Source organism: Citrus sinensis, chromosome 7, assembly GCF_022201045.2.
Source record: "Citrus sinensis cultivar Valencia sweet orange chromosome 7, DVS_A1.0, whole genome shotgun sequence".
Lineage (NCBI taxonomy): Eukaryota > Viridiplantae > Streptophyta > Magnoliopsida > Sapindales > Rutaceae > Citrus > Citrus sinensis.
The window spans coordinates 27532435-27664213 of record NC_068562.1 but is presented as its reverse complement, the minus strand read 5'-3'; the positions used below and the strand labels follow the sequence as shown (position 1 = coordinate 27664213).

General features: G+C 34.3%; 11 protein-coding genes, 1 long non-coding RNA gene and 1 other non-coding gene across 23 annotated transcripts; 2 read left to right on the top strand and 11 right to left on the bottom strand.

The window, feature by feature from the left end:
* Positions 1-3802: 3802 nt before the first annotated feature.
* LOC102610867 (uncharacterized) lies at positions 3803-7584 on the bottom strand. Its single transcript, XM_052431398.1, has 2 exons — positions 6385-7584; positions 3803-4916 (listed from the first exon to the last, which is right to left on the bottom strand). Exons 1-2 carry the CDS (start codon positions 7508-7510, stop codon positions 4156-4158), a joined length of 1887 nt encoding a protein of 628 aa, XP_052287358.1. The 5' UTR covers positions 7511-7584; the 3' UTR covers positions 3803-4155.
* A 968-nt stretch (positions 7585-8552) lies between these two features.
* On the bottom strand, positions 8553-10428 carry LOC102615995 (transcription termination factor MTERF5, chloroplastic-like). The gene has a single exon (XM_052444451.1). It carries the CDS (start codon positions 10070-10072, stop codon positions 8921-8923), a length of 1152 nt encoding a protein of 383 aa, XP_052300411.1. The 5' UTR covers positions 10073-10428; the 3' UTR covers positions 8553-8920.
* Positions 10429-11021: 593 nt separating this feature from the next.
* LOC102611177 (uncharacterized) lies at positions 11022-12167 on the bottom strand. The gene has a single exon (XM_025093711.2). It carries the CDS (start codon positions 12165-12167, stop codon positions 11022-11024), a length of 1146 nt encoding a protein of 381 aa, XP_024949479.1.
* Positions 12168-22155: 9988 nt separating this feature from the next.
* Positions 22156-40314, bottom strand: LOC102609837 (probable inactive receptor kinase At5g10020). Of its 3 annotated transcripts, XR_008056523.1 has the most exons (4): positions 38937-40314; positions 35287-36954; positions 23355-25306; positions 22156-23227 (listed from the first exon to the last, which is right to left on the bottom strand). XR_008056523.1 is itself a non-coding variant. In XM_052444450.1 (3 exons), the coding sequence occupies exons 1-3, from the start codon at positions 39871-39873 to the stop codon at positions 24756-24758; spliced, it is 3156 nt and encodes a 1051-aa protein (XP_052300410.1). In that variant the 5' UTR covers positions 39874-40314; the 3' UTR covers positions 22156-24755. The 3 variants fall into 3 exon arrangements, 2 of the variants coding, with proteins under 2 accessions (XP_052300410.1, XP_006493859.1); XM_052444450.1 differs by having other exon boundaries at positions 22156-25306; XM_006493796.4 differs by lacking the exons at positions 22156-23227; positions 23355-25306 and adding an exon at positions 33906-34704 and having other exon boundaries at positions 38937-40300.
* LOC107174720 (uncharacterized) lies at positions 22570-23718 on the bottom strand. Its single transcript, XM_015525835.3, has one exon. The coding sequence runs from the start codon at positions 23716-23718 to the stop codon at positions 22570-22572; it is 1149 nt and encodes a 382-aa protein (XP_015381321.1).
* Positions 40315-54076: 13762 nt separating the features above from the next.
* On the bottom strand, positions 54077-61336 carry LOC102609551 (protein ACTIVITY OF BC1 COMPLEX KINASE 8, chloroplastic). Its single transcript, XM_006493795.4, has 21 exons — positions 60693-61336; positions 60035-60170; positions 59469-59635; positions 59007-59127; positions 58776-58876; positions 58550-58648; positions 58344-58454; positions 58143-58222; positions 57955-58024; positions 57482-57555; positions 57299-57368; positions 57097-57185; positions 56654-56778; positions 55823-55903; positions 55670-55730; positions 55498-55552; positions 55311-55409; positions 55133-55222; positions 54890-54949; positions 54666-54789; positions 54077-54564 (listed from the first exon to the last, which is right to left on the bottom strand). The coding sequence occupies exons 1-20, from the start codon at positions 61185-61187 to the stop codon at positions 54673-54675; spliced, it is 2301 nt and encodes a 766-aa protein (XP_006493858.1). The 5' UTR covers positions 61188-61336; the 3' UTR covers positions 54077-54564; positions 54666-54672.
* Positions 61337-62083: 747 nt separating this feature from the next.
* LOC102608503 (LRR receptor kinase BAK1-like) lies at positions 62084-67436 on the bottom strand. 9 transcript variants are annotated; one of them, XM_025093717.2, is made up of 11 exons: positions 67049-67436; positions 66129-66264; positions 65972-66043; positions 65204-65347; positions 64795-64866; positions 64610-64681; positions 64420-64523; positions 63768-63899; positions 63348-63689; positions 62725-63119; positions 62084-62623 (listed from the first exon to the last, which is right to left on the bottom strand). In XM_025093717.2, the coding sequence occupies exons 1-11, from the start codon at positions 67128-67130 to the stop codon at positions 62306-62308; spliced, it is 1869 nt and encodes a 622-aa protein (XP_024949485.1). In that variant the 5' UTR covers positions 67131-67436; the 3' UTR covers positions 62084-62305. The 9 variants fall into 9 exon arrangements, with proteins under 9 accessions (XP_024949485.1, XP_052287547.1, XP_024949486.1 ...); XM_052431587.1 differs by having other exon boundaries at positions 67027-67435; XM_025093718.2 differs by having other exon boundaries at positions 66129-66261; positions 67027-67435.
* Positions 67437-69612: 2176 nt separating this feature from the next.
* On the bottom strand, positions 69613-75414 carry LOC102608011 (LRR receptor kinase SERK2-like). The gene is made up of 11 exons (XM_006493788.4): positions 74488-75414; positions 73963-74095; positions 73807-73878; positions 72961-73104; positions 72276-72347; positions 72094-72165; positions 71905-72008; positions 71275-71403; positions 70853-71194; positions 70230-70624; positions 69613-70128 (listed from the first exon to the last, which is right to left on the bottom strand). Exons 1-11 carry the CDS (start codon positions 74573-74575, stop codon positions 69817-69819), a joined length of 1863 nt encoding a protein of 620 aa, XP_006493851.1. The 5' UTR covers positions 74576-75414; the 3' UTR covers positions 69613-69816.
* Positions 75415-81654: 6240 nt separating this feature from the next.
* On the bottom strand, positions 81655-82642 carry LOC127903633 (uncharacterized). The gene is made up of 3 exons (XR_008056340.1): positions 82567-82642; positions 82386-82456; positions 81655-82032 (listed from the first exon to the last, which is right to left on the bottom strand). It is a non-coding gene; the product is annotated as an uncharacterized LOC127903633 (long non-coding RNA).
* A 50-nt stretch (positions 82643-82692) lies between these two features.
* Positions 82693-97082, bottom strand: LOC127898891 (zinc finger BED domain-containing protein RICESLEEPER 2-like). Its single transcript, XM_052431397.1, has 4 exons — positions 96597-97082; positions 95931-96521; positions 82826-83491; positions 82693-82728 (listed from the first exon to the last, which is right to left on the bottom strand). The coding sequence occupies exons 1-4, from the start codon at positions 97080-97082 to the stop codon at positions 82693-82695; spliced, it is 1779 nt and encodes a 592-aa protein (XP_052287357.1).
* Positions 85744-85847, bottom strand: LOC127899020 (small nucleolar RNA R71). The gene has a single exon (XR_008050787.1). It is a non-coding gene; the product is annotated as a small nucleolar RNA R71 (small nucleolar RNA).
* Positions 97083-103637: 6555 nt separating the features above from the next.
* Positions 103638-104583, top strand: LOC102607711 (nuclear transcription factor Y subunit B-3-like). Its single transcript, XM_006493787.4, has one exon. It carries the CDS (start codon positions 103738-103740, stop codon positions 104401-104403), a length of 666 nt encoding a protein of 221 aa, XP_006493850.1. The 5' UTR covers positions 103638-103737; the 3' UTR covers positions 104404-104583.
* A 20752-nt stretch (positions 104584-125335) lies between these two features.
* LOC112496351 (uncharacterized) lies at positions 125336-128983 on the top strand. The gene is made up of 2 exons (XM_025093710.2): positions 125336-127771; positions 127852-128983. Exons 1-2 carry the CDS (start codon positions 125681-125683, stop codon positions 128734-128736), a joined length of 2976 nt encoding a protein of 991 aa, XP_024949478.1. The 5' UTR covers positions 125336-125680; the 3' UTR covers positions 128737-128983.
* Positions 128984-131779: the final 2796 nt, after the last annotated feature.

The window sequence follows — 131779 nt, the reverse complement described above, 5'->3', positions numbered from 1 at the left end:
TGACATTTTAAATAATTTAGACAAAGAACTAGACAAACTGACAAACCGAGTAGAAAAGTTAAATTTGAGTGGACCAGTCTTAACACATAGGATAATAGACATTAAAGACATTTTAGGACCAAAAGTCATATTAAAAAGTAATGGATCTAGTAAGAAACATTAGAGTAGACTTAAACATGGCAGAAAGAATTAGAAGATCACTTTCATTTTCTAACAAAGGTAAATAAATAATAGAAAGGACAGAAGACATAATAGACGAACAAGATCCTGATAAATTATTAGAAAAAGGCTTTGAACAAATTAAAAGAAAAAGATTATATAATGAAGGATTAAAATCAAAATTAAACAATAGCTTATATATTTACACAGATGAAACTAAATTATATATTTACACAGATGAAACTAAATTATCAGTAGTAAACAGACGAGAAGAATTAACTTTAATCAGTCCAGTAGGAAGAGACTACCTTAGAAAACAAAATTACACAGACATACACATGAGAATAATAATAATAGGCATACTTAGTCAAGCTAGAGAGGGACTAGACACAAAAGCACATTTATATTTATATGATAGTAGATTTTATGATCATGAGCAAGCCCAAATAGCCAGTGCAGAAGTAGATTTAAAAAATAAAGTAGTAGTAGGATGCATTCCCAATATAGATATAGACATAAATGAATTTTGAAAGGCCAGTTTTTGGCAAAACAGCTTCCGCAATTTTCATAAAGCTTTTTTGGGAAATACTCTGTATATAAGCGGGAAACCAGCGACGTATATTCAGATGGTCAACTCCAATGTGGACTAGATCAGTTTGCACTACTGGTATAATAAGTCACGTACAAGTTTCCCCTGGTATAACATTGTATAAAATATTCATTCTTTAATTTTATTCTTTTTATAAAATATTCATTGTTGATGAAAACATTGTACAATTTGTAATAAAAATTTGAATTAGGACACAAAGACACAGACACAAGAAAAATCTTTTGTAATATTTGTAAAGATAAACAAATAGAAGATGGAACAATAGAAATAAATAGAGCAGGCAGTGAATTAATAAATATAGATGTAGAATTATTATTTAAAAAGAAATTGTTTATACAAAAGCAATGATAGACACATGTGCAAATAAATGTATTATACATGATAGCTTAGTACCCAAAGAAAATCATAATAAACTTAGAAACCCTGTAAATATTAGCCAATTTAATGGAGAACTGATGCAAATTACAGAATGTGTAAATAATATACCAATAAGAATTAATGGTGAAACACATGTTTTGCCGCAAACATTTATTTCAAACCAAAAAGTAGGATATAAATTTATTCTAGGATTAAATTTTATATTAGGAAATAATGGTAGTATATTAATAACTCCAAATAGAGTAAACTTCTTTAAAAAATCAACATTCATTCAACCAAAATACGAAACACATATCTTACCATATGAAAAGAAATCACTAGTAGTAGAGAAAGACATAGATGTAGAATTTTTTGATTCTTTATTAAAAGAAGAAAAAGACAAAGCCAGCCGTAGTGGACAAAAATTAGACAATGACGAGAATGTGAAAGCACTCGACTTGTACTCAAAATCAATATCAATAAAATTTTCTTTACATAAACACTTTGTAATTTCTTTAGACAGCAACTAGCAAGGAAGCAAGGAAGCAAGTAACTAGTTTTACTTTTTTTTATTTAGCTTTCGGGTTTAGAAGCCTCGCCAAGTTAACGAAAGTATAAATTATATTTAAAGCATTAACAAAATGCGGTCCTTGTTATCATTCAGGAGCAATGAGCTTTTGGAGGGAAAGTTTTTAATGAAAATTAAGGTTTTTGTTTTTGACAAAAATAATAACTTAGTAAAAATTCCTGTTGATTTTCTGAAAGCTTTTTTTTAAACACGGTCTCCGTTGGCCCGTTTAGCTGTTGATGTGTTGAGAAGGCGTTTTAGGGCGTTGATTAGGAGTTGAAAGTGTTTTTGATTTGCATGTTTTCAGAAGCAGTTAAATGAATTTTGAAAGGCCAGTTTTTGGCAAAGCATCTTCCGCAATTTTCATAAAGCTTTTTTGGGAAATACTCTGTATATAGGTGGGAAACCAGCGACGTATATTTTGATGGTCAACCCGAATGGGGACTAGATCAGTTTACACTGCTGGTCTAACAAGCCATGTACAAGTTTCCCCTGGACATAACCTAGCGTTTAGACAGCCAACAATGCATATTAGACAATTTGTGGTGTGTTAACAACCCACAAGATAAATTAAAAGTAGTCAATGCACTCATGCATTATTTTAGATAGATTAATGAACGTGTAGACAGTAAATATTTTGCATTTTTTGTATTAGTTAGAGATAGACATCCAGGAATTTATAGTCAGTGGAAAGAGGTAGTTGATTTGATGATCAATTATCCCGATCCATATGTTAAGGGTTTTTACACATTTCATGAAGCAATAGAATATGCTAGACATGAAATAGGACCAAATTATCATGTTAGCCAGTAGATAAATACTTTAAACAGTACATCAACTTCATCATCTAGACAGTCAAATAAGCTAGTAGACAATGCATCAGTAGCATCAGCATCATCATCATCCATACAATTTTGTGATCATTGTGAAGCAATGACACGAGCCATTAAAAATCTTAATGAGACTAAATATCATTTAGACAGTGTAGTAACTTCATGTAGTCAAAGGATAACTGCATTAGAAAGTGTTAATATAGAATTAACTTGTACGTGGCTTGTTATACCAGCAATGTAAATTGATCTAGTCCCCATTTTGGTTGACCATCAGAATATACGTCGCTGGTTTCCCGCCTATATACAGAGTATTTCCCAAAAAAACTTTATAAAAATTGCGGAAGATGCTTTCCCAAAAACTGGCCTTTCAAAATTCATTTAACTGCTTCTGAAAACATGCAAATCAAAAACACTTTCAACTCCTGATCAACGCCCTAAAACGCCTTCTCAACACATCAACGGCTAAACAGGCCAACGGAGACTATATTTAAAAAGAAGCTTTCAGAAAATCAACAGGAATTTTCACTAAGTTCTTATTATTTTTGTCAAAAACAAAAACCTTAATTTTTATATCCTACTTTTTGTTTTGAAATAAATGTTTGCGGCAAAACATGCGTTTCACCATTAATTCTTATTGGTATATTGTTTACACATTCTGTAATTTGCATCAGTTCTCCATTAAATTGTCTAACTAGTACTTTTATAGTGACTCACTATCTATAAATAGTGACTGACTACTATTTTAAGTGATGACTCACTGTCGGTAAGAAAAGACAAAATGAAAAAGGTATTTTTATAATTTTTCCTTTATCGAGTAGCGAGTAAAGATTATCTGTAAAACCACGTGACTCTGTCTATTTTAGAATTAACAATAGACAGAGGAACAATAGAATTACAGCCGCATATAGTCAGTAAAATATTAGAATTTTTAGATAAAATAGAAGACACAAAAGAATTGCAAAAATTTTTTAGGATTATTAAATTATAGTAGAAAATTTATACCAAATCTTAGTACATTAATAAGACCCTTGTATAATCAATTAAGTAAAAATGGACAAAAATAATTTAATAGTGAAGATATAAAATTAATTCGAAAACTTAAAGGAATAGTTAAAAATCTCAAACCCTTAGCATTACCAATAGACAGTTATTATAAAATTATACAAACAGATGCCAGTAGTTTAGGATGGGCAGGTATATTAATCCAAAGATTAGTTGATGTGTGGCGACTTGTGTGTGGGATTAACAATGCATATTGAATTAATGCAAATGAGATACCCAAACACTGCTGCTCAAACACATAGCATACCCATTAATCATGGCAGTCCAAGAAACATGAGTTCTGTCATACATGCCATCAAACAAAAATCTAGCGGAATCAGTATCTCCACACTTGAAATACATTGAAATCCGTGCAGTAACCACAGATATTATCTAAATCAAAGCAACAATGAAAACTATGCTGCTCAAACACATAGCAGCAAGAACATTTTAAATGCCCAGAAACCACTTCATGAATGGTGAAACAAACCACTTGATGTTATCCTTGCATACTATGAGCCACTCTCAGTTACAGACCCTAAAAATACATCAGCCTTAAAGGTTTATGTTAGGCAAAACAACCGCCCTCAATGCAATAGTTGTTCTCCAAAAGAAGAACCCAACTTGTGGCCCTTGTAAGCTCGCAACAACTCCTCTGCATCATCTCCAAAACTGAGCACAAACTTCTTCAAGAAATTCTCCTCACTCGAAATCAGGAACGATGGAAAACTCCATCCTTTCTTCAACATCCCCCTTGACGTGACAATTTGAAAAACCCTATATCGAGGAATCACTCGATTTTCTATACTTAGCGTTAAACAAACCGGAATATGAACCAACACGGCCTTTTCAAATTCAATCTCTTTCAGAAAGAACTCAAGTCCCGACTTTAACCTCTCCTCAGACGACTTAAGTATTCCAGGTGCCCTCCGAAACATTTCCATGAACTCTTCTTTTGAGAATCCATAACTCCTAAATAATTCCAATTTTCTGTCAAATGTTTCTTCACTCAAGCAACTAAGGGCATGCAATCCATAAACAAACATCCTTGAGTTAGTTGAAAATCCCATTTCTAAAAGCCGTGAAACAAGGTGTCTAAGTTTCGGTTCCTTGAAACAAAATAGCCTAGTTTGCCTCACTAATAACCTCGAAAGCTGAGACCCAACAATGCCACAACTTTTCACGTATTCAATGTTTCTTAATAAACCTGATTTCTCTGTGTCCATTACAAGATTCCAACTCATTCTACGAATGACACGAATCAAATCTTCATTATTATAGTCCTCCGCTAAAATTTTCTTAAGAATTTCAACACATGGAATCAATTTTCTCTCTAAACTAGCAGTTTAAAACCGTTGGATAATTGGAAATAAACTTACCCAAATCAGAACCCACAAGACCCAGCTGCTGGAAATATCCGATCTTTGGTTTAAGGGTTTTGTTAACATCAGCGAAGAGAATAGTGGGTTTTGTATAAACTGCCAATTGAATGTGGGTGTCAGAGAATCCAACACTGTGCAAAAATTGACGTACATTCTGCGGATTCTGAAGGGATTTAATGCGAGGGCATTTGTTTGAGATCACAAGGGCTCGTGATTTGGGAATATTTACGTTTTCGATTAAATAATTGAGGAAGATGGAGTTTGTATTTGGGGTTTTCGAAACGGAAGAGAAGAATGAGAAGAAGGATTTGATTGCAAAGTTTTGGGAATTTCGGAATGAATTTGACTCTCTGCATTTTGGGATTGTCTTGAGTGGAGTCAGAAAGGTTTTAGGGTTTAAAGTACAAACAAAGAGATTAGGATTTCCATAATTCGAATCTCAAATCACATATTGCCTCGCCCATTTACACTTAACAACTACACCCATGTGGGCTGTGTTTCGTTACTTCCTTGTCCTCATCTCCATACATGCTACTTATCCTTATTTTTGTCAAAGGATAAATTTTAATTTATGTCATGTTAGTTCTAAAATAAAGTATAAATTATAATTCCATGTACAAAGTAATAAATAGTAAAAGGATATATTATAAGTTTAATAATATGAATATGAAAGAGTGTCCTGCCGTTAATTTAAAGTTATAATCATCGATCTATTCTTTAAAATTGTGAAAACATTAGTTTATTATGAATTGTGCAAAAGTTTTCTGATGTAATTTAATGTGACCCTCTGGAGTGGGTTTGGTATTGTCATTGGCTAAACACTTTTCGTTTTGCGTCCTCTCTTCCCGTCATTTAAACATATTGAGAACACAAAGAATTGGAATCATTTTCGATTGAAGATCAAACTCAAACCGTGAGAAAAACTACTGAAAATAATCAATTGAGGTATTTCCTTGCAGGAAATTTTATTTGAAAAAAAATGATCGATGAATAAACAAGATTTGGGTCAAGGAACAACGAACAGATATAAATCCAAGAAACACCAGCAAAATTTCAAGCAGATACATAACCGAGATCATCAAAGACATATCTGATATCGGTACAGAACTTACGCTCATCGCCGGCAGAGCTATTTTACAGGGTAGTTCAGTTTTTGTTCGATGCTTCGATCTCTTCTTCAATATGCTACCTAGCCAAATAAGCAGTAAAACTATCTACGAAATCTCTGGTGCTCAAACGCATGGCCGAAGGAACATTGAAATGCCCAGAAACCAATTCATGATAGGTGAAGAAATCCATTTGATGTTATCATTGCATACTATCAGCTACCCTCGGACCCTTCTATTACAGGGCCTGAAAATACACCGGCCTTAGAGGTTTGGTTAACACAGAACAACTACCCTCACTGCAATAGTTCCTCTCCAGATCAAGAACCCAACTTGTGGCCCTTGTAAGATAGCAACAACTCCTCTGCATCATCTCCAAAACTCAGCACAAATTTCTGCAAGAAATTACCCTCACTCAAAAGCAGCATCGAAGGAAAACTACAATCCTTCTTAAACATCCCCCTTGACATAATAATTTGAAAAACCCTATATCGAGGAATCACCCGGTTTTCAATACTACACGCTAAACAAATCGGAATACGAACCAACACTGACTTTTCACATTCAATCTCTTTCAGAAAGAACTCAAGTCCCAACTGTAACCTCTCTTCAGACGCCTTAAGTATTAAAGGTGCCTTCCGAAACATTTGTAGAACTTCCTCTTTTGAGAACCCGTAACTCCTAAATAATTCCAATTTCCTACCAAATGTTTCTTCATTCAAGCAACTAAGTACAACCAATCCATAAACAAACATCCTCGAGTTAGTTGAAAATCCCATATCTAAAAGCCGCGAAACAAGGTGTCTAATTTTCAATTCCTTGTAACAGAATAGCCTAGGTTGCCACACTAATAACATTGAGAGCTGAGACCCAACAATGCCACAACTTTTCAGGTATTCAATGTTCCTTAACAACCCTGATTTCTCTGTGTCCATTATCAGATTCCAACAGCATCTACGAAAAACACGAGTCAAATCTTCATTATTAGAGTCATCCACTAAAATTTTCTTAAGAATTTCGACACAAGGAATCAATTTCCTCTCTAAACTAGCAGCGAAAAGAGATGGATTTTTGGAAATAAACTTACCCAAATCAGATCCCACAAGACCCAGATGCTGGAAAAATTCAATCTTTGGTTTTAGCGTTTTGTCAACATCAGAGAATAGAATTGTAGGTCTTGAAGTAACAGTCAATTGAATGTGGGTATCAGAGAATCCAACATTGTGCAAAAATTGACGCACGGTTTCCGGTTTTTCAAGGGATTTAATGCGTGAGAATTTGTTCGAGATCGGAAGAGCTCGTGATTTTGGAATGTTTAGGGTTTTGATTAGGAAATTGAGGAAGATGAAGTTTGTCGAGTTTGGGGTCTTCGAAAGAGAAGCGAAAAAGGAGAAAAGGGATTTGATCGCAAAGTTTTGGGAATTTGGAAATGGATTGAGTTTGAGTCTCTGCATTTTGGGACTGTTTCCGCTGGAGAGCGGGATTAGGATGTTAGGGCTTTCCTTGTTTTTTGTTTTTCTTTTCTTTTCATTATTATTATTATTATTATTATTATTTTTGGGTTAAAAATCAGGAGAGAAAAAAATACATATTATAGTTAACTTAATTGAAAATATTAGCACACAATTTTAATTAATTAATTTTTAGAAAAGTACAAAAACTCCTTAAAAAATTATATAAGATGTAAATTTTGATCTCACATAAGCCTTTCTGTAAGTTAAAAAAACCCGGTACTTCAAAAGTTTTTTAATCTGGCAATTAAAATGGGAGTTACCGACTTAATTTACTACACACACATGATGGTTCTCCAATTCTCCATTCCTGAACCCCAACTTACATCATCACGTAGATCTTGAATCAATATTTGACGGTATGTTCAAAATTCAAAATTTAGCTTCACTGTATGAAATTTTATTATCAGAAAATAAAAACCAAACTATAAACTAACTAATTAAAAATTGCAACTCAATCTCAAGTTATAGGAAACACTTACAAGATCTAAACATCATGAGAACTAGGGAAAGCATTTTAAAAGTGACAATTTCAGGTACCATAAAATTTCTTTACTGCTGATGTTATACGGCCACATTAGGCAGGATAGTGTTAGTTATGCAACTGAAAAATAACTTCTTGTTACTTGCGCAGTCTTCAAAATGTCCCAGAGAGGAAAGTTGCATGAAGATTCTTCATTTGGAGAAGTAGATGAATCAAATAATGTGACGATGAATCAATAATGTGACATCTTTAAGCTACCATAGTTCCTTACTACCCATTTGCCATTAGGAACTATGCCTCTCTCTCAGCATTAAACACATTTGAGTACACAAAAGAATTAGAATCATTTTCAATTGAAGATCAAACTCAAACAACATCAAAATAATCAATTTAAGTGTTTGCCTGCAAGAAAATTTTCAGTTGAAAAGAAAATGATTAACACGAAATTGGAAGTTTTCAGTTGGAAAAAAGAAAAGAGAGAGAGAGAGAGAGATTAACCCGAAACAGGAAGGCTCAAACGAGATGAATTAACAAGAATTGGGTCAAGGAAGAAAAAGTGTAATTCCAAGACATACAAGCAAAATTTCAAGCAGGTATAGAACAGAGATCATCAAAGACTTGTCTAATATTGGCACCGAGCTTACATTTATCTCCAGCAGTGCTCTTTTAAAGGAAATTCACCATTCATTTGATGCCAGCAAACACAAAGCAGCAAGAACGTTGAAATGCCCAGAAGAAACCACTTTATGATTGTGAAACAAGCCACTTGATATTGTTCTTGCATACCATAAGCTACTCTTGGATAGTCCTGTTATAGGGCCTGAAAAAACATCAGACCTGTGGATTTGCGTCAGGCAGAAAAACCACCCTCACTGAAATAGTTGTTTTTTAGAAGAAGAACCCAACTTGTGGCCCTTGTAAGCTAGCAACAACTCCTCTGCATCATCTCCAAAACTCAGCACATACTTGTTCAAGAAATTCTCCTCACTCAAAACCAGTACTGAAGGAAAACTCCAATCCTTCTTCAACATCCTCCTCACCATAACAATTTGAAAAACCCTATATCGAGGAATCACTCGATTTTCAATGCTGTACATCATGCAGCAGGGCATACGAACCAGCACCGCCTTTCCAAATTCAATCTTTTTCAAGAAGAAATCAAGTCCAGACTTCAACCTCTCCTCCGACGCACTAAGCAATCTAGGTGCTGTCCTAATCATTTCAATGCACTCTTCTTTTGAGAATCCATAGCTCCTAAATAAATCCAATTTTCTATCAAATGTTTTTTCACTCAAGCGGCAAAGTGCATCCAATCCATGAACAAACATCCTAGAGTCAGTCGTAAAGCCCATATCTAAAACCCGCAAAACAAGCTGTCTAAGTTTCAAATCATTAAAACAAAATAGCCTAGGTAGCCTCACTAATAACATTGACAGCTGAGACCCAACAATGCCACAGCTTTTCAAGTATTCAATGTTTCTTAACAACCCCGATTTCTCCGGGTCTATTACCACAAGATCCCAACTCATTCTACGAATAACACGAATCAAATCTTCATTATTAGAGTCCTCCGCTAAAATTTTCTTAAGAATTTCAACACATGGAATCAATTTTCTCTCTAAACTAGCAGTTAAAACATTTGGATACTTGGAAATAAACTTACCCAAATCAGAACCCACGAGGCCCAGCTGCTGGAAATATGCGATCTTTGGTTTAAGGGTTTTGTTAACATCAGCGAAGAGAATAGTGGGTTTTGTATGAACTGCCAATTGAATGTGGGTGTCAGAGAATCCAACACTGTGCAAAAATTGAGACACAGTTTGCGGTTTTTCAAGGGTTTTAATGCGTGAGAATTGGTTTGAGATCACAAGGGCTCGTGATTTGGGAATATTTACGGTTTCGATTAAATAATTGAGGAAGATGGAGTTTGTATTTGGGGTTTTCGAAACGGAAGAGAAGAATGAGAAGAAGGATTTGATTGCAAAGTTTTGGGAATTTCGGAATGAATTGAGTCTCTGCATTTTGGGACTACAGTCTTTTCAGTATTGACTTTCGAAAGTTTAGGGTTTTTGGGCTTAAATTAACGACAAATAGCTTAAGGATTTCGGAAGGGCAATTAGATTTAGAATTTGGCCAAACGAACATGGCCAAACGAACAAGGCCAAAATGTGAATGTGACGTTGGGTAGAATGTCAAGTGCGAAAGACGTGCCATGGAGCAAGGCAAATTTCGATGATCGATACAGGTTTTAACATTAGATTTTACAAGTATTTATTGTTCAAATATATCAAGCCTTCTGATAGGTTTCGGGCATATTTAGCTATTCTGTTGGTTATTTGGGGGTATGGCCGGATGATTCGACTCATGCTATTCATCCATATTTGTAACTGAACTTCTTCGGTTATGGAATGCAGTGTTCTAAAAGTGTATGTTTTAGGGTGCAAATAGCCCCCACCCACTTGCCATTAGCAACTATGCCTCTCTCGGCATTAAACATGTTTGAGAACACACAAATAAAATTTAAAAAAGAAAAATCGTAATCATTTTCATCTGAAGATCAAACTCAAACAACATCAAAATAATCAATGGAGATCTCTCCTTGCAAGAAAATTTTCAGTGAGGGAAAAAGAAAAAAGGAACAGAGATACAGAACAGAGATCATCTAAGACTTGTCTGATTTTGGTACAGAACTTATCTCCAGCAGAGCTCTTTTACGGTAATTCACTTCTCGTTTAATGCTTTGATCTCTTCTCCAACACACCACCTAACCAAAAGTAAACTATCCGCGTAAACTCTGCTGCTCAAACACATAGCAGAAAGAACATTAAAATGCCCAGAAACCGCTTCATGATGATGAAACAAACCACTAGATGTTTTCAGTGCATAGTACCAGCTACCCTCAGATCCTTCTGTCACAGGGCCTTAAAATGCCCAGGACCACAAGGTTTGTGCAAGGAAAAACAAAAACCCTCATTGTAATTGTTGTTCTCCAGAAGAACCCAACTTGTGGCCCTTGTAAGCTAGCAACAACTCCTCTGCATCTTCTCCAAAACTCAACACAAACTTCTCCAAGAAATTCTCCTCACTCAAGAGCAGCATTGAACGAAAACTCAATTCCTTCTTCAACATTCCCCTTGACATAACAATCTGAAAAACCCTATATCGAGGAATCACTCGATTTTCTACACTTAGCGTTAAACAAACTGGATTATGAACCAACACCGACTTTTTAAATTTGATCTCTTTCAGAAAGAACTCAAGTCTCGACTTTAAACTCTCCTCAGACGACCTAATTATTCCAGGTGCCCTCCGAAACATTTCCATGAACTCTTCTTTGGAAAATCCATAGCTCCTAAATAAATCCAATTTTCTATCAACTGTTTCTTCGCTAAAGCAGCAAAGTGCATCCAATCCATGAACAAACATCCTAGAGTCAGTCGAAAAGCCCATATCTAAAAGCCGCAAAACAAGCTGTCTAAGTTTCAATTCCTCAAAACAAAATAGCCTAGTTTGCCTCACTAATAAAGCAGACAACTGAGAACCAACAATGCCACAACTCTTCAAGTATTCAATGTTTCTTAATAGCCCTGATTTCTCTGGGTCTCTTGTGAGAATCCAGTTGCATCTACTAACAACACGAATCAAATTTTCATTAGTAGTACGATCTGCTAATATTTTCTGAATAATTTTAACACATGGAATCAATTTTTTCTCCAAACTAACAGCTAAAAGGAATGAATTTTTGGAAACAAACTTACCCAAATCAGAACCCACAAAACCCAAACGTTGAAAAAGCTCAATCTTTGGTTTAAGGGTCTTGTTAATATCGGAGAATAGAATTTTGGGTGTTGCACTAACTGCCAGCTGAATGTGGTTATCGGATAACCCAACATTGCGGAAAAATTGACGCACAGTTTGCTGTTTTTCTAGGGATTTAATGTGAGAGTATTTGTTTGAGATCACAAGGGCTCGTGATTCGGGAATTTTTAGGGTTTCGATTAGGTAATTAAGGAGGATGGGGTTTGTATTATGGGTCTTCGAAAGTGAAGAGAAGAATGAGAAAATGGATTTGATTGCGAAGTTTTGGAAATTTGGAAATGAATTGAGTCTCCGCATTTTGGGACTAGCGGTGTTCTCAGTTTTGGCTTTTAAGAGACTCGGGTTTCTAGGGTTTAAATGAACAAAAAACAGAAGAAGGGCGAAGGGTTTTATCAGAACGGCGGCTAATTTGACCAAATGTTCACTATATAGCCAAAAATACGGCCCAAGATGTTCCTCAACACGGGTCGCTTGACACGGCCTGATAGCGGCGGCGCGCTCAAGAGTCGCCACTTCTGCAGTTGACACGTGTATTAATGATTAATTTCAAACTTTCATATCACAGGTTTGTTGATTGATTCATGATAAGTGGACTTGTTAGCTTACGTAATAATAATAATAATATAATGTATAAAAGTGTCCTACAACCCGTAAATAAAAATCAAATAATTATAAAAATATAAAGTAACATAATTTTAATTTTTTACGGTCGTTGTATTTTCATCAAACGATCATAAAATAGTTATTTAATATAAGATGACAAGCTCCGCAAACTAAAACCAACTTGCAAAGGCTAAGGGCAAATTTAAAGTTCAAATAAAATAGACACAACAAGATCATTGAAGGCTTCCATGTTTCCTTATTTAAACATTTACCAGCAAGTGATTTCAGGTCCAATTGAGAGAATTATGATTAGTTGCGCGACTACACACGTGTCAAACTTTTGTAGGGAGGAGTTGAGTTGTGGAGACCACATCTTCCAATGAGAAATGTATGTAATCTCGCACTATAAGGTGCAAGACTCCGCAATCAGCCCCCTATTGGGAATAACAATAAATTAGCTTGATTTTCAAGCACTTGCAAAAATTCTTTAACACAAAAATAGTATAACGACAGTGTCTCTTATTTCTTCCATCTAAGTGCCGCAGTGACCATGGCTCAAATATTTTGTAGTGAGGGTGAAAGTTTCATTCTTGCCATTAATGAGATCTTCGGCTGACTTAGCCTCTTCCTCATACTTCTTCTTCTTCTTCTTAATGATAAATTATAATTAATAAATTATTAGATATTAATGTTAATATTATTATTATCTTTATTGTTAATGATAAAATTTTTATAATTAATATATTATTAGCTATAATTAATAATAATAATAAGACTGATAATAATTCTTGAATAGATAATCACGATAATTAAAATATAAAATAATAATTATAACAATAATTAATAAATGATATTTTAGTAATTTGTAACAATTCAACTCATTCCAGATCCAATATAAAGTAAACACATTCCAGATCCAATATAAAGTAAACACATTAATGAGAATTCAGTTCATTCTACTTCTGATTCTTATAATTCAAGTAAAAAACTTATTTTTATTCCGACTCTTTATTTTCATTTCGACTCTTGCTCATTATGATTTCATCTCATTCTTATTCACATTTAGTAAATACATCGTAAGAGATTTAATTAGTGTGCAGATAAATATGGGGCGTCAGGGTCTAAGGTGACAATATCAAGAGCTCGAACAACTCTACTAAAAAATTTTGAAATAAAAATCCATAATTTGTTGCATAGTAGGGAAGCTTTTTTGGGCATGTACAAATTTTAAAGCTGAACTAGAACAGAGATCATCAAATTAGACTCGCCTGATATTAGCAACATAACTTACGCTTCTCAAAATCCATTTTGCTAGTTCATTGGGTAATTCACTTTTAGTTCGTACTTTGTTCTCTTCTTCTACATGATACCACACCAAACGACCAGTGAACTATCCATGAACATTGTTGATATGAATTGGAAGAAAAAACACAAGAATATTAAATTAGCATCCCACTTCCAAGGGGATTTCCTCTTTATTGAAATTGAAATATTAAGATAGTTGTCTTTCACGCCTCTGCTTTTGGCAGATACATATAAATAATAAAAAGTTGTTGTAGATTTAGCTTTATTACACACTCCTACTCAAACACAAAGTCTAAACTATTTCCCCCAACAAACTTATCTTAATAGCCCATCCTTATCCGGCCTTTTCTCTAATGAATTTTTATCCCCACAATTCATACTTATTCCACCACTTTATTCAGTCATATCACTCCATCCCCCTCAAGTTAGACTTGTCCTCAAGGCGAAAAATTCGGATACTTTTGTCTGAGGTCATACAGTGTTTCCCAGGTAGCATCTTCTGGACTTGCATTTGACCACTAAACCAAGACTTGAGTGACAAGCTTATTATTTTTTGTAACCATGCATCCGTCCAGTACTGCTACAGGCTCGATACGAAAGCGCCCATCAGCATCCACCAGTGGAAGATGTGGAAGCGAAGATAACCAGCTACCCAACTTCTTTTTGAGACATGAAACATGAAATACTGGGTGAATTGATGAACCTGTTGGTAACTGTAATTTGTAAGCCACATGTCCGACTCGGGCTTGGACTGGAAAAGGTCCATAGTATTTTGGAGCTAACTTTCTATTGCCCCTCAAAGCAATCGAGGCTTGGCGAAACAGTTGCAAACAGAGGAAGACTAGATCACTAACTTTGAACTCTCGATCCTTGCGTTTGGCATCTGCAATCTGCTTCATTCGATGTTGGGACTGAATTAGATTTTCTCTGAGTAACCGTATCATCTTATCACGATCTTGCAAACTCCAATCCAGTGAGTTTACATTTGAATCTCATGGATTATACATAACATATGAAGGTGGAACTCTTCCATACACCGCTTCGAATGGTGTGATCTTTGTAGCAGTGTGAAAATTTGTATTGAACCAATACTTAGCCATGGGTAGCCAATAAACCCATTCCTTTGGCTTGTCTCCTGTCATACATCTTAAATACTGCTCCAAACAACGATTGATCACTTTAGTTTGGCCATCCGTTTGGGGATGGTATGCAGAACTCATTAAAAGTTTAGTGTCATAGATGTTGAAAAGTCTCTGCCAAAATTTGCTAGTGAAAATGGGATCACGGTCACTTACTATTGTTTTTGGGAGCCCGTGTAGCTTGAAAACATTGTCCATAAAGACTTGAGCTACTTCTAAGGTAGTGTAAGGATGCTTGAGTGGAATGAAATGAGAGTATTTGCTGAGTCGATCAACTACTACAAATATTACATCCTTACCATGTGAAAGGGGGAGTCCTTCTATAAAATCCATGGAAATATTAGTCCATGGGCACTCTAGTATAGGTAATGGCTGAAGTAGGCCAGGCACAGCCACTGTTTCATTTTTATTTCTCTGGCATGTATCACATTCAATAACATACTTGTAGACATCTTGGTGGAGACCCTTCCAACAGAAACTTCGTCTGATTCGGTGCAATGTCTTTTAAACTCCAGAATGACCTCTACAAGGATCATTATGTGCCTCAAATAAGATTTGAGATCTGAGGGGAGAGTTCGGTCCAACCCATAACCGCCCTTTATAGAGGATCCAATCTTGATCTAGAGTGAAACCAGGTACTGCTTTTGGGTTAGTTTGCACACGTCTAATTAGCTCAATGGCTTGCTGATCAACTTGCCATTCATGCTTCAATTGTTCCAGCCAGTCAGAGACTAGGAAAGTTATAGCTAATGCTAACACTTGATCTTTAAATTTTCGAGATAAAGCATCTGCCACCTTGTTTTCTTGACCACTTCGATATATAATCTCAAAATCATATTCTAGCAATTTGGTTAGCCATTTTTGTTGTACAGGTGTAGTAATTCTTGACTCAAGCAAATGTGATCGGACTTTACCTTGAAATGTTGCCCCATCAAGTAAGGTCTCCATTTGGTAATTGTAAATACTACTGCCAATAATTCTTTTTCGTAAGTTGAGAGGCCTAGATTTTTGTTAGAATGGGCCTTACTGATAAAAGCAATGGGTTTTGCTTCTTGCATCAGTATTGCGCCGATTCCGCTTTCAGATGCGTCACATTCCACCACAAAAACCTTATTGAAATCAGGCATGGCTAAAACTGATGTAGTTGTCATAGCACGCTTTAATTGTTCAAATGATTCTGTAGTTGCAGGTGTGCACACAAAATTGTCTTTTTTAAGCAAATCAGTGAGAGACTTACTTATCTTATCGTAGTCTCTGACAAATCTCCTGTAGTATCCTGTTAACCCCAAAAATCCTCTTAATGACTTCAAACTTGTAGGCTGAGGCCAGGCTTGCATACCAGCAACTTTTTTCGGATCCGCAGTAATCCCTTCATGAGAAATTATGTGTCCCAAATATTCTAGTTGTTGTTGCCCAAACATACATTTTGACCGCTTAACAAAAAACTGTTGGTGTTGTAATAATGAAAGAGTTGTCTGGAGGTGGCATATATGGCTTTCCCAATCCTTACTGTACACCAAAATATCGTCAAAAAACACCAATATAAACTTGTGAAGGTGGGGGCGAAATACCTCATTCATAACACTCTGAAATGTTGATGGCACGTTTGCTAGCCCAAATGGCATTACTAGAAACTTATAATGGCCTTCATGAGTTCGACGAGCTGTTTTTTTAATGTCACTAGAGTGCATGCGAATTTGGTGATATCCAGACTGTAAGTCCAATTTAGAGAAGTATCCGGCACTATTAAGTTCATCCAATAGTTCATCAATCACCAGAATTGAAAATTTGTCTTTAATTGTTTCCTTATTGAGGGCTCTGTAATCGACACACGTGCACCACGTACCATCTTTTTTTTTCACTAGGAGCACTGGTTAAGAGAAATGACTCACACTTGTTCGAATGGTACCTGCTTCAAGCATCTCTCAAACAATCTTCTCAATTTCATTCTTTAGAAAATAAGGATATCTATAAGGCCGTACATTTACTGTTGAACAGCCTGGCTTCAATGGAATTTTATGATCTTGTGCTCTTGTTGGTGGTAAGCCTCTAGGTTCTGAAAAAATAAATTCAAATTAACTTAGTAATTTTTCCAAGTCAGGTTTAAGGCATACCTCAGAGTGAACAGTTCCAAATGCCGAATTTAGGTAGATGGAACATAACTGTGCCATAGCCCATGACTGTATCATAGTAACAAATGCCTCACTCGATTTGTCTCCACCAATTTCATAGGTCCAGCTGTTGACCCCCGTAGCACATGTCTCTTTCCTTTTGTCGTAAATTCCATTTTCAAAATTTTAAAATCCCACACGATTGGTCCCAACTCAGCCAACCATTCTACACCAAGCACTAAGTCACACCCACCAAGAGGCAACAATCTCATATCGGCTTCAAATATAGTGCCATACATAACCCATTGCATTTTTTTGCAAATGGCTGAACTTGTTATTTGTGCACCATCTGCAGCAGTCACTGAAAAATGATTGGTTTGTTCCACTAAACAGCTTGTCCGCTTTGCAACCACCGGGTTAAGAAAATTATGTGTACTACCCGAGTCAATAAGTATTATCACTGGCTTTCGGCTAATATACCCTTTAACTCGTATTGCTTGATAAGAGTTTAAACCAACCAAGGCATGTGAGGATATTATGGGTTCAGTCAGTTCTTCTATGGATGGTTCTGATTCTATTTCTTTTTGTACAACTCCAACTTTGTCTTCATCTCCAAAAGACTATTCTCCTTCAATGATAAACAACAACAACTTTTTACAACGATGGCCATGAAAATACTTTTCATCACAAGTGTAGCACAATCCTTTTGCCATTCGCTCATTCATTTTTGCCTGTGAAATCCGCCGTACAGCGGGTATTCTTTCTTTAAGGTTGGTCTTGGGATGGACGAATTAGTCTGACATATGATTTGTTTTAATGGTCGCATTTGAATTGGAAAGCTTTACACGACTAACTATTGCATTCATTGTCTCTTCCTGCATACGTGTCAAACTCATGGCTTAAACTAAAGTTGTTGGTTCAAATAGTAATACCCCATTCCGCAGCTCCTCACGTAATCCACTTGCAAAACAACTCACAAAAAACTCTTTAAATAAACCTTGTGTTTTGACCACCAAAGCCTCGAATTACTGTTGATACTGTTGTATTGTGCCTGACTGTCTTAGCTTTGTGAGTTGACCGACTGGATCATCATATCTCCTAGGACTAAAGCGCAATATAAGATCTTTAATAAATCCCTTCCAAGTGATCTTAGGCTTAGAGGTTTCGTACCCTTGGAACCAATCCAAAGCTCTTCCCTCCATATAAATAGAAGCCACGGATAATTTGTCATCTTCCTCTATGGCATAAAAATTAAAGAATCTTTCACATTTGTAAATCCACCCACTTGGATCATCACCATCAAACCGTGGAAAATCCAACTTAGCATATTTTGTTGAAATGTATTATCGGTGCCCTTCAGTTCATTTTGCGGAATTGGCAGAAGATTCACATATGTTGTCCCCTGTCACGAACGAAGCAAGCTCTTCGTACTTTGTAATTACGGTACTCATCATCTGCTTCAATTCCTTGATGTCAGTAGTTGTCTTCTTTAGCTCTTTCAAATCAGCAGCCTGTCTATCTTAATTTTCTTTTAATTGTCGAATAGCTTCATCTATGCGTTGAACCTCTTGTGTTATAGTCCCATCAGCCATTATCACCTTCACTCAGGGCAGAATGAACCGCTCTGATACCAATGATATGAATTGGAAGAAAAAACACAAGAATATTAAACTAGCATCCCACTTCCAAGGTGATTTCCTCTTTCTTGAAATTGAAATATTAAGATAGTTGTCTTTCACGCCTCTACTTTTGTCAGATACATATAAATAATAAAAAGTTATTGTAGAGTCAGCTTTATTACACACTCCTACTCAAACACAAAGTCTAAACTATTTCCCCAACAAACTTATCTTGATAGCCCATCCTTATCCGACCCTTTCTCTAATGAATTTTTATCCCCACAATTTATACTTATCCCACCACTTTATTCAGTCATATCAACTGTCATCTTAACTCATCAAGCGAAAATCACCGAAGGGCATTGTTGAATGTAAAAAAATTTCCTTTTTCGTCAACTATCAGCCACACACAGATCCTTCTCTGTCAGATCTCGAAATACAACAGCATTGAGAGTTTGTGTGGGGGCAAAACAACTACTTTCATTGCAATAGCTAATGCTAATGACCCAAAGACCCAATAGGCCATAGTTAGCATATTGAAACTTGTATAATTGTATCAAGATTGCTCTTTCAAAGAAGAACCCAAACTGTGGCCCTCGTACGTTAGCAACAACTCCTCTGCATCATCTTCAAATCTCAACACAAACTTCCTAAAGAAATTCTCCTCACTCAAAAGCAGCCTTTTACATTCTTTCTTCAACATCCCTCTTGACATGATAATTTGAAAAACCCTATATCGAGGAATCACCCGATCTTCAATGTTACATGCTAAACAAATAGGAAAACGAACCAACACCGCCTTTTCCAATTCAATCTTTCTAAACATTTCAACGAACTCTTCTCTGGAGAAATCCATAACTCCTAAATAATTCCAATTTTATATCAAATGTTTCTTCACTCATGCAACTAAGTGCACACAATCCATGAACAAACATCCCCGATTTAGTTGATAATCCCATATCTGAAACCCGTGAATTAAGGTGTCTAATTTTCAATTCCTCATAACAAAATGCCACAATTTTTGAAGAATTCAATGTCTCTTAGCAACCCCGATTTATCGGTAAGAATCCCGTTCTATCTACCAACAACACGAAAGATATCTCCATTATTAGTATCATTCACTAATATTTCCTTAAGAACTTCAATGCATGGAATCATTTTTCCCCCTTTAAACTAGCAGTTAAAAGACATGGATTTTTGGAAACAAAATTACCCAAATCAGAACCCATGAAACCCGAATGCTGGAAAAGTTCAATCTTTGGTTTAAGGGTTTTGTCCACATCAGAGAATAGAATTTGGGGTTCTGCATTAACTGTCACTTGAATGTGAGTATCAGAGAACCCAACATTTTGCGAAAACTGACTTACAATTTGTGGTTTCTCAAGGGCTTTAACGCGAGAGTATTTGTTTGAGATTACAAGGACTCGAGGTTTGGGAATGTTTAGGGTTTCGATGAGGTAATTGAGGAGGAAAGTGTTAGAATTTTGGGTTTCCGAAAGAGAAGAGAAAAATGAGAAATGGGGTTTGATTGCAAAGCTTTTGGAATTTGGAAATGAATTGATTCTCTGCATTTTGGGGACAAGTGTGTTTCAGTTTGAGAGATTGAGGGCTTAAAATGAACAGGAAATAAGTAGAATTAAGGATTTCATCAGAAGGCGGCATATTTTGTCCAAATTTTTATTTTTTCATAGCCAAAACTCCTTGATTCTCCTTTTCTATAAGGACAAGAAGAGGAGAGAGTACATATAATTTGCGTATCTTTTTGGGTTTTTCTTATGGAAAAATCTAGGGGTGGGCAAAAAAATACCGTGGTCTTAAAAAAACCGAACCGAACCGACGGTTTTTTCTAATTCGGATCGGTTTTTATTTTTAAAAAAATCAAAATATATCATTTATAAAAAAATGAAATGTCGGTTCGGTATTTGGTTCACTTAGTTTAACCGAAAAACCGAATTATTTTTAGATTTTATTCAAATCAACATGTATTAATTTTTAACTGATTGTGTAAGATAACTAACATAAACTTGCATACACACAATTCGGAGTATATATACGTTACAATTTCGTAAATCTTCATTTCCCCCAAAATAAACCCTAAAGCTAAAATCAAAGATTCAAAATCAAAACCAAATCCAAATCACCCACCCCAATCACACAATCAGGAGTACATAAACTTGTTGGCGTTTGTTTCTAAATTTTCTTTTTATTTTATATTGTAAGTTGTAATAGTTGTTATTTTTATTTGCCTTTACAACATTATGATTATGTTTATATAGATAGAGTATTGGAGTTTGGTTATGTATTTTGAAATTTTAATATTTCATATTTTGTGAGTATCTTATTAATAGTTAGTTAGATATTAGTGATAAAATGTGTTTTGAATACTTTGTATTTATTGTTAATATTTGTAATGAAATTAGGATGAACTAATTGTTGAAAAAAATTATTACATTCATAAGGTCCAATGGGCTAAAAATTTGAAAATTCAAAATAGGCCCAGAACTGAAAAAATCGAACCGAACCGAACTGATCCGTTTGAGTTCGGTTCTTATTGAGTTTGGTTCTTATTCAGTTCTTTTTATAAAATAACTGATTTAAATCGGTTCTACTTAATTTCGATCCGAACCGAACCGAATCGTGTCCACCCCTAGAAAAATCTCTTATCATTCCTACAGTATTTTTCGTTAGGAAAAAAAAAAAATCCAACACATTCTTGCTTTTGATTTTTGCACAAATGGACAATTTGACAATGTCTTGACATAATTGAAAAATAATTTACAGTTTATTCTCCAATGGTAAACGTGAATAGCATTGACGTTCAAGTTATTTAGTTTGAGCATATTTTAAGTTATTCATTGTTACAAATTAGATCTCTCAAATTTGATAATACGGATGTAGATTTAAAGATGATGTGCAAAAAAAGTACTCCATCAGATTCAAATCGATAACTTTTGGGAAGCACATTTAAATTTAGTTCAGTACCATTGAAAAACCACGGCTATGTGATTTTGTCCCACATTTATTTGATGAAAAGTTTGCAATACCCGTACTATTTTTGTCACAATTATTACTTAAAAATCATATTTTACCAAACACTATAAATTTTTATTTCTAGAGCTAGCAGCTATGATTTAAGAGTCACAGCACTACACTACCAAACAACTGAACATTTATTTAAAGGTAAAAAGAATAAGAAAAAAATTTCACAAATAATAATATAACAAAACCTATGCCAGAACAAAATAAGTAGAGTAACATAAATTTGCTTAATTTTCAATCACGTACAAAAAATCTGTAACCCCACTCTCCTAATTTCTTCTGTCTTGCTCGCTGGCACGAGCAAAATTGGTTATTGCCCAAAAATTTCGTAGTCAGGGTGCATTCACGAACAATTCAGCTGGTTCAGTCTTATCTTTCTACTGCAACTAGGATAGGAATAATTTGGAAAATTAAAATGATCTAAGAGATTTAAATGATGTGCATACAGACGTCCCATGAGACAAAATAATTTTGAAGGAAAATATCCATAATCATTTACCGCAGCAGGGAAACTTTCTTATGCTTGTACAAATTCTCTAGCAAATAGATACACATATCATAAAATTAGACTTGTCTGATGTTAGTAACAGAACTTACTCTCCTCAAAATTTCTTTCGCTTGTTTAAGGGTAATTGACTTCTCGTTCAATGCTTTGATCTCTTCTTCTATATGCTACCACACAGAAAGGCCAGTGAACCTTCGCCAAAACTCTCATGCAACCTCATTAAGTGAAACCACTGGAGATTTCCCATTTTTCATCAACTTTTAACTACGCTCTCAAATCCTTCTCTGCCCGATCTCGAAATAGAACAGCAACTCTCATTGAAATAGTTAATGCTAATGACCCAAAGATTGCAAAAGCCGATAGTTAATTTATTGAAACTTATATGGTTGTCTCAAGATTCTCTTTATGAGAAGAGCCCAAACCGTGGCCCTTGTAAGCTAGCAACAACTCCTCTGCATCATCTCCAAACCTCAACACAAACTTCTTCAAGAAGTTCTCCTCACTCAAGAGCAGCATTGAACCAAAACTCAATTTCTTATTCAACATTCCCCTTGGCATAACAATCTGAAAAACCCTATATCGAGGAATCACTCGATTTTCTATACTTAGCGTTAAACAAACCGGATTATGAACCAACACCGACTTTTTAAATTCAATATCTTTCAGAAAGAACTCAAGTCCCAACTTTAACCTCTCCTCCGACGATGCAAGTATACCAGGTGCCTTCCGAAACATTTCAATGAACTCTTCTTTGGAAATTCCGTAGCTCCTAAATAATTCCAATTTTCTATCAAATGTTTCTTCACTCAGGTAACTAACTGCTTGCAATCCATAAACAAACATCCTCGAGTTAGTTGAAAATCCCATATCTAAAACCCGTGAAACAAGGTGTCTAAGTTTTGATTCCTCATAACAAAATAGCCTAGGTTGCCTCACCAATAGCACTGACAGCTGAGACCCAACAATGCCACAATTTCTGAGGTATTCAATGTTTCTTAGCAACCCTGATTTATCTGTAGGAATCCATTTCCATCTACTAAAAACACGAATGAAATCTTCATTATTAGTATCATTCACTAATATTTTCTTAAGAATTTCAACACATGGAATCAATTTCTCTAAACTAACAGTTAGAAGACTTGGAGTTTTGGAAATAATCTTACCCAAATCAGAACCCTCAAGACCAAGGTGCTGGAAAAATTCAATCTTTGGTTTTAGGGTTTTGTCAACATCAGAGAAGAGAATTTGGGGTGATACACTAACTGCCAATTGAATTTCGGTATCTGAGAATCCAACATTATGGAAATATTGACGCACATTTTCTGGTTTTTCGGGTGACTTAATGTGAGAGTATCGGTTTGAGTTTGAGATCACAAGGGCTCGTGATTTGGGAATGTTTAGGGTTTCTGTTAGGTAATTGAGGAGGAATGCGTTTGAATTTTGGGTTTCCGAAAGCGAAGAGAAAAATGAGAAAAGGGATTTGATTGCAAGGTTTTGGGAATTTGGAGACGAATTGATTCTCTGCATTTTGGGGTTGTTTTGAATGGACACGGGGATTAGGGTTTAGGCCATCAAAGCGACTCCGGGGTTTTCATTTTCTGATTCTCTCCATTACAACTACAGAGCATTTGTATTTTTTTTTAAATTTTTTTTGAGAAGTGGAGAGAAAATGCATAAAGTTGTTTTTTAAATAAAAAATTGTAAAATTTTTGTCTATTTGAAAAAAAAAATTTAGTTTATATAAGATTTATGTGTCTATTCTTAAAACGATGGAGCCTCGCGTTTTGCTTTTATTTATAATGGAAAATAAATTTTTATTTTTTTTATTTTTCAAAAAACTTAGATGTAATAAGAAATCTCATCCAATAAACAAAAACCTTTCTTTATGTTATTAAACGAACTTGAGTACCAGATGATTTTCACTATTTACTTACTTCCGAGTAATTTTTATAATTATTTTTATGAAATTTCATTTTTTATTATTGTTTTCATAATTTCTGGTGGAGTAATCGAGTTTCCAGGAGTTTCCGGTTTACTTGTGAGAATTTATTTTATCATAATTTCCTTTGTTGGCCTGTCGGGCCTGCATTGAGCTCTAATTATTATAATCAAAAGAACGTGCCTTCAAATTTTAAAAATGCTAAATTTGATTTGCTATTAAACAGTGTTTAGATCAATAATTAGATGAGCAACAAGAAAACAGAATTAATATTGCAAAACTGAGCAAATAATTTTGCCCATCTATTTGGCACAAGGAATTATGATGCCTCTCCTGTCATTGAACAAAGCGAGCACGCTGAGACTTGGAACCATTTTCAATTGAAGATCAAACTCAAAACACTACTAAAATAATCAATGGGGATGTTTCTTTACAAGAAAATTTTCGGCGAGACCCCAAAAAAAAAAAAAAGGGAGACATGATTAGCCTGTAATCGAAAGGCCAGAAACCAATTAATGGGAGGAAAAAATAAGGGATAAAAAACAAGGATTGGTCAAGGATCAAGGTAAAAAAATAATTCCAAGACACATGTAAAAAATTTCATGCAGATATAGAACAAAGACCATCAGACTTGTTTGCTGTTAGGCCTTTCATTTACAGGGAGAATGCACCTGATAGATATGGCTAGCAAATCATCCATTGCTTTTGAGGGTTCTTCACCACCAGCAATGTCGCTGTCCGTACAGTCCATTCCACGCCCTTCTTGATCACAGAGCCGAACCCAGTCGGTGAGATCCACAGCTCCCGACTGGCCAGAGATTATGTCACCGGCACTTCTTCTTGTTAACAATTCCATCAGGATTACACCGAGTGCATACACATCAGCCTTAAATGAGGGATCTGGCTTTGATGCAGTAGTGAGTTCCGGGGCACGGTACCTAAGTGCTCCCAGATTCAGTATCTGCTCCGCAATGCCAGCTGGGGTCATAAGGCGGTGTAGGCCGTAATCCGTTAGGCGAACGTCATAATCAGGACCTGCCAGGAGTATGTGTGTAGGCTTTAGGTTTCCATGTGGCAGGCCTCTATCATGAAGGTATAACAGACATCGAGCAACATCCACAGCCACTTTTAGCCTTTGAATGAATGACAATGGGGAGTACCTCCAAGGAGTAGTCTCTGCATTGCCACATATGTGGATCAAATAATACAAAATGTTAGAGAGAAGTCCATGTACATTATGAAGCACATGTATATAAATCAGCTAGGAAAAACGGTTATTCCCCATGAAAGAAGTAAAATGAAAGTTAAACCAATATAACTATCCAACTTCATCACAGCTTGCAATGTCCCCCATTAGAGAAATAGAGGCTCTCTATGTAAAGACCATATTCAAGAAGCTTGTATATGACATTCACCCTGAGGGTTGAGACTGTGGAAGGTTCAACAAAACGAGCAATTAACTTAACAAAAACCTAATATGCCAACTCCGCTTCAAGCTCTCAAGCCTTCTTTAACTAGACTTGCCACGATAATGAAATCCAACATCTATTTAAACCATTTTGACATGAATGTCACACTACAGAGTAAAGAAAAACGATACGCCATGCAGCATCAACATGCATTTAGAGCAAAGCATCCTCATTCAGAACTCAGACAATAGTTATAACAAAGAAAGTTGGCTGAACTATGACAAAAGAACTCCGGAAAGTTGGTAGGGAATAATGATTAAAAGACAAGATAAAAATGTCCTTTGAATTCTTACCGTAAAGATGTAGGGCCAAGCTGTCTCCCTGGATATAATCTGCAAGAAGAAGCCTCTCCTGTTCTCCAGGCCCCCAATAATACGCGCGCAACGGAACAATATTTGAATGCCTCATAGATCTTTTTTTTTTTAACTTCCTTAGCAAATTCTTTCTTATGTCTTACCAGTCCCACCCGCCACCATTTCACAGTCAACATATGCCCACTATCTAGAGTGGCTTTATAGAGAGTTCCATGGCTGCTTCTGCCAAGCACTTCTGCAGGGGCTCGAGATAATTCTTCAGCAGTGAATGCTAGTGAAGCATCCAGGAAGAACAGTTCCCCAGCCAACCGATCTGGTGAACACACATCCAACCTCACAGGCTGCTCGCAGACCTCAATGAAATGGGGTGAGGAAGACAATGGGGAACCTAGAGACGACTTTCTTCCAGAAGTTACAGGATGATTATCAAGCAAATTAGGATTCACGGATGCCGAACTGGCAGCCCCTCCATCAGTTTGCTCAATAATTTCTGTTATAAACTCTGCCTGCCCATATAATGATCTTGAATTTGAAGTAAGCAAGTGATCATTTGAGAAGCTCGGGGAAGTTGGTGGGCGTTGAACATTTGAGTTGAAATTTAAAAGGGAAGGCCATTGAAACCTGAAAAAACCTATATCGAGGAATCACTTGATTTTCTATACTTAGCGTTAAACAAACCGGATTATGAACCAACACCGACTTTTTAAATTCATCTCTGTCAGAAAGAACTCAAGTCTCGACTTTAAACTCTCCTCAGACGACCTTAGTATTCCAGGTGCCCTCCGAAACATTTCCATGAACTCTTCTTTGGAAAATCCATAACTCTAAAATAAATCCAATTTTCTATCAAATGTTTCTTCGCTAAAGCAACAAAGAGCATCCAGTCCATAAACAAACATCCTTGAGTTAATTGAAAATCTCATATCTAAAACCCGCAAAACAAGCTGTCCAAGTTTCAATTCCTCAAAACAAAATAGCCTAGTTTGCCTCATTAATAAAGTAGACAACCGAGAACCAACAATGCCACAACTTTTCAAGTATTCAATGTTTCCTAATAGCCCTGATTTCTCCGGGTCCCTTGTGAGAATCCAGTTGCATCTACTAACAACACAATCAAATTTTGATTAGTAGTACGATCCGCTAATATTTTCTGAATAATTTCAACACATGGAATCAATTTTTTCTCCAAACTAACAGCAAAAAAGGAATGAATTTTTGGAAACAAACTTACCCAAATCAGAACCCACAAAACCCAAACGTTGAAAAAGCTCAATCTTTGGTTTAAGGGTCCTGTTAATATCGGAGAATAGAATTGTGGGTGTTGCATTAACTGCCAGCTGAATGTGGATATCCGATAATCCGACATTGTGGAAAAATTGACGCACAGTTTGCGGTTTATCTAGGGATTTAATGTGAGAGTATTTGTTTGAGATCACAAGGGCTCGTGATTCGGGGATTTTTAGAGTTTCGATTAGGTAATTAAGGAGGATGGGGGTTGTATTCTGGGTCTTCGAAAGTGAAGAGAAGAATGAGAAAAGGGATTTGATTGCAAAGTTTTGGGTATTTGGAAATGAATTGAGTCTCCGCATTTTGGGGCTAGCGGTGTTTTCAGTTTTGGCTTTTAAGAGACTGGGGTTTCTAGGGTTTAAATGAACAAAAAACAGAAGAAGGGTGAAGGGTTTTTACGGCGGCAAATTTGACCAAATGTTCATTATATAGCCAAAAACTCTTTTACGGACCAAAATGTTCCTCAACACGGGTAGTTTTACAGGACCGATGGCGGCGATAGCGCTTAAAAATCGCCACTTTCGCAGTTGACACGTCTATTAATGATTAATTTCAAACTTTCATGTCACAGGTTTGTTGATTGATTCGTGACAAGCAGACTAAAACCAACTTGCAAAGGGCAAGGGCAGATTTACAGTTCAAATAAAATAGACACAACAAGAAGATCATTGAAGGCTTATTTTTGTTTTCTTGTTTAAACATTACCAAAACATTAGCAAATGCTAAATGCCAACTTAAGAGATTCCCTTCAAGATTTACTAGCAAGTGATACCAGGTCCAATTGTGAGAAGCGCGATCACGTGCGCGACTACACACGTGTTAAACTTTTATGGGGAGGAATTGAGCAGTAGAGCTAGAGCCCACATCTTCCAATGAGAAACGCATGTAATCTTTTTTTTTTTTTTTGAAAAGAAAAGAAAAGTAAACGCATGTAATCTGGCACTATCAGGTGCATGACTCCACAATCAACCCCCTATTGAGAATAACAATAATTTAGCATGATTTTCAAGCACATGCAAAAATTAAACTATAACAACAGTGTCTCTTGTTTCTTCCATCTCAGCAAGAAATGGTTATGGCTCAAGTATTTTGTAGTGAGGGTGAAAGTTTCATTCTTGTCATTAATGAGCTCTTCGGCTGACTTAGCCTCTTCCTCATACTTCTTCTTCGCTTCTTCTTGATGATAAATTATAATTAATAAATTATTAATGTTAATATTATTATTATCTTCATTGTCAATGATAAAAAATTTATAATTAATTCATAAATTAATATATTATTAATAATAATTAATAATAATACTAATAGTAATAGTAATAGTAATTCTTGAGTAGATATTCACGATAATTAAAATATAAAATAATTATTATAATAATAATTAATTAAAGATTTTTTAATAATTTGTAACAATTTAACTCATTTGTAAACACATTAATAACAATTCATCTCATTCTGATTCTGATTCTTATAGTTCAAGTAAAAAATTTATTTATATTCCTACTCTCTTCTCTCATTTCAATCCATTCTGATTTCTGCCCATTCTGATTTCATCTCATTTCTATTCTCATTTAATAAATGCACCATAAGAGATTTAATTGGTATGCAGATAGATATGGGCCGTCAGGGTCTGATGTGACAAACTAAAGAGCTCGAATAGCACCAATGGGCCTTTGACGGAGAGTCCTTACACTTATAATGTTGAGAGTAAGGGGTTCGAGCCTCCATAAAAGCATTATGGAGGTTAGTTTCATTCCTCCCTTAATTATTAAATAATGAGTAATGATACAGCCACAAACTCTTGTACAAACTTATTTTGTACAAACTGATGTGGCATGATAAGATTGGTTGAATTAAATATCACTTGGCCCACATGATTTGTTTTTATTAATTTATATTTTCATTCAACCAATGAATTAATGCCACGTCAGTTTGTACAAGAGTTTGTGGCTGTATCATTACTCTTAAATAATTGAGTGGAAACAATTTCTTTCTCAAGAAATGTGAGTGGGATGGACACCCTCAAATATTAGAAAATATTTAAAAAAATCTACGCATAGGTTCAGAAAAGTACATGCCAAGAAGAATGCTTCAGTTGTATAATCTGTTTGTAAACATTAATTGTAATATCTGATGTAATACCAATAATAATGAGGTTTAGAAGAGTACATGCCAAGAAAAAGGTCTCAGTTGTATAATCTGTTTGTAAACATTAATTGTAATATCAGTAACAATCATGTATAACAATATTAAAAAAAAAAAAAGAGCTCGAAGAGCTCTACTAAAAAAATTTTGAAAGAAAAATCCATAATTTGTATGCGTAGCAGGGAAGCTTTTTTAGGCATGTACAAATTTTAAAGCTATACCAGAACAGAGATCATCAAATTAGACTTGTTCGATGTTAGCAACATAACTTACACTTCTCAATATCCCTTTTGCTAGTTCATTGGGTAATTCACTTTTGGTTCGATGCTTTGATCTCTTCTTCTACATGCTAACACACCAAACGACCAGTGAACTGTCTACGAACACTCTCATCGTAACTCATCAAGCGAAAATCAACGAAGGGCATCATTGAATGTAAAAAAAATTTCCCTTTTCGTCAACTATCGACTACACATAGATCCTTCTTTGTCAGATCTCGAAATACAACAACATTGAGAGTTTGTGTGGGGGCAAAACAACTACTTTCATTACGATAGTTAATGCTAATGACCCAAAGACCCAATAGGCCATAGTTAGCATATTGAAACTTGTATAATTGTATCAAGATTCCTCTTTCAAAGAAGAACCCAAACTGTGGCCCTCGTACGTTAGCAACAACTCCTCTGCATCATCTTCAAGCTTCCTAAAGAAATTCTCCTCACTCAAAAGCAGCATTCTACATTCCTTCTTCAACATCCCTCTTGATATAATAATTTGAAAAACCCTATATCGAGGAATCACCCGATCTTCAATGTTACATGCTAAACAAATAGGAAAACGAACCAACACTGCCTTTTCAAATTCAATCTTTTTCAAACAGAACTCCAGCCCCGTCTTTAACCTCCCCTCGGAGAACCTAATCAATTTTAGGTGTCTTTCTAAACATTTCAACGAACTCTTCGCTGGAAAAATCCATAACTCCTAAATAATTCCAATTTTATATCAAATGTTTCTTCACTCATGCAACTAAGTGCATGCAATCCATGAACAAACATCCTCGATTTTGTTGATAATCCCATATCTGAAACCCGTGAATTAAGGTGTCTAAATTCCTCATAACAAAATAGCCTAGGTTGCACTACAAAATAAATTTGACAGCTGAGACCCAACAATGCCACAATTTTTTAAGAATTCAATGTTTCGTTGGTATCTTCATTATTAGTATCATTCACTAATATTTCCTTAAGAACTTCAATGCATGGAATCATTTTTTTTTCCTGTAAACTAGCAGTTAAAAGACATGGATTTTTGGAAACAAAATTACCCAAATCAAAAACCATGAAACCCAGATGCCGGAAAAATTCAATCTTTGGTTTAAGGGTTTTGTCAAATATCAGAGAATAGAATTCGGGGTTCTGCATTAACTGTCACTTGAATGTGAGTATCAGAGAATCCAACATTTTACTAAAAACTGACGTACAATTTGTGGTTTTTCTAGGGATTTAACGCGAGAGTATTTTTTTTGAGATTACAAGGGCTCGTGGTTTGGGAATTTTTAGGGTTTCGATGAGGTAATTGAGGAGGAATGTGTTAGAATTTTGGGTTTCCGAAAGAGGAGAAAAAAAATGAGAAATGGGATTTGATTGCAAAGCTTTTGGAATTTGGGCATTTTGGGGACAGGTGTGTTTCAGTTTTGAGAGTTGCAATACCCTTACTATTTTTGTCACAATTATGACTTAAAAATCATATTTTACCAAACACTATACATTTTTATTTCTAGAGCTAGCTGCTATGATTTAGGAATTACAGCACTGCAATACCAAATTGAACATTTGTTTAAAGGTAAAAAGAATAAGGAAAAAATTTCACAAATAATAATATAAAAAAAACCTATGCCAGAACAAAACACGTAGAATAACCTAAATTTGCTTAATTTTCAAGCACGTGCAAAAAATCTGTAACCCCACTCTCCTAATTTCTTCTTTTTTGCTAGCTGGCACGAGCAAAATTGGTTATTGCCCAAAAATTTCGTAGTCAGGGTGCATTCACAAACAATTCAGTTGGTTCAGTCTTATCTTTCTACTGCGACTAGGATAGGAATAATTTGGAAAATTAAAATGATCTAAGAGATCGAAATGATGTGCATACAGACAACGTCCCATGAGACAAAACAATTTTGAAGGAATATATCCATAATCATTTACCGCAGTAGGGAAACTTTCTTATGCTTGTACAAATTCTCTAGCAAATAGATACACATATCATAAAATTAGACTTGTCTGATGTTAGTACCAGAACTTACGCTTCTCAAAATTTCTTTTGCTTGTTTAAGGGTAATTGACTTCTCGTTCAAGGCTTTAATCTCTTCTTCTATATGCTACCACATAGAACGGCCAGTGAACCTTCGCCAAACTCTCATGCAACCTCATTAAGTGAAACCACTGGAGATTTCCCCTTGTTCATCAACTTTTAACTACACTCTCAAATCCTTCTCTGTCTGATCTCGAAATAGAACAGCAACTCTCATTGAAACAGTTAATGCTAATGACTCAAAGATTCCAATAGGCGATAGTTAACTTATGCCCAAACTTATGCCCAAACCGTGGCCCTTGTAAGCTAGCAACAACTCCTCTGCATCATCTCCAAACCTCAACACAAACTTCTTCAAGAAGTTTTTCTCACTTAAAAGCAGTGTTGAAGGAAAACTAGATTCCTTCCTCAACATCCCCCTGGACATAATAATTTGAAAAACCCTATATCGAGGAATTGCCCGATTTTCAATACTACATGCTAAACAAATCGGAACGCGAACCAACACTGACTTTTCACATTCAATCTCTTTCAGAAAGAACTCAAGTCCCAACTTTAACCTCTCCTCTGACAACTTAGGTATACCAGGTGCCTTTCGAAACATTTCAATGAATTCTTCTTTGGAAAATCCATAGCTCCTAACCAATTCCAATTTTCTATCAAATGTTTCTTCACTCACGCAACTAAGTGCATGAAATCCATAAACAAACATCCTCGATTTGGTTGAAAATCCCATATCTAAAACCCGTGAAACAAGGTGTCTAAGTTTCAATTCCTCATAAAAAAATAGCCTAGGTTGCCTCACCAATAGCACTGACAGCTGAGACCCAACAATGCCACAATTTCTGAAGTATTCAATGTTTCTTAGCAACCCCGATTTCTCAGGGTGAATTTTAAGAATCCCGTTCCATCTACTAACAACACGGATGAGATATTCATCATTAGTATCATTCACTAATATTTTCTTAAGAATTTCAACAATTGGAATCAAATTTTTTCTCTAAACTAACAGCTAGAATACTTGGAGTTTTGGAAATAATCTTACCCAAATCAGAACCCTCAAGACCAAGGTGCTGGAAAAATTCAATCTTTGGTTTTAGGGTTTTGTCAACATCAGAGAAGAGAATATGGGGTGATGCACTAACTGCCAATTGAATTTCGGTATCTGAGAATCCAACGTTATGGAAATATTGACGCACAGTTTCTGGTTTTTCGGGTGACTTAATGTAAGAGTATTTGTTTGAAATCACAAGGGCTCGTGATTTGGGAATGTTTAGGGTTTCTGTTAGGTAATTGAGGAGGAATGCGTTTGAATTTTGGGTTTCCGAAAGCGAAGAGAAAAATGAGAAAAGGGATTTGATTGCAAGGTTTTGGGAATTTGGAGACGAATTGATTCTCTGCATTTTGGGGTTGTTTTGAATGGACACGGGGATTAGGGTTTAGGCCATCAAAGCGACTCCGGGGTTTTCATTTTCTGATTCTCTCCATCACAACTACAGAGCATTTGTATTTTTTTTTTTTTTTTTTTTGAGAAGTGGAGAGAAAATGCATAAAGTTGTTTTTTAAATAAAAAATTGTAAAATTTTTGTCTATTTTTAAAAAAAAATGCAAACACTATTAAAAGAGCCACAAAAACTTCTTAAAATAAAGTTTTAATAAATACAAATATCATTTTGGTTTGTGTAAGATTTATGTGTCTATTCTTAAAACGATGGAGCCTCACATTTTACTTTTATTTATAACGGAAAATAAATATTTATTATTTTATTATTTTTGCAAAAAAACTTGGACGTAATAAAAAATCTCATCCAAAAAAAAATTTCTTTCTTTATGTTATTAATCGAACTTGAGTACGAGATGATTTTTACTATTTACTTATTTTCAAATAATTTTTATAATTACTTTTATAAATTTCATTTCTTATTATTATTTTCATAATTTCGTTGAAGCGATCGAGTTTCCGGTTTGGTTGAGAGAATTTATTTTATCATCATTTCCTCTGCTGACCTGTTGGGCTTGCATTGAGCTCTAATTGTAATAATCAAAAGAACGTGCCTTAAAATCTCAAGAATGCTAGATTCGATTGGCTAATGAACAGTGTTTAGATCAATAATTAGATGAGTAACAAGAAAACAGAATGAATATTGCAGAATGTGCAAATAATTTTGGAAATTTTGCCCCTTTGTTTCGCACAAGGAACTATGATGCCTCTCCTGTCATTGAACAAAGTGAGCACACTCAGACCATTTTCAATGGAGGATCAAACTCAAAACACTGTTAAAATAATCAATGGGGATGTTTCTTTACAAGAAAATTTTCGGTGAGACCCAAAAAAAAAACAAAAGAGTAGATGATTAGCCTGTAATCGAAAGGCCAGAAACCAATTAATGGGAGGAAAAAAATAGGGGATAAAAAAACAAGGATTGGTCAAGGAACAAGGTAAAAAAATAATTCCAAGACACATGTACAAAATTTCATGCAGATATAGAACAGAGATCATCATAGACTTGTTTGATGTTAGGCCTTTCATTTACAGGGAGAATGCACCGGATAGATATGGCTAGCAAATCATCCATTGCTTTTGAGGGTTCTTCACCGGCAGCAATGTCTCTGTCGATACAGTCCATTCCACGCCCTTCTTGATCACAGAGCCGAACCCAGTCGGTGAGATCCACAGCTCCCGACTGGCCAGATATTATGTCACCGGCACTTCTTCTTGTTAACAATTCCATTAGGATTACACCGAGTGCATACACATCAGCCTTAAATGAGGGAGCTGGCCTTGATGCAGTAGTGAGTTCCGGGGCACGGTACCCAAGTGCTCCCAGATTCAGTATCTGCTCCGCAATGCCAGCTGCGGTCATAAGGCGGTGTAGACCGTAATCCGTGAGGCGAACATCATAATCAGGACCTGCCAGGAGTATGTTTGTAGGCTTTAGGTTTCCATGTGGCAGGCCTCTATCATGAAGGTATAACAGACATTGAGCAACATCCACAGCCACTTTTAGTCTTTGAATGAATGACAATGGGGAGTACCTCCGAGGAGTAGTCTCTGCATTGCCACATATGCGGATCAAATAATAAAAAATAAAAGTTCATGTATATTATGAAGCACGTGTATATATATCTACTAGGAAAAACGGTATTCCTCATGAAAGCAAGTAAAATGAAAGTTAAACCAATATGGTAAAACTATCCAACTTCATCACAGCTTGCAATGTCGCCCATTAGAGAAATAGAGGCTCTCTATGTAAAGACCATATTCAAGAAGCTTGTATATGACATACACCCTGGGGATTGGGACTGACGAAGGTTCAACAAAACGAGCAAATAACTTAACGAAAACCTAATATGCCAAATCGGACTCAAGCTCTCAAGCCTTCTTAACTAGATTTGCCATGATAATGACATCCAACATTTATTTAAACCATTTTTGACATGAATGTCACACTACATAGTAAAGAAAAACGATACACCATGCAACATCAACATGCATTTAGAGCAAAGCATCTTCATTCAGAACTTAAACAATACTTATAACACAAGGTTGGCTGGAATATGACAAAAGAACTCCAGAAAGTTGGTAGGGAATGATGATTAAAAGACAAGATAAAAATGCCCTTAGAATTCTTACCGTAAAGATGTAGGGCCAAGCTGTCTCCCTGGATATAATCTGCAAGGAGAAGTCTCTCTTGTTCTCGGGGCCCCCAATAATATGCGCGCAATGGAACAATATTTGGATGCCTCATAGATCCTATCTTTTTAACTTCCTTAGCAAATTCTTTCTTATGTCTTACCAGTCCCACCCGCAACCATTTCACAGTCAACATATGCCCACTATCTAGAGTGGCTTTATAGAGAGTTCCATGGCTGCTTCTGCCAAGCACTTCTGCTGGGGCTCGAGATAATTCTTCAGCGGTGAATGCTAGTGAAGCATCCAGGAAGAACAGTTCCCCAGCCAACCGATCTGGTGAATACACATCCAACCTCACAGGCTGTTCGCAGACCTCAATGAAACGAGGTGAGGAAGACAATGGGGAACCTGGAGACGACTTTCTTCCAGAAGTTGCAGGATGATTATCAAGCAAATTAGGATTCATAGATGCTGAACTGGGAGCCCCTCCCTCAGTTCGCTCAATAATTTCTGTTATAAACTCTGCCTGCCCAGATAATGATCTTGAATTTGAAGTAAGCAAGTGATCATTTGAGAAGCTCGAGGAATTTGGTGGGCGTTGAACATTTGAGTTGAAATTGAAAAGGGAAGGCCGCTGAAATCTTCCTTCCTTAACATCTCTCCCCGTGGTTTGGCCACTAAATTTAGTTCTTCCATGAAATTCTTTGAGTTGAGCCCTATGATAGGCCAGCAAAACAAAAACAATCATCACAGCAGCTCCAACCGAGGCAACAATTATCGCTACTCTAATACTGCTTTTTGAACTATGATGTTTCCCTCTAGCAGAATTCTGACCTTGAGAATTAGTTGCTGATGATGGCACACCATCTGGGAAGATTAACAAAGCATTTCCGGGATGAAATGAAGACTTGGGAAAGTTCCTCAAATTTTCTGGAATAGGGCCTGATAGATCATTATATGACACATTAAATTCATTAAGTTTCAATGAAAGCTTATCGGGTATTTCACCCTTGAATTGGTTTCCAGATAAATCAAGGTATTCCAAGGCACCAAGTTTGCTCAATTCACTCGGCATCTTTCCTGATAAGTGATTGTTTGCAAGATTCAGCAACCTCAGTCTCCCCATGTTACCAATGTCTGAGGGCAAGACACCTGTTAAGGCATTACCGGAGAGGTCAAGAGACTCCATAGGTGGATAAGAAGGGAGAACTAATAATTCGCTTGCATGTGAGCTTCGAAGAGGAATAGCACCACTAAAACCATTTCCCGAAAGGTTCAGATTTGTCAAGGCCATTGAGGAGAAAAAATTATCAGGAATGGGCCCCTTTAGTTGATTCGAACTCACATCAAGAGTGACCAATCTCGGAGAGATCTCCAGTAGAGAAGGCAAGGTGCCTGTTACAGAATTATTCCTGATATTGAATGTACTTAATCGATCAAACTGAGAAGTCAAGTTTGGTAAACTCCCAGACAATTTGTTTGAACTTAAATCAAGAATCTCCAAATTGGCTTCCCAATTCTGCATATCGGAGATGTCACCAGAGATCATATTTCTGCTCAAATCCAAGATTACACAGCTTTTCAAAGAAGTGGGCAAAGTGCCTGACAAACTGTTTGATGATAGATTCAAAACACTTAACGTCGTAGAATTAATTCCATGAATTGAACCTGTACAAATGACTTGAGAATATTAGATACTTCGATCAAACAAAAATGCGGCGATTTCATAGAATAACAGAACTGCAAACAGGCAACTGCTCAAAGTTTGTTGTTGTAAATACCATAGTCTTCAGCCAATATAACTAGGACACGACTAACATCATAATGAACAATATTTTTAATCCTTATCGGTATAAGCAAGACATGAAAAGTGAGAATACATAACTGAACTACATATTTGCAATGCAAATAACCAAAACAAGTAGAAGCTCCTTGTATGTGCAATACGTTATTTTTATACATTAAAAAAATAAGTGCCAAAATATTTCAATACTTGACACAGGATCAACAGTAAATTTAGCATTCTTCTCCAGAAGAAACTGTAACCATTCACACATCCAAAAATATAGAAATACCCAGGATCAATCAAAATATAAACCAACATAAATCTACTTATAAACTACACAAAATATGGCTATATTTTAAAAGATTCTACTGGTAAAGGGAAAAATGAAAAGACAGGAGTGAGCTAGAGAGCAATGTAAATTGCAAGGATTTCTTCTGTTCATGGTCAATGAGTTTATCGAGCAATTAAATCTGCTGTTCAAAGCCACTCAAGTAAAATTGTTCACGGAGGAATAAATAAACACTAAAACTTAGGTCACACTTCTTCAATTCAAAGCATTCTAATGTTTCTAACAAATCTACATTGCTAGTTCAGGGTCATCCTATGGCACAAAGAAACATATAACATTTAGAGAAGAGAATTTAGAGGCCTCCCCAAATAGCAAATGAAGATAAACATCAATGATCCATCTTTTCAAGGACCACACTGACAGGATTCTGAGATCTTCTCCAAGAAATATGGGATCCATGGTATTTTGATTTCTCTAAATAGCCATGTGGTTCACAGGCATCCAGAGGGAGATTTTTGCTTTACACAACATACAGGGAATAAGAACAGGGACATAGTTCTTGATGTTCAAAGTTCGCAACTATATCCATTCGATATGATGGAGAATCTGCCACGATACCAACAATTTTAGCGACTCAATCTTGATTGATCACAGATACCGAATCAACTCCAAGAACAACACACTATAGCTGCGCAGGCCCGTAAAAGATCTCTTTTTTGTGAAATACATATGGCTCTGTTTCCTTTTGCCTCGTTATACGCTTCAAATTTATCAACTATTTTATCTTTGTCACAACTTTTCAAATTTATCAACTATTCTCTCATTGTCACAACTTTTCGCCTTTATGGAAAATCTCCTCTGCACCATTTTGAATTAATTTGACCATGGCTAGTGAGACAGATTCCCAAGCAAGATGAATGTCAGCAATCAGAAAGCTGACCAGGTATTCACGGTAACCATAGTCCAAGTCAAAAAATGTCCACCCAATGCTGCCCATTAAAAATCTCACTACGTCAACCAAAAATAACAACATGGAGGCCTTATGTGTCCTTAAAACAGCATAGAATCTATTTCCTCTTAGTTCTAACATAAATTCATATTGAACTTTGAACACATCAGAAGTTTTAAATAAGCCTCTTTCGTCTACACAAATTTCAGTCACATAAACGATGCAATCCAAAAAAGTCCAGGCTATTTTTCTTGAACTTTTACAACATATTTTCACTCCAAACTTCTATTATTGCTTAAGCATCTACACAACTAACAAGTGTTTCTAAAGTACGGTTAACTAACATAAAGCCAGACATTTTCATCAAAATTGGGTATATAACACAACTTTCGTACGAAAAAACTATGGCAAATGAAATTCTAGATCCCTATCGTGGACAACATCAGTAACATGACTATTTATATCATAACACATTCTACTTATGGCAATAGTCAAATGAGAACATTCATTGGCTAAATATTCCACCAATAAATACAATGCCCTGCAAAGAAATTGCTCTAGACAAAATATATATCTTTATAAACAAATTCCCAAAAAAAAAAAAAAACTAAACTTTATTTGGTTACCTGTAAATCCGTTGCCACTGAGATCCAACTCCTGAATTGGAATCACACTCTCCAATAACTCCTCTGGTATCATTCCAAACAACTGATTACTCCCCAGCCTCAAGACCTTCAAATTCGGCAACATCCCAAAAGATGGCAACTCACCAGTAATCCCATTATCACCCAAATCCAAAACCTCCAAATTCCTAAACAACCCAATAACATCGCCCTTGAAAAATCCTCCATTCAACACGTTATGACTCAAGTTCATAATACGCAACGTATTAGCAATACTCGAAACATTGTCTGCACCAACTCCTAAACCTCCGTGAAACCTATTAAAACTCAAGTCAACGAATTCAACATTCTTAAGCTCACTCATTATTCCACCAATATCGCCCCATAATTTATTTTTACGCAAATCCAACACTTTCAGCTGCTGCAAATTCCTCAAATTACCTGGAAACCCGCCTTTGAAACCATTCATCGACAAATTAAGATAATTCAATCCCCATAAATCCGTGATCCGGCCCGGGATCGGACCAATAAACTTGTTGTTAGACAGATCCAAGTACTGCAACGAACTTATGGATCCCAATGCAGGTACTATCCGACCAGTAAAGTTATTACCCGACAAAGAAAGATTCTGCAAATACTTCAAGTTAATCAAAGTGTTGAATTTCAGCTCTCCACTTAAACCCAATCCATTCAAGTTGATAGAGACCACCGAACCGGATTCCGGGTCGCAGCTGACGCCGGTCCACGAAACGGGGCACGATTTCGTGTCAGGCAACGACGTAATGTTCCATGTAGAGTGGATTCTACCAAGCGGGTCGTCTTGGATTCCCTTCTTGAACTCGATTAAAGATCCGAGTTCAGATTCGGAGCCCAAAACGACGACGAACAGAAGATGAAGTGAGAAGAAAAAGAAAGCTACTGAAAAAAGATGCAGAGTCATTTAGTTAACCGAAACTGATTTTTTTTTTTTATAGAAAAAATAAGCAAGACCCAGTTAAGAACGAGGCATTGGGTGGGTGGGAAACCCGAGAAATTGGGAACTAGTGAAGGTATCAGAAATTGGAGAAACTAGGGTTCCATTGAAAATGGAAAAAGAAGATGAAGAAAGAAGCAGAGAGTAAGAGAGAAGAGGAGTGTTTTGTGTTTGTCTGGTTGTTGGGTACGAGTCAGAGTAACTACACGCTGTAAAGGACAAGTTTTGATATGCTTGCTTAATGCTTGTTATTATTTGTTTGTGTTTTTTAATTTTTGATTGCTACTGCTGCTGCTGCTTGCTCGGTGCTGGTGTTTCCACTGTCTTTTTCTCTTTCTTTTTCACTGCGACTTGCGAGCGGGGTCTTCACCGTTTGTTGACGGCGTCAAGTGGTTTCAACTTGGCCTGGTTTCTTTTTTTTTTTCTTTTTCGTTTCGGTCCCCAAATTCTGTCTTAAATAGACAAATACAACACAAGTTTCCTAGAAAGAACGTTGAAATCTATTTCCTATTTTCCGAAAACAAAAAAATGGCAGAAACAAATTTAATCTAGATACTTTAGGAAACGATCACGGTTTTAAAAATATCAACATTTGCTTTTACAAATTTTCAAGTTTTGTCCCATTTCTCTCTCACTTCAAATGTTTTATTTATTTTCTTTTCATAATTTTAAAAGTACGGATATTTTGAAGTTTCAAAACAGACATCATAGTTCAATTTCTAAAAAAATTCAAAAACATGATTTTTGAAAAATAATATCATACCTGCCATAAATTATTATAAAATCATCATAGATATTTAATGACACTTTCATCCTCATTATGAATTTTAAGAAGGCGCGTGAAATTGATCGTTAAGGGTATGTTTGGATATAATGGGGGATTAGGAAGCCAATGTCCTAGGGTCTCGGAGACTCGTTCTACCTGAAACAAGGGTAGATCTTTACCAACTTAAATATATTTGATCTTGGTTGAAAAAAGGCCGTGTACTTGTTAGGACTAATAAATTAGTTCAAAATTTATCGGATAAATGTTCTCTATTTTCACATGATTAAGGTAGGATTAAATATCTTATTATAATTTAAATTGTCTACTAACATCAAAATTTTATTCAATAATTTTTTTTAAATTGTATTTAGTTTAAGATTAATATCAAAATTTTAATTCAACAATTTATTTTTACTAGTAGAGTATAGTCAATAATCGGAGACCACTCTCGCGTTCCACGAAAATTTTGAGGTCCTTTAATGATATTTTAGCTAATAAGTTAGTGTCTGTAAAATTAGAAGAACACTAAGAAATTTCCGGTAAGACTTGTTCTTTTTTTGGCATGCAATTAAATGTATTTCCATATTAAGATTGTTATTATGATAAATATGGCAAGTAAATCCGATATTTGTATATGGCAATTAGTTTATATATGGTGTATCACCAACTGGTTTTATTGCTAATTGCAAATTTAGACACAAGAGAACTACAAGACTCATTCGGTATTTTGTATTGGCTGACAATTATATAACTCATAATATCCCCTATCTCGTTTAAGTTAAAAAGAAAAAAGAAAAATAAGATCTATTATAGTATGTAGGTATAATTTCATTTGAAACCTTCCTAAAAAGTTAATCAATCTTACAGTAATGTTATGTCTCAATTATATATTAGATGATGAATCTAAAATTATTTATTACTCTATTATATTATCAAATAGTTTCATGCAACATTGACTAAGATTTAGATTAGAACTCAAATATTAGGATTCCAAACATTATTTTAAATATCAAGAGTACAGCTGCTTATAGCTCGACCAAATCTTAACCAATGTAAATAAATTATATCCTTATAGCTAATAAATATTATTCATCTTTGTTCTTACCTCCTATATTGTAAATATTGTAAAGATAATTCTTACCTCCTATATTGGATTAATGGGTTGTATACCAAGTCGATTTATAAATCAAGCACAACATAAATTCAACAGGAATGTCTTCAAGGTTAAGTGGTTTTTAAATATATTTTTTTAATAAACACATAAATTTATATTCTTCGGACAATATGGAATTTACTAAACGAAGAATGTGTTGAAATGGGGATGGAGAATGGAGATCAAAATAAGTTATTTACTTGAACTGTAATAATTAAAATTAGAATGTGTTGTATTCATATTAATGTGTTTACTTTGTTTCAAAATAGGAATGGATAGTTTTAATTTACTAAAATGTTCTTAGTTAATTGTTATTATCATTATTATTATTTACTATAGCGATTATTATTATTATTTTCTATTGTTATTAATAATTATCGTCAATAATAATAATAATACATGTGATAATTATTATTATTATATTTATATCAATAAAAGCAAATATTAATGATTATTATTATTTAATGATAATAACAACAACAAAAAAAAATCACCGGCGAGCGGCGGCAGCTACTGGAGAATCGGCAAGCGGCAGCGAAGTTCGGAGAGTGGTAGCGACAATTAACAGGTACTGTATGCAACCGACAATGATCAGTGGCATGAGGCTAACGATCTGCATCACATACGACGATGATGTGATAACCGGCTCTGTTGCGTTTGACAACGAGCATGTAATAATCATGGCTTCTGCTTCTCATCAGCAACAAATTGATTCGTTCAAGTAATCACATTTTTTTTTAATTAAGGACAAGATTGGAGTTATTGATTTTGTTGGGAGCAAAATCGTCACTCTTGAAAATGAGAGATTGATTCCAAACCTTAGCCAAACTCGGGTGGATCTTACGATTCGAATTTCGATTCTCACCTCTATATTTTTGAGAAACAAACGTTGTTAATAATTTTGATTTTCCAATTTAAAAAGTAAACACACCAAATATGAAATTGAAAATTCAATCTGAAGTTTTACCTATCAATCCGAAGTTTTACCTATCTTTCTTATCTTAAAAAAAATAAAAAAATAAATTCAACATGAAGCACAAACAAACCTAATTTTTTTGGCAAATCGGCATTGCATGACACGGTTGACAGTGACACCTCCACTTTTAAACATAATTCTCTTTCATTTGTCTTCTTTTACGTTTGTAGGATTCAATAATAAATGGGATTATTGCATTCAATTCGGAGGAATTTTTGTCTGAGAAACAGAAAAATAAAGTTGAAAACAATCTGCATATTTTAATAATTCACGTCACAAATTGATTGGAAAAATTATTCGTTCAAATTTTTTAATTATTCTTTGGATGCCAGACAAAATTGCTCTATTATTATATTTGTTTAGATCTGTCCAATTGATTTGATTAAACATGAAATCATTAATTAATCAAATTAGTGTGGCATTTTCTGTTTAGAAATAGAATCAAACCTCTACCGCTTTGACGGTTTAACCCTTCATTTACGAAGGGCTTTATCGTACTTGAACGGAGCCTGGAATTAATAGTTTGAAAATGAAAAAAAAAATACACTAATTTTGATATTTGTTAAAAATATTTGTGATTTTTTTTAAATGGTGGAGGAGTGGGTAAAGCATAAATTAAAATTTCATCCTCTATCTTTTCTAAATTCAAATTCGAGTGGTCAATTAAATAAAGATATTTGTGATTGATTGACGACAGATTCAAATAAAGAATAATTACTTAAATCTAATTGAAAATAATACTAGGCTTAGGTCCCATTTGGAAGTGTTTTTAGAAGCTAAAAGTAATTTTACAAAGTAAAAAGTTAATTTTAGTATTTGATAATTTTTTTATAAATTTTTTGTAGTAAAATCACCTTGTCAAAATTTAATTTTCATAATTATTTTTACACTTAATATAATTTCATATATATCCTCATATATATTATAACAATCTAAAATTATCCTTATTAATTAAGAAATAAAATCATTAACTATAGAGAGATATTGTTATTACCAATTATATTAAGATCATAAAATAAAATAATAAAATTAATAATATAAATATTTATTTTAGTTATTAATTATTATATGTACACAATAAAAAATATTTTATGTACATGGAAGTAAACGTTTAGAAAAATTTTCTTTAATATTATGTCTAATTTAGTCATTTATATTTTTGCAGCAATTTAACACTAAAATTTACCAAACATATATGATTACTTTAAAACTGCTTTTAAAATTCATAGCACCTTTAAAATAAATTTGACCAAACATTTAATTGATTCTTTTCACACCTGATTATTTTTATAGCACAACTAATAACAATTATTTTAAAATGTACAGAATACCAAACTGGCTCTTATTCTTTTGTATAAAAATATATATAAAAAAAAAAGATATGTTAGTAAATTTGGTTACGTTGACCTAAAGGATTTTATAAACTTTAATTTTTATAATAAAAAACAAGTTCAAACTCAATCTTTAATGACAAATATTTAGAAAGTTTTATGATTTCTATATTTTATGTAAGGGTTTTTTTGGGGGGAGGGGCTATATTAAGTACAAATAGTTAAAATTCTTTTAGAGATAATGAAATAGTTAATTACCTCTTATTTATTAATTGAAGAATAATTGGATTTTAGTTCAGTATACTTTTGTATCAGCTATGATATCATATGTTAAGGTCAAAATTTGCCAGCTCAATTGAAACTTGATTAGGAGACACTAAAAGGGGCTAAAGTGTAGTATATTTTAAATATTGTCAGCCTATATAAAGTTTACATCCTACTTCACTAACAACAACAACAACAACGATAATAATAGTACATTCTCATTTTAACTAAGTAGCAATGCAACAGATAAAAACGTACATATTTTAATGTACTCACAGATAAACAAATACAATCTAAAAAGTATTGAATTTTTTTTTAATATTTTAATGAAATTCTCACTTTGTTAAAATGAGAATGTTACTGTTAGAGAAGATACACACACACACACACATGTTTATCGATTCAATTTACCATGACATTGATGAACTTGGGTAAAATATTTTAAAAAAAATCGAATGATTAAAATAAACAAAAGGAGTAGAACATAATTTTGACTGTCATATTGGATTAACATTATTACTTAATTTAATTGTAACTTAAAACCTAATCTAGCAATAAAAAATACACACACACACATATGTTTATCGATTCAATTTACCACGACATTGATGAACTTGGGTAAAATATTTAAAAAAAAAATCGAATGATTAAAATAAGCAAAAGGAGTAGAACATAATTTTGACTGTCATATTGGATTAACATTATTACTTAATTTAATTGTAACTTAAAACCTAATCTAGGAATAAAAAATTTATATTTTAAAATTTATATAAACTAGAATCTGATAGAGTGACAGATGTTTCGGAAAATATCAAAGATGACAAGTTAATTAGGTCAAGACGTGGGTGAACAAAAAGTGGCATCGTTTGATGGATTTATTAAAAAATTCAATATATATACACTGAGAGAGAGAGAGCAATACAAATATGAGGAATTTTAAAATACATAAGAAATAATATAATAAATTAATGCGTATGTAACACTCATAATTGAATTTACCAATAAATATTATTTGTTTGTTCTATGACTAGCATGATATCTCTTATATATTTCAGAATATCTTTACAAATAAATATGTAAGTGCATTAGAATTCATAACTAGACCTAACATAGAGAAGGTCATGGAAGAAAATAAATTCTCACTATCTGTCACACCACATTGGAAGATTTAAAGTGTCTTCCTTCAGGAATTCATAACTAGACCCAAGTAGATGCCATTTACTCTACTTAGAAATAAGTATATGGATTATCTATAAAATATAGTGGGTATTTAATGTGCAGAGAGTATCTAAAAAAATTCAATTTGAAACTCCTAATTAACTGAATATAATTTGTGAAGGCTTAATTTTATATTGTGGATTATGATCTTGTGTAAAAAGATTTGCAGATTAATTTTTGTTAATTAATTTTGTTGCTGATGATGCCAACTTTATAAGTTTACCTGCAAGCCATACTTTGGCAGCTGAGTATTGTTTAATCTAGCTTATATAATATATATATATATATATATATATAAGCAAGCAACTTTACAATACGATTTCATACTCGATTTTTTTTTTTTTGAAAAGTTAAATTGATCATGAGAAGTTATTCAATCATGTCATCATGTGGACCAAAAAGATGGAGCGATAATAGTAGAAAATATACAATTAGTTAAACTTTAATAGATGATTATACAGTTGGCTTTCAGCTTATTAAATTAACTTTATAGTTCAATTATTCATCAAATTTCAACCTAATTAATTAGGCACGCAGCAGCTAAAGCTAAGTTTTTTTCTATATACAGACTAAGTTCTATTTCATTTTAAGAGTTTTTATTCCTCTCGATACTCTAATTTCTTTCTTTAGCAACCACATGTTTAATATGTTTATTTTTATAATTTTTTTATTAGTGGAACAACTTATAAAAGCATATACAGTTTAGTAAACAAAAAATGATCCACCATATAATTAATAATACTTTTAGAATTTTTAATATATCCTTATTATTATTATTATAAAAACGTAATTATGTCTTATTTGTATGTAAATATTATATAAAATTTTGATAGAAATTTTAAGCTATTGATGATACGTAGTCCAATGGTAATCAGTGAATTAATATAAGCCTATTAATTATTAATAAACCCCTATTTAATTAGTCTAATAGTTGGTCCACTGAGTAATAACTCTCTAATAGTTTCCTTAAAAATGCAAGAGAATAAAAATAAATCACATTTCTAGGGCCATTCTATGATGCCATGATTAAAATTATGGCATCAATATCTTATTTTAACATGAGTTATGTAAATAAAACATAGAACATGTAAATTTAATATAAAACTTGTAAATCAACATTAAATATAAAATAAAACAGAAATTATGTAAATGAAGTATAAGACTTGTAAATAAAAAGTAAAATAAATTAATTAATATAAGAGTGGTAAATTGATGTATCAATATTAATTATTAAACAAAACAAAAACTTACACATATACATAAAACTTGTGAATCGACAATAAGTACATCAAATAAAGCATAAATTAAGTAGATGATACATAAGGCTTATAAATGGGAGGTAAAACCAAGTGCATTAACAAAGGAATGGTAAATTGGTATATTATTAATAAAGAAAACAAAAACTTATAAATTTAACATAAAACTTATAAACTAACATTAAGTATAAAATAAAACATAAGACATGTAAATGAAACATAATACTTGTAAATGAAGGATAAAACAAGTAAATTAACATATGAATGATAAATAGTGTATTATCAGTAAACAAAATAAAAACTTACAAATGTAAAATAAAACTTATAAATCAACATTAAGTATAAAATAAAACATAAATTTTGTAATTGGAACATAAGACTTGTAAATGAAAAATAAAAGAAGTAAATTAACATAAAACTGCTAAAATGGTGTATTATTTGTAAATAAAACAAAAACTTACAAATATAACATAAAAAATTAGTAAAATACAAGTATAAAATAGAATATAAATAATGTAAATGGAACATAAGACTTGTAAACATTAGGTAAAATAAGTAAATTAATATAAGAGTGGTAAATTGTTGTATTATTGGTAAACAAAACAAAAACTTGTAAATATAATATAAAACTTGTAAATCAACAATAAGAGTAAAATAAAACATCAATTAAATAAATGAAACATAAGACTTCTAAATGGAAGAAAAAATAAGTAAATTAACATAGGAGTGGTAAATTGGAGTATTATTGGTCAACAAAATAAAAACTTACAGATATAATATAAAACATGTAAATCACCATTAAGTGTAAAATAAAATAAAAATTATGTACATGAAATATAAAACTTGTAAATAGAAAGTAAAACAAGTAATTGAATATAAGAATTATTGAAAAAAATAAAAACTCATTATAATACTGATTTCCTATAAATTCTTTGATTTTATTTCTAAATTAAATAATGATAATTTTGGATTTTATGGAATACATGCAGTGATATACGTGACATTTTATTAATGATAAAACTTATTATCAAAATATGATTTTGAAAGCCTATTCTTTTCATGTTTTCAAAGTTTTTTTTTTGTAAGATAAGATATTTTATATCTTTTTAAACCTCCTCAACATTAATCCCAAATGATCTTTAAGTGCAAGTAGAAAATAAAGTTTAAAAATTATATGAAGTACGTATAAAACATAAAATTAAATCTAATTTTATTTATATATCATCTATATAGTAATATAAGAATGTCTTTATATTTTGTTTTCACTTGATCCACATCAAGAAAAATGATTTTGCTTAATTAACATGTATATTAAACAACACTATGATAGAAAAGGAAAAAAGAAAATTATGAATGCTTAGAATGAGTACAAAATTTATGGTTAAACAAGTTCAATAAAATTGTTCTAATTGGTTTCTAATACATTTTTTAATTTATTTTTAATTGATGATTGACTTTTTTTTGGTTTAATTAAATTAAATGAATAAATTATTTTTTGTTTATTGATAGTTCAACAATGATTTACAAGTTTTGTATTATTTTAACAAGTGTTTGTTTTGTTTGTAATTTTAAAATACTAATATACCATTCTTATATTAATTTACTTGTTTTACCTTTCATTTACTAGTTTTATATATAATTTATAAAAGGGTAAAAGCTCGTTTAGTCCCTATATTTTGAAGTTAGTACCCGTTTAGTCCCTATATTTTTAAAAATATCTCAAATCATCCCTACCATTAAATTATTGACACTTTTGCCATTATCTTTTGTTCCTTTTAACTTATTTTTATAATATTGCCCTATTATAATAATTTTTTAGATATTATTAAAAAGAAAAAAATAACCCTATTATAATAATTTTTTTAGACATTATTAAAAAGAAAAAAATAAATTACCAGTTTAACACCAAAAAATAAAATAAAATAAAATAATATATATTAATTTTTGTGGAACACACTCTTGAGATAAAATATTAATTTTTCTAAAAAAATTGATAATGTAATTTTTTAAGATATTAATTTTTTAGACATACGTGAGCTTCCACAAAAATTAATATATACATTTTTTGTTTTTATTTTATTTTTGAGTTTAATTTGATAATTTAATTTTTTATTAATATCCAAAAAAGAAACTTTATTGTAAAAATGTAATATTGTAAAAGCAAGTTAAAAATAATAAAAAATAATGGCATAAGGGTCAATATTTAGTAGCAGGGATGTTTTGAGGTGTTTTTAAAAATACAGGGACTAAATGAACATTAACCTCATAATATAGGGACTAAACAAGCTTTTACCCTTTATAAAATTCATGTTGATCATAACCTTGATGCCGTAATTTCAATCACTCATGGATTTTTTTCCTCTAATAAATAAATATTAATTGTGGTACTAATTAATTAATTGTACTAGATCATTAATCGTAGCTTATATGTGGCCTCACCAAGATCGATTTCTAAAATCAACTTGAGTAAAGCTCCACAAAAGAAACTAATTGAGATTGAAATAATTTCCGAAGAATGTATCAAGCCCTCTTCTCCAGCATCCCATCATCTCAGAAATTATAAGGTCTCTCCATTGGATCAGTCTAATCATTACTCTTATTTTTCCCATGATCCTATACTACCACTTCAATCAAGCCACCGAGGTTTCTAACCTTATTGATGTTAATGATCATATCATCTCCAAAAGATAGCAACTGCTAAAAAAAATCACTGCCTGAAACCGTTGCCCGTTTTCACCCGTTTGGCGGGAAAAAATGAAAGACAATAATCTTTCGATTTATTGCAACGATGAGTGATTTATTTTGGTGAGGCTCAAATTACAAGTCCTATCAATGAATTTCTAAAGCAAGCTAATCTCTCTTTGATCAATAAATCCATTCCATTTGATGCTAGTGAGCAAGGCGGACCAATTTCAGGACTTTATGTAGCTGAAGTACAAGTAACAATATTTGCATGTGGATGGCCTTGCCATTTGTGCATGTCTTTCACATTGTTTGGTGATGGCACAACATTGGGTTCCTTTTTAGAAATTGGGCTGCTACAGTTTGCGAAAATGATGAAGGAATAATAGCAAACCCTAAAAATTGATCTTCGTCTCCTCCACATCCCCCCCCCCCCCCCCTACTTCTCTTTCTCAAAATGAAGCATCTTGAAAAGAGGCAACAACACGGGCGGCAATGATCACCCCATTTGTTAATAAAGGTAGCAGAGGTGTTGCAAGGAGATTTGTGCTTGATGCAAAAGCAATTGCATGCCTCTTAGGCTAGGCTAGCTGTTGATTCAAATAATTTTTTCTAGCTACAGATTTCGTTGACTTTCTTCTTGTTTTAGTATGCATATCTTTTTTTAATTCTTTTCTCACTTACTTTCAACATTTTATTTTTTATTTATGCATATATTAAAAGGTAAATTATTATATCCTCCTACTAGATATGATTTTCCAACCCTTTTGAAGCTTATAAAAAGCAATAAATATACACAATTAATGTATTTCAGGATTTTCCAGGTTTACAAATTATAATAAAGATTTAGATTTAGTGTTAGATTTGATTCTTACGCTTAACTTTTAAATTAAATGAAATTGAATATAGTACACATAACAGAAAATCATTAAAAATATGATCATTCACTTAAAATTTGAATTCAACTTCTTACAATAAATTATCAAGAGCGTGACATGGTAGGTTATAAATTTAACATAAACATATTTATGTTTGCAAATTTAAGATATTCGAACAATACCGGTATCGTAACCATTCTTCATAATCCCAGCCGGAAGGATTAAAATTAAGTTAATATTCCCTAATAATTGATGGTAAAAATCAAGTAAAAAAATTTGGAATAACACCACAATACTGTAACGACACAAACAAATTAAATAGCAAGACCCTTGTCCCCCCTCTTTCTTTTTATTCTCTATTTCTATGCAAAAATAATTATTAACTAGGAAGAAATCAAAACAGCCAACCCATGCTCTTGAGACTCGAGCTTACTGCCAAGGTATCAGCAGACAAGTCAAATGAGCATCCTTGTATTTAAATTTTAAAACTACAAATCCATCACTTGCATTTCTTCAATAATATTGTAGTTTCAATTTCTTGCTTGGTCATCTCATCTTCTCAAATTTAGTTCACAATGAGAATTTCAAGCTTCTCTCTCTTTCTGTCTCTTGTTTTATTTTTCTACTTCGTTTTCATTACTCAAGCCAAAGAAGATACCAATACGTTGCTGGTTGATGCTGGGGATAATTCTATCAAAATGGTAAGTTTTCCTATAGACATTGGTACTCCTAAAAATTCGAACTATATGCAAAAAACTTTCATTAGTTTTTTTTTTTTAAAAAAAAAGAAAAAAAAATTATGGTGATTTTTATTTTTTAAAACAAAGATATAGAACTTTTTGCTTGCGATTTTACCTTTTTGATGAGCTCTAATAATGGAAATGAATAATGCAGGAAAGAGATAAAGTTGTTGAGTGTGGAAAGGAGAGGGTTGAGTGCAAGGAAGGAAAAAATGGGGCACAAGAAAGTGCCTTTATGCATGAGGATTACATCTACACCCAACTCTCTCCCTTAGATACCAATCTTCCTTAATTATAATGTTTTTTTTTTTGGGGTTCTATAAGCAATAATAAAATTTCTCTACTTTTATTGAGTTTGAAGAATAACGTATTGATTGAGCTACTTGCTTGCTTGTATGTGTGTGTATATATATATATATGTATGATAGTGAAAGCTAGCTATATGGTTTCTAACCAATCAAACAATTTCATGTAGTTCACAAAAGCACTTCCCTTAGTAGCATTTTGAGTAATGATGTAATTTCTAGTTACGCATTTGCTTCAAATATTTAACGAACGATATGCTTAAAATTGGTGTGCTCAGTTTAATCTTAAAAGTAAAATAAATGAAGTTTTTGTCAAAAATATATACTCAATTTTTATTAATAATTTGACAGTGAACGTTAAATAAGAGAAACCATTCAATTATGTGTATCAAATTAAAAGGTGGGGTGATGGCTACGTTGTACAAATAATTAAAAAAACAATTAATTGCTGGTTCTAGACTTATAACCTTAAGATAAATCTTGATTCTTGAATATGTGCAATTACCATGAGTCAAACTTGATATTTATATAAATTAAAGTTTTTTTTTATTATTCTAATTGAACCAAACTTAATTATATGTGCAAGTTGACTCACATCGAATCAATAAATATCATGATCAAACTCAGTCAATTAATTATTTTTGGCCAAAAAATCGACTAAAAAGAATCCATCAGCTTATCTTAATTCATTCACTATTGCAACATACTTGTTGGATTTTGTGAATTAAAATAAATAAGATTATGCTAATTGTCCTCAGATTTGAGTATGGTTCACCTAATCTGGCTCAGAGCTCTAGAAATGGGTGGCTGCTTGGTTAAGTGAATTCAATTGGGTTGCTTGGTTCATGGAAGATTCTTACTCATCACGTAGTGTTTGCGGGAGATAGGGTTTCTTTTATAATAATTTTAGAAATACATCTAATTAAGGAGATTCTTTCACAAAAAAAAAAAAAAAAGAGATTTTATAAATCCTAAATGAAACAGAAATAAATTTAAATTCGAAATTTCGAATCCTGAACATAACTTCAGCTCGGATAGTAGGCTCGCGGTATATATATATCATCTAACTTTAGCTCTTTGACGATTTAGGCCCTTATTTTCGCAACATTTTATTCTTTGGCCCATGAAACTTTACAAATATAATGTTTTGGCCCCTCAGATTTTCGCGTCTGTTCCCCTCTTGTCTCTTATACTTGTGTTTTTTTAATGGTAAACTTCAATTCATCCTCAATCGGTAGTGGCTCAATCCTTAGCTACATAAGACAATTGCCTAGGGTTTCATCTAAAATTAATACCCTAATTTAGGATAAATTAATTTTTTTACATGTTGTCTTTGCTTTAAAAGTAAAATTTTCAAGTGAAATAAGTTTTATTTTCTTCTCCAATATATCATTAAGGTCCATCTGAATTCTTTCTAAATATATTTTAATGGCCCATTAAAATTTAAAAAGAAGCATATTTCTATTTCAATATATTAAAACTCAAAAGATAGTTTAAAAAGCACAAAAATTAGATTAATACTGAATTCTCGTCCAATCTCATGACCCATTAATTTGTTTCAATTTTTTTTAAAGTTGTTACATTACAATTCTAAAAACTTATTATAATCTAAAATTTACTGATATTTTAGATCTATACACTTGTGATATAATCGAGAGATCTGTTGAGCACTAACTAGAAAGTCCACTCTCACAATAATTGAGAAAAAAATAATTTTACTTCTAATCTATTAGAGTTTTAAATCCATACACTTTTAATATAGTCTAGAGATCAGTCAAGCACTAAATTGAAAATATACTCTTACAAATAAATGAAAAAAAATTTATTCCTAACCTTTATTTTTCAAAGCTATACTCACAAAATTGAACATACACCTCTTTTTATTTTTATTTTTAACTTGTTATCATAAGCATTAGTTTCTAGTTGTATACGTAAAGCAAAATAAGTTTTAATTGCAATATTTTTTTTTTTTGAAATTTTTGCCTAAGGACATTATCTTGAGTCGACCCTGTACTCAATATAGAATAAGAACCTTCAACTTATCTTTCAAAAATACAAAAGTTTTAATTTACCACCATCTTCGTTTTCGAATATGATGACAAATAACCGGGTGCATTGATTACCTTTTTTTTTCTTTAATTTTCTTAACAATAAATGAGGGTAAATTGATATTTTCATACCTTTAAGGATGGATAAATTAAAGATTGTCATTGTAAGTAAAGAGTAAATTGGAATTTATTCTTTATTTAGCCATTGGGTTAAAAGGATATACAATAACACAATCTTATATTAATTATAGTGCCAGCTTCTTGATCACAAATGGTGGAATCATTAATAAATTATTTATGGCATCTTCCGGGGAAACATTACAAAGCTAGCCTCTTCTAACATTCACTGTCATATTCAAAGAGATAATTATTAAATAAAATTGCAAATTAATTAGAAGTACAAATGCTGGCTTGTGTTTGACTTATGTTCATGGTATTATTTAATTTGCATGTTCTGTAAACCAGATCACAACTAATACTAAAAAGAAAAAAAGATTATAATTCTGTGGGTCTGTTCAATGAACTGGCAATATACAAAATAAAAAAATAAGGATTTGATAGCTACCAATTAAATCCAGAAATTTTTATTCAAAACTTTCTCTATGTTACAGCAATTATACAAAAGCTTACGGACATCCCATCTAGTAGGATGATGGCCATGGGTGGCTAAATGATAGATCCAATATTTTGGCCATAAAATTGGCACAAACACAAACTCTACGCTAAGGCTGTAAAAACTGTTATTATATATAACTTGATCAACTAGCCCAGCAGCGCGAGACCCACACCCCCCCCAACAAAAAAAAAATTAAAAATACACAGCAAGATACTCATTTAATGAAATAATTTGTGGAAAATTCATTCTAATCTAAGCTTTGAAAATGGAGGGATGTGGATGAGTTGTAGACTTTGCCCCAGTTTCTTGTTAAAAAAGAAAACATTCATATGGCTCTCAGGATTTTTGAGTCGGCAAGGAAATTCGAGTTTCAAAACTAGAGCTTCCAAAGGAGATGAACTTCCAACATTACAGTCGTAACGAGTCTGCAGAAAAGGAATAGCAATATGATTGCATATTTGAATGAAAAGATTAAAAGGATTAAACAAGCATGCTAGGAGCGAGATACAGGCAAAGTTCTACTAACCAACTGGTTATGCAGTTCCTGTTATCAACTTTTCCCGTTGGTCTAATTTCTTGACCTTTATGATTCCAAAGAGGACTTGGAAACCGAAGAATGCACAACTGACATATGCTAGAATGGCTGGTACCTAAGATAGATAATCAATTGAAACATTGATTAGATGAAATTTTCAAACCAAATGGCGCACAATACTTTGACAAAAAAAAAAAAAACAACGGATGACTTACTCGAATGGAATTGAGATACAAAATTGTTGCAAGGTTTACCAAGCTTCCAGCAGCTACAGCCTGTTGATTGGTCAAAGAAATAACCATTAAGTGGATTTCCTGGCTTAAGAGATCATTCTCACAAAATGAAGTTATCAAATCAAAGCAATGACTATAGAGAGATGAAAGAACATTTCCAAGAGCGAAGAAAAGAATTTGTACTAGTACGATTTGTCCATAAGGTTATGAGCCAGAATAACTCACACTTCCCACTGTCTTCTGAACAGCTGCAACACGTTGGAATGCCCTTTCAGACTCTAATGTTCGAACCCGAAGCTTCAGATCACCTTGCTCCTACAAATAGAGTTAAACAAAATTAGAAGAATATGACAAGACATGTAATATAAGTGATATGAGTACAGTAAACAACACTACACCCTACCAATCGTTGGATAGTTTCTGCAAGCTTTTCAACTCTGTCAGCCTGCCTAAATAAGTTGTAGAATGCACGGGTTTGCCGGTCCCACCTGTTTCTGAAATCCTGAAACATTTAAAAGACAGATAATGAAAATGGAACCATATACAGCAGTATACAAAATCACAGCAGAATCCAGATAACTCGAGCTTGCCTTCAAGATAACTTCAACTCCAGCCTCACGAAATTTGAGCAATTCCATTGCATAACTATAGAGAAAAGCAGGCATAATGTGTCAGTTACACATTCAAATAAAAGATTGAAAAGTTCTCAGGATCTCAGATAAAATGATTTTGAAAGGACTGAGGCAGCTTAGACACAATTACGGTTTAGCAATCTCAGTGATGTCAAACCGAGGATCAAGGCCCTTCCCAATGCCATCTAAAACTGCAGAAAAGTATTCCCTTCTCAGTATTCTGAGGTCATTGTTGAATAAAGTGACATAAGGCAACAAATCCACCTAACTACTTAAACATTACCTGAAAATGCTCTGACAACAAATGTGAATGTTGCTGGAAATCGGAAAGGTTGATCAGCTGCAATGGCCAATAAATCTTCCCCTGGTAAGAGGTTACAACAATTGTGAGTAGCAACTCCAATAGCAAAGAAGTCCAAAGAACTAGAGGATGCTATAATACTAGGAAAAAAAAAGTTTGTGGAAATTTTTTTTTTGTGGGGGGTTGTGTGTTCAGAAACAAAGTTTGCAGAATTGACTGATATAAATCCTTCGGTGCACATTTGCAGTATATCAAAGTTCAGAAATCTAAACTAAATCAAGGCAGACAACGCAATTAATTTAAAAATTACTTTCTGCATTTGCACTCTTCATTTAGATACAATAAGATACTCAATGGTCAATGCAATAAAATGTGGAAGGCTTTTAGCAGATTTACTACAATAATATACCACTCGTAACAGCTGTCATAAATACTGGACAAATAGCAACCTAAGATTTCAGTTACTGTGCTGCGCTATTCCCAACATCTTGATATAAAAAGAGCCACAGTTGGTCCCAGCTACAAGAGCAAAAACATTGTTTACCAAACTGTCAAAGCTGACAGCTGAAGAAAGCCGACTTATTCTTCACTCACTGTGTTCAGTAAGAAGAAAACTACAAGAATTCATGGAGCAGGTTAAATGCATTAAGATTTGAGACTAACATATGACCAGCCAGCATGGTAAATGATGAATGGGTTTGGCCAAATGCAAATATAAACAGGCCCCATATATTTCGGCACCTATTTTCTACAACTAGTCCAGATAACCAGTCAAATCATATCATAAAGATAAAATGAAGAAAGGTGAATTACCTATTGCAGCAAGGCGTTGCTTCTTTTTCTCAATCTTTTCCTCCTTGCTCAATGGCTTTTTAAAGCCAAGTTCTTGGGTCGTTATTTCTCTTTCTTTTCTTTGTGCAGCAAGACGCTCTTCAAAACTGTAATAAGTTGTATGAATTGCAATGTCACAAAAACACTTAAATTAATGGAACATCTACACTGCACATAATCTTGTTATTTTGGTATATTCAATACATTAATTGGTTGAGAATGCATGATCACTATATTGATTACATCTTGCTTACAATTATTTGTCTAAAGCTTCGTCTATTTTTGTGATTAGTTTAACATCGAGGAAATGATTGCCAAAGAAAAGAATGTAAACTGTTCATTAACTTCAGCCATTGTTTTTATGTAAACAAAAAAATCAATCGAGGAAAGAAAACAGGCAATTATCTTTTTTTCATCAAGAACACCTGTTAAGGAAGAACTGTGCTGTTCGCCTGACAGCTGTTGTATCTCCAGTAGGGACAAGAACACCCATTTGAACCATTGCCTGAAGGACCTGCACTAAGGTAAAAGTTTCCGGGAAGAAGTAAACCACAGCCAACCATGGCAACTACAAAGTTAACAACGAAGTACCATAGAAATAATCTTGAACCTAGGATATTTGTCTACCTTGTCTGCATCCTTCTCGTAAACTCCGTAAAATGTTTCAAGCAGACCTTCTCTAATGTTTGGACTAATACTGCATGGAGCCATTGGAGAGTATACTTTAACAAAGGGAGGTAACCAAAGAAAAATTCAAAAAGTACTTGTGAATATTTAGAGTAAGTATTTAACAAAAAGTCTAGAAAGTACCTTCCCATCATACCAAAATCATAGAAGATCAATCTTCCACCATTTACATCATCTACAGCGATATTTCCAGGATGCTGCAGAATGGGAGAAGGGAGAGACGTCCATGTTACAGACCGGTATTAGCATAGATGCCATCATGTAATCATGATACATTTGTATAGGTTGTCTTTATATTAGACAGAAAAAGAAAGAAACAGTATGTTCATATAGAAGAGCTTAAGAGTTTGAGAATCAAAGGTCTGCAGCAAGATTTTTGGAGCCCTCCCTTCTGTAAGGTAAAAATAAACATATGCACCGAGCATCTTGATTTCAATAATGCAAGCAAATATATGCTGTTTTCAGCTATAAAACTACAAAAAGCTTAGAGTTTATGCTTCAGTTTCTAATTCTACAAGTTTGTTGGACTAGAAAGTTGCAAGTTACCGATTTAAGCATTTATTTACATCACAAAAAAGTGAATAATAAAAACTTACAGGGTCAGCATGAAAAAAACCATGTGAAAGAATTTGTTCCAAGTAAGATTCAACCGCATATCGACCCAACCTGCACAACGCAATAAGAGAGAAGAAAGTTTAGTTGAGTGGCTTAGCATTGAAAGCAGAAGGGAAAGTACCACACTATATCATGATATGACTAGAACTTGTGATGGGATTGTCTGGACCTTTTTCGATCAACACCCAATTCATCTAAAGATTGTATCCTGTTTATTTTGATCCCCGGCACATACTCCATGGTCAAAATCTACACATAAATACATGAATAAATACAAAATGAGGTAGTGAGATACTATGGGTGATCTAAAAAGGAATGAAAGGAGAAAGGCAGAGGAGATGAAAGAAGGCCAATTCTCTGAAGGATGAACCTGTGGTGTGGTGTATTCCCAAAATATCGTTGGGACTTTTACGTAATCCATGTCTTTGAAATTACTAGCAAAAAGTTCAGCATTAGCAGCTTCCTGGGTGTAATCAATTTCCTGAAAGTGTTAAATATTATTAGCTTGACAAACAGAAGCAATGAAAAGAGAGCCAAAAAAGCTGCAAAAATTAAAATTTTTAAAAAATTCTATACCTGATATAACACACTAGCACATTCATCATATATGGCAACCCAATCTCTCTTTGCACCATCTGATTTTGGGTCAATCTTTTGAAGATATTCAGCTATTACCTGGAAGTATAACATATAATAACAGTCTATGAGTCATAACACATGGCAGAAGTTTCAACTTTCAAGCACCATGCAGCGCACTAAGACGATGAACTGCACATAGAATTCTGAAAGAATAAATCCTCACCCTCAGGTTTTTTAGATCAATATCAAAAAGATCTTTGAGACCTGGCCTTTGTACTTTAACAACAACTTCTTCTCCCTTCAGTCTTGCTCGATGGACTTGGCCTGCAAAGAAAAGATGAATATTTGGATTCTTCAGTCGAAATGAGTTACTTGGAATGCTTCAACAAATTTGGTCCACTGATTTCAGAAAGCTTGCCCATAAAAATGCATTTAAAAAGGAAATTAAAGCTACCAAGACTAGCAGCAGCTATTGGTTCAACATCAAAACGTTCAAATACATCATCCAGGGGAGCTCCAAGTTCTTCTTCAACTATAGATACAGCAGTCTCTGATGGGAAAGGAGGGACTTGATCCTGCATAAAGTTAGCATTCAGTATCAACTCAATTAATTACCAAATGATAATGGTTTTCTAGATTTGAAAAACTACAAAAGACGTTGATACAAAACATGTGACTAGTGCAACAATTGCCATATAGAAAAAATTAATAGTCTACATAAAGTTTTAATGAAAATCATCCATCATATCAGGCATAGTTTGAATGAAATAATGAAATAATTTCCAACTGACATAATATTGATTACGCTGAAAAATATGCATCGCCATATAGGCTGTAAAGTTATGATACCAAGATAAGAAGCATGAGTAGCGATGACGCATCAATAAATTTACATTTCAATTGAATATAATTCAACCTGAAGTTCGGACAACTCATCCACATATTCTTGAGCAAGAATGTCTACTCTTGTAGAAAACTGCTGGCCAATTTTGATAAAGGTAGGACCCAATCTCAAAATACTTTCCTTCAACCACTTGGCAAGGGACTTCCGCCTTAGGACTTTTTTTTCCTCAGTCATTCCTCCTGCTTATATTATAAATCTACTGTCAGGATTAAATACAGACTATCCACTGAAAAGACTTAAAAACTGAATATAAATAGTCTTAGAGGTTTGATTGACCTGAAGCCTCAGGAGTAAGCGAGGAAAAAGGAAAAGAATTGGGATAAAAAATCTTGGTATTAGTCATGATATGTGGGCTCAGTATCAGATAGATCTCTTGACCAAACTTGAAACAATCATGTAACGTATAGGATACATGGGGACACTTTATTAGTTAGGATGTTCTTTAGCCACAGTACAGTCATGACAACAGAGAATACAAAATCACTCAAGCTAACTAAAATTAATTTGCTCTGCAACGTTGGCAGAAGTCCAATCTATATTAGTTTATGCCCAAGACCAATCAACTAGAAATGACTGACCTCGATAAGAAAACTTCTGATTGTTCAACCATGCTCTGAAGACAAATGTCAGAACAAATCCCCATATTTCCAAGGTCCTTTGAATCGTCGAGTAGGTTTTGAATCTACTCCAGCGGCCCCCCGGCGCAACAGAAACCTGTAACATGTAATCCACTACTATTTATGATGCCACCAAACCTAGAATTCTTTTTCCTCAATTATGCCTCCTTCTAAAATAGGACCATAGAAGCAACTAATACACATAAAGGTAAAATAGTAACTCCTGATGTGAGAAACTAAGAGAAATGATTTCAATTTTAAACTACAAGATGCCCCGTTACTTGCAAGACTGGATTTTCTCAAAATGCATGTCATGTGGATCAAACAAATATATAAACACATGCAGAAACAAGAAACTCTAACATCTGAACTGTTCATCAATTTGACACTAATACCACATTAGGTAACTATGTCTAGGCCAAAATTAGTATCTAAATTCCAACCAAAACACTTTAGGAGAGATCGAATCTGCATTTTGGCTAAAAAGAGCAAGAACCACTTGATTCCCAACCTGGTACCAAAGATTAACACTCTACACAAAAGATAAATGGACAACTAAGTTCAAAGGAAACAAATCAAAACCACCATTAACATGATCAAATTCATCATAAATTCACACCTCAACTTTCTCTTGGCCACTTTTCTTAAACCAAGCGTCTTCTTTCCCAATCTCCTCAACCTTCTTTTTCCTTTCAATTTCCTTATTCAACTTTTCCTCCTCTTCAACTTGCCCCACTACTTCAACTGCAACTCCTCCATTCCCATTCCCATTCACATACTTCACCAAACTCCCATTTGCATACCCATTAACACCACCATTAACACTACCGACACTATCACTCCTACTAGCAGAGCCATTTCCATTAACCTCAAAATCATTCAGTCCTTTGATGAACTCAGGTTCCCTCTTTTCTTCAACTACCACACTCCCATCTTGTTTCCCAGCAGCAACTCTAATCCTACGGCCAAGATTGCATCTGGGGTAGTTCTTATACAAAAAACTTCTATAAAGAGACTGTTTCGAGAGTGAAAGATGGTATCTCGAAGCGGCTTTAGGAGACAAAAATCTGAGTTCTGGCAAAGCCAATGAAGAAGAACAAGAACAAGAAGCCATTTCCTTTCAGGTGGGTATGTCTAAAAACTTATCAAAATCAGAACCCTAATTCCTAATTTTGATTCATCATTGATTTTTTTGACAGAGACTCAGTGGCTTTGTGGTGTGTGGGAGACAAGAAGAGTAAAAGAATAAGACAATGAACTGAAAAATTCAAGAGAAAATAAATATAAAAAAAAAAAAAAGGGAGGGAAGGGGTGGAGGTGGATGGGACACGTGGCATTAGGATATCAGTGAAGCAAATTTCGGAGGCGCCTGATTGGTTGAAAAGTTTCTGTGTGTGCCTTGGCCACAAAATCTGTTTCATCGTTTGTCTGTATATTTGTTTGGAATATATTTTCGAAACTTTTCTGGGCTTACGTGTTAAAAGAATGGTTTTTTTTAAATATAAATATATTTATAATGCAAATATGCCTTCGAAAATTACAAATATTAAAATATGACAATTAAAATTTAGAGGCGTCTGAGAATCGTCTTGGAACTTTGATCTGCACTGCATGCATTGACATGATTCAAAAATAAAATGATGAAAAAATGGATCCCCGATTCCAGCTTTAAGTAAATAATAAGGTCTATTTACTTATAGCTTTTATATATATATATAAGTGGGAACGCTCTTTTTTTTTTATGTGAACATATTTTAAAATCGTACAGTTTAAAAAAATTAATATTTTTAATGAATTATAAAATTATGGAGTTTAAAAGGATTAAAAACAAACTCTTTTAAATTTTACGATTTTAAAATGTATCAGCACGAAAATAAAATGAGTACGTTCACATTAGAAAAGAATTATATATATATATATATATATATATATATATATATATATAACTTGAGGATATCGCTTATATGAGAGCGATTGATTTAGGATAATTAACCAGTAAGATTGCGAGAATTGCAGGAAAGATAAGAGCTTTGGGCTTTGAGGAGTGTACCTTAGAGACAAATTTGTTCATAACCTACCCTAGAGAAATTTATGTGCATAACCAATGATGTACAGATTATATGATGAACTTCACAGCATATGAATCAAATTGCAAAAACAAGGACGGATTAAACCCCTTAATAATGGTGAACGAAAGGATTTATGATTTCCTTGTCTGCCAAGCTAATACTGTCATCTCGGACCAGATAAATGCATATTAGAAAGATTGTCGGTAGAGTAAACTATCTTTTCAAAATTCTGCCGTGGACCAAATTGAAGTTCATTGTGGCGGATAACCTCAGCAGTCTGCCACTGTCCCCATCTTTCTGCCAAGCCATCGCCTTCAAGCATTTTGACAACTTCCGACATCTTCGGCCTGTCGACTGGGGTGCTTTGTGTGCAAAGGAGTGCCACTTGGATGAGTTCCTCCACTTCAGTTTCATCATAATCAGTCTGCAGGTCTTTATCAACAAGTACATCAAATTTCTTCTCTCTTAGGTATCCTTTAACCTGACATAATGGATTATAAGTCATCAGTTATTAATCTAAAAACTTTTACCAAGAGAAGCTCGGAAACAGCATTTTGCTTAAGTTGGTGTATTAAGCCTTACTCTATCAAGGAGCATAACATCTTCATCGTTTGCAAGCATAGCAAGATCAAATGCCCTTTGTCCGGTAATTAGCTCTAACAGCATGATACCGTAACCAAAAACATCCGTTTTCTCTGATGACCTCCCTGTGGAGAGATACTCTGGGGCTATATGCCCAACGGTGCCATGCACAGCAGTGGTTATGTGGGTGTCCTTGTAGTCCATTAGTTTAGCTAAACCAAAGTCACCAACGACAGCCTCAAACTCTTCATCCAACAATATGTTTGCAGCTTTGACATCTCGATGAATGATCTTTGGGTCACAATGCTCGTGCAAATATGAAAGGCCCCTCGCTGAACCTAAAGCAATTTTCTTCCTAGTTGGCCAGTCAAGAGGCGGGAGTGATGATTGCCGCTCTACAAGAACATATCAGAACGGTCATCAGTTCACATAATTATACAGAATGAACAAATTAAGTTGAAAGTGTAACTGAAATAGCCCTACAGCAGAGCAATGTAATAAGAAGTATCATCACAATGACATTAGCGATAGATATTCTTGGCACAGTGCACTTCATTCTTGTTGCCTCAGATAAATTGCTCTAGTATCAAACAAAAGCTAAATGATGAAGAAGAACCACTTACCTCTTAGGCGTGATGCAACACTTCCATTGGCCATGTATCGATAAACAAGCAGTTTCTCAGTGACAGTCGTGCAAAACCCACATAATCCCAGAAGATTCCGATGCACAGCCATGCTGATTATCTTCACTTCTGTTTGAAACTGCAACTCCCCTCCAGATGTCCTCTCTTCCTTAAGTCTTTTGACTGCCACCAATTTGCCATCAGCCAAGCGTCCCTTATACACCTTGCCAAATCCACCTCTTCCCAGGATGTTCTTGTTGCTAAAACCATCTGTAGCAACTTGTAGTTCTCGCAAAGAAAACCTTTTCAACTGTCCCAACTGGAGTTCTGAATCATCTTCAGCTGAAGAATGTAACCCGATTAAAAGTGCATTCCTAATGAAACAAAAAAATGAATTCATTTTGGAGATTGAAAACTAACCAGGTACGTCAAAGAAAAATTCGTGTGGTCTTGTTCGCCGCCAATATGCAAACCCAATAACTGGTACAGCAAAAAGTAAAGCAGCGCCAAGAGCAACTCCCACAGGAATTGCTGCATTTGACTTATTTCTTCCTGAAATGACAATGAAGACAGAATGCAGTTCAGTGAACTCCTATTTCATAAAATGGGTTTAGGCCTATAGATGCATGTCTGAACAAAATGCACCATTGTACTCTTTAAGCATGTTTGCACTCCCTGACTCCCAAATAAAAATTTGACCTCACCATATCCGTGGTGCTTTTGCTAATAATGCATGACCGGATAATTTTTGGGCACTCTGTTGAAAAACAGCAGCAGAGGAAAGCAAGATCCTTTTTTCTTTTTTTTTTTCTTTTTTTTTTGTTTTTTGGGTGAAGATAAGCAAAAATCTTTGAAACAATCTGAATCGTAAATTTTTGTTCTGCCAATTTTCTTAAAAAAAATTTAAGAAAAACTTGCAAATAGTAAGTGTTTTAACTTTCCCACGCTCCATTTTCAAACTACATTACCAGGTCAAATTCTAGAAAATATCAGATACTTCCATAACTGTTATGGTAATAAAAACTAATACCGATTATACTGATAAGGTAAGCTAAGAAATATGAGAGATTACCTGGAGAAGATGTTGGACCAAATGGAGGTGGAGGAGAAAATGGTGGAGATCCAGAGCAAGGCTTTTTAGTATTTGGACCACACAGATTTAAGTTGTTTTCAAAACTGCATTTGGCAAATGAAATATTACTTCATATTTTGTCATCATATAATTGGGGAAAAAATGAGTACATCATTTATCAGCAAGAAACCTGATAGGGGTAAATTGTGAAAAGGAACCATTGTCTGGAACAGGCCCTGATAGACGGTTGTTCGAGAAATCCCTGAGAGCCGTCATTATAAAATCCAAATTTCAAATCACTATAACCATGATAATACTGATGGGAGAAATAAAAAATAAGAAGAAAGGGGAAAAACATATTACATAGGCACTCACAAGATATTCAGGCTTGTGATAGTAGTCAAGGACGTAGGAATTGAACCTGACAGGCTGTTGTTGTTGAGTCGGCTATCCTTATATAGAAGTACAAGTTGAAACACTTTTAGTTTTCAATAATAAAAATTTTAGAAAATAAGAAAAAAACATCTTGAAGATTTAATGCCTCTATATCTGCAAATCAAATCTGGAAATAGAGGTCGGTCCTAGTTTGGTACCGATATAATCTAAAGTGACTGATAGAGTACAAGGTATTTCCAAAAACACAAGATGTACATAATTTCGCATAAATTTCTTGCTTCTAGGTAAGAAATGAGTCTCCTGATAAAAATCAAAAACAGTTATAACCAAATAGAAAAGAATGAACTATAGTAAGCAATCATTCTAATACTAGGGGAAAAGATCATACAGGTATTTCAATTGCTTCAGGTTGGCCAATGTGTCTGGAATAGTTCCATTGAACAAGTTCGAGTAAAGATCCAAGCTCTTCAATTTTGTCAGATTCCCAAGAGCACTAGGAATATGTCCACGTAGGTTGTTACCATAAAGCTCCCTGTAATAGACAAATGGAAGAATATACTGGCAAAGTAGGAATCCCCATGGTAACAACAACAAACTAGACCTTCCAAAGACTAGAACGGAAGTGTTTGTTGCCAGAGATAATTGATTAATAGACAGCCAATAAAATGACAATATTTTACATTCAGATGAGACTTGAAATGAGAAGGAAATGGTTCAGTTGAAGTTATATCGGGAACATTCATTATTGATGTTGAAATGAGGGGCAGTTCATCATTACGAGTAAAGCAATCAACAGCCGTTTCACAGAAAACTTGAAAAAAGTGATCAGATGAATTAAAATCACACTAGCCAGCCAAAACATTAAACATTCAAAAAATGGATTTATGGTTAGCACTTGTTCTAACTTACTAAACAGCCGTTTTTACTGTCAGTAATAGCCATTCATTTTATCTTCGTGCATAAACATGAGGAACACTGCCTAGTAAAGCCAACTGGTTTACCATTCATGATTCAGAACTTCAGACACCTAAGAAAACTTGTCTAGATAGAGAGAGGAAGAAGTTGAACTTGAGCTGAGCTGAGTACTAGTGTAGCACTGCTATATCTCTTTTCCTAACGTTACAATTAGCTATATCGATTGTTAAAGGTAACTTACAGGAGCTCTAAATTTTTGAGCTGGCCAAGTTCTGGTGCCAATTCACCAGATAATGCTGCATTTCCGAGATCACTGATAAGGTAAACAAACAGATTTGAGGAAGATTGCAACACTCTAATGAATATTAAAAAGGATATCAACAGATGAAGTTGCTCACACTCTTGTAACACTGCCTTCAGGGTTACAAGTAATGTGAAACCACGTGCACAGATTCCCAGGCAAATTATCCCAACTCTGCAGACTATTGTTAGGATCTTGTAACTTCGACTTAAAAATATACAGAGCATCAACTGCTAAGAAAGAAAGCAACAATTACAAAAACCAAGCTTATACTCCATAGCAAAGGAAAGAGGGAGGGAAATATATCTTGATTTCGGAAAACCATTTGCATAAATCAAATGAAAATAGTGGACGATATATACTCAAAATTCTTAAAACTCTATAACAGCTCAAATTTACGTAACTGTAGAACCTCAGCATGGAAATTCAAGGAGTTTCTTATTAATCATCTATCTAGAAACCAATTAGTTTTGCAAATTCTCTAATGTTACCACTTCTTCCCCTGCCAACTGAGGTAGTACAAACTCTCTACCAACTTGATCTCTTAAATATTATCCAAGCCTTAACAAGTTGAAGCAAAGCCCAATACCAGAAAAGGAAAGTACTCAATTCTCCTATCACCCAAACCTCCAAAACAAGATTAGTGAATTGCTAATGAGAGCAGAACTTTTTTTTATCTCTCTTCAGAAATGAATACATGACGCTACATCAAACACAAGCATTAAGTACCTAAAATACCAAGCTTGATGTGAAGAACATCACCACCATCTTGCCAAACTTATTCATTAGAATTAACTAACCTATAGTATCCTAGCTAATTTGAAATGGAACAGATGGTATGACAACATTGTTCTCATTTGATTTGAATATAAATAGCTTATGGGTTAAACAGTATTGGCGTAGCAACATATTCACATCAATGAAAAACAAAATCCTCAAATTGCTCTAAAAACAAATGAAATTGAACAATATAATTATGAATATAATAAACCAACCAGCAAGCGAAAAGTTAAAAACCTTCAGCATTAGCAGAGATCATTGGTAAAGCTACCAGCACAATGGTCGAGACCAGATAGAAAACAAGAACCCTTTTCTCCATTGATCTTCAGAATCAAATTAAGCGTTGCGCTTGCCCTCAAATCATGATAATTTCTTCATCTTCCTCCATTTTTCACCAATCCAAAACCAGTTAGTTTCTTCAAAAGATTCCCAGAAACTTCCCATTTCAAGATAATAATGATTAAAACTTAATGTTATGAGAAACCTACATGCTAGATTCTTGAATGCTTATGTGTACTTTTTTCCACGAAAATACATGTTTCTTTGACTTCAACACATTGCGCTAAGTGAGTAAATTTCCCAGCATTCACAAAGAAGCTGGCGGGATGTGGCTGAGTAGCTCATTGCCTCATTGACTGGGCCAAGTCAAAGCGCGTACAGTAAGTAAAATAGGAAAATGAGACGCACCATAATACAGTTTCAGGGTCAATGTCAATAGTCTTCGTCATTAAACTACTTTTGATTGCGACCAACATGCCTAAGCCAAGACTTGGCATGTCGCTTATAATTGTAAGCAAGCATTCTGTCTCTCCTTAAAAATTTGGTTGTTTAGATAAATTTGGCTTATTGATTTAATAACTTAATACATGCTTAAAAATTAATAGAGCAAACTTTTTTTTCCCCAAAAATTTTCTCACAAGTTTATTTGGAGTGGGCACATAAAAGCATCACATCAATTTGTACCAACAAAGAATTTGAATCCCTAGTGTTTTTCGATATTAGTTTAAAGCATACAATCTTACAATATAAGATTTAAATTCTACACTTTGAACTTTTCCAAAGTTTAGTTCCATTTGTCTTAAAGAGACAATCTGTAATTGATTGTAAATAGGTTTTCAAATTAAGGGCTAATTTGAGAATGTTGTAACTTGTAAAATAATTATTGTTAGTTGTACTGTAAAAATAATTAATTGTGTGAATAGAATTATTTAAGTGTTTCCCAAATTTTATTTTCAGAAGTACTATTAATTTTTAAAGCAATTATGGACGTTTGGTAAATTTTATTATTAAATTTGCTTAAAGAAAGCAAATGACTAAAATTCACACAACTAAAATGTCTTAAAGAGACAATATGTAATTGATTGTAAATAGGTTTTCAAATTAAGGGCTAATTTGAGAATGTTGTAATTTGTAAAATAATTATTGTTCGTTGTACTGTAAAAATAATTAATTGTGTGAATAAAATTATTTAAGTGTTTCGTAAATTTTATTTTCAGAAGTACTGTTAGTTTTTAAAGCAATTATGGACGTTTGGTAAATTTTATTATTAAATTTGCTTAAAGAAAGCAAATGACTAAAATGTACATAAAGTAGTATAAAATTTACTTATACATATAAAAACATATACATGTAATATTTTTAATTGTGTATTATAATAATTTTTACTATAAATAAATTTTATAATATATTAATTTTATTTTTTATTTTTTTTATTTTTAAACAATTGATAATTGAATTTATAATATAGAGAAACAAATTAAATAGTAATTTGACCAACAAACTGATATTAATAAATTGATATTAATGAGTTATAATAAACATTTATTAAAATGTTGATTTTTTTTCAATTTTAATAAGGATAATTTTGGGTTTAGGTAATAATTTTAAAGATATTTATAAAATTGTATTAAAGGATAAAATTGATTCTTAAAATCAGAATTTAAAAGCTACTCTTCCCTTACTTTTCAAAATCAACAGTAGGTGAGCTCATTTTGACAAAAGTGATTTTGAATTTTTTTTACAAAATACTAAAATTACCTTTTATATTTTAAAAATCACTTTTAAACCTCCGAAAAATAATTTCAAACAGGCCCTAAGTATAGAAGTCTAGTTAACTTTAACTCATGAATTAACTTTTGCGTTTAAGTTTTGTTAATGAACTTTTGTATATTATATCATAGGAGGTTTGAAAGTCCTTAAACTTGGACTTTATTTGATATAACTCATTAAATAGAGTTTATTTCATTAGAACTTTTGTTGGTATAAATTTTATTAGATTTAAAAAAAAATAGTTATTTGATTGTCAATGAGAGATTTTATTTAAAATTATAAAATTATTTTCATATATAAACTTTTTTAAAGTTATGCTATGATAGAAATAAAATAAAATAATGAAATAAATAATAGATATTTCAAACATTTTAATATTTTAAAAAGCTTTTTAACCTCTCTTCTTTCTTAAAAGCTCAAAATTTAAACTTAGTAGAGATAAAATATATTATTTAATCTTAAAAAAACCTTACTAAAAAGGTAACCAAACCAAAAAAAAAAAACTTCTGGAATTAAATGAACACTTATAGATATTAGATAAATGATAGCAAACATGCACTTAATAAGCCACCGTATCAATGACAGGCTAGCAAAGCATATTCGATATCAGCAGAGTGATTATAAAATAGAAAAAAGAGGGTGTTAAATTATGTCTTCTCAGTTTCTATCATGGTATTGATTTGTAAGTAGGGCAAAGATCAAGACTTTTATGGCATACAAATAAAAAAAACTATGACCATACATGTTGCACGGAAGGCAAAAGATACAATATTATAATTATGATTTGCACGTTTGTCAAGATATACATTATATACAGATAATAAGATGACCTTAACAACAGATGAATCAAATTGCTACCGCGAACTGGAAAAATAAAGATAAAGAAAACACCATATATATATAAATGGTGAACAAAAGCTTACTATATGATTTCCTTGACTCCCAAGTTAAGACTGTCATCTCGGACCAGATAAATGCATATTAGAAAGGTTTTCGGTAGAGTAGGTTTCAAAATTCTGCAGTGAAGCCAATTCAAGTTCATTGCGGCGGTTTACCGCAGCATCCTGCCACTGTCCCCATCTTTCTGCCAAGCCATCGCCTTCCAGCATTTTGACAACTTCTGACATCTTAGGCCTGTCGACTGGGGTGCTTTGTGTGCAAAGGAGTGCTACTTGGATGAGTTCCTCCACTTCAGTTTCATCATAATTGTTCTGCAGGTCTTTGTCAACAAGCATATCAAATTTCTTCTCTCTTAGGTATCCTTTAACCTGACATAATGGATTATAAGTCATCAGTTATTAATCTAAAAACTTTTACCAAGAGAAGCTTGGAAACAGCATTTTGCTTAAGTTGGTGGATTAAGCCTTACTCTATCAAGGAGCATAACATCTTCATCGTTTGCAAGCATAGCAAGATCAAATGCCCTCTGTCCGGTAATTAGCTCTAACAGCATGATACCGTAACCAAAAACATCCGTTTTCTCTGATGACCTCCCTGTGGAGAGATACTCTGGGGCTATATGCCCAACGGTGCCATGCACAGCAGTGGTTACGTGGGTGTCCTTGTAGTCCATTAGTTTAGCCAAACCAAAGTCACCAACGACAGCCTCAAACTCTTCATCCAACAATATGTTTGCAGCTTTGACATCTCGATGAATGATCTTTGGGTCACAATGCTCGTGCAAATATGAAAGGCCCCTCGCTGACCCTAAAGCAATTTTCTTCCTAGTTGGCCAGTCAAGAGGCGGGAGTGATGATTGCCGCTCTACAAGAACATATCAGAATGGTCATCAGTTCACACAATCATACAGAATGAACAAATTAAGTTGAAAGTGTAACTGAAATAGCCCTACAGCAGAGCAATGTAATAAGAAGTATCATCACAATGACATTAGCGATAGGTATTCTTGGCACGGTGCACTTCATTCTGGTTGCCTCCGATAAATTGCTCTAGTATCAAACAAAAGCTAAATGATGAAGAAGAACCACTTACCTCTTAGGAGTGATGCAACACTTCCATTGGCCATGTATTTATAAACAAGCAGCTTCTCAGTGACAGTCGTGCAAAACCCACATAATCCCAGAAGATTCCGATGCACAGCCATGCTGATTATCTTCACTTCTGTTTGAAACTGCAACTCCCCTCCAGATGTCCTCTCTTCTTTAAGTCTTTTTACTGCCACCAATTTGCCATCAGCCAAGCGTCCCTTATACACCTTGCCAAATCCACCTCTTCCCAGGATGTTCTTGTTGCTAAAACCATCTGTAGCAACTTGTAGTTCTCGCAAAGAAAACCTTTTCAACTGTCCCAACTGGAGTTCTGAATCATCTTCGGCTGAAGAAATGTACACCAAATAAAAGAGAATTCCAAAATAAAACATCAACATGAATTTATTTTAGCAACTGCAAACTTACCAGGTACGTCAAAGAAAAATTCGTGTGGTTTTCTCCGCCGCCAATATGCAAACCCAAAAACTGGGACAGCAAAAAGTAAAGCAGCCCCTACAGCAACTCCTATGGCAATCACGGCATTTGAATTTCTTCCTGAAGTGACAATGATGGCATAAAGTTGTTCAGTCCTTTAATGCTCATTTCATGAAATGGAATTGGCCATACAAAGCATGCTTGAACAAGATGCACCGCTCTACTCTTTCAAGCATTTTTGCAATCCCAAATAAAAAGTCAATGTCAACAATGTCATTAGTGCGTTTGCAAATAAGAGCAGAGCCTATGGTGCGTGCCCTGATTTCTTTCGGGCACTCTGCTCAAAACCAGTAGCAGAATAGAGTAACAAAGCTTTCAAGCAAAGATCTTTGAAACAGCCTGAATTATAAAGGTTTTACTCTGACGGTTTCGTCAAAAAAAAAAAGAAAGAAAGAAAAACTGGTAAAAATGTAAGCAGTTTTGGTTCCCCATGTCCCATTTTCAAACTAAGTTACCAGGTCGTATGCTAGACTCATTATCTGATACATTCACAGTAGTTATGGCAATAAAAACTGATATCGTTAAGATCGATAAAGTGAGTTACGATCTACAAGAGATTACCTGGAGAAGATGTTGGGCCGAACGGAGGTGGAGGAGAAAATGGAGGAGATCCAGGGCAAGGCTTTCCAATAATTGGACCACACAGATTTGAGTTGTTATTAAAGCTGCAATTAGCAAATAAAAAATAACTTCATTTTTGCATTCATTTAAGTGGGGAAAAAATCAGTACATTACTTATCAGCAAGAAACCTGATGGGGGTAAATTGTGAAAAGGAGCCGTCGTATGGAACACGACCTGATAGAAAGTTGTTTGATAAATCCCTGAGAACCGACATTACAAAATGCAATTGTCAGATCACTACAACCAAATAACACTGATGGAGAAAGAAGAATAAGAAGAAAGGAGAAAAACATATTACTTAGGCACTCACAAGACTTTCAGGCCTGAAATACCAGTCAAGGATGTAGGTATTGAACCTGATAGGCTGTTGTTGTTGAGTCGACTATCCTTAGACAGAAGTATAAGAAGAAACACTTTTAACTTTCAAGCAGTTACAGATTTAGCAAATAAGCCAAAACATACTTGAAGATTTAGTGCCTCTATATCTTTAATGAAATCCGGAAATGAAGGTTGGTCCTACTCAATATCTTCAATTTTTCTTATTGGCATCAATGTAGTTTACTTCCGATATGATCTAAAATGACTGATAGAGCACTAATAGTTTCCAAATTCACTAAAGATTGCAAGCTGTCCTGTAAAAGCAGAAATAACAAGCCTTTGGTCCATAAACTTGCCTCATTGAAGCTAACAAGTGAAAAAAAAAAAAAAAAAAAAAAAAGTTTGTAGATCAAAAGTTTTAAACAACTTAAAATCCACTTAACAATCCAGAAGCTAGTGCGAATCTACTTCTTTAGTCTTACTGCAAAAACTCAAAGGATTAATTGGAAGTTCTCTTTCTGAAGATGATTTTACAAGATTCTAATAAAGTATGCATAAATATCCTGCTTCTAGTGAGAAATGAATATCCTGATAAACAACTAATTAAAGTTAACAACCAGAAAGAAGGAATGAACTGTAATAGACAATCATTTTAATACTAGGGAAAATGATCATACAGGAATTGCAATTGCTTCAGCTCACCCAATGTGTCTGGAATCAAACCATTGATATTGTTCATGTAAAGATCCAAGCTCTGCAAATTCATTAGATTCCCGAGAGCACTGGGGATTTTCCCACTTAGCTTGTTACCATAAAGCTCCCTGTCGTAGATGTATGGAAAGAAATAAATTCACAAAACTATGAAACCTTTGGAAACAGCAACTTATGAGACCTTGCACAAACTAAAAAGAATATGCAACAAGTGACCTATTCTTTAATTTGTGTTTGTATGTATGTATACAGAGATAAACCAGATTACTGGTCTAAAATAACATAACGATATTTCATATTTGAATTTGTATAGATTTGAAATAAGAAGGAAGTGGTTCAGTCCAAGTTAAATCTGCAAGTGTTTAAAGTGCTGTTGACACATGAGTGAGAGTTCAGCATCAGAAGCAAAGCAATCAACAACCGTCTCCCTGAAAACTTGAGAAAAGCAACAAGATGAACTAAAATTCACTAACCAGCTCCAGGAATATGAAGGTATTTTTACAAATTTCGAAAAGAAGCCTGGATAGCATTCGTTATAACTTGCAGAATTGCCGGATTTTAGTGTTAGTAGTAGCAGTTCATTTTATCTTTGTGCCTAAAGATAAAGGAAAAGTGCATGGTAAAAGCCAGCAATTATACCATTCATGACTCAAAACTTCAAACTTAATAAAAAATATGTGTATGTGGTGATAGTAAGTTAAGAGATCAGTAAACTTAAACAGTTGAGTATTAGAACAGCGATGGGTATATTAACATGATTGTTCTTCCGGTAATGTAACAGTTAGTTACATAAATTGTTAAAGGTAACTTACAGGTATGTTAAGTTTTTGAGCTGACCAAGTTCTGGCACCAATTCACCAGCTAATCCTGCATTCCCGAGATCACTGGTAGATACACAAACATATTTGAGGAAGATTGCCAAGACTTTCATCTGTGCATAAAAGAGATCAACAAATGAAGTAGCTTACACTCTAGTAACACTGTTTTCTTTGTTACAGGTTACATGAAACCACGTGCATGGTGAATCCAGCGCGGGATCCCAACTCTCCAGAGTATTGTTAGGATCTTGTAACTTCAACTTAAAATTATTCAGAGCTTCACCTGCTCAGAAAGAAAGTAATAAATACAACTCTGTAGCAAAGGAAAGAGGAAGGAAAAAACTAAAACACCTTGATTTTGGAAAACCATCTGCAGCAGTCAAGTGAAACCAATGGAAGATATATACTTAAAAATTCTTAAAATCTAAACAACTCAACTTTCACTTGGATTCAAACAGCTTGTGGGCTACACACTAATATAGAATAACATGGAAGCCATAATCATCACAGTCCAAATTAATCATAAATAGATGTCATATTTATTAACTTTTCCAAGTAAGCAATGAAATTAAACATAGTACCTTAACAAGCAATAAAAAATAGCTATGCATATGAAAATCCCGTAAGAAGCAAGCAATAGAGAGAAAGAGAGAAAAAAAGAAAATAAAAAGAAACCTTCAGCATTAGCGGAGACCATTGGTGAAGCCACCACCAGCATCATCCAGGCCAGACAAAGAAAAAGAACAGGGACCCTTTTCTCCATTGATCTTCAAAATCTAATTAAGTTTAGCCCTTGGACTCAAAACAAGATAAATCTCTTACTCTTCCTCCATTTTTTACCAAGCCAAAGCCAGTAGTTTCTTCAAAAGATGGTCCTTCAGACATCCCATTTCAAGATGACAGAAATTATGAGAAACAGACAAAGGAAGATTCTTTGAATTTCATCTACCTAAAAATCCCAATTTTCGGGTACTTCATTTTTCCACAAGATGAATACATGTTTCTTTTCCCCTTGACTTGACATACTACATTAACAAGTCAGTCAATTTCACAGCAAAGACAAAGAAGCTGCTTTGATGTGGCTCATTGGTTGAGCCTAGTCAAAGCATTCACATTACTTAGAATAGAAAACAAGGGCAGCGACACGACACAACACAGCATAACGCGGTTTCCTGGTCAGCATCGGCGACAAGAAGGTTTGTCATTAACGGGAAATACGAGAATTGCATACGGTGTGTTGATAGCTAGTTCAGCTGGGGCGTGATTATCTACAGTATACACTTTCACACAACATAATCTTTCGATGGAACCAAGTGATTTTGGTGATAGGAAAATGTAGTGATTCAGCAAGCCTATAACCAAGCTAAACTGACCACTGCCCTAGGATGCTTGTGATTTAGTCAATACAAGTTGCACACCCCCAAGATTTACTTAGACGAATTCACCCAAGAACAACAAAGAACAATAGCTAAGAACACAAACAAGAAACTGAAACAAGAACCAAGAAAAGAACCACAGACACCAATTGTAACGTGGTTCAGCTGAGCATGGAATGCTCAGCTTACATCCACGGGAGAAGTCTCAAGATGAGCTTTATTGATATTACAATGGAGATTGTTACAGAGCCTTTCAACAGACGTTACAGAGAACAGATTAACCCTTTGTCTCTCTACAAACCCTTTCTGCAAGACTCACTCAATCGTTCTTGAATCACCCCAGAAAACCAGCCTTTATATTCTGTTCTGGGCAGCCAGCTTGAATTCCAGAATAAGCAGCTCGATGACACGTGGTTTAACAAACTTAACGAACTTTGATAACCTTCGTCACATGCTTCCTCACGTGGTTACTTAAACTGATGTGCAAAACGCGCTCAAGTCCTGTCGTTTTGATCAGTTCGTTTTCTGTTGATAACCAGCTGAGAAGCACGTGAGTTTAGTGAAGCTTTACAGCTCCAAAACGTGGTCGTTTCTGGAACCAAACTTGATTCATTCATCTCACAATTCTCCACCTTGAATCAAAGTTTATCCTCACTCTAAATCCTTCTCCAACCCTTATGCATATCACTGACTGCACAAGCCAGCTAGGTCCAGACAGGCTCTGAACTTAGCCACAGGAATCACCTTTGTAAAAGCATCTGCAGGATTCTCATCAGTATGAATCTTCACCATTTTTACAGCACCCCTTGACACTTCATTTCTGATAAAATGGAGCTTAATGTCTATATGCTTTGTCTTCTCATGGTGTGCAGGGTTTTTGCTCAAGTGTATGGTACTTGAGCTGTCACAATAGACTGATACTGACTTCTGATTTAATCCCAACTCTGTCACCAACCCCTTGAGCCAAAGTGCTTCCTTTACAGCTTCTGTAGCAGCTGTATACTCAGCTTCAATAGTTGAAAGGGCTACTACACTTTGTAGTGTTGCCTTCTAATTTACAGCACAACCATTTAACATGAACAAATATCCTGTAAGAGACCTTCTCCTATCTAAATCTCCTGCATAATCTGAGTCAACATACCCCTTCAGAACCTCATCACTTGCTTCTGTTTTGCCATACATCAGACCCCAATTTATAGTGCCATTTAGATACCTGAGTATCCATTTTACTGCCTTCCAATGGTCTTCCCCAGGCTGTGCCATGTATCTGCTGACTACACTGACAGCATGAGCTATGTCTGGCCTAGTTAAGACCATTGCATACATAAGGCAGCCTACTGCATTTGCATAGGGTACACTTGCCATATCTTGCTTCTCAGCTTCTGTTTGAGGGCATTGTAACTTGCTTAATCTGAAATGTGAAGCCAATGGTAGTTGCACAGGTTTAGCCTTGCTCATGTCAAATGTTTCTAACACCTTTCTCAAGTATTTTTCCTGTGACAGAAACATGATCCCTTTACTTCTATTCCTTCTGATCTCCATTCCTAGAATTTTTCTTGCATACCCCAGGTCTTTCATTTCGAATTCTGAATTCAGCAGCACCTTGAGCTTATCAATTTCTTCTCTATCTTTGCAAGCAACCAGCATGTCATCTACATATAGAATGAGGTATATGTACAAACCATCCTTGATTGTCTTGTAGTAAACACAGCAGTCATAGCTGCATTTGATGAACTCATGTAGTTGCATGAATTCATCAAATCTGAGGTACCACTGTCTGGGGGACTGCTTAAGCCCATAGAGTGACTTCTTTAGCTGACACACATGGTCTTCCTTGCCTGGGAACTCATACCCTTCAGGCTGGGACATCAGTATTTCTTCCTCAAGCCTTCCATGTAAAAATGATGTCTTGACATCGAGTTGATCAAGCTCCATGTCTTGCACAGCTGTTATGGCTAATATAACCCTAATTGAGGCATGTCTGACCACTGGAGAAAACACTTCTTTAAAATCTATCCCCTCCTTTTGTGTATAACCCTTGGCCACAAGCCTGGCCTTGAATCTCCTTGGTTCAGATCCAACTGTGCCTTCCTTGATTTTAAAGATCCATTTGCAACCAACCACTCTCCTATTTCCAGGCTTCTTGACTAGCTCCCATGTGTTGTTTTTGTAGAGGGAGGCCATTTCATCATCCATAGCTCTCTGCCATTCTTCTTTGAACAAGCTCTGGGTTGCTTCCTTAAAATTCTTTGGTTCCTCATCATCTATATCTTTTGCAGCTGCAAGAGCAAAGCCTATTAAATCTGCATAGCCATATCTCCTTGTTGGTTTAATCTGCCTTTTCTTTCTATCTCTGGTGAGTTGGTATTCTTTGATTTGCTCCTGAGAACTTGACTGATCTTGAGGTGCCTGTGTGTCATCAGTAATTTCAGGAACAATATCTGATTCTGCAGCTTCAGTTGTGTTTCTGGAAGTAGATGACTCCACCTCAAACTCTAGCTTCTCTGTTAGTCTTGAATTTTCAGTTTCCAGATCAGGTTCATGATTTATCTTCATCAAACTGCCCTCATTAAACACCACATCCCTGCTTACTATACATTTTGGTGGCTTAAGGTCAGTGCACCAAATTTTAAACCCTTTGACTCCTTCTGGATAGCCTATGAAAATACCTCTCAAGGCTCTAGCAGCTAGCTTACCTTGACTGACATGAATATAAGCTGGGCAGCCAAATGCTTTAAGAATCCCATAGTCAGCAGTTTTCCCTGACCACATTTCGAAGGGTGTTTTGAAATTGATTCCAGTAGAGGGGCTTAGGTTGACAAGGTAACAAGCTGTGAGTAAGATTTCTACCCACAATGTTTTTAGGAGCTTGGACTGAATCAGCATACATCTTACCCTCTCCATAAGGGTCCTGTTCATCCTCTCAGCTAACCCATTCTGTTGTGGGGTCATCCTTACTGTCCTGTGTCTAGATATACCCTCATTTGCACAAAAGTTGTCAAATGGCTGGTTGCAGAATTCAAGACCATTATTAGTCCTCAGCTTTGTCAATCTTTTTCCAGTTTGGTTTTCTACCATCTGTTTCCATTCTTTAAACTTTTCAAAAGTCTGATCCTTGTTCTTTAACACATACACCCAGACTTTCCTAGAGAAATCATCTATGATGGATAAAAAATACATATTCCCTCCCAGAGATACACACTGTGCAGGTCCCCACAAGTCTAAGTGTGCATAATCCAGCCTCTCATTTGATTTCTGACTAGACCTTTTGAAGCTCCCTCTTGAAGACTTCCCTAGAACACAATCTTCACAAAACTCCAGATTTCTAATCTTGTCAGAACTAAACAACCCTTGTTTTGCTAACTCTTTTAACCCTCTCTCAGTCATGTGCCCCAGCCTTAGATGCCATAACCTGGTTTTATCTTCAGTATGCTTAATGGATACATCAGCTACTCCAGATATCACCTCACCATCTAAGATGTAAACCCCATTCTTCCTAGTCCCTGTCATGACTAGATTTGAACCATTCAGAACACTCAATTCACCAGATTCAAGCTTAATTCTACACCCTATTTGGTCCAATACTCCAAGAGAAATTAGATTTCTTTTCAAGTCTGGTACATGTCTGACTTGCCTAAGTACTCTTATAGAACCATCATGTAGCTTAAGACTTACATCCCCAATTCCAATGATTTTACAAATAGAGTTATTACCCATCATCACTCTACCTCCATCAAATGCTTGATATTCATTAAAGTAATTTCTAAAAGGGCACATGTGAAAGGTACATCCAGAGTCCAGAACCCATTTACCTTTTTGGCTGTCTTTTGTTGCCACACATACACCAGCAGACTCATATCCTTCCTCTTCTACTACAGCAGCATCTCCACTTTGATTTCTTGAATCTTTTGTCTTGAATTTCTTTTCTGGGCAATCCCTCTTAAAATGGCCTTCTTTGTGACACTGAAAGCATTTTAGATTTCTTTCTTTGTTCTTGAATTTGCCTTTCTTCTTTTTCTTGTCAGTTTTCACATTTGCTGTCAATCCTTCACTTCCACTATTTTCCAAATGCCCTTGTTTAGTTTGAAGTTCCCTGGTATTCAGGGCAGACTTTACTTCATCAAGTGTTAGGGTTTGTCTTCCATACATCAGGGCATCAACTAAATTTTCATAGGACTTTGGTAATGAACTGATAAGCAGAAGAGCCTTTCCTTCATCATCCAGAGCTGCATCAATGGTTTCCAGGGTATCACATACCTTGTTAAACTCATCAATGTGTTCTTCCAGTGAAGCACCTTCTGCCATTTTCAGTGTAAACATCCTCTTCTTGATGTAGAGTCTGTTTGCAAGAGACTTGGTCATATAAAGACTTTCCAGTTTGCTCCATAATCCAGCTACTATCTTCTCTTTGGCCACTTCTCTAATGACAGAATCACCAAGACTCAAGATTATTGTACTCCTGGCCTTTCTGTGAATTTCAGCAAATTCCTCTGGAGTCTTTGATGAAGAAACCCCTTTACCTTCCTTCATTTCAGGCTCAAATGCATCTCCCAAACCCTGAGTGATCAGCAAGGCTTCCATTTTTATCTTCCACATATTGAAATCATTCTTGCCTGTGAATTTTTCTATATCGACCTTAGAGGACACCATACTTGGACTTGATCACAAAACACCACAGCTCTGATACCAATTGTAGTGATTCAGCAAGCCTATAACCAAGCTAAACTGACCACTGCCCTAGGATGCTTGTGATTTAGTCAATGCAAGTTGCACACCCCCAAGATTTACTTAGACGAATTCACCCAAGAACAACAAAGAACAATAGCTAAGAACACAAACAAGAAATTGAAACAAGAACCAAGAAAAGAACCACAGACACCAATTGTAACGTGGTTCAGCTGAGCATGGAATGCTCAGCTTACATCCACGGGAGAAGCCTCAAGATGAGCTTTATTGATATTACAATAGAGATTGTTACAGAGCCTTTCAACAGACGTTACAGAGAACATATTAACCCTTTGTCTCTCTACAAACCCTCTCTGCAAGACTCACTCAATCGTTCTTGAATCACCCCAGAAAACCAGCCTTTATACTCTGTTCTGGGCAGCTAGCTTGAATTCTAGAATAAGCAGCTCGATGACACGTGGTTTAACAACCTTAACGAACTTTGATAACCTTCGTCACATGCTTCCTCACGTGGTTACTTAAACTGATGTGCAAAACGCACTCAAGTCCTATCGTTTTGATCAGTTCGTTTTCTGTTGATAACCAGCTGAGAAGCACGTGAGTTTAGTGAAGCTTTACAGCTCCAAAACGTGGTCGTTTCTGGTGGGGGTGGGCAAAATCGGGTTCGGATCAACCCGATCGGGTTTCGGGTTGGTCGGGTTGGGTAAAAATTGATCCGAACTTCACCCGAACTTAAAACCCGATCCGATCCGATCCGAATTAATTCGGATCGGATTGGATCAGGTTAAAAAGTCGGGTGGAGTTCGGATTGGATCAGATGCGGGTTAAGTCGGGTTCGGATTAAATTCGGGTTATTCGGATGAAATCGGGTTAATTCGGGTCGGGTGAAATCGGATCGGATTCGGGTTAATTCGGGTTCGGATTAAATTCGGGTTATTCGGATCAATTCGGGTCAATTCGGGTTAAAATTAATTAATTTGGCAATTTGACAATTGGGGATCAAACGTAACTTTAATTGAATTACTCCATTAATTATCTTTAATTAGAGGGAAGAGAGTGAAAGGGAGGAAAAAGAAATTGTATGACTTTTAATAAAATAACTTATAAATTTAGAAATTATGTACATATGTTAAAATATTATTTGTTAATGGTTTCATATTAGATTATAAAGACCTAAAACATCACGCTAGAATTTCTCCAGTCCAAAATTTTTTCACAATCAAAAAATAAATTATTTTTTACAAATTTTAATCTTATCCTATGGTCATGTTTGTTCAAAATTCAAAGAAAACCTTAACAACTTGCTATGTGGCACAATAATAAGTCTTAAACTCTTAATGTCTTATAGTAAAAGATAAAACCCATTAAATCTAATATTAAAATATAATAAATCACAAAAAAAGAAAACCCTCTACCAAATGGCATAACTCAATCAGTGGACTAGAATCCACATTAATTTTGTCCTGGGGCCACACGTTGATACTTGATAAGGAAACATTTTTTTTTTCTATTTTTTTTTCTTTTTGGCTTTTTGCCATGGGGACCTCTGGAGAAGTGGAGATACAGCCGTTTAAAAGAAAACTTACATACACTTTGCAATTTGCATACACTTTATCTAATCCAAAAGACAAACACAACAAACGTAAGGGATTGATTCATTTTCATTCTGGCAATAACAACATGAACGTGCATGTCCTTTATAAAACAAGGACATTTCTCTTTCACTATTGTCACCTTGCTAACTAAGATATTTCTTTCCCACCTTCCTTGTCCTCCCTCATTCATTCATCCATTCATTTCAACCAACAAAAAAAGAAAACTACTATAGAATTAAATTCAAATGATTCAAAATTAAAAATTAACACAAAGCATAAAATTAAAATTAACACAAAGTTTAAATTTAATAGTCTCCATCCAAAGCGCAATGTCCAATTCTAAAATCTAAACATTAATCTTTAGAACACAAAATTAAACATAATTAAATAGTTTCCATTTTCCAAAACACAAATGACAAAGTTCCAAAATCCAAAACACAACAAAATTTAAATGTAAATCTAGATCAACTTCCTCTACGACTCCACCGTTCCTCGCAAGCACTTTGACAACTTTTAACTTCAATTTCTTCTACTCCAAGTCGAAGAATTGAAGCATATATCCCCTAGGAAAAAATTGAAAAAATAATAGATAATCATTTAACTACTTTCTTTAAGCCACATGACAAATAAAGGGACATTAAACACAAACACATATGCCCAATTCATGTGTGTACTTGATTAAATATAAGAAAAAAAATTAAGTCAATTGTGGCTTATTTCATGGCATTCATCATCAAGTAAATTTAATAATAATCTTAATTCCTAGGTAATACCATTCCAACAATTTCAATGTGTCTAAAATAAATGAAACAATTATAAATTAAAACTATAACAACTATTATCTATTATTATAGTGTAAATTACAACCTAAACATATAATATGAAATTATAAATAATAATATATATTAAGAATTACCTTTCAAATATCCATAACACCCATATCAGCGCTCACTGTTTCCACCGTTGAAGCTTGTGATCTTACAAACTCTTTAAAATGTTAAAAAAAAATGAAATTAGTAAGTAACTTAAGTACATGTAGATGCTATTTATAAAGTTATAATACATCTTAAATTTATAAAATATGAGAAAAATATTACCTTCTTGTAGCTCCATATGGAATATCTGCTCTTTAATATCTTCCTGAAGGTTATAGACAGGATTAGCAAAAAGTTTAGTTTGTAACCAATTTTCGGTACATATCAATGCCTCAACCATACAAGGGGTCAAAGAACTCCGATATTCGTCAATGACGCGATGCCCTGTGCTAAAGGCAGATTCAGATGCCACTGTGGAAACAGGAACAGCGAGGACATCCCTTGCAATTTTCTCTAATATTGGATACTTCGATCCATTAACCTTCCACCAAAGCAAAACATTGAGCTTAAGATTGCTTGGATCTTCAACTGGGTCACTCAAATATCGTTCCACCTCAGATACTACTCTCTTGCCCTCATTCTGAACAAACACTTTCTGAGCATACCCAAAGAAAGGGCGAGAAACTCGGAAAATGTCATCACCATCACCACTAGGACCCTCCGGCAAACCAACCTTATTTGTAAAATAAGGAGAATAACTTGTACCACCATAACTGCCACTAGGAGCACTCTCACTACACATCGATGGTGTGGAACTAGAGCACATTGCACTATATGCATCATAAAGCTCATTCAACAAATCTTTCACTGCTTTGGTCATTTCTTCAACTTTCCAACCATCATTGGCAAAAATGATCTCAAAAATATGTTTGGCAAAGTCCATTTTAGCTCGTGGATCAAGAATAGAGGCAACAATCAACATTTTATTTATCTTCCCCGAAGACTCCCAATATTTATCAAATTTTTCCCTCATTTGATAAGCCATAGCCACCACCCAAGGATCTCTACTTCCTTCTAATGCAGTCAATGAGCTCTCAATTAAGCCAATGGTATCATAACAAAGATTAGAAGTCACACTCAAAGAAGCAGAAAATAACAATGTGGCATCATAAAATACCTTCAAAAACTTCACAATTCGCCCTGCACTCTGTTGAGTATTAGAAAATGCATATTTATAAAGGAGAAAACCGTCATTTTACATTTTAAGTCTTACTAACAACCCTTACTTTTATATATTTAACCTTCTTGTGATTTAATTACATGTGTTTTATTTTAATTAAGTATTTTATGTATTTTAGGGGCATTATAGTCATTTCACAATAAAGGAGAGATCAGACGGCAAAACGGACATCACTTTTGAACTCAGGACGGTCGAAAACCTTAGGAGGAGCATAAAAGGAAAAATGGCACTATTCACATGTACGGTACTATTCACGTGTACGGTACTGTATACGTTACTGTTCACGACACTGTTCACATAGACGGATGATGACGTGGCATTGACCGATGATGTGGCATTGACTGATGAGGTGTCACGATCCTGTTGGACTAAAATTCTTATGTACTGTTGATGGTGACGTGGCAGCATATCAGTGGACGAAAAATCTCGCGTACGGTGCATGCATCACACAGGATTATTTTCAACCAAACCGCGTTACTGTTCATCCGGGTCAAACCGCGTTACTGTTCAAAGTCGGGTCAAACCGTGTTACTGTTCATCCGCGTGGTCAAACCGTGGACTGTTGACTGATGACGTGGCGCAATCCTGAGCGTCCAAACTGTTTTTAATCCGATGGCCATGATTTACTCCATGTATCTATAAAAAGGGGGCCTCCCCCCCTAATTTGATATCTCTGAATCCATTTTTGGGATCCATTTTCTGTAATTCCCTCTCCATCTTGTATTTTCTTCGTATTTTAATAAATTCCCATTTTGCCCCTAGTTCAACTATGAGTGGCTAATTTACTTTCAAGCTTGGGTTGAAGGTGAAGTCTCAACATGTGTCATGGGCTTAATTTGGTAAATTTATTTTCTCTTCCCCTCTAATTTTTGTGGATGTTTTGACTTCTCGTCGACAAATAATAATAGTCTTGTCTAGATACCGCCTTGGTTACACCGGCTCTCTAGTATAAGGTTATTATTATTTGGCACAATAAGCCCTTAGCACCATATTGATTAGAGCGTGGTTCATGAGGTGTGGATTCCCCCCTCATGATTTAATTGGCATTAATACGGATTATTTAGCCCATGATGCATGTTGATACGGATCCAGATACCCAAGTATGTCATTTCAATAGAATTCTCTTCAATTTCTTCTCGCCATTTCAATACCAATTTTAGAATTTATTCTCGTCATTTTAATTTAAGTTGTAGCATATTTCAAATCATTTCCACCATAATTCCAACCACCCATTTACAAAATTAATTCTATATATAATTAAAATCCACCTCCTCGTGGGATCGACACTCGTCACCATTGATCTACACTACAACAGATTCGTGCGCTTGCGAGTACATTAAAATTTGCACAACAAGTTTTTGGCGCCGTTGCCGGGGAGGTAAGTAATTTTAATTCATAGAATTAATTTTTTGTGAATAATTTCTTTTATTTGTTTTCTTGTATTTTTTTTTATTAAATTAAAAAAAAAAAAAAAAAGTGAATCTACATTTAAAGGTTAGTATTTCTTTTCTTTTTCTCTTCTTTAAAATTTTGTAATTTAATTTTCCATTTATTTTTCTTTGTAATTTTTTTTTTGTTTATCTTATTAATTTAATTTTTAGTTAATTTCTTTCACGTATTTATTTTTGTGTATTTTTATAGAAAGGTTGTAATAGCGCAATAAGGTTAGTATCGTAATTTCTCCCTCTTCTTTATTTTTATTTGTTTTGTTCCCATCTTTATTTTTATTTTATTTATTTTGCATGCATGGTCGTAGGTCATTATTACCTAATCTTGAACCTATAGACCTTGAATTAGAAAAAACACTTCGCACACACAAACACGTTAAAAATAAAATGGATTTACAAGCACCACAGGAGAGGCCATTTAAGGACTATTTTAGTCCCTTAGCTAATTTGAGCACGTCATGCATAAGATACCCAAATGTAGCTGCTAGGAGTTTTGAATTAAAACCTAGTGTGTTAAATTGTCTCCCTACATTTTATGGCCTAGAAAATGAGGATCCATATAATCATTTGAATGATTTTCATGCCATTTGTCAAACATTCAAATATGAGAATTTTTCAGATGATGATGTTAAACTTAGACTATTCCCATTTTCTTTAAAAGATAGAGCTCGTTCATGGCTTAATACATTGCCTGCTAATAGCATTGCATCATGGGAACAAATGGTTACAAAATTTTTAAATAAATATTTCCCAGTGCATAAAACCAATGCTATTCGCAGGGAAATCTCGGAGTTTACCCAGAAAGATGACGAGCAATTTTTCGAAACATGGGAGCGATTCAATGGGCTACTCTTGAAGTGTCCACATCATGGGTACGAGAAATGGCACCAATGCCAATACTTTTTGGAGGGATTACTACCAAATGTGCAAGAATGGCTAATGGCAACAAGTGGAGGAGAGCTAATGTCAAAAAGTGCATCAGAAATTTGGGAATTCTTCCAGCGACAAGCGGATAATTCCCAACAACGGAGTCGATCACTCAGGACTACTAGAAGAATTAAAGGAGTGAATGAGGTTCAAATTGGCGAATCAAGTTCAGAAATTAAAGAAGTCAAAGCGATAATTGAAGGTCTCTCTCGACAAATAGCATCATTATCGACTGCTAAATCAACAGAGCCACATGACCATGACTCATACTCAGATCAAGCCAATGCCATAGGTGTAATGAGAAAGCCATCAAATTACAACCCATACTCCAACACATATAACCCTGGATGGAGAGACCACCCCAATTTTTCATGGTCTCAAGGATTCCAACAGAATGGACCAATAGCTCCAGCTCCACCAATTCCACAAAATCCTCAAGCCTCTCAGCCCCCATTTAGACCATACAATCAAAACCAGAATTACTCTCAACCCAGACCATGGGAGGATTCATTCCAGAATCTCAAGAATCTTACTCACTCCACGATTGAGCAACAGAACCGCACCATTGATGGACTACGAAATGAGTTGAGAGCAGGCTTCAACTCACAAGCTCAATCAGTTTCAAGCCTGGAGAAGATGGTGGGACAACTCGCTTCTTCAGTTCAGACCTTGGCAATGACTGTTGAGAAAGGAAAATTTCCAAGTCAACCAGTGCCTAATCCTAAAGGAGTGCATGAAGCGAGTACCAGTTCACCACAGCAGCATGGAGAGGTCAAAGCAATAATGACCTTGCGAAAAGGAAAAGAAATCAACAATAAAGTGGAGATGCCGGTGACAAAGGAAAATCAAATTGTACCTGTGAACGTTGAGGACTCACCACCGGAGGAGAGAGAAGAAGCCAACCTACGAGAATACGTTCCCAAAGCTCCATTTCCTCAGAGGTTAGCGAAAGGAAAAAAGGGAAAATCTACAGGTGAGATTCTCGAAATCTTCAAACAGGTAAGTGTTAACATCCCTTTACTTGATGCTATAAAGCAAGTTCCATCTTATGCCAAGTTTCTTAAAGATTTGTGTACTAAAAAGAGAAACATGCATGTTCAAAAGAAGGCATTTTTAACAGAAAACGTTAGTTCTATACTCCAACATAAAATTCCTTTAAAATGCAAAGACCCAGGCTCCCCCACTATCTCATGTAGTATAGGGAACCACACAATTGAGAATGCTTTGTTGGATTTAGGAGCTAGTGTAAATCTGTTACCTTATTCAGTGTTTGTGAAACTTGGACTTGGAGAATTACACCCAACTCCAGTGGTGTTACAGCTTGCAGATCGGTCCACGAAAATACCTCGTGGTATTGTGGAGGACGTGCTTATCCAGGTAGACAAGTTTTATTTTCCTGTTGATTTCATTGTAATTGACACTCAACCAATACAGGATTCAAGGAAGCACATCCCCATTATTCTAGGCCGACCTTTCTTGGCAACTGCAGATGCTCACATTCAATGCAGGACTGGAAATATGCAGTTGTCTTTCGGCAACATGACTATGGAGCTGAACATCTTCAACATTGCCAAACAACCTCACAGTGCAGATGATGGAATTGTTGATGTGGATTTAATTGAAGCATTAGTTGATGACACTTTTCTTTCAAACCTTAGTGATGATCCCTTACAAACATGTTTAACTCACTTTGGTTTTGATTTTGATATTGACAGATCAGTTGATGAGGTCAACGCCCTGCTTGACTCAACACCATCCATGGACACTAATAAATGGAAGTCAAGAGTTGAACAACTAGCACCATCAGAGAAGAAACTCATCCCATCATCAGAATCACCACCGAAACTCGAGCTCAAACCATTGCCCAACACTTTGGAATATGCGTTTTTGGGAGAAAAAAGTACTCTGCCGGTAATCATCTCATCATCCCTAAATGACGAACAAAAAGGTAAGTTGTTGGATGTTTTAAAAGATCACAAAGGAGCATTAGGATGGACCATAGCAGACATAAAAGGTATAAATCCAGTAGACTGCATGCATTACATTCACCTTGATGAAAATGCTAAATCTACTAGGGAAATGCAACGTCGGTTAAATCCTAATATGAAAGAAGTGGTTAGAACTGAAGTCCTTAAGCTATTAGATGCATGTATCATTTACCCCATTTCTGATAGTTCATGGGTCAGTCCTGTACAAGTTGTCCCTAAAAAGTCAGGAGTCACAGTAGTTACCAATGCTGATAATGAATTGATACCCACTAGAGTGACTACAGGATGGCGTGTATGCATTGATTATAGAAAATTGAATTCTGTCACACGTAAAGACCATTTTCCTTTACCATTTATTGATCAAATGCTTGATAGATTAGCAGGTCATGAATTTTATTGCTTTCTAGATGGCTACTCAGGATATAATCAGATTCCCATAGCACCAAAAGATCAAGAGAAAACTACTTTCACTTGCCCTTTTGGCACATTTGCATATAGGAGAATGCCATTTGGATTATGTAATGCACCTGCTACATTTCAACGATGCATGCTAAGCATTTTTTATGATATGGTTGAACGATTTCTTGAAGTCTTTATGGATGACTTTTCTGTCTTTGGTGATTCATTTGATCAATGTTTACATCATCTAACACTAGTTCTGCAGAGATGTATCGAGAAGAACTTGGTCTTAAATTGGGAGAAATGCCATTTTATGGTAAAACAAGGTATTGTTCTCGGTCACATCATTTCGAGTAAAGGTATTGAGGTTGACAAAGCCAAGGTGGATCTCATTTCTAATCTTCCTCCACCCAAAACAGTCAGAGAAGTAAGATATTTCCTTGGGCATGCTGGTTTCTATAGACGTTTCATTAAAGATTTTAGCAAAGTTTCTAGACCCTTATGCAATTTACTTGCTAAGGATGTACCTTTTATCTTTAATGATTCATGTCTTATGGCGTTTGAAAAATTAAAACAGTTGTTGACATCATCACCCATCATTCAGGCCCCGAACTGGAAATTACCATTTGAGCTCATGTGTGATGCATCTGATTATGCAGTAGGAGCAGTATTAGGACAAAGAGTTGATCGAATTCCCCATGTTATTTACTATGCTAGTATGACATTAAATGATGCACAGTTGAACTATTCAACTACTGAAAAAGAAATGCTAGCAGTAGTGTTTGCATTAGAAAAATTTCGATCTTATCTCATTGGTTGTAAAATAATTGTGTTCACAGATCATGCTGCTCTTAAATATCTTCTCACAAAGAAAGATGCAAAAGCTAGACTAATTCGTTGGGTGTTACTTTTGCAGGAGTTTGACTTGGAATTCAAAGATAAGAAAGGGACAGAAAATGTTGTGGCGGACCACCTCTCTCGTCTCCATTTTGACACAATTACAGAATCATTACCATTGAATGAGTCATTTCCAGATGAACAATTAATGAATGTGGAAGTATTACCTTGGTATGCTGATATAGTTAATTATCTTGTTACAGGTAAACTTCCAGAGCATTGGACCAAGCAAGACAAGGCTAAATTCTTTGCAGAGATAAAGAATTTCTTTTGGGATGACCCGTATTTGTTCAAGTATTGTGCAGACCAAATTGTGTCAACGAATGGGGAGCATTACGCGAAGGAACATGATGCCACTAAATCCAATTTTAGTGGTTGAGATTTTTGACGTATGGGGTATCGACTTCATGGGACCCTTTCCCCCGTCTTTTGGTCATCAATACATATTGGTTGCTGTTGACTATGTATCAAAATGGGTAGAAGCAATTCCATGTAGGACCAATGATCACAAGGTGGTGATAGCATTTTTGAAAAGCAATATTGTTTCACGCTTTGGATTCCCTCGAGCGATAATCAGTGATGGTGGTGCCCACTTTTGTAACAAAGCATTCAAAGCTCTTTTGACAAAGTATTCAATCACACACAAAGTGGCAACTCCGTATCATCCGCAAACCAGTGGCCAAGTTGAGATATCCAATCGAGAAATAAAGCACATATTAGAAAAAACGGTGAGGCCAGACAGGAAAGATTGGTCATTAAGACTTGATGATGCATTATGGGCATATAGAACGGCTTTCAAGACCCCGATTGGGATGTCACCCTACAGGCTAGTGTATGGAAAAGCTTGCCACCTACCTGTGGAGCTCGAGCATCGTGCATATTGGGCCATCAAGAAATTCAATTTTGACATGCAGCAAGCCAGCTCAGAAAGAAGATTACAGCTGGCAGAACTTGAAGAAATTCGCAATGACGCGTACGAAAATGCCAAGATTTACAAGCAACGAATGAAAGTCTTCCATGATAAGCAAATTATGAGAAAATCGTTCACTCCAGGTCAGAAAGTGCTTTTATTCAATTCTCGCTTGCACCTATTCCCAGGTAAGTTACGCTCTCGTTGGTCTGGTCCCTTTATTGTTCATACTGTTTTTCCACATGGGGCAATTGAAATTAAAGACCCAAAGAATGGTGTCACGTTTAAAGTTAATGGTCAAAGATTAAAGTCATATCTAGAGTACCAACCACATGAAGAAGACACCGAAATAAATTTGAGTGACCCACCAAATTTGAATTGATTTTTTTTTTTCTCTTTTCGTTGATTTGATTTTTCTTTCTTTCTTTTTATTATTATTCTTTTGCTAATTGAAATTGTTTTTGCATAAGTGTGTTTATTTTACCATTAAGTTTTCTCTTATCATTGTTAATCATGAGTCTCATACTTAGACCGTTCCTCCTGAACATTCTTAAACCACTTCAACGTGTCAAAACTCATCTCAAAAGACAGATTCAATTTTGTAAAACACATCGCATTTGGACTCTACAACCACCAGAGTTAGTAGCCTATGTTGAGGGTTTAGAACACCAACTCAGAGACATTGAGAGAAGTGTTTACGACATCCAGTTGGAGCTTGAGGTAAATTCAATAAGAGGACGATTTTAATTTTCTTTGTGTGTTTTAATTTGTTTTTCTATTTGTGTGCTTTAGTTTGTTACCCCGGTGAAGTGGCGGATAACGGTACTCCGTGACAATCAAGTCGGTTACTTCAGTTTCCCATAATAACTGATATTCTGAGGCGAAGGTATGGACAGAAACGAGATTCTAGCGAAGCTTCACAAGCGATTCCCTTCACTTCCTCAGAATGCCCTCCTTACGATCTATAAAGCTCGGTCCGAACGCATGCGATTACTCATGAGGAATAACATACCTGCTGACATCCGTTGGTTAATCGAGGCTAAAGTACGATCGGCAGGTGAGTTACCTCCAAAATTTATTGCATACATGCCTGGTTGTGGTAAAGGAAATTATGCAAGAAAACGACGAGCTCGAAGAATTTCTGTTGCTTGTCATAAGTGTGCCAGAATGAGTTGCAATAAAAACCCATGTTCTTTAGGAATGGTGTCTGATAACAGGGAAGATAAGATTCAATTCATTAGGGATGGCTTGAATAAGGAGTCATTGGATGATATCCTTTTGTCTCTTGAAACGCATCCCAGTGGATATGTGCAAGGAGCGATTCTCCAGTTATGGCCGTTATTCCAGAAAGAGCATGCACGATATAGTCTCGGGAATCTGACTATAAACGACCCTGTTTGCCAGTTTATAAGAAAACTGGATAGGAAGCCTATCCTCGACCCATAGAGGGCGTTCAAGCCGTTTCTGGACGTAAAACCAGAGGAAGATGTGAGCCACAGTCGCAACTACCTGTAAATATCCTTTTACTTTATTGTTATTTTATTTCACTATTGTCTTATTGTTTGCATTATTGTCTTTAATAATTTTATTACTGTTTGCTTTTTCCTTTTTACTGTTTTCTTTTTGACTTGCGAGCCACGTGCTTTAGCGTTATTTGACACTGACATATTACCTCATACACAACCATGACCCACTATCACCAAGACTCTTAAATGTGATTTCTTTTTTGTCAAGCACTCACAAATTGTTTTCGAGAAGTATCACAATGGCAGCTACTCCCAATAGACAATTCAAGAACATTTGTGTGCTTTCTGGATTTACTATGGCAAACATAAAGAGTTCGTTGAGGCAGCCATAGATCTTGGTCGAAGCATAGCAGCGAGAAAATTACACTTGGTGTATGGAGGAGGTAATCGAGGGTTATCAAAAATGGTCTCAGAAGCAGCTTTTATCAGAGGAAGTCAAGTGTTAGGCATCATCCCAAGAGTCTTAAAACCTTTGGGCAGTTCGTCTGACTCATCAACTGGAGAAGAGTTAGTCGTCTCAGGTATGCAAGAAAGAATAACTGAAATGCTTAATCATGCTGATGCATTTATTTTCCTTCCAGGAGATCTTGCAACACTAGAGGCACTTATCACGCTAGCATCTTGGGCCCATCTGCACATCCACCAAAAACCCATCGGTTTGTTAAATGTCAATAACTTTTATGATGGCTTTATCGCATTTCTTAACCATGCAATAAAAAACTATTTCATTCCCGCTAATGTGAAAAAACTCTTTATTTGTGCTCACACTGCTAATGAGCTACTTGATATGTTACAAGCTTATCGACCGGAGCCAGACCCCTGGACCTTTGTGTTGGAGCGTCCAAATAATGATGGTAACAGTAGCCGCAGTAAGAAGTACAAATTAGATTTAACTCTCCGCCTGTAAATATTTTCTTCTGTGTTGCACCACCCAGGTGATGTCTTCTAAACTCTACTTCTTTCATTTCAAACATTGAGGACAATGTTTCGTTCTGGTTGGGGGGAGGGAATAGTCGACAATTGTGAAATTTTGGTTAAGTTTTTACTAATTTTTTGTTGTAGAAACTAACTGTTGCTAACTTTTTGTGTTGAAGATGGCTGAATATGGAGTGTAGTTACTCTAGAAACGCATCTTCATTGTTTGAAAAAAAAAATTCAAAAAAAAAAAAAAAAATTCAGACATTTTCTTTTTCTTTATTATGTGTTTATGTTTATTTTTCTTCTTTAATTTCTCCTCTATAAATATACATTTTCCAACTTTTGAGTCGAAGATGGCTGAATATGGAGTGTAGTTCCTCTAGAAACGCATCTTCTTTTTTAAAAAAAAAAAAAAATCATTTTCGTTTTCTATCATTTTACGTGTAACTTTTCTAATTAGTTTTTATACATCATTTTCACATTTCTGCATGCATATTTTCCTTTCATGTTTAGAATAGGTTGGGGGGTAGAATGATGTTTAAAAAAAAAAATGTGTGATTTGTTTTAACATTGGATGACATGATTAATTTCAAATTTTAGTATTTGTATTATCTTTGGTCTTAAGTGATGTTACGCTATGTTTGCTACTTTACATGTTGATGTCGGAGACAAATGTGAGTTGCTTGAAGGAATGAACATGTCATAATAAGTACCAAGTGAGTTTTTGAGCCTATTATTTTTCTTGGAGAATAACCCTTTTGCCCACTCTTTATACAGCTTAACAGTTTATTATTTTATACACGATCTCTAAATTACTTTTGAGTTAACCCTTAAAAAAAAAATTATAAAATAAAAAAAAAGAGAAAAAAGAAAAAGAAAAAAGAGTGTGTTGCTACATTTGGAGGCCCATCTAACTAGTAGATATGGAAGATTATTTAGAGCCCTAAAAGACGATGGAAAGGCCATCTTTGATCCGTTTGAGCCTTTCTAGCCATCCCTTTTATTAAATATCCATAGTTAACCCTTTTGAGCCTTTAAAAAAAAAAAAAAAAACATTTTCTTTGTCAACTTATCATCTTGACCCACTCCGATTTGGAGTATTACCCGATGTCTTATAAGTTCCATCACCTATTTATGTTTGAGAAAATGTAAATAATTATGTTGTTCAGTGAAGTTATGCCAAAAAAAAAAAAAACCAAAAAAAAAAAAAAAAAAAAAAAAAACAAAAGTTGTTGTTTCAAAAGAATAAAAATAAGTGAAATCCACCTTGCAACTTCCAAAAAAAAAAAAAAAAAAAATTTCTCTGCATTTTTTTCAAACATACACTTTGTTTTCCTTATTTTCCTTCTTTGTTAGCCATGTCCCTAGCCTACGTTTCATCCTAATAAAAGTCCTTCTTGATTTTAGGGAACTATAGTTTGAAGTAGAAGCTAGTTATATGGGCTAAAAAGATGTAGTGACGCATAATTAAAAAAAAAAAAAGATAAATAAAGTGGGTTGACTAACATTTTATTTGACTTGAGATCGTATTATTTCTAAGCTGAGGGCATATTTATTTCATCTTGGTGAGAGCATGTGATATCACTTCTTTATTATTTTCTCTCTCAATTACCATTCATTGGAGTGACTATTTTTATTGGGATTAATTTATTTGTGAGAGTGTCACTACTTCCAGTGAGATTTTGGGGTTTGACATGTCATTCTTGAGAGTAGCTAAAACAAAGTCTACTGGGCTAATTCATGTGGATGGTTGATGTGGGTGTGATGTTGCTTTAGACTGGAGATAATGCTTATACTTTTATTTGAGTGTTATCATTAATCTGATGGAATAAATACGAGTGTTTCTATTAAAACAAAAAAAAAAAAAAATTATTTTGAATTTGAATTTTGTTTTCGCTTTATTTGCTAGGGACTAGCAATAAGCTGGTTGGGGGGTGTGTTGAGTATTAGAAAATGCATATTTATAAAGGAGAAAACCGTCATTTTACATTTTAAGTCTTACTAACAACCCTTACTTTTATATATTTAACCTTCTTGTGATTTAATTACATGTGTTTTATTTTAATTAAGTATTTTATGTATTTTAGGGGCATTATAGTCATTTCACAATAAAGGAGAGATCAGACGGCAAAACGGACATCACTTTTGAACTCAGGACGGTCGAAAACCTTAGGAGGAGCATAAAAGGAAAAATGGCACTATTCACATGTACGGTACTATTCACGTGTACGGTACTGTATACGTTACTGTTCACGACACTGTTCACATAGACGGATGATGACGTGGCATTGACCGATGATGTGGCATTGACTGATGAGGTGTCACGATCCTGTTGGACTAAAATTCTTATGTACTGTTGATGGTGACGTGGCAGCATATCAGTGGACGAAAAATCTCGCGTACGGTGCATGCATCACACAGGATTATTTTCAACCAAACCGCGTTACTGTTCATCCGGGTCAAACCGCGTTACTGTTCAAAGTCGGGTCAAACCGTGTTACTGTTCATCCGCGTGGTCAAACCGTGGACTGTTGACTGATGACGTGGCGCAATCCTGAGCGTCCAAACTGTTTTTAATCCGATGGCCATGATTTACTCCATGTATCTATAAAAAGGGGGCCTCCCCCCCCTAATTTGATATCTCTGAATCCATTTTTGGGATCCATTTTCTGTAATTCCCTCTCCATCTTGTATTTTCTTCGTATTTTAATAAATTCCCATTTTGCCCCTAGTTCAACTATGAGTGGCTAATTTACTTTCAAGCTTGGGTTGAAGGTGAAGTCTCAACATGTGTCATGGGCTTAATTTGGTAAATTTATTTTCTCTTCCCCTCTAATTTTTGTGGATGTTTTGACTTCTCGTCGACAAATAATAATAGTCTTGTCTAGATACCGCCTTGGTTACACCGGCTCTCTAGTATAAGGTTATTATTATTTGGCACAATAAGCCCTTAGCACCATATTGATTAGAGCGTGGTTCATGAGGTGTGGATTCCCCCCTCATGATTTAATTGGCATTAATACGGATTATTTAGCCCATGATGCATGTTGATACGGATCCAGATACCCAAGTATGTCATTTCAATAGAATTCTCTTCAATTTCTTCTCGCCATTTCAATACCAATTTTAGAATTTATTCTCGTCATTTTAATTTAAGTTGTAGCATATTTCAAATCATTTCCACCATAATTCCAACCACCCATTTACAAAATTAATTCTATATATAATTAAAATCCACCTCCTCGTGGGATCGACACTCGTCACCATTGATCTACACTACAACAGATTCGTGCGCTTGCGAGTACATTAAAATTTGCACAACACACTCTCCCAATCCTCAGGTCCAGGCGGGCCCACCCTCTTAACGTTATTTTTTTTCTCAAGAAAATATGCCTCATACGGTTTATCCACCTCTGCCATTCTATCAAATGCTGCCTGAAACTTCAACGCAGTCATCAACATTAAATAGGTGGAATTCCACCTAGTAGGACAATCTAAAACAACCGTTTCATTTGGACATTTCACTTGTTGAGCACACTGTTTAAATGCCTGTAGCCTCGTTGTGGAGGATCTCACATACTTCACAGCATTCCGGATGGCGGCAACACTAGCATGCAATTCATTCAACCCTGAAACAACAATCAAGTTCAAAATATGTGCACAACAACGCACATGCATATACTGAACCGCCAATACAATTGCATCATCATTCCTCCAACCAAGTGATTGCATAGTCACATAATTAACAGCAACATCATTTGTACTGGCATTATCAACAGTTATTGCAAACAACCTCTCTATCCCCCAATCTTGTAAACAAGCTACAATCTTTTTACCGATCGTTTTCCCTCTATGATCTTCAATCACACTGAAACTAATAATCCTTCTGTTCAAACACCAGTCACTATCAATAAAATGAGCTGTGATCACCATGTAGCTCATGTTTTGAACAGAAGTACATAAATCAGTGGTAAGAGACACTCGCTGTTTGTTGTTGCAAATCAAACTCTTCAACATTATCTTTTCTTCCAAAAATAAATCCATAACATCCCTACTAACAGTTCTCCGAGATGGCATAACAAACTGTGGAATGGCTACACTACAGAAATGCCTGAACCCTTTGTTATCCACAAAACTAAGTGGCAACTCACCCATAATGATCATTTTGGTGACTGCCCTTCTACAAGCGTCTTGACTCCACCCTTTAGCCAAAACCATATTACTTGCATTTCCTTCCCCACCCTCAGTTGTCAAGTTTTGTTGACTTCCCTCTTGTTGTTCCCGGAATGTCTTGTATGCAAGGCAAGCCAGTATATGATTTCTCATATTTGTAATCCCATCACGCCTTGAATGACATTGATATTGTCTACCACAATAGTTGCACTTGCATTTGTTTGGATTGTCCTCGAGCAGAGTAAAATGATTCCACGTCGCAGATCTTTTCTTCATCGCTGGTCTTTTCCGCTTTGCCTTTTGAGTTCCTTCCATTTGAACACTTTGATTGTCATCATCACTCATTGAATTCGATCTTGAGTGTCCAGACATCTAAACATACAAATAAATAATTATTAATCATTAATTCATAAATTAAAACAAAAAAAGACTATTAAAAAAAATCTACTTAATATTAGTATTACAAATTGATTCAAATAATTGTTAATTTAATTTATGAAACTTTTTGAAATCGATATTTCCAATTTTCCACCATAATGTTTATATATGATCAAGAATTCAAGATGCATATTCCATAAAAGAAAACCAAGAAATTAAAGTAATTATTTAATTTATAAATCTAATTATCCATTGGCCAAAATAAATAATATTAATTACATATCCGTATCTTAAATTCTTAATTCTTATTATGCCCACATTATATGTGCTTAACCACTTAATATTTACTTATTGGTTAATGGTTATCATGCAATTAATTAAATTGATTAATTATTTGTTGAAGTTAAAACTTGAAACTACTGCAATTAAATTGGTTAATTTTTTGTTGAAGTTGAAACTATTCTACAAATACACATATCATATAACATATATAATTATAATTTATATTGTAACATAATATTTAATTTTAATTTTTAATCTAAAATTACTATTCATACAAAAAATCAATTATTAATAAGTAACAGAAAATTAATGCCGGATTATTTTCATTTTATTGATAACATTTAACAATATATAATTAACATCTACAATTAACATTTCTCAAATAACATATAAAAAATAACAATTATAATTAATCATTAATGCATATATAACTATATATTATATACGGATATACCATCACTTAAACAAGTTCAAACTTCAAAAGCCGGATTTGCTTATTCGGTTCGGGCTTCAAGAGTTCAAGTTCCAAATCCAAACTTTCAACTTCCAAAACAGAGAGTGAAGAGACCTTTTGAGTTTTGAGACTGGAGTCGTGACCCGTGACCGTGAGGCGTGACCGTGAGGGTGTGGTGGCCGGATGTCAACACTCAACAGGCGTGACTCGTGAATGCCAATGGTGGAGACTCGAGCGGATCGGAGGCAGCTTGCCGGGTGGATCTTCAATCGGACTGAGTGATGGTGGAGTGGAGGATTCAAGGCTTGGATCCGGAGCTTAGTTGCAGCAGATCTGTAGATCGAGTCACGATCTTCGCGAATCAGCTTCGGCTTCAGTTCGGGTCGTTCTCGGCAGCGGTTGCTGCGTGTGGTGGCCGATTGAAGGTAGCTCCGTGAACTGTGAGTGTGTATTTGCTGCGTGTGGTGAGCGACGGAGGTCGTGAGGCGGGAATGGGTGTGGGTTGACTGCTTGTGCTTAACGGCTTGAGTGCTGGTTTCAGACTTTCAGTGATTTGTGTGTGACAGTGAGGGTTTGTGATATCGTGAGGCAGTGACTGGTGAGTGTTTGACTGTTTGAGTGAGTGAGGGTTTGTGAGCCAAAATGAGACTTTGCTTTGCTCGTGTTCTGTTCTTGTGAATTATTGAATTATTTTGTTGCGGTGAGGTGAATACTTTGTGAATTACTGTAAAATGCAAATCCGTGAGTCTGTGTAAGTGTAACACTGTGAAGTCTGTGACTCTGTGATGTGTGATCTGTAGATTCTGTATTCTGTGAGTAAGTGAGTTACTGATTGTCTGATTCAGTGATTGTGTTGTATACTCATGTGAGTGTGTATTTGTATTTTGTATTCTGTTACTAATTTGTATTTGCCAAATTTTTTTTCTCAACCCGATCGGGTTTTCGGATCCGATCGGGTTGAGACAATTTCACCCGATCGGGTTTTGACAATTTCACCCGATCGGGTTTTGTTCACCACCCGAGCCGATCCGAACCCGAAATTTTTCGGATCGGATCGGGTCGGGTCGGATATTTTGCCCACCCCTAGTTTCTGGAACCAAACTTGATTCATTCATCTCACAAAAAATATCACCTTTCTCCAACTATGTGGGAAAGGCTAAAATGTAAAATTCATTCTTTTATTTTATTTTTTAATTTTTCTTATTTTAAAAATTAGTGGTGGGAAAGTTCAAAATTTTATCTTGGATGGTCAGGTTTTGAATCGATGTCTGGTAAAAATGGTGATTCTAAGCAGGCAACAATGGTTTAAGAAATTTCAAATTAATCTCTTATTTTGTTTATTTATTTATTTTTTTTAATTTGTTGTCCTAGTAGGTCTGTGCTTGTTTCATATAACCTTTCAAATCAAACTTATTTATATAGAATTTTTACAAATAGAGTTTTTGTAAAAAAAAAATTAGTTGTTTAGTTATCAATGTGAAATTTTATTTATAATTATAAAATTATTTTAATAGGAAAACTTTTTAAAATTATACTATGAAAAAAATGAAATAAAATTATCAATTAAATAAAGAATATTTAAATATTTTAAAAATATTTTTCAACCTTTACTCCAAAAGTCCAAAATTTTACTTTTGCTAATAGAAGCAAACTAGCTTACTTGATATTCAAAAACTCTACTAAAAAATCAACAAAAAATTAAACATAATTTATAGGATTAAATAAATACTTGTGACGATTAGATAAATCATACCAAACGGTCACTTATCGTGCATGAGTAATGATAGAGAATATATTATAATTCCACCTTAACTCTACACAACAATAAATAACAGTTAAAATAATAATAAAATTGTCCCCAATTTTATATTAATGATAAATTTATTCCAAAAAATTATCTTAGCGGGATTGAGGTAGGGTTCATTGGTGGGGCAAATCATTTTTCTATTATGCATTTTTTTGTGTTTACATAATTGGTGAAAGATCTATTGAGATCGCTTTTAAATCAAACTCTATTCTAACTCAACTCCAATTATTATTATTATATATATAATAACGGAGTGTTGGTGAAACAAGGTTGGTGGTGGGTGTATTAAAAAGCTTTGGACATTTTCATTATGTTGTTATTCGACCGACCTTTGTGAAAAAGGCCTGGTTCTTTCTCAATGTGGGTTGAGAAAGCTTTTAGAGCCTGCTATTATTCTTTTAGCCCAATTGTTTGGTATGTTCAATATGTGTGGTTATATGTACAAAAAAGTTTTGTTTTTATTTTTTATTTTTTTTTAATTTTAAAGGTACATAGGCATTTTGCTAAAATATCAAACATTCATGGGTTACATTGATTATAAAACTAAAGACATTCGGAGCTTTAGATGACAGGATTCAAAATATGCAAAAACTTCTAAATCAATATATAACATAAATTATGATGCAATTTGAGGGTCCATTTTTAATATTATATCAAAACAAAAATCTAGAAGCCCACCTTTTATGTTGGCGTACGTGCACTATAAACTTTATGTGCAAATTTATGCCTCAACTTTATGTATTGCGGTTTCTTTTTGTATTTAAGGCCTTTAATGCTTTTAAGAACTTGATTGAGTAATTTTTAAGTAATTTTATTTAATTAACCACCCAAATTTAAATTTTAAAAAAGATAAGAGATAACAAAAAATAAACTTAGGCTTTATCTATGATATAGAAAAATATCAATGACGACTTACCATTTAAAATTCAATTAGTTTGTTTAACTTATTACGGCACAAATATTCATGCATTAATTTGACTTCCAAAAATCCTTCCATTTATATTAAATATAAACATAACTTGACCTTTGACACAGATAAATGAAAAATAAACTCAAGCTTACGCACACAGTTGACCGAATCTTATCTTACTATTATCACACGATCAAGACAAAGAAATATTGTAAATTAACGATCTAAATATTTACATTATGAAGAAAAGTAATATTATAGGAGGTAAGTTCATGGAGTTTTATGCAAGTTGAAATTACAAATAATTATAATCAAATTTACTCAATATTGATACAAGAATCTGGTAGTGAATTATATACATGACCGTTTTATCAAAGCCACACATGCATGAATCTTTAAATCTTAAACCTTTATTAATTTCTTTCTGCAATTTTCAGATTCATATTCTGCAAAAAATTTACTAAATAAAAATAAAAACTTCCATTAGTTATTTGTAATATGTTTCATTTTCCTTAGAATAAACCTGGAAGCAGCAATAAAGTGATAAACCAATGTTGTATTAATTACTACATATGTGATCCCCCTCGGCATCTGAGATTACTTACTTTTTTAGCTTAGGTGATCAATATTATTTGTTTGGATGCTTTTGTTCACCAACATTCGGACAGTTTATATCCATAATTTCTAACAAAATATTTTATTAAATAATTTGGGCATGTTTCTTGAAGAACTATTAACAAGAAAAATTTATTAAATAATGGAGCCTCAAACTTTGACTGAGATATATTTTTTATTATCTTGAATTTTCAAATGTGTTGTGTTGGTAAATGAAGGGGAAAAAAAACCATTAAAAATACCCATTTGTAAATTAATATTGAGCAGACAGAAAGTTGGAGACATAGAGACAGCCCAAATTATTATTTTAATAGGATTTAGAAGAACAGGTAAAGGTAGTTGGAAAAGAAGCCATCTGGCGCAATTTGGTTCCTAAGGTTCTTTTTCTTAATTTTTTTTATTTTGAATTTTTTAGGGTTTGACTATAATTGTACAATATAATCTGAGATTGAGATGTTAAGATTTTGAATAATGATGAACCATGCTCAATTTGGCCAGCAATTAAAAAGAAGCAGGTCCAAGCGATGCGTGTTGATTATGCACAACTAGCTGTCAATACTTAATACAGAAGTCAAGAAGTAACTTTTGAAGCAATTATTTTTTAATTTCTCCTTTTGGCCTCTAATTGCAAGCAGCTAATTGTCTAATCCAACCGGAAATTAACAAGCATGCACCTTGAGACGATTTTTTTTTTTAATTACACGAGATTATTACTCAGAATAGGACATATTATATGATATTATAATTAATATTTATAATTACATAATATTTGAGGAATTTCATAACATTATTTAGATTTTAACTCTTTTTAATATTTGAGGAATTTCATAATATTATTTAGATTTTAACTCTTTTTAATATTCGAGAGATTTTAACCTTCACTCAAGAGGTGAGAAAAAAAAATATAAATTAAACTCCTACAATACTTTTATAGAAATTCCTAACACTTGTGAAAAAGTGATTCTAACCATTAGGCTAGGCTTAATAGTTATCTTGAGACGGCTTATTAGTAATGGATAAATAAGAATTGTGTTGTCAACTCAAATGTCTTCTACTTCTATTAATTAAGGGTTATATTTTAATCAAAATTGTAGGCTAAAATTGAGTTTTTTATATTGTACTGGCAAGCAAGTGTTGTAAGAGTCTCGTACATAAAATTTTTTGATGTGATGGAGATAAGAATCTCGAGTAGACGCCAAACAAAGAAGGGAAGAAAAGTGAAAAGCATATGTGCTAGCTAGTGCCCAACTTTTGATAAAAACTTTCTTTTTAATTTAATTAGCCGTACAAAAATACCATGCGTGTCCATCGGCAAATTAAATCTTTTCCTCCTTCATAGAACCCGACCTGCTATACATGCATACACCAAAATCAGATCAAAATATTTATTGATATCTCTGCATTAAGACAGGAGTGCGGGAAAATTTGCTAGCTTCCTTCCATGAAATGCCCAATCTAATTCAGGATTTATTCCTCTCCATTATTTAGTAGGCTTTGGGGCCTACGCTGTTTGGGTAGCTAGCTAGGATGGAACATGTAATTGATCTGATTCATCATTCATGGTTAGAAATAAGATTGATTTCATTGACCAACCAATTGAGCTTAAATGAAAAGCAAAAAAAAAGCATAGAAAAGTGAATGTGAAGCCAGTTCTTGGTGTGTCGAAGAATTCTTAGAAACCATTGTTTACCCATTATTGAACCCCATGTAGTTTATCAAAATGCTGCAATTATAGGTGAAACCCACCAAAATAAAGAGAAGCGATCCATTGTAGATATTATAAATGTGTATAATATCACACAAGTTAATTTTGTCTTCTGTGTAGCGTGTATTGATTCATCGAGATTCAAAACTTCAATTTTTTATACCACTTAAAAGAATTTATTAATTAAACCAACTATTCATCCATGTAAACTATTTTTTTTTAATTAACCCAAGCATATATTGAAATTCGAATTTAGAGCCTAAACCTTTAGAAAACTACTCTTATTATTGAAATTAGACCTTAACTTCATCGTTGTAGTGCAATTATAATTTTACTCTAATTTCTTTTTATATAACCTACTACTGTGTTAACTGTTTAAAACGATAACCTTTGCATATTGTGGAAAAAAATTCATCATTGTGGGTGGTCCAAAAGTATTTTTTTGACAAAGAAATATCAACAAGCAGGCATGCACACTCATGCTTCTACTTCAATTAGTCCCCACTTAAATTCAATGGAACAAGAGATAACGATGATCACTTCACTTCAATAATTCAATTTCTTCTTCTTGTTCTTTGTTTATTGATTTTGTTTTTTTGACTTTTCCCTCAAAGATTCCACTCTTCTCAAACCATCCTTTGAAATAATTCGAATCCCACAAGTGCTTGTTTCTTTCCTTTTCTGTCTACATCAAACCGCCTTTCCACTTTTTTATATTTTGGCTTCTAACTTCTTTTCCCTCACAGCCCTCGACTAATTATAAGTACAAACTACCTACATTAGATTCCTACAACAAGCACTTAATTTTTTTTTTACAAACACTTTCTCCCACTTCTTTTTCTCCTTAAAACACATTCATTCTCTTCCTCCTCCACCATGACCGGAAAAAGAAACCAAACAAGCCCTATTGGCAGTCCAACGTCCGGGAACATCTCGGATAAAGAGCAAGACCGGTTCCTGCCTATTGCTAACGTCAGCCGGATCATGAAAAAATCCCTTCCGGCGAATGCAAAAATTTCGAAAGAGGCTAAAGAAACTGTGCAAGAATGTGTGTCCGAGTTCATAAGCTTCATAACTGGTGAAGCATCGGATAAGTGTCAAAGAGAGAAAAGAAAAACTATCAACGGAGACGATCTTTTGTGGGCAATGACAACCCTAGGGTTTGAGAATTATGTTGGCCCTTTGAAAATTTATCTCAACAAGTATAGAGAGACTGAGGGGGAGAAGAATTCAATGGCTAGACAAGAAGATCAAGCAGCAAATCCTAACCCTAGCCATGCTGCTGCTGCTGAAATTAACAAAGCTAATAATTCATTTTCTTCGTCAGATAATAAGGCAGATTTTCAGAATTTTAATATGGGGTTTTACTCGCTTGGGGCACAAGTTGCCCCGAACAGTAACGGAGAGGGCACAAGAGTCATGGGCTATGGCGAGAATTTGGGAGTAGAAGCTTTTAATTTGAGTAGGATTTATGACAATAGAGATGGGAATGGAGGCAACAGGTCAGCCATGGCAGCTCATGTTCATGGAGTTGGCTGGTAGAGATTGAAATTGTGGACTAAGTCATTAATTTTCTTATACATACATATATGTGTGCGTGTGTATGAGTATGGACTGAGTCATTAATTTTCTTATATATGTGTGTGTGCGCGCGTGTGCGTAAGTTGTTAAATATTTTTTAATGTTTTTGTTCAATTATTAACAATTATTCTATGAGTATAACTATTGCCTATTGAAATTTTCTTTCTCAGCTTTTACTTATTCTTAATTAATTACTTGGAAAATTAGTAATTGGCATTTCCAGGAGCAAAAATGATATATTTAATGAGATCACAATTCAGAACAATGTCTTAAAGACATTATGGAATAGTTTTCTCTAAAATCTCCATGAAAGTGAACCAATTTCTATATTTTATAAACGTTATTTTTTAAAAAAAGAAATTATCTAATGAAATATGATTTATATATGGATAATATCAGTATTGAGCCATTAAAACTTTCAGAGTTAATACACAATGATATAGGATATTATTAGAAGATTTTAGGATCGTATTTGCCTTGTGCCATCCTTAGAACATAATCCAGTTTAGCACTTATGTTAGCTTGAGAAGGCGTTCCATCTGCTTTCGCTATCTAGCTGCATCATATATATATATATATATATATATATATATATATATATATATATATATATATAATATGTTTCATCGTGGCTTTTTTTTTTCTTGCCCCCAAATTCATCATGTCTTCTTTGAGAGAGGAGCTTGTAGCACCTCTCTAATATCCTTTTACACCCCTTTTGAGGGTTATTTTCTAAAATACCCCAAATTAATTGGTAAAATACATATCCAGAAATTAAAATCATCCATATTGCCATAAAATTTTACCATATGAAAAGTATTTTTTGTCAAGTTTTTATTTATAAGATATAAAAAAATCCTAAAACTTTAAATTATTTTCTTCATGTTGTATATAATTTCTATCTCAAAACACAAAATTCTTATGAATCTCTCAAACAATTTTCATTTAAAATCTAAAACATAAGTATAAATTATGAAATGGGGTAGATTTAAAAAAAATTTAATTTTTATTTAATTAAATTTTCATTCAAAACTAGAAATAAATTATCTCCAGTTACTGAAGTAATGTCCAATTACATAAAGGGGATTTTATGAAGAATTTAGTGGGCTGTTATTAGGCCCTGTTGTCATTCTCATGAGGCCCACAAGAGGTGGGTGGACGAAAAGCCCAAAACCAATGTCAAAGTAATTAGGTGAGAGTTTTGGGCTTGGATCATACCTGACTAATAAATTTAAGTTAAAAAGAGCCTGCAGCAAGTAAAAATATCACAGTGGAAGAGCCAGTAAGTATCCTGAATTCTGATTTGAGTTACAACTGATGTGATATTTTGCAAACTTGTACAAGACGTAACTTCTGATGATTTTTTTCTTCAATTTGTTTGAAGATTTAAACCCATCAGAAATCCCTTTGGACTTGCCATATTAAGTGGCGATGCTCTTTCATTTCCAGGAGTTAACACTTATGCATGGCAAATGGGCGAGCCCAAGATCGACCCGACAACATAAATAAAGGGTCCGAGTCCGATAAAAGTCTAAATTTTCACCATCGAGTCGGGCTTGGCCTGATCCTAATCGGTCCCGACCAAATATATTTTTTATTTTTTAATATTTAAATAATTTAAACTTACCTCCCTTAATATATTAAAATTAAATATAAAAATAACTCTAATTAATATCTCAATCATAAAATCATATAAATAACTAAATATAAAAAAAAAACATGTCTAATTCAAATAAAGAAACATAATTCAAATAAAAAATATTTTTTTTTATTAAGTAATTGGGTCGAGTCGGGTCGACTAAGGCTCGAATCCTGACCTGAATTTGATTAGACTTTTATTTTGACTTTTAAATTCAGGTCAAAACTTAAAAAAATTGGGTCGCGTCAATCGAGCCAAAATTCGGGTTAGATTGTTTTGCCATCTCTAATGATACTCAAGGAGTTTCAATAAGTCGAATTGAAATTGCTATCGATTCGAGGGAGCAAACTCACCTCATACACATCTTCGCACCACCGAGATTGGTGTTCTAATTAGAGGAACACTGCTTTTCTGCTTCGTAACATCTGATGTAAAATAAATTAGAAGAAGAACAATTGATGAAAGAAATGATTTTTTTGTGTCTCTTTCACTATTTGCAGGTACATATTTACAGTACAGGATTGATGATAAAAAAAGAAAGAGTACATGAGTTACGCATTTGTTATAGTAATTTCGTCAAACAGGTGATGTGCCAAAATTAAGTGCACAAGTTATGCTTCTAACGGGTAAAAGACATAGCCTACAATATTGCCAATAATCTTGGCTGATTGCCAATGATCATGGCTGAACCAGTTCCAAATATCTGATAATGTGTTTTACTCCAAAGTTACGACTCCTGGGATGGTGTTTGTTATTCCTAGAGCATCGGTTCTCTTTAGCATAAATGATGGAAAAGAAGAGGTGCTTTTATTCGCTTGATTGAACAGCCAATTACCTGGCACTCAGGCTATCCCCTCAACTATGTTTAATGCAACACCTCCTATTCCTAATGAAGTGTTAGCCAAAGCCTTCCTAGTACGCGATGATGTGGCCAATACCATCAGATCGACCATTGCATCAGCCTAGATAAGTTAATGTTCTTAATGCTAGTTGGACAACTTTTGCTATATGTTTGGGATTAGTAATAGTTATTGAATAAAGAATAAATCTGTGATTGTCAATAATTATCGAAATAAATAAAAAATAGTGTCATGTTTTGTTTACTTTTTTTTTTTCCTAAGAATGATTTTTTTTTTTTTTTGGGTACACAAAGACTCTTGAAGAGGAGTTAAGGTAAAACTAAACGGGGATAAACAACCCCATACATATCATGAAAAATTATTTGAGAAACACTAGCCAGGGAATTGTAAAAAATATGAAGGAAGAGAGGAGGCATAACTGGCAAGGAAATCAACAGCAAAATTAGCTTCTCGGTAGATATGATTAATGGTGATGTTCCAGTCACGAGTGGTAATCTCCTTAGTGGAAGAAACTAACGGGTACAACTCATTTACCTTTACCATGGGATTGTCCACCAGCTGCTTTACACATAAGCGATCAATCTTGACATTCAAGTAGCGAACACCATGATTCCAAGCCATGATCAACCCTTGATACAACCCCCAAAGCTCAACGATAGTAACAAAGCAATATCCAATGTTCATTCCAAATCCTCCAATCCAACTGTCGTTGTGATTGCGAAGGAGCCCAGCAGCACTAGAAATACTCGTACTTTTACAAGCACCATCAGTGTTTACTTTACACCAAGGCCAGACCGGTGGAGATCAGCCTATTCACCTTTTCATTTTGTTGGCTTTTTTGTTCAGAGGGGAATTACTAATGTGGTGAATTTCTTCTGCCCTTAATATCTTTAATCATGCTCACAATATCAATAGAGGATTGATTAAACTGGAACTGATTTCGCCAATACCACAAACACTAAATAGTAATTCCAAACACTCTACTCCAATCAAAGTTATTAGTAAGGCTCCAACTGTTGTGCAGATTTTCTATCATCCAATCCTTAAGATTTAAGGAGTAAAAACATTGTCGATATATCACTGGGACAAAATGATTCCATACCCTCTTGGTAGCCATATAATCACGAAGGACATGCAACGTCGATTCCGAGCTTGCCCCACAACGATCACATCCGTAATCGATTGGAATATGCCTTCTAGCTAATTTCGCTTTGGTTTTTAGTTTGTCACGCAGCACTAACCAAATAAAAGTACAAATACATTGGGGGCCATTCCATTTCCAAGCTAAGTTCCAAACTGGATCATGACTATTGATAGCATTGTACGTTGATTTAACAGTGAAATTACCCTACAGAGAATCGGCCCAAAAAATAAGATCATCCTGTCTCTCTTCCCTAGGAGGTTGAGAAGTAGTAATTTTAAGAATTATGCTATAAGGAAGCAAGTATCCAAAAGATTCACACTGCCAATTGCCTTTTCCATCCGTACACTCCGCCACAACTTTATCTAAAATATCCTTAGGAACTGCAGAAACGACATGGAAATACAGAGGTTGCTCATGGGTTGCCCAGCAATCCCACCAAAAATGGGCCCGCCCTTACCAATAGACCATCGAATTCCCATGAGAGTCTCTGTCCAAACTTTCCCAATAGCCTTCCATAAGTGAAATCCATATCCAATTGGCAAAACAGAAGGAAGGTTGGAAAGTGGGATCCCATACTTTTAACATAAAACCCGAGACCAAAGACTTATTGGCGAAGCAATGAGACCCCACCCCATTTTCATTAAAAGTGCTTTGTTCATTATCTGAAGATTTTTGAAACCTAACCCACCACAAACCTTTGGTTGGCAAACCGTCTGCCACTTAATCAGACTTATCTTTTGTGAAATGAAAGATTCACTCCAAATGAAATTCTTGCAATCTCGGTCAATTTTAGTCCTAACTTCTAAAGGAAGATTCGTCGTTTGCATGGCATAAACGGGGATAGCTTGCAGAACTGATTGAGCAAGAGTGATCCGACCAGCAATCCGACCAGCCAAAGAGAGATGAAAGGCTACCCAACCAGATAAGTGTTTTTCCACTTTTTCAATTATTTTATGACAAGTTTGATTAGAAACTCGAGAGTGAATAAGAGACATACGAAGGTAGTTTCCAAGGTCTTTGGTAATTGTACAGCCAAGTAATTTGCCAATATTATTGGCTTCCCCACGGGAAACATTTTTTGGAGAATAATGCATGGGTTTTTGTTTTATTCACTTTTGCCCCTGAGCTATGGCAAAAAACATCAAGGACAGAATTTAAAACTTTTGCTTGATTGCGAGAGTCAACTAGAAAGAGGAAAAAAAATCAGTAGTTTTTGGAGTTCACACAAAATTAGTTTTTGGACTATTATATCGAAGACTAGGGCATTTCCTTGGACCAATACAAGAAAATCCATTCCGATGACTCAAATATGTTAGGAAATCAATATTTCTCTCTCTCCTTTTCTTTTATGGTGTGTTTATTTCATGGAATAGGAATAGAGTGGAATGAGAATGGGCTGGGAATGAAAATGAGCTGAGAATGAGAATGAACTAGAATGAGAATGAGATTTCAATATTTACTTGGCAAAAATAAATGGGAATGAGGAATGAGAATGAGAATCAATTTACCAAAATACATATAGTATTAAATAATGTAATTTTCATTAACTAGATACATGTATAAATATTATTATAAAAATGATATTCATTAAAAAAATAAAAATAAAAATAAATGTTAATAATGATAATATTAATAAACATAATAATAGCAATAATTAATAATAACTAAAATAATAGAGTTAATAAAATTTAATAATAATAATAATGACATTTAAAGTAATAAATTTAATTGTGATTTGAACGAGGGTAATTAGGAAAATATGAAAAAATTAGAGGGATATAAAAGTCAGCTCAAGAAATAAGAATCCCCATTCCCAACCCCCCATGGGAATGAGATTCCCATTCCTTATTTCCAAATTGAGTGGGACCCACACATTTTATTCTCATTCCTAAATTATATTTTGACAAGTAAACATGAGTTTTATTCTCATTTCTTCATTCACATTCCCTAAACCCTCAAGTAAACACACAATTAGTAGTTTTCTTGTTTTGGGGAGGTTTCATATATGAGGAATAAGCAGTTTCCATTTCTAGTTGGATTTTCCTTATTCAAGGTAGAGTTCAAGTTATATTTAGAATTTGAATTCTACTTTAAAAAAATAAATCAGTATATCACTGTGCGAAGGTTTGAAAATCAATTCCGGGTTTGAAAAAAGAGATATGTAAGGGGTTACTGCCACTCAACATTCTTTTCTCGAGTGGGCAGCGGAAACATTTGGTTTAACTCTGCTAGGATTCCTTTTGTGTGGGACTGAGTTATTGGTATTTGTACTCTTTGTATCTTATGATAATGTCGTGGATTTCTCTCTCATCGTTTGACATAACATAATTTTGGTGAACTAAATTTCTACGGCTCCTTGTGTCGTGTGACTAGTGTTTTTTTTTTTTTCTAAATTTTACTTATTCGGGATCTTGGAAGAAACTAAAAAGTCCCTAGCTTTAGATTGTAAAACTTTTTAGTGAATCGACGGTGCGAAGAAAGTTTATTGAATGAAAATATAAAAGGTGCATGTGCACATAGCTAGAGATTAGGGAGGGGGAGTCTTAAAATTAGAGGTGGGTGTTTGGAGCAGGTCAACTTTAGCCGAACCAAACTAGAGATTTATTTTGGGTTTAGTTCTGTTCGGGCTAACCTTTAAAATTCGAACGGGTTCAAATTTAGAACCTGTTCAGTTTTGAAATCAAAACTCGATTGGGTTAGTAGAAAAAAGTAAAAAAAAAAAAAGAACTTATATGTATAGATAATAGTTTTCTGATCTGAAATTTTAAAGTGCGAGTTCTGCAGGAAAATTTGTGAAAACTTTAAAATCGTACGGTTTTAAAGTATTATGAAATTAACACTTTAAAATCGCAAGATTTTAAAATTTTCTCAAATTTTCCTGTACTTTAAAATCGTAAATTGGAATATATATATATATATATATATATATATATATATATATATTTATTTATTTATTTATGTATGTATATGTATATGTATGTATGTAAAAGGATAGAACGGCAAAATCAAAAGATTCAAAACAAAATCCCTAAATCCTAAATTCCTCTTCTACTCCACACTGCCTACAGCAACCATGCAAAACCCTAAGCCGGCAAGCCCAGAACACTATAGAGCACAGACACACTCAGTCTCACTCACACAGAGCCACACGATACAACCTCAATCCGAGCTGAAATTAAAACCCGATATGTAGAGAAAGAGAGAGAGAGAGAGAGAGAGAGGACAGAACGGCAAAATCAAAATATTCAAAACAAAATCTCTAAATCCGAAATTCCTCTTCTAGTCCACACTGCCTGCATCAGCCATGCACAACCTTAAGCCAGCAAGCCCAGCACACTACAGAGCATAGACATACTCAGTCTCACTCACACACAGCCATATAATGCCGCCACTGTCAGTTCCGTTCACGTGCACCAGCGTTGCAGCTTCTAGCTATTCCTTGAGCTATTGTTAGTTCCATTCAAGTGCATCGCTGTCAGTTTCAATCTAGCTGCTGTCGTCGCTGTCTCGCTGCCTTCTCCTCCGTTCACTATCATCAACCGCATAGGGTAATGACCTTAAGGTTATGTTTGCGATTTGGTGATGAATAGGACAAGGGAGATATTGTTAATTTAATTAAGTATGCTTTCTGCAATACATATGTATTTTTTTTTCATAATGGCATTGGTTGTTTTTATTTTGGAATTTAATTAGGCATGGCAAAGTAAGGACATCTGGGGACTGTAAATTGAAAAATAAACAATTGGGAATTGTTAAAATGTTGAGGATGTAGTTGATATTTGTTTTATTCTTTATTGATGTGGCTTGGGATTTGAGACTTTGGAATTATAAATTTATAAGTGGCTGGTTACTGGCAAATTTTTGGAAAATCGAACTGTTGTAACCCGAATTCAACCCAAGCTAAAATTGATATTCGAATTTTCAAACCGAACCAAACCAATTTTATTCACATTTTAAATTTGATTGGGTTAAATTCTCCAACTCAATCGAGTTACAATCCGAACCGAAACCCAAACAACCCGTACCAAAACTTGATTTGCCCGCCCCTACTTAAAATAGAAATAAACCCACGCAATGGACACATGCTGAAAGTGCAAGTCATATTGGACTTTTGGCTTTTGGTATGTTTAGTAAGGTTAACGTCCCTAAAGCTTGGTCCACAACATTTCCTATGGTCAAATTTATGTTTTTGTAGCAATTATTTAGTAACGAGTCACGTTGTGATGGCCAATAATTAATAAGTTAAATTAATAAAGAAAACTGTGATAGTTTTTAAGCTTCTTGACTACGTCTATTTGTAACAACTAAAAATGATAAATCAAATAATTACATTACTTTTATAGATCTCACTCTAGTACAATTATACCTTGGAGGGCATTCGCATTCACTCGTGGCACTGGGCATTAAACTTTTTTGTTTTAATTTTTTCAAAATAATTGATCATCCAGTAAAAAATATTACACATAACGGTAGAATAAGTACATAAAAATGAAAATGAATTAAAAATGAACTTTAATTTTAACATTAAACCAAAATAATTTATTATCAAATAAAAACATAGCCAATATGGAAATCACATTTGTCACCCGTAGCCACTAGCCGCTAATAACAGGCAATTTTTCCACAGCGAAAGGTTTACAGGAACAGGACGTTGAATATTCCATCAAAATATAAATTTTGAAATCTACACGATGGCATTGAAGAATTTACGAATGAAATAATGGCGATGTTGCACGTGTGGCATCACCCGTAGTACCCCAAACTCCCCAATTTTTGCTTCTTTTGTGTACCTGTTACCTGTAGAAGTTGTCTTTTATTGATGATCTATCAAATGTGAGGAACGCGGCACAATAACTCGCCGTCTTCTAATGGCAGCGAGTTTGGGCCACCAAAGGTGGAGAAGTAGTTCTCCTTATTTATTCACTATTGATCATGTGTGTATATATATCATCTTAATTGATTGAAGCATACATATAGTAAAGAATGAATGTAAAAAGAGCAATATTACAAGAGCACCCAAGAAATTTTCCCATAAAGTGATTTCCACATGTATTGTTACCGTTATCACATTCATAAATCCATCAACTCCATCATGTAAATCCCGAAAAATGAGATAAAATATCATGCTTCCTATTCAAATGTTCTCTAATTTAGATATAAGTTAGAAAAGTTAATTTTTTTTGTTTAAAGAAAAGTCTTATAATCAAATAAAAAAAGAATTATAATACCAGACTTTTCACATATTATGGCAATTCATCTTAAGTACAAATATGACAATCATTTATTGGATAATAGATAACGGTTTCTCATATAATAAGCAGAATTCAGGAGTAAGACAAAACAAAAGAAACAATAATCTAAGTACTTACCTGTTTCTAGGCAAAACCCAAATGTCTAGTTAAATTTAGGCCATATATACATTCAAATCAACAGTGCTGAAAAGTACTCCTAGTCAGTTAAGGGAGATGTGCCGTGTTAAATCTTTTCGAGAACCGTCAAAATCAGCTTAGATATTAGTTCTTAATACGAAATCACTACCCAGCTACAATCTAGGAGATATTAGTGAAGTTGTCAATTAATCTTCCATTCGATTATTATGCTAATCACAGCCATATTTCTTCATCAATCTCACTCTTCTGGCTTCTATGCTGCCAAATAGTGTTATCAATTCTCCCATTTCCTTCAATGCAGCTGATCCTAATCCTTTACAAGACAATTTGTGTCGCAGATTTGAATGCCGCCATCTTAGTCAATGGTTAATTTTCCTTGCAAATCTCTTACAGAAGTAAGATGATTTTTTCTGTGATTTGTCCGAAGAAGGCAACACATCAAGTGTCTTTGGTCTTGCAATAAATAGACGTGATGTTCTTACATTTCCAGAAGTCAATACTCAACGAACGTTGAGAAGTCGAGTTGCCATTGCTGTCGGCGGAATAAATCAGCCTCATAAGCATCCTCGAGCAATTGAGTTAGGTGTTGTCATTACAACTAGAGTTCTATATTTATATGCAGTCTAGAATACTCTAGAAATTACATTAATCATGCTTTAGATTTCCCAAGCCACAATGCACGCATATATGCTATCCTTTAATTCATGTTGAAAAGAAACTAGAGCACCCTTCAAACTTCTTACTCGATTTATTAGATTACTAATTAATTCTTTATCTTTTTTACAATTCGCAACTGAGTGATCTGCTAAAAAAATTTATCTGACAACCATTTAGACAAGACCGTTGGTAAATCACTTCTTTACACACGAAAAAATCAATTAATTAAACCATGTCCTCAGAGGCTAGCAGAAACGTCTTTGGACTAGTGACATGTACTTTGTCCGTTTCTTTTATTCAGGGTCACCGACCGAACTTTACATTATAAAATACTAAATCCCAATTTGCAAAATATTTTAACCAAAAACCGAAAACACGGCGTGAATCCGATCTTTGTGCATGTTACTTGTCTCAAATAAAGAGCAAAGTCAAACTACCAGCTACCAAGCATTTGGGATTGGGTATACGGGGTGTGTTAAACAGAAAGTGAGAAAACAGAAAGAGAGAGAAAAAGAAAGGCTTTGCTTATAAAACAGACAGGCGGAGCTGGGATTTATTAGGAAACATGAAGCGAGATATACTTGTAAGAGAAAGTGCGAGCTAGGCCTAAAAAAAAAAAAAAAAAAAAAACAGAGAAACGGATTTATCATCATAATTTGCGCCACCATTATCTATATCTCAAATTTTAGAAGAGTAGTGCTGCACATCCCACATTATTTATTCCAAAAAACTATTTCAAAGATATGGCATTCATTAGTTGATTAGTGAGAATAATATAATTAATTCACTTAGATCTTATAAATAATTATCAATCAATCAATGAATGACATATCATTTGCGATATAATTTGGAGAAAAAAAATTTGAGATGTCTATCATTACTCATTTCAAAAGAAAAGCACAACATGCAAAACCTGTGATAAGCCTTCAAATGGCTTCATATATTATTTTTGGTTTGTTGTGTAAATTTTAATATACTCACAAGCACACAAATCTATTTGAGTATAGACTAAGAATAACATGGTCGAACTCAGACAAGCCATCGATTTTATGAAAATTAAATCTAAAATAAGCTAGTTATAACTTTACCCTAGTTGAAAAGAAAATTTTTGTTTAAAAAATTTAAGCTAAGATGCAAGGAAAATTAAAGACAAATAAATTAACACAAGAGTTCAAGATATTGAAGTTGCTAAGTTTTAGAATCTATCACTATTCAACTTAAAAATTTTCTAATTGTCAATAAATTTCTAATTTTAGAGTAATAACTTGACATCAATCTCTGTCTACCTAAAACGATTAATCCCAATTAAAATTAATCTTATGTAGGTTCTTTTTGCTTAATAATGTGATGCCCAAGTATTTCATGTAAACAATAAGCGAATCAAAGTCTTCCTAAGAACTATATGTAAACAATTTCATAAAAGACACAAATTTAAAGAAATCACATATAAACTTTTATACACTTAAATATATGTTTAGTCAAATATTAATCTCAACAATCAGTAATGCAAGTCAGAATTAGTAAAAGGATTTAATAATATTTAGCCAAACATGTGAAACAAGAACCATAAACATTAAAGCACACATGTAGACAATTGATTAAATAAAAAGTAATTTATTTCATTCAACAGAATATCATCATTACCCTAGTATAAGAAAACTATAAAGATATAATCAAATTAGAGACAACAAGAAAAATTACACCAATTATAGTCTCGTTATTGTTGCTTTGCTTGTTGCGACTCCAATTCTGCACATTTCCTATCTACCCTTCGTGAAGGCCAACAACTCTTCTTTTACAATGCCCATCATGGTTCTTGTAAGTTTATCTTGATCTTGATTGTGTATCACAACATCATTATGATGTTAAAACTACAAACTACAATGATCAAGAAAGAACATTGTAGTCTCGAACACCATTTGATTAGCTTTGAGGCAGGGTTGTAAATTACAAGGTATGCAACAAAGACATTATCTCTATAATTCATGCAGTGAGTTGATGCAAGAAATCCAACATTCTTTTTATCCACGCCATTCATTGAAACTCTTGGTTGCAGAGGAGCCTAAATCTCAGTGTGTTGCTCGTTGGTTCTTTATAAAAGGTTTGAAATATATATGTGATAAGCGCAGCTTTCACTTACATCCTAAATGTATTTCTTTGAAGGCAAACATAAAGACAAAGACCATGAGCGTCTTCTCATTCTAGTAGAGAATATGTGTTGCGAAGGCGATTATTGTGAAGCATGCAACAACAGAGTTTTGGTACAATCGTTTACTCAATTTTCATGTACTCTATGGCCCTCTCCCACTATCATCAATTATTTTGCACAAAAAACACAGTTGTCGTCTCACTCTGAGGACTAAAAAAATTGTTGAAGATAACTCTAAATAGCTTTACTGAGAAACTTGTCGAAGAACTTGCTTGACAAGTATAGGGTTATAAGATGATTCTCGTTATGACACTAAGGTTATTCAAGACATGAGGAGGATATAATAATTTAAATATTGAGTGGTGGTTTATCTTAAAATTAATTTGTTTGATTTTGCCTTGGATTATCTCAAGAGAATTGTGGATGTTTCTTTTCTATTAGTAAATGAAAGATTCATTTGGAACAACCCCTTTTGCATACGAGCTTCATAAAGAGATAGATGAATGAAAGGAAAAAATTAAATATCTGAAGAAGCAAGCACAAGGTCAAATTAAGTAGATAGCTTTGGTTTTGAACAATTGAGATCAGAAGCAAAATGCCTTAATGAAGCCACGAGATTAAGGTGAAAAAAGTTGCCAAAACAGATATCTTGACAACATTTGAAAATTGCACTCATTATACGCTCATCATTACTTATATATTTCTTTAATTTATGGTTGTTAAATGATGAAACTCAAATCTCGGTTTGTGATTATGTTTAACAAATCAGTTGCGACTTCAAGATGTTTTCAACATGTCGACTTTGGCTAGATGACATGTCTGTTCTAGAGTTTTAAAGAAATTTATGATGCTTACATAATGTCTGTTGGATGGATAAGTAATATGCATGATTTAACACATGATTCACTTCCTTAATACGACAGCTTCATTTGCCATTTTATGAAACAAAAAGCATGATACCTTGACACATGTACATCAATTGGTTTAAATGGCTGTCAAAGCCATTATACATATAGGAAACTTTTGGGTTTTGGTAACAAACCCAGAAACAGATGAGCTGGTTTTTCAAGGGTTTATCCTAATAAATTTCTCTTAGTATATAAGGCCTTAGTAGTTGTTAAAAGTTGTGTGAAGTTTAGTTACATTTCCTCTTCAATATTGTATTTTGTAAAACTCTGAAATAGTAAAATCTCATCTCTCTTTTCACAGTAGATGCAGGTACCCTTCTGGCCAAACCATTATAAACCTTTAGTTCTGTTCTGGTTAAATTGCTTTATTTGTTTCCAATAACTTTCATCATAGACATCAATAATCATTTTATTTTGTTGTCATTCTTAGTTTATAGCGACTTAGTGTGGATCTTGGGAGATCAAATCAATTCTTTACTTGTTTGAGATCCAACAAATTGATATCAATGCCATTTTCTGAGTTCTTGATCTTAGAATGGCAACACCTAAGCTTGACATAGAGAAGTTTATACGTGAAAATGATTTTCATTTATAGAGGCTCAAGATGAGGGCTTTATTAGTGCATCAAGGTATGAATGAGGCACTTAGTGAGGCTTCTTTATCCAAGAAGGTAAGAAAGGTGTCTGATGAAGATATACCTAATGTGATGGATAAAGGCTATGGTGTAATGATTTTGAGTCTTGGGAATAGTGTTCTCATAAAAGTTGGCAATGAGATGATAGCAGCAGGGTTATAGAAAAGACCTGAGGATATGTACATCAAGGAATCAATGGCTAAGAGATTAGCCACTAAGAAGAAATTGTATATCCCACAAATGAAAGAAAGGTCATCTGTCTTAGATTATATTAATGTTTTTAACAAAATTATATTAGATCTTGAAGATATCAATGTGAAAAGTAATGATAAGAATAAAACTATGATCATATTATGCTCTCTACCCAGCTCTTATGAGCATCGTGTTGATACACTTATGTATAGGTGGTAAACACCTATTATGGTGGATGTAAAGGAGACACTGAGTTCAAAGGTTGTAACAAAGAAAGAATCTAAAGAAGATGAAGACTTGACAGAAAGGAAAAGACATGAAAAACTAGAAAGTGGCACAGGAAAGAAAAAGAGGTCTAAATACAGTCCAAATAACTTAAAATACTCTCAATGTCACAAGGAAATTCATTTCAAGAAAGATTGTTGTGAGAGGAAAAACAAGTATAAAGATTTAAATGAGAAGAGTGGTGATACTGATACTACTATTGCATCAAAGGTTTAAGAATATGATGGCTATGACTTAACTGGAGTTTTCATTGCAACAAATGGTTAAACAAGAGTTAATTAGGTCCTAGATTCTAGTTGTTCATTCCATATGTGTCCTAATAAGAGCTTATTCATGAACAATAAGGCTCATAATTGTAGGATAATTGTAATAGGTAATGATGCTAGTTGTAAGGTAGTTGGTAAAGGTACAATTAGGTTGAAAAACATTTGATGGCATAGTTAGAGAGGTAAGGGATGTAAGGCATACACCGAATATGAAAAGAAACCTTATTTCTCTTGGTATGCTTAATAAGATATTATGCCTAGTTAAACTTGAGTTAAGTTCCTTAAAGGTATTAAAGGGATATATGCTTTTAATGAAAGAATGCATGAATAGTAGCCTGCATGTTCTTTAAGGAAGTGCTATTACAGATGATATTGGGGTGTCAAAATAGAATTTAGATAAGACAATGTTGTGGCATTTGAGGTTAGGTTAAATGAGTGAAAAAATGGCCTAAGAGACCTATTAAAACATGGATTTTTAGGAGATGATAAGATAGAGACGTTGAAGTTCTCTAAAGAATGTGGTTTAGGCAAGTCTTTAAAAGTCAAATTCAATATTGGTGTTCATGTATCTAAAAGGACTTTAGATTATATCCATTTTGATATGTGGGGGGTTAGAATAGACAATTTCTTTAGAGGGAGCTAAGTTTTTCTTAACTCTCATTGATGATTTTTCTAGGATGGTTTGGGTGTATGTCTTGAAAAGTAAAAATGATGTGTTTGATTAGTTCAAAGCTTGAAAGACATTAGTTGAAACACAAACAAATAGAAAAGTTAAAAGTTTGAGAACTAACAAATGTTTAGAGTTTTGTAATAAGAGGTTTGACAGCTGAGAGGATGAATAAGACTTTGATTAATAAGGTAAGGTACATGCTTATTCATTGAAAGCTGTCTATAACATTGTGGGCTAAAGCCTTATTTACAACCTACTATATAGTAAATAAAAGTCCTTCATTAAGAATAAATTTCAAAACACCAATTGAACTATGGTCTGGTAAACTAGCAGACTATTCTTGTATGAGAATACACATGCACATATTAAACAAGGTAAACTAGAACATAAGGCTTTAAAGTGTGTATTTCTTGTCTATCTTGATGGAGTGAAGGGTTACAAGCTCTGATGCACATATTTAAAGTCATCTAGAAGCAGAGATATTGTATTTAATGAGTCTGAAATGTTCCAAAATTTGGCTTAATTGAAACAAAAAATCACAGGGCCTAATGATGAGGATTAGAATACTCATTTTGAGGTGAAGTTATCAAGTTTAAGTTCAAAAGAAAAGCAAGAGTTGAATCAAAGTCTATATTTAATACAGAGATTTATGAATCAGAGGATGAGTCAATTGGTGACCAAGGAATCAGAGACTATCAATTCGTTACAAATATAGAAAAGAGAGTAATCAAGCCATCAAAGAGATATGCCTATTCAGATTTAATTGCATTTGTATTAACAGCAGCATATGAAGTTTATAGTGATGAGCTAAGAACTTACTCGAAAGTTGTAATGAGTGATAAGTTAAAAGAATGAAATAAGGTTGTGGATGAAGAGATGTAATGATTACTTAAAAATCATACACGGGATCTAATTAAAAAAACCTATAAATAGAAAGATAGTTAGGTGTAAATGGATTTATTAATTTAAAGGGGGAATTGCAGGTGTTGAAACACAAAGATTCAAAGCCAAGCTAGTTGCTAAAGGCTTCACGCGAATAAGGGCATAGACTTTATAGAGGCATTTTCTCCAGTAGCTAGACATTGATATTTGAGGATCTTATTAGCACTTATTGCCATAAATGATAGGCATCTTGGGTAAATGGATATTAAGACTACTTTTCTGCATGGTGATTTAAATAAAATGATTATTATAGCTCAACTTGAAGGCTACGTAAATCCAAAGAGGTCTGATCATGCCTGTCATCTTAAAATGTCTTTATATAGTTAAGTAATCTCCAAGACAATGACATTTGAGATTTGATAGTTTCATGATTGAACGGAACTTTCAGAAGTGTAATTTTGATTGTTGTGTGTACTTTAAATACTTAAATTGCAAGATTTATCTATTGCTATATGTTAAGGACATGCTTTAACTTGTAGGCATATGGATTAGATAAATGACTTAAAACATAAATTGAAGAGTGCATTTAAAGTGAATGATCCAGGTGTAGTAAAGAAGATCTTTAGAGTAGAATTGATAAGAGATAGAAAGCAGGGTATGTTATACTTGTCACAACAGAAATATGTCAGAGTAGGTAATGAGTGTTGCGAGTAGGTATATGGTAGATTCAGGGAATGAGCATTAGAAGGTTGTGTAGATTTTAAGGTACCTTAGTGGTACAACTGATTATAGCTTGTTGCGTGGAGTAAAAAAGGAAGATGATGTCAGAGTGGTAGGCTTTGTGGATTCTGCTTATGCAAGGGATCTTGGCAAAAAGAGATCGTTGACTGGTTATTTTTTCATATTGAGCAATTGTACTATAAACTAGAAAGCTTCATTGCAAAGTGTTATTGCTTTGTCAATAACTGAAGCTGAATATAGTATATCTGTAAAAGCCATGAAAAAAGAAATTTGGCTAAAAAGGATGGTGACTGAGTTAGGGTACGAACATAAGCAAATGATGGTTCATTATAATAGTCAAAATGCCATCTATTTGAGCAAGAATCACATACACCATTAAAAGACAAAACACATTGATATAAACTTTACTTTATCAGGTTAAAAGTGTCAAAATAAGTGGCGAAGTTGGTAAAAATTCACATTAATGACAACCTTGCAGACATGGTGACCATTGTTGTACCAGGTGTTGAGTTTTAGTTCTGCCTGAACTTAGCTACTATATATAGAACGTAGATTATAGATATATGGTGAGAAGATGTAGATAAGGAGTAACTAATTTGAGTTCAAAGTGGAGAATGTTGAAGGGTGAAGCTCAAATCTTAGTTTGTAATCGTGTTGAACAAGTCGATTGTGATCTCAAGATGTTTCCAACATGTTGGCTTTGGCTTGATGACATGTCTATTCTAGAGTTTTAAAGAATGTATGACCTTTACATAATGCCGGCTAGAAAGATAAGTGACTCACATGATTTAACACATGATTCACTTTCTCAATATGGCAACTTCATTTACCATTTTATATAACAAAATGCATGTAGCCCTGACACATTTACATCAGCCGGTTCAAATGGCTATTAAGACTTTATGCATGCAGGAAACTTCTGGATTTTGGTAACAAACCCAGAAATAGATGAGCTAGTTTTTCATGGGTTTATCCTGATCAATTCTCTTATGCGAAGTTCAGATACATTTCTTCTACAATATTGTCTCTTGTAAAACTCTAAAATAGTGAAAGATCATTTCTCTTTTCACAATGGATGTACGCACTCTTCTGGCTGAACCAATATAAATTTTTAATGTCACATGGGTATGGTTCTGTTATAATTAAATTGTTTGATTTGTTTCCAATAACTTTCATTATAGACATCAAGATTCATTTCATTTTGTTGTCAATCTTAGTATATAGTGACCTAGAGTGGATCTTGGGAGATCAAATCGATTCTTTACTGGCTTGAGATCCAACAATAGTACTTATTTATTTATTTATTTTCTTTTTATAATTGAAGATTTTGCTTGCTTAGTTTCAGGAAATTTTTCTTTACGTTTACTAGCTAGTAATAATCAAACAGATCAATATTGTATCATACGACTGCAAAACCTTTTTCATATATGCATATGTGAGGCTCCCTTTAAAAAAATTTCTAGTGCAATCTATAGCTGTAATAAATGATAACCATTGGCTGAAAATGTAATTAGATTAATCTAATGAATTTAAAGAGTAAGATAATGGTTTCCTACACTAGTAGTGTCTTTTCTTTAATTTTCAAAATTATGAATTCTAAGTTACCCAAAAAGAGTCGTCTTTGAGGATTTCATCAAACAATTTTATCAAACATCTTCTTTTCTTTAAGTTTAAACGTAACATTCAGAGGTACTGCCTGTTGAAAAGTCCAAATAAAAATGTGGCTCACATGCAAATTAACGACAAGAGTAGGAACCAAAAATTGACAATTTGGAAGTTACATGCATAAGCCACAAAACTTGACTATTTGGAGGGGTTGGCACCGCATGTATGCATTTGTCAATTTTGAAGAATTTAGTTGCCGAATTGATTGACAATTTGACAAAGGATTTGGTGCAACAGTAAAACCATTTTGGCTATAAATAGAGAAGTAATTTTTCATTTATAAAAGGGTAAAAGTTCATTTAGTCCTTATATTTTAAGATTAGTGTCCATTTAGTCCCTATATTTTTAAAAATGTCTCGAAACATCCCTACTGTTAAAGTATTGATACCCCTACCCCTATTGTTACTTTTTATTTCTCTTGGCTTACTTTTACAATATTATCCTTTTATAATAATTTTTTGTTTGGACCTTAATTAAAAAATAATTAAATTACCAATTTAACCCTAAAAAATAAAAAAATTATATTAATTTTTAATTGTCAAAAAAGTAAAAAATTATATGCAAACTACCAAGCGTGCAAATGGTGTTTGCAAAAAAATTAATAAATTTTTTATTTTTATTTTTAGGGTTAAATTGATAATTTAATTATTTTCTTTTTATTAATGTTCAAACAAAAAAATTATTATAAAAGGGTAATATTGTAAAAGTAAGCCAAAAGAAATAAAAAGTAACGGTAGGGATATTAATACTTTAATAGTAGGGATGTTTCAAGGTATTTTTAAAAATACAGGGATTAAATAGACACTAATCATAAAATACAGGGACTAAATAGATTTTTACCCTTTATAAATCATCCCAAAATGTAGAGTGTAGAGAGAGTTCTCTGTGAGAGAGTGCAGAGAGAGGTAGTACCTGCAAGTAAGCTCTTAGAAAATTTAGGAGAGTGTTTCCTTGGATGCTCAATTGGGTTTTGTACTATTTGTAGAGATATGAGGGAATGTGTGTCTTGGGAAAAATGTTTCTTTCAAGAGTGTATGAGAGTACTGGATGTATTTGAGTATTTGGGAAGTGAGGTTTCGTTACTCAAATTTGTACTCTATTAATTATTAGTAAAACATTTATTCGCTCTTGCCTCCGTGGACTTAAGCTTTATTGCCAAATCACTTAAAATTATTGTGTCCTTTATTTTTCTATAAATATTTGGTGTGTATTGATTCCGCATTTGCGCACAAGTGATATCAAACCACAATGACGCTTCCACAACACAACAATGCTGATATTGTCACAATAAACAATAGGAGTAGGAAAGTTTACATGCGTGCACCAAGCTCAATAAAGGTTGTAGCCTCTTCCCTATTTCCCAAAATCTATTGTAGGATGAATTTCACTGCGGGCAATTTTAAACCAAGAGTAGTGCTATCGTCAATCACCTTTAGGAGCGAATGATGCAGTTGCTGCTTCTAAGGGACAAGTGTCCCTTTTCTTAATTTTTGTGTTTAATTAAACGCTTTCATTATAGTTTCAATTTTTGCCATTAGTATGGATTATCAGTAATACCATTTATAGCACAAGCACCCTTGTATATTTATTTAATCTATTTCTTGAGACAAAAAATTAACACATACCAGTGACACCCTTACATAAATATTTCTTAAAATTTTATTTTTTGGAGATAAGATTAAAAAAAAAAAACACCAATATTCCACTTCTTATTTTAACATTTCTCTTTTATTATGATATTTACAAATAACTTGATATTTTTTGTGAAGTTAATAGATCCTTTAATTATTAATAGAATATATTTAACAAATTTTGAGCTTAAGTTTTGATTTAGATATTCAAATTGCTTCGTATAATTGATTTAGGAGATTTAAGTAAAATTTTTATTATAAATATTAATATTTTTGTCAAGTAATTTGGTGACTAATAATGAAAATCATTTTTACTTGTATTATTTTTTAATAAATTTAATGTAGTAATGACTCCGTATTTTTATTCATAAACCTCTTTTTTTTTGTGGTTAATTGTTTGTTCCAGGAAATAGATTAAACAAATATATAAAGGGTGTTTGCGTTATAAGGGGTATTATTGATAATTCATACTAATGGCAAAAATTGAAACTATAATAAAAGCGTTTAATCATTAATCAAGCACAAAAAGCAAGGAAAGGGACACTTGTCCCCTTTGGAAGCGCGATTGCATCAGTCGTTCCCAAAGGCGACTGACACTAACATTGCTCTTAAACCAAATACCTAAATTCACTTTTAACTTTTAAGAATTACTTTTTATTTCTCTTACAAATTATTCCAAACAGGTATTAATTTCATTTACTAAAAAAAATTATAAATAAAGTAATAACTAAGGTTCGGTATAGTGTTGTTAAATCTGTACTTTTGAAGTTAAGTTAATTTTAGCTCACTACAAGATTAAAAAAAAAATTTATAAAATATTTTTTATTTAAAATTCATATTCATCACACATTATAATCATTTATCTCCTGGCTACAATTTTTTTTTTTCGCGATTACAACACTTTATTATCAAATTGGACTTAATAAACCAAATTGTGAAACAGCCAAAAACAAGGCGTGTGTAACCTTATTTTTCGTTAGTTTCTTACAAATATAAATTTCATATCTCATTGGAACAAAGTCAAAGTACCAAATATGGGTTGAGGATTTAAAAGTTGGAAATTGTACATCTCCAAAAACTTGATAATGGAAATCGAAGAGACACATGCCATGTTTGATACTTAAAACAAAAGTTTTTTGAATATCTAAAATGTACTGATTTTGTCCATTTTCTTCTAATTATTGGATCACCGACCGACCAAGTTTTGTAATACAATGAACTTAACCCCAATTTGCAGAATATTTTAACCAAAATTAGAACAGAAAACGAGGCGTAAATCCGATCGCTGTGCATGTTACTCGTCTCAAAAAATGAATAAAGTCAAACTAGCAGCAACCAAGTATTTGGTGATTGGTATAGGGGGTGTGTTAAACATTGAACGGAAAAAAAAAAAAAAAAGGGAGAGAAGAAGAAAAGATTTTCTTTGCTTTGCTTGTAAAAACAAAGAGGGAACTGGGAAACAGAGGGTGAGATGTACCTGTAAGAGAAAGAGTGAGCTAGCCAGGAAAACACAAAATAAAGAGAGATGAATATCAAAAATATTTTCCACGAACATCCTTTAACACTTCGTGATAATAACAATAAAAATCGGAAACTTCTTTGTCATCACTGCAGTAAACCTTTCTCTGCTGGTAAATTCGGAAGGTGCATCAACTGTAGACGTCCTGGAAAATTTTGCTATCTTTGCGACGAAACAGTTTCAGCCGAGGATAGTCTTTACATTTGTGAGCCCTGCTGGCCCCATTCTCCTCTCTGCCACGAATCATGTGTTGATTTACCGCGAGAGTTTCAAATCAGTTACTACCTCCCATGTTGTTTTTTCAAGCTTATAAACGAATATCAATCCAGTGAATTAGATCCACTGGTTTGCGACTTTTGTAAGGAAAGACACTGGGGGTTTAGGTACTGCTGTGAATTGTGCGATTTCCAGATTGGAGTTGGATGCGCTTCGAAGCTCGTCAAATACCATCAAGATCAACAACACGTCGAACATTTCAGTCATCACCATCCCTTGACCTTGCTGAAGCTGGATGACGTCATGAATTGCAGATTGTGCTTAAAAACAATTAGTGATGGTTCAAGCTACGGCTGTGCTCCGTGTAAGTTTTACATCCACAGCTCATGTCGTGAACTTCCTCAAGAAATCAAGCATCCATTTCACCCGCGCCATTGTCTAAAACTCTCCATCTCTAAGAAGAAGGTCAAATATCGGTGTGATGCTTGTCTCTTCGACATTCAAAATCTGAGGTACCGATGTGTAAAGTGTGGCTTTAACTTGCATCCGGAATGCGCTTCTCTGAAGCCAAGCATTACGTACAAGGGCCATCCACATCTTCTTATTCTTGTAGAGAATTTGTCCCACCATAGCAACTGTGAAGCATGCAGTTTCGATATCCAAGGTGTTCCCTTTATGCGTTGCGTGGCGTGTCACCTCAATTTTCACCTACAATGTGGCCCTCAGCCGCTACAACAAACTGTTTTGGTAGAGACTGAAGAGTCTGACTTTGACCTACATCCTGAATGTATATCTTTGAAGGCAACCATAGAGTACAAAGGTCATGAGCATCTTCTTACTCTTATTGAGGATATGTCCTACAATGCAGATTGTGAGGCATGCGATCGTACAACTTATGGTGCTTTCTTTATGCGTTGTGAGCAGTGTGAACTTAATTTTCACGTCCAGTGTGGCCCTCGCCCATTACCACCAACTGTTTTGGACAAGCAACACGGGCATCTTCTCACTCTAAGGACTGAAACACTTTCCGAAAATAATTTTGATCAACATCATTGTGCTGTTTGCAATGAAGATATGAATCAGGAGGATCCCACTTATTATTGTGCTGATTTTGACTATCAGGCGCATGTACGTTGCGTAATCAATGGGCTACGAATTGATGAAGCAGTGAAGATGAATCATTTCAGCCACCATCACTTATTGTTTCTCATTGAAAATGAGAGGAATAACGATGGTATTATTTGTCTTGCCTGCGAGGAAAATATCGGTACCAACCCAATATATGGTTGTGATGGGTGCAAATTTTATCTTCACAAGTCTTGTGCCGAGCTACCGAAAGAAAAACAGCATCCCTTCCACCGACATCCTCTCACCCTTCTAGACCATTCTTCTAGGAAACATCATCACTGCAATGCTTGTGGTAAGCACTACAAGGGCTTTAGTTATTGCTGTAAAGGCTGCAGTTTCAATCTAGATCTGGATTGTTCTTTACTCCTTCCTTCAATAAAACTTGAATCATCAGTTCATGACCACACTCTTACTCTGTTCAAGAAGTTATATGACACTCCAACATGTCATGGCTGTAAGCTTATCCCTCCCAATAGGGATACCTCTCTAAATCTAGATGCCTTCTACGTACGTTGTGTGAAATGCAACTTCAATCGCCATCTTTTGTGCTGTCCACTACCAAAAACCATTCAACGTGATGATATTCACTATCATCGTGTCACCATCAAGGATAATTTTGATGATATTTTTGATGATTTCGATGATGACGAGTATTGTTGTGATGCTTGCGAGACTAGACGACAAGCTGGAGAATGTGTTTATCATTGTGAAAAGTGCCACTTTGTTGTCGATCTACAGTGTGTTTTTTCTGAGGTATATATAATTCAATGGAGAGGCACATCACGTTTATTTATTCAGATTATCTAACTAATAATCTATATTTTTGCCTGTAGGTAATGCAGTTTCTTGAAGGAAAGTGCAAGGATGTCGATTCGAGAAACATAAATAGAGAGATTCCTAGAAAGAGAAGAGGCTTAAGTCACAAAGATATGGTGGAATCCTTGACTGAGGAGGATAAGAAATCCTTAACCGTATTGGAACAGCAGCTGGTAGAGGGCACTAAACTGGATATGTTTGATGAATTGAAAGAAATTAATCAAACAGTTATAGAAGCGTTATTAGTGAAGTATGATGAGGAGTGGTTGAAGTCAACAACAAGGGGAATGATACATAATATGATTCAAGTTGATGACCTTGTGCTTAAGGATTTGGATGTGTATGCAGATGAGATTGTGAATGTGGGAGCTTATAAAATCAGTCGTGGTTATGCCCAAGTTCTCAAAAACCTGCTTGACAAATTCGGAGATTTCGGTGCCAGTTGCCCCTGGACACAAAATGTGAAGACAATATTCCTTTCCTATCTCTGTTACGTTACGGATAAAATGAGCAACACTTTACTGATGGATATACAAGAGCACTCAATTATTACGTGGTGGCTTATGTTGAAAGTTGTTGACAGAGTAGGGTTTAGAGTTGATTTTGCCTTGGATCATGTCAAGAGCATAGCTGCCGTTGCATTTTTCCTGCGATATAATGAACGTTTGATCGAGGACAGCCCCTTTTTTGAGCCCCGTAAGGAGATAGCAGAGCATTCTACAGAGATCAATGAACGAAAGGCAAAAATTGAAAACCTGAAGAAGCGAGCACAGGACTCGTTATCTAGCTACGGTTCTGAACAATTGAGATCCGAAGCAAAGCGCTTTGATCAAGCCCTGGAATTGAAGTGGAAGAGTGCGGCCACTGGATTTCTTGATGATCATGAAATCCCAAAATTGTAGCCATGCTCATGCATTTACCCATCAATATTTTGATTTGCATTAATTCCCCCTTAATTTTCTTCTCCGTAAGTTTTCACCGACCTTTCCAATAATTTTCATTATTTGTATTGATTCAGATGCAGTTTAGTCCATTTCTCAATTTTTATGCAAATTTATTGCTAATTAAATGCATATGTTACTTGTCTAGTATAATGAACAATAAGTTGTAAATTACGAATTTCTTGACGACATCTGAAAATTGCACTCATTATATATCCATCATTCATTCATATTTTCCTTTAATTTGCTTGCTTAGTTTCCAGAATAGCTTCTCTACCCTTGCCAGTAATAATCAAACAGATCAACATTTTATTGGATGAAACACTTTTATATCAGTGAGGCTCCCTTTAACAAAAATTTCCATTGCGATCTACAGCCTTAAAAAAGACAAAAAAGTTTCGAATGGGATCTACAGACTATATACAATTAGGACCATGTTCTTGCGAGGACAGTCATTTGCTACATTTGCTGAGTGCTACTCATCATTAATTCTCTTATTTTCTTGAATGATCGAATGCACCTCAAACTCCAGTCGTAATGAACTCTGAGTTGTCTTAAAACGGAGTTCATTAACTAATAATGAAATCGTCGAATAATATACTTGATTCCAGTTGCAATATTTGAAAAAAAAAACCTAATAAAACGATCTGTCAAACTTTCAAAATCAATACGCGTAACCCGACCCTTGTTTAAAATTATACAAATTTATTTATTAAGTGCATATTTTACTTGTCTAGTGTTGAAGTGTGAGCTTGAAACTGGATTCCAGAAGGTGTTGCTTTGTCAGTTTGTGTTTGAAGGTGTGCAGGACTTGTCGGCTTTTAGAAATCGACACGCGGGTTGGAACAGCAAATGAAGCAAAACGACGGCCATGCGATGTCGGTTATTTTCAATAAGAGAAACTCCTGTCTATCACCTGTGTTTACTTATTAAGCTTCAGCTCAAAAGGACAGGTTTGGGGATCGTCTTGATTACTTATCCAAGTCACAAGTTCAGCACGTGCTAAAGGCCGTTATTGGCTGTTATAATGGCCGGAAGATTCTGGGTTTGTTATAACACGGCTGGCCAACTTGCAATCTTTCTAGAGTCCTCCACATCTGTGTATATAGTCTTAGAGGCTGTGGTTATCAGATTGAGAATGCTTGTAACTTATTCATGAGACTTGTATCTTGTTCTCTGTGATTGAAATAAAATTGCTGCTCTGTTCTTCAGTGGATGTAGGTCATCTCCAGGCTGAACCTCTATAATGATTTGAGTCTCTTGATTGCTTGTTTCTGCTTTTAGCCATTTGTGTGTTACAATTTGTTGTTCTTAAATCATTAATCAGAGAGTTTAGTGTGATCTTGGTGGTTCTAGATTGATCTTTAATCGATTTGGGGCTAACATTTAGTAAAGCGAGCAATGAGTTAGTCGCAGTCAAATTGTTAGCTACAGCTGAGATTCCCCACTTGATAAAACTATTCAATTTGCTTCGCTTATTAGTACATAGTGCTGGATTCACATGCCCCTACTCTCAGGTTGTTTTTTTTTCAAGTTTATCAAAGAATCGGAATCTAGTGATTCAGATACACCACATTTCGATTTCTGTAAGCAAACACACAGGGGGTTCAAACGATTTCCAGATTGGTGTTGGATGCGCTTCGATGCTTATCAAATATCACCAAGGCCTACAGCACGTCGACCATTTCAGTTATCGACACCATCCCCTGACCACGTTGAAGCTGGATGACGTCATCAAGGGTAAGATGTGCTTGGAAAGTATTGATGATGGTCCAATCAATGGCTGTGCTCCGTGCGAGTTTTAAGTCCATAAATCCGGTTTAGTAGATAAAATCTCGTAAAAGGGATTGGGAGCGTTTCGTTTAGCTTATATTTGAGAGAGTTGCGAAAGAACAATAAATATGGAAGATGCTCTTAATATGAAAACAAAAATTTTGACTAAATAAACTACTCTCATTCGTTTCTTGTTACCATTCTGATGTCAAAACTCTCACCGAAAACTCATCACTTTATTTTCTTAAAGATTTGACATCAAAAGAAAAATTGTAGGGAAAGTTGCAATTAATCTCCAGAAATCAAGTTAGAATTAGAGGATCCTGATCTTGTGAATGGAGTATTTTGAACTAACCAGAGTCATATAATGCTTGATATTAAATGTTCAAAAATTTAAATTTAAATTTAAATTTATGAACTTGTTAAACAAATAACTAATAAACAAGTCTTATTTAAGTTTTATCCATATTTGGATTTAATTCAATTTTATTTTATTATTTTTGATGCATTGTTTGGATATACTTTGAGTAGAGATTTTGGAAACTAAATGAACTATGGAATATGATCTTCTCCTGATCTAAGTTCTACTGAGTTTTTAAAGATCTTCTGTCACGTGTTTTTTAGTGGTAGTGTATGAGTAAAATTTAACTTTAATTTATTTACTTTTTTATTTATTAATTACCAATCAGCAATTGAATTATTTGCTCAGGATATGATTAGATCGTGAGAGAATCCTGATTCATAAACTATTTGGCCTCTGCTAAATAACTTAAATTTTAAACTTTTGAGAGTAGAGGTTAGCGAACCTTTTTTAAAAGTTAAATCCTCAAAATTTTTTATTTATTTTACGACCTTATTTTATTCCTTTCATAATATAATTATAAAAATTTATCTATTAAAATAATTTTATAATATTTGATAAAATCTTTTATTGACAACCAAGTAAAAATATTTTTTTTGATATAACTCTAATTATAAAAATTCTATTAATAAAAGTTGTACTTGAATCTATATCAAAGGGAGCATCGTCAATTTTCAATCACGCCACCTCCATGCAATTTTTGTTTTTCTACTTTTATTATACTCATACATAATTAGCAAGTAACGTTTAATGATACATGGAAGCACAATATTTAATTTATCGATGAGTCATGTGGGGTTTTTATATCTATGATCAGGAGACCAACTTTTTGTAACGTCACGTTTTTAAAATAAATTATTAATTGATCGT

What these genes read in the sequence shown, in the direction of transcription:
- LOC102610867 (XM_052431398.1), bottom strand. Translation starts at nt 7,510, where the DNA reads ATGCAGAGACTCAAACTCAATCCATTTCCAAATTCCCAAAACTTTGCG. An exon ending in TTACAAGGGCCACAAGTTGG is followed by an intron (nt 4,917 to 6,384) that starts GTTCTTGATCTG and finishes TCCAACGGTTTT; the next exon opens with AAACTGCTAGTTTAGAGAGA.
- LOC102615995 (XM_052444451.1), bottom strand. Translation starts at nt 10,072, where the DNA reads ATGCAGAGACTCAATTCATTCCGAAATTCCCAAAACTTTGCAATCAAA.
- LOC102611177 (XM_025093711.2), bottom strand. Translation starts at nt 12,167, where the DNA reads ATGCGGAGACTCAATTCATTTCCAAATTTCCAAAACTTCGCAATCAAA.
- LOC107174720 (XM_015525835.3), bottom strand. Translation starts at nt 23,718, where the DNA reads ATGCAGAGAATCAATTCGTCTCCAAATTCCCAAAACCTTGCAATCAAA.
- LOC102609837 (XM_006493796.4), bottom strand. Translation starts at nt 39,873, where the DNA reads ATGACTCTGCATCTTTTTTCAGTAGCTTTCTTTTTCTTCTCACTTCAT. An exon ending in CAGTGGCAACGGATTTACAG is followed by an intron (nt 36,955 to 38,936) that starts GTAACCAAATAA and finishes TCATTTGTACAG; the next exon opens with GTTCAATTCATGGAATTAAT. An exon ending in CTTGGCCCTACATCTTTACG is followed by an intron (nt 34,705 to 35,286) that starts GTAAGAATTCTA and finishes GTGGCAATGCAG; the next exon opens with AGACTACTCCTCGGAGGTAC.
- LOC102609551 (XM_006493795.4), bottom strand. Translation starts at nt 61,187, where the DNA reads ATGGCTTCTTGTTCTTGTTCTTCTTCATTGGCTTTGCCAGAACTCAGA. An exon ending in AATAGCTGCTGCTAGTCTTG is followed by an intron (nt 58,877 to 59,006) that starts GTAGCTTTAATT and finishes TTTTCTTTGCAG; the next exon opens with GCCAAGTCCATCGAGCAAGA. An exon ending in ATCACTGAGATTGCTAAACC is followed by an intron (nt 55,553 to 55,669) that starts GTAATTGTGTCT and finishes TTTTCTCTATAG; the next exon opens with TTATGCAATGGAATTGCTCA.
- LOC102608503 (XM_025093716.2), bottom strand. An exon ending in TCACAATTTACCCCTATCAG is followed by an intron (nt 64,524 to 64,609) that starts GTTTCTTGCTGA and finishes TGCCAAATGCAG; the next exon opens with TTTTGAAAACAACTTAAATC. An exon ending in ATTTTTCTTTGACGTACCTG is followed by an intron (nt 63,690 to 63,767) that starts GTTAGTTTTCAA and finishes TACATTCTTCAG; the next exon opens with CTGAAGATGATTCAGAACTC.
- LOC102608011 (XM_006493788.4), bottom strand. Translation starts at nt 74,575, where the DNA reads ATGGAGAAAAGGGTCCCTGTTCTTTTTCTTTGTCTGGCCTGGATGATG. An exon ending in ATTTTTCTTTGACGTACCTG is followed by an intron (nt 71,195 to 71,274) that starts GTAAGTTTGCAG and finishes ACATTTCTTCAG; the next exon opens with CCGAAGATGATTCAGAACTC. An exon ending in TGTTGCATCACTCCTAAGAG is followed by an intron (nt 70,625 to 70,852) that starts GTAAGTGGTTCT and finishes ATGTTCTTGTAG; the next exon opens with AGCGGCAATCATCACTCCCG.
- LOC127898891 (XM_052431397.1), bottom strand. Translation starts at nt 97,082, where the DNA reads ATGTCTGGACACTCAAGATCGAATTCAATGAGTGATGATGACAATCAA. An exon ending in AGGTGGATAAACCGTATGAG is followed by an intron (nt 83,492 to 95,930) that starts GCATATTTTCTT and finishes AATACTCAACAG; the next exon opens with AGTGCAGGGCGAATTGTGAA. An exon ending in ATGTTTTGCTTTGGTGGAAG is followed by an intron (nt 82,729 to 82,825) that starts GTTAATGGATCG and finishes CCTTTAGCACAG; the next exon opens with GGCATCGCGTCATTGACGAA.
- LOC102607711 (XM_006493787.4), top strand. Translation starts at nt 103,738, where the DNA reads ATGACCGGAAAAAGAAACCAAACAAGCCCTATTGGCAGTCCAACGTCC.
- LOC112496351 (XM_025093710.2), top strand. Translation starts at nt 125,681, where the DNA reads ATGAATATCAAAAATATTTTCCACGAACATCCTTTAACACTTCGTGAT. An exon ending in TACAGTGTGTTTTTTCTGAG is followed by an intron (nt 127,772 to 127,851) that starts GTATATATAATT and finishes TTTTGCCTGTAG; the next exon opens with GTAATGCAGTTTCTTGAAGG.